At 40.2% G+C, this 144,179-nt stretch overlaps 1 protein-coding gene and 1 long non-coding RNA gene across 2 annotated transcripts; one reads left to right on the top strand and one right to left on the bottom strand.

Annotated features, from left to right (window-relative positions):
* Positions 1-5,706: 5,706 nt before the first annotated feature.
* NEFM (neurofilament medium chain) lies at positions 5,707-11,447 on the bottom strand. The gene is given in 4 exon segments (XM_021001206.2): positions 5,707-7,026; positions 7,029-7,719; positions 8,991-9,115; positions 10,222-11,447. Coding segments are annotated over 4 exon segments (2,721 nt in total). The 5' UTR covers positions 11,341-11,447; the 3' UTR covers positions 5,707-6,240.
* Positions 11,448-11,533: 86 nt separating this feature from the next.
* LOC144455492 (uncharacterized) lies at positions 11,534-49,745 on the top strand. Its single transcript, XR_013484191.1, has 2 exons — positions 11,534-13,248; positions 47,451-49,745. It is a non-coding gene; the product is annotated as an uncharacterized LOC144455492 (long non-coding RNA).
* The last annotated feature ends 94,434 nt before the right edge of the window (positions 49,746-144,179 follow it).

Consider the following 144,179-nt stretch of genomic DNA (forward strand, 5'->3'; position numbering starts at 1 on the left):
TCCTATTAAAGTTACTGTGAGAAAAGTCATTGCCACATTTTAGAAACCACAAGTTGTTATGGTGACAAGAAAGATGCCAACATCACTTTGTACTTTGAAGTTTTATTCTCTCCCCCTCCCCCCATACAAACACAGAGTCTCAAAGTAAGCATCTCTTAACTTCGGGAATAAGTTAACTAGTTGTCATGGCAACAATGGAGGTAGCTGGCAGTGCAGTGAATAGAGTACTGTACCTAGAGTCAGGAAGTCCTGAATTCAAATCCAGCTTCAGGCACTTACTAGCTATGTGACCCTGGGCAAGTCCCTTAACTTCTGTCTTTCAAATTGTAAAGATAATAGTAGCACCTACCTTACAAGGTTGTCTTGAGGATAAAATGGGATAATTGTTTTTGTTTAAGTACTTAAAAAAGCTTCTGGAACATAGTAGACATCATATAAATGTTTATTTCCTTTTCTTCCTCAATGGTAGGACTATATCCAGACAAGATGTAACAGGACATTCATTAAATGGCTGGTTTGAGCCTTTTGACTTGTCACAGTCCATACTAATCTCTGTGACCGAATCAATGGGGCAGTGAACCTTGCAAATTGTTAGTATGAACACAATGAACAGATTAGCCTTGCTGTCATGCACATATAGCATGCATATATGGGTGCAGTATAAAGCTTCTGAAAAGCTGGGGTTAAGACGAAGAGTAAAATCACATTCTGGTTGAGCCCTAGGAAAGACAATTAGATCATGCTTTCATAATATTTGTGGGGAAAAAAATCTGATTTCCCACTTGGTTACCTTGTATATGTCTCATTAACTTTAAAAAGAGGAAAGGGAATAAGGGTATTTACTCTGGAGGAGAGCAAAGTTAACGGCCATATTATTGCTGTCGTCAAGAATTTAAAGGATTGTCATTTGGAAGAGAAACTGGGCATTGTGCTTGGCCCCAAAGTGATTAGGTGGAGTGAGTTGAAGTTACAGGAAAGCAGACTTCAGCTCAAGGTAAGAACTTCATAACCTGTAGGGCTGTTTAATAATAGAAGGATGTTCATGGGAGCTGCTGCATTCCTTATCACTGGAGGTATTTACATAGAAACTAGACAACTATGTCTCAAGACTGTTGTAGAAGGGATATCCAAGGGCAGTTTGGTGATTATGGTTACATGGTTGTGGGTAGGAATTCTTACAACTGAGGCAGTTTCATTTGAGTGGGGATAATTTGGTAAGGCATATTCCAGGAAAGGAGGCAGGACCTTTGGAAATGTCACAATGCAATTCACAATGGTTCGGAAGGCAGTACAACCTCTCCCTGTTAGCACCCTGAGCCGAGCCAACATCCATGCCTAAGCTGGGAACTAAATGACCTCAGAGTTCTCTTTGAGGGATATAGTAACTACTGGAATTAAGGTTATGACAGATATAGGGTAGTTATAGAAGATATGACTAGGTTAATTATTACAACTATGCATATGTTGATTATGGCAACTGTTAGAGGGGTTTTGGGAAAATATCTTGGACATATGGCCTCAGATTATAGTAGACAACAGTAAATTATTCCACTTGCAATTCATCCCTAAGAACTGAGGCATCTGTATTTTTTGCAATTTGAAGATTCATTCGAAAGTGGCCTATGCCACTTGCTAAAGCTGTTCAATATATACATTTTTTTAAAATCAAATCCCTGAATAGAAGTATACCACTACTCAGAATCACAGAATTTCAGATCTGGAAGAGAGCTCAATGGCCACTTAATCCATCCCTTACCAGAAAGGAATCCCCATTATAATATACCTGACAAGTGGTTATCCACCTTCTAATTGAGGTTTTCCTATGCTTCTAGTTTACCCTGGGCCCAAGACTTCTTGTATATGCTTTTAGCTCTATCCCACAACAAGGGTCTGAATGGGACAAAATAGTAAAAAAACCCACATATCCACAGGGAATTCTGAATCTGGTTTACTTTGGCAGGAGCCTCATCGGCTCTAGCCCTCTGTCTGTACAACTTACTTTTGAGAGAAAATACTTGGGCAGGTGGGTAAATGCCATTCTGATGCTTATTTTTTTTTTAAATTTTTAAATTTTTATTTTTTTGTGAGGCAATTGGGGATGAGAGTCTTCCCCAGAGTCACACAGCTAGTAAGTGTTACATGTCTGAGGCTGAATCTGAACTCAGGTCCTCCTGACTCCAAGGCCAGAGCTCTATCCACTGCGCCACTAGCCACCCTATGCTTATCTTTTTTTTTAATCTGAAAATTACTCTTCCTTCTCCATTAGAATGTAAGCTTCTGGAGGATAAGGATTGTCTTATTTTTATTATTGTACTTCCAGAGCATAGCATAATGCTTAGTACAAAATAAATGTTTAATGAATGCTCTAACTGAATTGAATGGGGGTAGTGGAAGTTATGTCAGAAAATTAAAAGACTCCGATCTTTGATCTCATAGGTATGAATAAAAGTGATTAATTAGAGGAGCTTGTATATAATCATTCCTGGATAAATTCTTAATGATGATGATGGGACTGAACCTGTGATTTTCTTAGTGTAGGAAACTCCCAACAATAAAGCTCTGACTGCAAGTGTAGAATGGCACCTTTTCTGCAATTTATACTATAAGTTGCTTGGGAGCATTGAAAGCTTAAGTTATTTGCCCAGGATCCAATAGGCAGTACAAGTCAGAAGCAGGGCTTGAAATCAAGACAGCTGAGCCTGGAGACATAACTATGCCTTGTGCCCACTCCTTACCAAAGAGAGAGAGGCAGTAGCTATGGAGGGAAGCTTCAGTAGTCAGGAAGATCCAAAATCAAGTCCTGACTGTAATTACCTAGTGATCTAACTTTAGTCAACTAGGACCTATTATACTGTAAATAGATTGTGATTTGCGTTGATAGATTTCTTAGATTAATTAAATTACAGATCATCGAGGTAATTAACATAACAATAACGACTGACATTTATTTAGCACTTTAAAGCCAGTTTTCTGAACCGTTGGGCCCTTAGTTAAGGAGGGGGATTTGAGTTCTTTGTAACAAAGGTGGGGTCCTGACCTTGGAGGATGAACTCTATCTTCTAGCAAAACTTTAATCCTGTGGACCTGGATTAACCCTTAAATTTCTTTACAGATGGGTTGCTAGTTACCCCAAAATAAAGTTTCAGTATAAGCAGGGGAAAATATTAGTACTTCTTGCTTAAAAATAAACTGGGTCTTTATTGGCAATAATATATTTTATTTTAACATGAAATTGTCATCCACGAGACAACCTTTTTGAAAAAAAAGATTCTTTTTTTTAGATGACTGCTCTTATCCAAAGACTTCTTATTTTTATCTAGAGCTCTTGTCTATATTAAATCTAGGATTTCTCTGCAGCTCAACCCATCAGCACACATACCACCAATAATATGTCTTCTGTTAAATTGAGAGACAATTAGTAGTATCAGTAAACTAAATCAGATAGGGGATCTGGCAATATGCTTAAAATATTGTATTATAACATTATAAGACATTGTGCTTATATAAGACAATATGCTTAAAACATTGTATTATAAGAATAGGAGACAGTGTATTTCAATATGTACTTTTGTGTATTTATGTGGCAATGCAACCTTTTGAAAGAATGTGTTTTTTTTTTCCTGGAAAAAATAGACTGCAATGGCATAGATGAAAGCAATTTGGATTTTGAGTGGTAAGGACCAATGTTGCCCCTTCTGAACTGTCCACAGCTATGGTTCTGAAGACAGAGTCACATGCTTGAAGTATATGTAGGCTACAAAGATGTGCTTGAAACGCTACCTTTCCATTTACAGTATTTTGAAAGAGTAATTATTGTAGATACATTCCCTCTAGGTTGCTTGAAAAAAAATGGACAAAAACTTACTGAAAAGCAAATATGCGCTCCCCTTTTTCTACTGGCTATCAAGTCTTAAATGACATTATGCCAATTGCTTGTGGATCTGTAGGGTCTGTCCATCTCTGATCCTACTGAAATCATTTACTAAATGACAGCCTATCTGGTTTGGTTTCATTAATAAAGGAAGTGATTTTCTTTCCTTGAGTTTTTTAAAAAATGTAATAATATCATGGATTTTTTTTTAAATGAATGCTTTCCTTTATCTAAAGAAGAGATTGAATTTATATTATTATTCTTAATGAATTTTTGGCTACTGTATCACCACTTAAGTGGTTTTATCTGGAGAAAAAAAGGATTGAATGACACAGGAAATTGACGTCTGTTTAATCCTATCTCTCCTAGGTACAGATGGAAAAACCAGCATCCCTTGTCACGATGCTATGTACCTTGGAGACCATTTTCTTCAGGCTTCCTTAATCTGGGATCCACGAACTTAGAATATTTTAGTAATAATATTGCAGTATAAATGGCTTTCTTTGCCATCCCTTACCAACTTCTTTAATGCATTTAAAAGCATAATTCTGAGAAGGGACAGTAGGTTTCACAAGACAGCCAAATAGGGGAAGGGGGGAGGAGGGGGGGAGGGAGAGGGAGAGGGAGAGGGAGAGGGAGAGGGAGAGGGAGAGGGAGAGGGAGAGGGAGAGGGAGAGGGAGAGGGAGAGGGAGAGGGAGAGGGAGAGGGAGAGGGAGAGGAGAGGGAGGGAGAGGGAGAGGGAGAGGGAGAGAGAGAGGGAGAGGGAGAGAGAGAGAGAGAGAGAGAGAGAGAGAGAGAGAGAGAGAGAGAGAGAGAGAGAGAGAGAGAGAGAGAGAGAGAGAGAGAGAGAGAGAGAGAGAGAGAGAGAGATGAATGAATTCTAGTTTTGGCTAAGTCCTTCATGGTAGAGATGAGGAAATAGGCCCTAGGAAAAGCAACCCCCTACATGGGTGACCTTGGAGAAGTTCAGGAAAAGATTAGAAACCAGGTTCTATCCCTTCATATCTAGTGCTCTTCCCAGTCAGGGACCATTTCCTTTCATCTAGGAAATGCACTCATTATTACTCATAAAATATTCACATTATTAGAAATGTTATTTGTATCTACCATACCATTTAAGGATTAATTGAAATCATGGCCCTCTGCTGCATTTACATCATACAGGAGTTAGCTGAGAACTGACCTAGGACCAACACTCATCGGCCCCATTTTCCAAATCTGTAAAACTAGGGTGGTGGAAGTAGATGAGGTGACTTGCTAGCTCCTTTCTAAATTTCTCCTGGGATCTTATCACAGAGTTAGAGACAAGAACTTTCAAAATTCATGCTGTTCTTTCCTCCCTTTCTTACCTGATCCCACTCCCCCCTTTACCACTAGGGGAGGGAAACCACTTTGCACTTAGGCCACGGAAAAGGTATAGAGCACCTTTTCCTAATTAAAGACTCTTGAGAGATAGTAATGTAGGGGAGAGGGGACCAAATCTGGAATTATGGATACCAAGTGAGGTGGCCTAGGGTAGTGTCTAGGGAGAGTGATGGACCTGAGGTAAGGAAAGCTAAGTTTACATTTCCCCACAACACCAGGATAATATGCAACAGTGAGGGGAGTGGAGACATTGCAAGGTCCCCACAAGGATGAAATAAGATTCTTCTTCCCTTTCTCTCTTCCCAATGAAATCTCTATCTTGAAACAAACTAAAAAACTCTTCTAGCAAATGATTTAATATAGGGCCTTTATAACCCCTCCTAAAGCCGCCCACCCCCATTAATTTATTTTTTCAGGACAGACCTGAGAAGCAGAGGTTTTACCCTAAAAATGAGACCAAACAATCAGACATGTTTCCAATGTGACCTTTATTGAGCAAGAATTGCTGGGACGTTTTACATCAAGCCACAAAAGGTTGCAAACTGTGCACGTCAGAGGTTCTCCCATGAACAAATGCCCATCTTAATTGCACCAGTGAGGTAAACATAATTATTCATAAATAGCTTTCTTAAGGCTAAGAGTTCTGTTTCATTATTATAATCATGATCATTATTATTAGTATTAATATGATTTTTGGCTCAGTTGAATCTTTGCATAATACATCTCAATAAATCCCTCCAGAGTGTCCCCCCCCCTTCCAACAGCTTAGGAAATGGGAAAAAGAAAAACTTCCTAGGTACATTACAGATCATGCATTGTTCATCTCCCCAAAGCCTGTGAAGGGAACACACCCTGAGCTTGCATGCAGGTCCCTTATATTGTACAAAGTAAAATACAGTGTCTAGAGCCCTCATGGGAGAACCAATTCTGCTTTGAAGCCGTCAATCACATGCATTTTGAAGTTGTCATATGGCTTAACCTTTTGCACCTGACTCCATCCTCCCTAATCGCTCTGGGTGACTTCTTTCACGATAGCATGAGAAGTGACCTTCTCTACCTTTTTTGTGGACACTAGCTTCTCCTCAAAGGTTTCTTCGTGCTCCTCCACCTTTTGGGTCACGGTGACAGATTTGGTGATATATTTGGTAGCCCCATCCCCACCCTCACTGGTGATTTTTTCTATCTTTTTGGTCACCACGACTTTCTCTTCACCCTTGTCTCCTTTCTTTTCCTCTGCTGGGCTCAAGTCAAGCCCATTGGTGACCACCCCTTTCTCCTCTTCTCTTCCACTACCTTTTTCTTTGGTTTCCTGCTCCTCCTCCTCATCTTTGCCTTCTACCTCCCCATTGATTGCTATGTCTTCCTTTGTAGACCCCTTTGAACCCTGGTCACTTCCTTCTTCACTCCCTCCCTCCTCCTCTTCAGCCTCTTTCTCAGAACCAACCTTAGTGGGTTTGGTGACAGTGTCCACCTCCTCTACGACTTTTTCTTTTATGGGGGACTCAGCTTTCTTCTTTTCAGGGAGCTCTTTTGCACTTTCTTCCTTTTTCTCTTCTTTGGGAGCTTCCTTCTCTCCCTCAGCCATTGCAGCTTCTTCCTTCTCTTCTTCATCAGCTTTAGCTTTCACCTCCTCCACAGGAGATTTTGGCATTGGTGATTTTGGCACGGGAGACTTTGGCATGGGAGATTTGGCTGTAGGGGACAGAGCTGCAGGGGATTTTGTTGGTGGTGACTTTGCTGGGGGAGACAGAGCCGCAGGGGACTTTGCGGTGGGGGATTTTGCTGGGGAGACAGGGCTGCAGGGGACTTTGTTGTTGGTGACTTCGCTGGGGGAGACAGAGCCACGGGGGACTTGGCTTTCTCAGTTTTCACCGATGTAGATTCTACAACAAGCTCCTTTATGACAACTTTTTCCTCGGTCTTCACTTCTGTTTTTTCCTCCTTAGCCTCCAGTTCTTCACCCTCAGCTTCAGTTTCTCCCTCTTCTTGTTCACCCTCGTCTTTTTCACTGGATCCTTCCTTTTCAGATCCTCCTTCCTCTGCCTGGTCTGATTTAGCACCTTCATCTTCTTCCTCCTCCTCCTCTGCCTCCTCTTCCCCTTCTTTCTCACCTTTTTCCTCACCTTCCTTAGCTTCTGGGGCAGCAGCCTCCACAGCTGCTTTTTGGGTGGCAACAACTTCTTCCTCTCCAGCTGCTGCCTCCTCTTCCTCCTTTTCTTCTTCCTCCTTCATGGCACTAGAAGCCAATTCTGCCTCAATAGCTGCCAGGGCATCTTCCATCTCTGACTTCTCATCCTCTACCTTGGTCTCTTCTATGATCTCTTCTACAAACTTGTGCTGAACCTTCAGCTTGGGGGCCTCTACTTTTGTTTTCTGTATTTTACTGGATATTGTGACAGAAGGCTGTCTGTGTGTGTAGAGAGGGCCAGTGATGCTGCCAGAAAATGTACTGAACCTGGTCTCCTCGCCTTCTAGCAATTTTCTGGGGAGACAAAGAACATGGAAATATGACTCAAGAGCCAAACCTGCTAAGCTTCATGTGGGCCCACTGTGAATGAAACCAGGTGAAGATGGTGCCTGGAGTAAGTAGGATCCTAGAAAATCAATCTCCTAGAAACTCAGTATTAATAGGCAATAGGCTTATTAGAGCATCCTTGGGGGCTGCTCCACTCCCTGGTAATCACTTAAGCTTAGCATCTCCTTGGAGCTCACTACGTTGCAGGTGAGCTGCTTGGGACGGAGGGGCATCATTTGGTGCAATAACTTCCTCAATGGTACCCTAGTGGCCAGAAAGAGTGGTTGCAGCTTTTCCCTGAAGTATCTAGCTTCTTCCAGAATATGGCTAGGGGTTGGTTGAGACTTTTGGTCAATATTTCCCTTCATTAAAACAAAAGAAACAAAGAAAAAAAAGAAAGAAAAGAAAGAAACAAAGAAAGAAAGAAACAAACAAAACCCTGTTCTAGTACCTAAACAAACATTTCCCTCTGGAAAAGAGTGATATTTCTGTCAGGATCAGGGGTTCTTAGCCTTTATTGTATCAGCTCCCTACCACCTTCCACTTAAGCAGCATGGTGAAGCTTCCAGACCCCTTCTATTAGAGGTTAAGGAAAAATAAGGATTTTTTTTCCTATCAAAATTCATGGGCTCACTGAAATCTATCCATGGACCCCTTTGGGAGCTCTAGCTCCCCAGATTAGGAACCCCTGGCCTATAGCTTGTAACATTTCAATTATGCAAAAAACCCTATTTTTAAATAAATAAGCATTAACTATGTGTCAAACAGATATTTCATTAAAAAGACAGTATATTAGTATATTTAGATTGTTGCTGATAAAAGGTTGAAATGATGAAAAGATAAAGGCATCTCTCCTTGAAAAAAGCATAAGGGAATCTTAGACTAATGCCCAAGATTCACTATACCTAGAAACTGGCTCAGATTACACTGTATGAGAAACAAGATTAAACTGGAAAAGATTGAGGAATATTTGCAAAGAAAATACTGCCACTCCCCCAGTATTCACCTAGTTTTGTGGATCCTAATTGAAGGCACAGCAGTATTTAATATCATGTCATAATGTTTAAGAACTTTAGATAACAGCCCCCCCCTTTTGTACATGTGTATGCTCACATCAATCCCAACTCTCCCAGGCTGCAGTGTCCCTCCCTCTATCTAAGTGGGTGGCGTCAGTTTGCCAGAACAGTCTCTGCAGTGCTGTGATTATTCCAGACACGTCCACAGCGGAGCTACCATACCTGTATGCTGCAATCTCAATATCCAGGGCCATCTTGACATTGAGGAGATCCTGGTATTCCCGCAGGTGACGTGCCATCTCCCACTTTGTTCCCCGGAGCTCATTTTCCAGCTGGTGAATTGTGTCCTAAAAACAGACAGCCCAAGTTCTCTTCCCATCAACAACATGCAAGCTGAAATCAGATTCCCTTCCCTTTAGACACCTGGTCGGCCTCTTCTTCCCTCTTCCCAGACCTTAGCTTGCACTCCTAAGAAATGCCCACGAAGCAAAAAGCATTCTGGGCCAGCCTCCTGGCTCGTACCAGCCCAACGCTCTAAGATGCATGGGGAAACAAACAAACAAACAAACACACAAAAACCCTCTGATCCCGCCCAGGCCCCACCTCCCCCCCCCCTACAGCTGAACATCAGAGATGGAATAAGCAAGAGAAACAACAGAAGGCATTTCAATCGTTCAAAAAAAAAAATCGTGTCCTTTGCTAGACAAGGATTCTAAAGACAAACTTCAATCTTTACGTTTGAACTAATATCTACAACTTAGAAAATACACATTTTTCAACACAGACACATAGAGACACTCTAAAAGTTACTTTGCCATCCGAAGCCCAAAAGATGAGAAAAACAGTAACTTTTCTTAAGACTTTTTAAGGAGCATGCAAAAACTCGGGATGATCATAAACCGCAGAGCGAGACACATTTTAGCAAAGAGCTAGAGAGGGCGCTCCAGAAGTTTGGCACTCAGAGTAGGATAGGAACTTTTAAAAGGTTTTTCTTTTCCTCCTCCCTGGCTAGGCCAACTGTGTAGAGAGAGAAGACTAGTATTCAGCTGGAGGACACAAAGAGACGGGGAGGGGCTAATTCTGGAAGGATGTAGGATGCGGACTAGGGCGGAGAGGGCCGAAGAGGTGGGGAAATGCAGGTCTGAAAGGCACAAAGACTGTGGGATTTCGGGAGGCGGGGTCGTGTATTGTGCGGATCTTGTCCAAGGAGAGAAAGGAGAATAGGTGAGGTTAGGGAAGGCGAAGAAAGATGAGGAAGTGGGAGCTGATAACGCAAAAGGAATAGGGTGGGGGTGGTGGGGAGGGCTCTGGAGATTCAGGAGGCTGGGAGGAGGTGATGTGGGCAGGGGAATAAGACATATGCAAGGAAAGGCTCGGGAGGGTGCTGAGAGCGGCACGGGAGGGGCACTGCGGCTAGAAGACGTTCCGTCTTCCCAGCCCCGGCCGAGCTTACCTGGTAGCTGCTCAGGTCGTGATTGTGGCGCTCCTCGATGTCACTGAGCTGTCTCTCCAGGGACTCCTTGGTGCCGGGCACGGACTCGAGCTCGATGCTCTTGGACTGCAGCTGGCGCCGGTACTCGGCGATTTCTTCCTTAGCGGAGCGGATAGCCTCCTTATTCTGTTCGGCCGCCTCAGTGAGCTTGGCGTAGCGGCACTTGAACCACTCTTCGGCCTGGTGCATGTTCTGGTCCGAGTGGCACTCGAGCTGAGAGCGGATCTCCTTGAGCGCCGACGTGATGTCTGTCTTCAGGTAGTCCTTGCGCTCCACGGTGATGTGTGACGCCTGGATCTGCGCCAGCAGGTCAGCCACCTCTTCCTCATGGTTGCTGCGCAGGAAGGCCACCTCGTCCTGCAGCGACTGCACCTTCTTGTCCAGCTCCACCTTGACCAGGGACGCCTCCTCGATGTCCTTGCGCAGCGCGCGGACCGCAGCCTCCGTGTCATCGCGAAGTCGCGCCTCCTCATCGAAGCGCTCTTTGAGGCGGTGAATGTCCTCTTCCAGGTGCTCTGACTCGAGCTGCACCTGCGCTTTCTCGTGGTTCACCTGCTCCAGGCCCGCGCGAAGCTCGCGCAGTTCCTGCTCGTAGACGTCGCCAAGTTGCGCGTGGGACGCCTGCTTCTGGCGCAGAGCCTGGATCTCGGCCTCGATCTCCTGGTTCTGCTGCTCCAGCGAGTGTACCTTCTCGATGTAGCCGGCGAAGCGGTCGTTGAGGCCCTGCAGCTGCTCCTTCTCGTTGGCGCGCACCAGCTTGAAGTCGACGCCCACGCCGCCGGGGCCCGCGGCCGTCCCGTTCAGCAGCGACGATGACTGGCTGAAGTCCAGGCTGCTCTCGGCCGAGCTGAGCAGCGCCGAGCCCAGGCCGCCATAGGCGCTGCGGGGGACAGCGCGCTTGTAGGACAGGGACATGGCCGAGCTGCTCAGGCTGCCGCCGCCGGCTGAACCGCGGGACCAGGACTGGGAGCGGAAGCCGCTGGACGGCGAGCCGCCGCTCGTGCGGCTGTAGCTGGCGCGGGTCTCGGTGACCCGCCGGTAGGCGGCCGGCGCGCCCAGCGACTCTAGCGCGTAGCTCATCTTGGACCGCTCCGGGAGGCACGGGGCCGACTCAGCGTTCTGCCGGCCGCCGCGCGCCCCATTATATAGGCGGCCGCGGCGCCCGCGGGGCAGGGCGGGGAGCCGCCCCGCCGACGCACGCCCCGTGCCGTGGCCGCAGAGGCAAGGGGGCGGGACCAAGGGCTGGGGGGCGGGGCAGAGGGCGGGACGAGGCCCCAAGAGCTGCTGGCCCGCTGCCTGGGCTGGACTCGTCTGCCTCCCTCGCCTCTCCTCCTACCTCCTCTTCTCTCCCCTCCCCCGCTCCCTCCACAACCTCTTCTTTCCACACATCTTCTTTTCTCCCCCGCCCCCTCTTCCACTGCACCTCGGCTGAGGCTCAGGCCCTCTCTCAGCTCCTTCCACCCCAGTCCCCCTCACGGCACTCTCCTCGGGGCCACACCATTTCAGCTGCCTTGTCCCTATCCCCTCCCCCACTGATCCTCGGCCCCAGCTCCCTCTACGTTCCTTCCATCTCTCTCCTGTTTGGCTTATCCCTCCCCCCCAGAATCTCTTGGTGTTTCTTTACCCCTCAACCCCCATTTTCTTCTCTCCTCTGCTCTTTTTTAACCTTTCACACACCCCCTTCCCCCTCCCCTCTTCTGGGCTCTGACTCTCGAAGCTCCTTTCATCCCTTTTCCCCTTCCTCCATCACTTCTTCGCCCAGTCCTTACTCTTCTCTCACCACCCATCTACCCCTCCCTCACCTTGCTTCTGGGCCCTGGCCTTCTGGGATCCCCTTTCACTCCAACACCTTTTCTTGAGTGGCCTCCTTGTTCCCAGGCCCCAATCTTTGCTCTTCCACTCTCTCCTCCCTTTCCCTATCTGTTCTTGCCCTTGTCAGTGCCCGTTTTCCCCATCCCACCCCACTCCCATTCTCTGTCCTCTCCCAGCCTTGTTTCTCAGCCGTGTCCCTCTGAGTTCCTTCCACCCTAGCCCCCTTTCTCTGCCCTAGCCATGGGCCTTTACCCCCTCCTCTTTGGTTTTCTTCTTCTTCTGGTTGCTTCTTTTCATCCTCACCCCCCCATTGTTCCTCCACCTTGGCCCTCTACCTTTTCGTTCACCTCCAGCTGCGTCCTCTTACCTCCCCCTACGTCTTCCCCTCCCCCAAGCCTCTCATCCCTAGGAAGATCCTTGCCCTTTCCTCTCATCCGTCTTCCATTCATACCCCCTCTCCCACTACCCACCTATTGCTTTTCACTATCTATGTGCTTCTTCCACCCTAAGTTCCCCATTCTTAGGTCTTTCCCCACAGACGGCACTCTCCTCGCCACGGCACTTCTCTATTTACTTTTTTTGTATGTAAATTCCCCCCCTTCTTTATTTCCTTTCACCCCTTGATTTTTCTTACTTTGCTGACAGCTGTCCCCTCCCAGTACTCATTTCCTTCTTTCTCAGTCTTTTCCTCGCCCTGCCTGCATCACCCCTTTCTCGACGTCTTCACCCCTTTTTCCGTTATTTCCCTCTTCCTTCCCACTTCCACTTTCTCTACTTAAGCCCCACCCCCAACAATTCTATCAAGGCTGCCTGACGTCCCTCCTCCCTTTCTCGGCAGCATTTTACATCTTTTAACATGTTCCCCCCTCTTCACCCCTGTTCCCCTCTTCCTCCAATTCCTTTTGCCAGACCCCTGCGTTTTTCCTCCTCCCCCTCCTTTCGCTTTGTCTCTTCCCTCCCTCCTCCCCCCCACCAGGGCAGTAACACCAGCCGGAGATGAGCTCATTGGAGTCAGGCCAAGGAGAGAAAAAAAAGCCGGAAGGCTTAGGGAGGGCTAGGTTGGGATTTGGGGGAGGCTGGGTCGGAATTTTTGGTTATTCGTTCTAAAAGGGGGATCCTGCCAGAAAGCCTGTCTTAAACGTGGGGGACCGCTCGTTGCAACGGCCAGGGGAGAAGGTAAGGCGTGTGTGCGCGCGCGCGCTATGGCGGCCATCAGCACCAAGGCCAGCGCCCTAGGCTGGCAGTCTGGGGATATCCACAACACACCATTAACAGCAGCACAGGGGACCCCGTACCCAGAATTTCCCATCTGGTTATCGAGGGCTTTCCCTCTCCTCATCAACGCACTGTAGCGTAGTGGGTTTTCTTTTCTTTCTTTTTTTCTTTTTCTTTTTCTTTTTCTTTTTCTTTTTCTTTTTTTTTGAGCCTCGTTGGGAATGCACAGTGTCTTGCCTGCAATGCAGTGAGCACATGTACGGGGCACGGCTTAAAACAGGCAGATGAAACAGATCCAACACCATAATTCATCTCTGCGATAATATATTCCTTGCCTAGGAGAGAATGGGGATGACTAGAGGGAAGTGGAAGGATACAGGGACTGATACTTGAAGGTCAAATAGGAGCTTTGCTCAGGAAAATGCCCCCCCCTTTTTTATGATTTCAAGTCATGAACAATTCACTTGCTGATGTTTCCATCCAAATACATAGAGGGGTCATGCAGATAGATCAGATAGCCAGCTACATTTGCTCAAAATTCTAACAAGGAGGGTGACATCAGAATCTTGAATGAAGTGAGCTACTACTTCTCAGTTTTTGAAATTAAAGTGATCTTTTTTACCCCGCCCCACCCCATAGCACATCCTTTTATTTGGGTGCTTGATGTAAAAGGGGAACACAAAGTCTTTTAAAATTTAAATATATGTGTGTGTTCAATAAATGAGCTATCTACACAACTGAGTGCCTGGTGCAGTTGGCAAATAAATTTGAAAAGAAAATTGAACTTGTATTTTAGGATGAGAGATGTAGAAATTAATACCAGGAAGTTTGTCAGTATTTGAGTTGGCCACAGATATGGGCAACGTTGGTCTCAGGAAGAAATGCATGCAGTTTCTAAGAAGAAATCTTTTCTTCCAGAGGACTACTCAACACCATGCTAACCCTCAGCTTGTCTGCTTTTCCAAGTAGGTGATCTATAACTGAGACTATACTGTGTAGCCCCCAAAGGATAGCCTTAAGTGATCCATATGGGATGAAAATGAGGAAGCTGGTCTGGTGTGTGAGCTGTCATTTCTTTAAGAAGGCTCCCTGCCCCATCTGGAGCCTGTGACAAAGGGGAATTGAAATTGCAAAACTCCTCTTGCTTTGTTAATATGACCAGACTGCAGCATTTCAGTCTGTGTGGGAGAGACCTGAGCACTTTGGTCCATTTGATTTAGGTGAAACTCCAGGCAAGGAGAACCCCTGTGTTTATAACTCAGGGCCCAGAGACCCAGATGGCAAAGATAGGGAGCTTGTCAATTGTGTGTGTGGGGGGAAAGCTGGGATTTTAATTTTGGATCAATAATCTTTGATCCAAAGAAAGAAAAGAGAAAAAAAAACCTGACCTTTGTAGATCTCTGCAAGATTATCAGGGCAAGGCTCAGTAGGATGTTGATACTCAGTTAAGAACTGTGTGAAGAAGATTTGTAGAAAGGAAAATTAGTTTCTTGTTACATTCAGCTTCAGTCTGAAAGTCTCTGTGTGTGTGTGTGTGTGTGTGTGTGTGTGTGTGTGTGTGTGTGAAGATGTAAAGATCCTGGCATTTGGGGGAGGTGGTAGCAAATGCAGTCAGATTACTGCAATGATAGCACATGGTTAATAGTTTTCTGGGCTTTTCCCTTTATGCATCCTCAGAGCTTTGGAAATGAGATGACTCTGCAGATAGATATTTGCAACAAAATGCATGTCTATTGCTACAGTTAGGCTGCTTTTGATTGCAGCCCAACTGGCCCAGGGATTGTGAAGCTTTCAGTTAATTAGAGAAGGATGAAAACTCACCGGTATGTGAAAACATTTCAAATTTTAAAAAGTATCATCACCTGGTTAGTGTAACATTGTAGTTTGTAGTATAAGAAATATAGAATTACATGAAATCCAAACAATTTTATAGGGAGTATTTTTTTTTATATACACAACCAATCAATTTTAATCTGTTTCTAACAGAATGAGATATGGTAAGCAAACTCATCACTTGAAATAATTTTTATTATTCAGGGAAAAGAAAGGTTAAAAACCTAGAAATGACTCTGGCAGGTTTGCACCAAAAAATATTTTACTTCCCTTACTTATTTAGTTTTGCAAATGGTCTTCAGGAAGGTGATATGAATGTTGCGTTATATCTTTTTTTTTTTAAAGTGACAATGTATTTCTTACTTTGCAAGCAGCCTCTTCTTCGAGAACTAACTCTCCCAGAGCCGGGAAAATACTGAGGTGCAGGAGTGATCCTTAATATCCCAATAACTCAACAGAGGCAATTTTTGATAATGCTTATGCAATGAATGTCATAAAAGTTTGGGTATGATTTTAAACCACGAGTTGAAAATATAGTCATATTTCACCACTGAATGCTTTTCCCCAAAATTATTTTGTGATGATAGTTGTTTGATTAAGAGACTATGTAAGTTAGGGCAAGCAAGGTACATAGAAAGAAAGAGAATATGTAATATGCACCAATTAACGTATGTATGTGTAGCTATATTGAATATATTTAGATATGGGGCTTACGTAGAGTCTCTTTCAATGATGTGTGTAGACATATTAACTTTCAGGCTGAGATCTCTTTTTGTAGTGGCATTTTAAATATTTCCTAAACTTAATTCCTCAGAGAAAACAACAACAACAACAACAACATAACTTCGTCAGGTTTGGCGGTGCTGATAGAAGGGGTCTATTGATCATATCAAACAAAGGTTTAAGATTCCAAGTCTAGAGCTGGAAGGCTCCTCAGAGCCTGGTCTAAGGTTTATTAACTTGGGGGCTGCAAACTTGTTTTGAAATATACATGTATACCTGTATTTCAACACATTCCATTTCCTTCATCATTCTGTGTATTTTATTTTATGCATTTAAAAATATTATTCTGAGAAGTCCATAGACTTCACCAGACTACCAAAGGGGTCCATGACAAAAGGGGTTAAGAACTCCTTCCTTGTCTACTCCTACTTCCTCATTTTAAAGATATAGAACACGAAGCCCAAATAAAGGTTTGATGTTTCATACATTTTAGACTTACCTTTTACAATTCTTTCTCCCTTTTAAAGGAGTGAGAATGGGCAGAGAAGTGTATGTACCTAGCGAGGAGATTCCTAAGGAACTTATTACCTACTCTTGCAGGTAATCAACACCACCCTTATTGGTAGTCCCTGTGTATCCGAGAGGAGCAAATTTACCTTCTCTTGGCTGGGGATCCTGGGATCAAGGAAGTCAGGATCCAGTGACTGGGTTCAAGTCAAATGATTATTTCTAAACTGCTCTTTGCTAATGGTCTCAGAGAGTGTTGCTGTAGAAAGTGGGTAACGCAGAGAATGGGAAGATGGTGCAGAGGAGATGGGGGATGGATGTGCATCCCCTTGGGGCCCTGAGGACATTTGGGACTTCACAGGCACAACTGTCTGTCTCTGAAGATCGGACTTTATAAAAGCATCAGAGCTTTATCATGTCATTCCTGGCATGTTCCTGGCTCCCTGTAAGTAGGCTAAATTCGTCCAGGGCTGCACCACAATGCAGCTTTCCCTGAAGCAACTTATTGAGCTATTGAACTGTCCAATTCCCCTGCAAAGGGGTTCTCAAACTTCGTTTGTCTGATTTTTATACTCACTAGTAAGTGATGTCATGGAAGAAATAGTGTATGCCTACAAAATGTCAGGAGACAAAAGGGATAACGTGGATTTGGGCTCCCCCACATCTAGAGGAAGAGCTTCAGATTTTGTCTCTAACTTACTTACCTTGCAGAAGTTTTTGCTTTGTAATGCCTTCACACCCACACCATAGTTCAGTTCAGCTGGAACGCCGGAGGAGGGCTCAGCATCCATTTTCTTTTGATTCAGCCTTGCCAAAAGGGATTCTAAAAATACTGCTCAGGAGACGCATGGACAAATGTTAATGCTGTATTAATTTGCAGCATGCTTTTAATTGGCTGCATGGTCTTTCTGCGCAAAGCTAAATAGCTTGATTTTGTTTTTGGCACTTGAATTTTTAAAAACCCTGCAATGCACAGAACTTTACATTAGCTTGGTCATATCATATTTATGGTATCATATGCCTGACTTAGCAAATGGATAGGAACTTTTTACTAGAAGGTTGGATTTAAGTGGGGGTTTAGGGAACCAGATCAGATCAGTGGTCTGGAAAATCTTAACCCCATCTCTTGAAGCAAATAGACCCTGGATTCTTAAGGTCAAAGCAGAATTCTCAGCTCAATTCCTTTTACTGTATTAGCAACCTTGCTCTCATTTGCTTTTTCTGCTGAATCATGAAGACTCTGAAAATCAGTTTCCAGGCCTGGGAAGGGGATAGGCCAGGGGTGTGCCCCAACCAGCTCACAAGACTTGGTTAAATTTCAAGTGTGGACATTTACACTTAACAAATTGGCAAATACTACAAATCGGAGTCTGATTTTATTGCTTTGTTGACTGTCTAGGCTTAAGAATATGATGGAGAAAATGTTAATAATGCTTATGTAACTTAAAAGTATGTTGTGAGCACATTCTTTTTGGAGAGTCAGGTGGTACACGTTTAAAAGCATACCCCTGGGATAGGCCCACCTGCACCCAGTCCTGGGCAGACCACACAGAGAGTATTATGTTTAGTCCTTTGTTGCTGTTATTATCCAGTCATTTGTCAGTCTTGTCTGACTCTTCATGAACCCTTTTGGGGTTTACTTGGCAAGGATAATGGAGGGGTTGGCCATTTCTTTCTCCAGCTCATTTTACAGATGAGGAAATGGAGGCAAACAGGGTTAAGTGACTCGCCCAGGATCACACAGCTAGTAAGTGTCTGAAGCCACATTTGAACTCAGGAAGATGAGTCTTCCTGACTCAGGGAAGATTTAACAGATTCATGTTTTCAAGCTGTACAGTACAGTGAATAGGGTGCTGGATTAGGAACTAGGAACATCTAGATTCCAATTATGCCTCAGATACTAGCTGGCTGTGTGATCTTGGACAGCTCATGTTTCTCAGTCTACTCATCTCTAAAATGGACCTAGTAAAAGCACCAAACTTACAGTTTTAAAGACCTACATAAGTGCAAGCTATTATTAGGAGAAAGGTCATTGGGCTAGTCCCAATTGTCCCCAAATGAACCATAGTGAGAAGATGTAGCAAGACAGATTTAGGTTTGATGGAAGAAACTCTAGAGTGCTTCAATGCTCACCTCACTCACTGCCTTTTCCATGACCCTTTCCTTAGCCCTTCCAAATGCTAGTGCCTTTTCCCACAAAGAAGAATAGTATTAGATGGTCCTTATGGGCTCTTCATGGTCAGAAATGGTACGAATCTTGGTTTCTGTGAGATCTATTTTAATGAGTTGGGATCAAAGGGAGGAAGGTTGTAGCAGAAAGGGTAGGTATAGAGTGGGAGGACCAGAGCTTGAACATTGACTATATTACTTTCTACCTCTTTGATATTGGGCAAATCCCTTGACCTTTTTGACCTGAATTGTAATTTGACCTCAACTGTAAAATAGTAGAGTTAGATAAGATGGTCTCCAATGCCCCCTCAACTTCTAACATTCTATGTTATAAAATCTCTTCCAAGACTGACATGTTATGTTCTGTGTTTGAAACAGCTTTGATTCTGAAAATTCTATGTTTGGGGTAGCTCGGTGGTGAAGTAGATAGAGTACTGGGACTGAGGTCAGGAAGACTTTACTTCAAATCCAGCCTCAGACACTTACTGGCTGTGTGACCCTAGGCAAGTCACTGCTCAGTTTCCTCAGCTATAAAATGGGGATGATAATAACATCTGCCTCCCACAGTTGTTGTGAGAATCAAATAAGACAATGTTTATAAAGTGTTTAGCAAAGTGCCTGGCACATAGTAGTTGCTTAATAAATGCTCATTCCCTTCTATGGCAAAATGCTATGTTCTAAGATACTTTTTTTTTGTTTCTGACATTCTATGCTTCATGTTTTAAGGTCCAACTCTTCCACGTGTTTGTCTAGAATTCTATATTCCAGCACCTACTCTGTAGCACCAGGGCTTGGACTCAGTGACCTCTTAGGCCTTTTGTAGCTCTGAATTTATAGTCCTGCATTTTTTGCTTTCTTTCTGAATATAAGAGAGGAAGGAAATTCAGAGACTCACAGCCATGGAGGCCTTGAGCAGTTTTCACCAGCACCAGCTAGTGCTTTAAATGTAGGGAAGAAGGCTAAACTCTTTCTCATCCTTAAAAAGTAGTTATTCAGCACCTCTCTCCAGATGGCATGATGTGAACCAACAGATATAGGCTCCTCCTCTGGGGGCTCATAGCCAACCTGAGCCAACACCACCCCTAACAGGGGTTAGAAATATAGAGTGCCCAAGAAATAACCAAAAGGACCTTATATCAGGACTCGAATAACACAGAGATCTCGGTGTGGGTGGGAGCCATAGGTTTTGTTAGAAAGGAACCAAAGGAAATTTCCCTTTTCTCATCTTTTTTCTCTTTTCTCTTTTTTTCTCTTTTCTTTGCCTTGGCTTGTCTTTAATGTACTAGTGCTTTTTGTGTTTTTGACCATAGCTCTTTTCCTACATTCCTGCCTCACCACATGAACCCTACTGAAATAGTTAAGGAAAAGTGGCAGAGCAACAATGTTTAAACATGTATGAAATATTGTGTCTACACCCTGCCCACCCCCACCTGCCTGCTGAGAGGAGGGAGGTGGGTTTCGTCATTTGCTCTCCAAAACTAAGATTAATTGCTACAATTAATTAGAATAAAGCTTTCTTTTAATGTTGTTTTCATTTATATCATTTTAAAATATTTTATTTTCAATTATCAAGTATTTGTTTTCCCCCTTATATCTTTTTCATGAGTGGAAAATAAAGGAAGAAAGGAAGGAAATGAGAGAAGGAAAAGGGAGGGAAAATAAATAAATGAAAGAAGGAACACAAAAAAAGAAAGAAAAAGGAAGGAAAGAAAGAGGAAAGGAAGGAAGGAAGGAAAGAAGGAAGGAAAGGAAAGAAATGCAGAATCCCTGCATCACCTTAGCATAGTCAAGCAAAACACATCCCCACACCAGTCATATCCCAGATACGTTTTTATTCTGCATATTAGTTCTTTGTCTTTCTGTCAGGAAGTGGGCAGCATTCTTCTTAACCGGCCCTCTGGAATCATTATGGATCATTTAATTGATTAGCGTTCTTGAGTCTTTCAAAAATTGTTCATTTTTATAATCATTATTATCATCATCATTGTATATGTATTTCAGACTCTGTTTATTTCTCTATGTGTCAGTTCTTATTATTTTAACCTAAAATAAGCATAGTTAGAGCTGGGAAGGACTTTGGGGATCATTTAATCCAACTATTTCATTTTATACACGAGGACAATGAGGCCCAGAGGGGATAAGTCACTTGCCCATGGTCACATAGGTAATAGGTGAGCAGGTTGGGATTTGAACCTGGGATCGATCATCTGACTCCAAAGCCAGCAATTTTTTCATTGTACTGAACTTTCCATTTCTTTATCAATTCCTTATATTTATAATTTCTTACAGAATAGCAATATTCTGCAATTCTGCAACCAAAATTTATCCATCTCAATTGATAGACTCCCACTAAATTCTTAGTACTTTGACACCACAAAATGCTGCTATGAATACACACACACACACACATACATACACACATATATGTATACACACACATACATACACATTTGCATGTGTAAAATTTTTCTATCTCTATGATTGGGGTTGTTTATCTAGTAAGTTTGCTGCAAATCAATGAGTATGAGTATTTTACTTACTTTTTCATGTTTTCTTGTCTCTTAATTGCCCAATGTAATGACCTTTTCTCGTTTCTCTTCCTTCTGGGTGTCTCTGCCACCTTTGATGCTGCTAATCACCCTCTTCTCTTTGATTTTCTCTTCTCTGTATATTTTTGTGACATTGCTCTGTCTATGTTCTTCTAATTGTCCAACCACTCTTAGTTTCCTTCATCAAGGTCACACCTCTGAATAATGAGTTTCCCCCTATGTTCTGTCTTAGACTTTCTTCTCTTCTCTCTCTATACTATTTCACTTTGTGATCTCATGAGCTCCCATGAATTCAATTATCTTCATGTATCTTCATTGACTCTCATTGCTATTTGTTCCACCCTAATCTCTCCAACTCATCTCCAGACTTGTACAAAGGTACAAACTGACTATTGGACATCTCATACTGGATTTCCTGCAGACATATTAAACTCAGCATGTTCAAAACTGAATTATTTCCCTCTTCTTGAAACCTTCTCCTCTTCCTAACTTCATTGGTACTGTTGAGTGAATCCCCCTACCCTTCCACTTTCCCTGGCAGGTGTTATCCTCAACTCCTCATTCGCTAGCATTCCTCCATATCCCACCTGTTGTGAAGTTCTGTTGATTTTTACCTTCTTAACATTACACCTGCTTTTCTTCTCTGACATTGCCACAATCCTGGTGCAGAACCTCATCACCTCATTCCTGAGCTATTACAATAGCCTTCTGCTTGGCCTGCCTGCCTCAAATCCCCTCTACTCTAGTCCATCCTCCACTGAGCTGTAAAATTGGTCTTCCTAATGCATACATTTGACCAAGTCACCTTTCTATTCAACAGACTACAGTGGTTCACTATTACATCCAGAATCAAATATAAAATTTGTTTGGATTTTAGAGACTTTGCAACCTTGCACCTATCTACCTTTCCAGATTTTTCTATTTAACTTACCTCTAAATACTTTGTGATACATTGATACTGGCCTCCTACTTATTTCTTACATAGGGAATTTCCCATCTCCTGCCTCCATGCATTTTCATTGGCCTTTCTTCATTCTACACTTTTCTCCCTCTTCTTTCTGTCTTCTAGCTTACCTGACTTCCTTTATGTCTCAGTTCAAAACTTATCTTCTCCAAGAAGCCTTTCTCAATATACCTTAGTACTAATACCTTCCTCTCCTGCAAATTGTACTGTGTGTACATAATGTATCTGTCTATGTATCTATCCATTTATCTTTCCAATCTTGTTTGTAGATAATTGTTTTCATAATGTCTTTCTCATTAAACTGAACTTTTTAAGAACAGTGACTTTTTGTGTTGGTTTTTGTATCCCCAACACTTTGATCATGCCTGGAACATAGTAGGCACTTAAGAAATGACTTTTGACTTGTTTACATCCAATTCACTTTCAAGTCATGGCCTCACCTTCCTGATGTTGTGGTCGTCTTCCAGAATGTAGGACAAACAACAACAACGACATCTTCGTAGAATCATTGATTTAGAGCTGAAGAGGAGACTTTGGAAGTTGTCAAGTCCAAACTCCTTTATTGTCTAGATGAGGAAATTGAGGGGCTGCTTAAAGAATTCCAAATTGTTTTGGACTGCTTGGAACACATCACAGCTCCAACAATATATTAGTGTGCTTGAATTCTCCTGTCCCATCTACCACTGGCTACTTCTATTGTTTATTATCCTTCCTATCTTTCTATTCGCTAAGAGTTTTTTTTCCCTTGAGGCAATGGGGTGGAGTGACTTGCCCAGGGTCACACAGCTAGTAAGTGTCAAGTGTCTGAGGCCAGATTTGAACTCAGGTGCTCCTGAATCCAGGGCTGGTGCTCTATCCACTGCGCCATCTAGCTGCCCCAAGGTTTTTTTTTTTTTTAAAGAAGACATCTCAGAAATTAATGAAAGAAATGGTTAGATTTTTGTGAACTCCCTTGGAAAAGAAGACCTTTGTATTGGAAGACATTTCTGATATGGGCAGCAGTCTGGGAAAAAGTGTTGAGATGGGGGGGGAGAATGCTGTGTGATTGGTGCTTTTTTTGGGTTTCCTGGAGAAGAACCAGGATCAAATAATAATTCACATTTCTGATATGCTTTCCAGTTTATGGAATATTTTTTTTCTCATAACTAACTTGTTGGTTGCAAATATTATGAACACAATTTTACAGATGAATAAATTGATGCTTAGAAAGGTGGAATGATGCCTTTACTTTCATATGGCTATTAAATGGAAGAGTTAGTCAGATCTCAAACCCAGATGAAGCCCAGGATCAGTTCTATTAGCTTTGCTTCTTACTACATCTCAGCACCTTTTTTAGACTAAGATTTTGGTTGTAAGCATAACGATGAAGGGTTGAATGTAGGAGGAAAAATCAGCAACTTGGCAAGAGATAGGTAGGATGTGTGGATCAAAAGACAGGATGAGTCAAATTGTTTTACAGTTTTTTGCTTGGAAGTATCTTCAACTGAGAAATCAAAATGGAGTTCCATTTAACATTGTATAAACATGGGGTTCTTTTTTAAAAATACCTACCATGTCTCAGGCAAAGCAGCTTTGTGGAGTTGATAGAGAGTAGGTCTTTGTGTTGGGAAGACCTGGGTTGAAGTTTCCACTCTGACACTTGCTGGCTCTTTAATACTGGACAAGTCTTTTAACTCCCTAGTGCCTTAGAAAGCTTGCCACAATTTCACATTACAAAATAGTTAGCTATCTGCATTAGCAGGGGGACTTACTTCATTGGGAGATACCTTTGCCAATGAAATGACAATGAAACTTTCCAGGCAATGTACAAGGGGAGTATAAAAAAACCCCATAACTCTGTCTCTGACGTCATAGAGCTTACATTTTACATTGGTTACTTGTCAATCTCTTTGTGGTTAATAAGTAATCCAAAGGCTCTTGGAGAGTGTGCCAATGTGACAGGATCAGTAGGCTGTGTCACATACAATTCTAGGAGGACTTTTACTTGTGATTCAGATTTGAGCAATGGAAGACTGCTATGCTTACCACTTGATGGACCAAAGCTGATTATTGGTAAAAGAACACTTAGGAATAAGTATACTTTGTTTAGAGTCATTATTGGCTCCCAGAATCCAAAGCTAGAGTAAGGTTAATCAAGGTCTGGGTTACAGCTGGACATCTGACCTGGTAGGCAGGGCCTGGAGTATTAAAGGAATGGGAGTGAAGTCTAGACCTCAGGGTAAAGCAGGTGATTGTTGAGTCATAGATTTGGATCTGAAAGGTACTTCAGAGGTCATATACTGTGACCTCTCCATTTTCTACATGAGAAAACTGAGGCCTAGAGAGAGGAAATGACTTACTCAAGGAGACACAGGTAGTAAGTGATAGAATCATTGAACCTTAGTCTTCTGCTTTGAAATTGAGGGCTCGAGTTGAGCACAGATGTCACAGCAAAATTTCATTCATTTAGTCTGTCCAATTGGGCCCCTCAAACTCTAACATCTGATGATTTTGTGATTCTAGGCCAAGTTCCCACCTTCTGGTCATGTCTTTGACAACTGTCAAAATCATAGAAAGGCAAAACAAAGGAAGGGAGGAAGATAGCAAGGTCTCAATCATGAGGCAAGCAAGGCAAACCATGATGGAATTACTGGAGGGGTGCTTCTAATACTTGAGTGACAGGAGTCAACTTAGGAATGGGCCATCAAAAGAAAGTATGGACTATCCATGTCTAAAGAACTCTACAAAAACAAAAGCTTCCCATTTGCAGGGGATAGTTGATGGCTGGTTCTGCTTGGGGACAAAGGAAAGGACCAATTAGTACCCATTTTTCCATAATTGGTACTTAATGAATACTTCTTGAATTGGGCGATTTCTCTTCCAGGTTAAGGATTCTATAAAACAAAAGAAAAAAACCCCCAAACCCCTGCAAACAAAACAAAAACAAAACAAAAAACTCTTCCAAATTAAGTCATTGGACATTTTGAAAAAAAATATCACGATGCTATTAGCAAAGACATTGAATAGATAACTGTTAGTCAAATGAAGGAAAAAAGACTTAGTCCTATACAAATTGTTAATTCATATTGCTATTTTCTAAATCAAGAAATGATACATTATACCATGCCTACTAATATTTAATCATGAGAATTTCTAGATGCAAATATTAGTACTTCTATGAATTGCTGACCTTTTTCAGGAGGCAAGTTTTTCTTGCCATAAATGTTGCTGGAAAATATGCTTATTTTTTTTAGATGGATAGAATTATTACTTTTTTTTTACTTTTGTCTTGATTTGCTGAACCCACAGTTAAAATTTTATTGAAATTATTTTTAAAAATTCAGTTTTGCTTGATCCACCCAGTTATTGCCCATCTCCTCCTGAAATTATCAAAAAGATACTGCTTTTTATGTGCTATATCTCTCCCTCCCAATCCCCATCCCACAGTAGAATGTCAGTTCCTTGAAGGTGGGACTGTTTTTTAAGTTTTATCTTTGAATCATCTAGAGGCAGCTAGGTGGCACAATGGACAGAGGGCTGGACATTGAGTCAGGAAGACCTGAGTTCAAATCTTGTCTCATACTGACTACCTGTGTGAATATAGGCAAATTACGTAGTGTTTATTTGCCTCAGTTTCTTATCTGTAAAATGGGGATAATAATAGTACCTTTTTCCCAAGGTGGTTGTGAGAATAAAATGAAATAATATTTGCAGTGTTTTACGAACCACGAAGCACTATATTAATATTAATGATTATTATAATATCCCTAGTGCCTGGCACAGAGAAGATTTTTAATGAATATTGGATGGATTGGATTAGATATAGTCCTTTGAAAACAGCTGCCATTTTGTTTCTTAGAGATCAAACTGAGCCATAAATCATGTCAGGAATTTCTTTGTGTACTTTAGCAGGGCATGCAATTGAGTGAGAATCCACTGAACAGAGAAAAAGCAGAAAAACACAAGGAAGGTTGAGCTGAAACCATGACCTCTGTTTTTCTAGTCAGGATACACAAGATGAATAAGCATTTGTTATAAAAAATGAGAATTATGCCTAGCATTTGATTTATGTTTTAGCCCTTCATATTTATGTCCAAATTTTTATATCATTGCCTGTACTGTGTCAAACATTATAAGATTCCTGGGTATGTTAATTTGAAATATTAAATATAAATCTCCATGTCTTTGCTACGGGCTGTTACAAATATCCAAAACATAATATGTGCTTAATAAGTGTTTGTTGAATAAAATTGAGATGGTTTCAAATTATTGCCTATAACTTGGAAAACCAAAGCATGCATTAATCAATCTATCATTCCCTGCTGTTATTTGTCTATTAACCTTCAAGACTTTGTTTATCTATATAGCTAGCATTTATCCTGACCATAATCCATTTATTATCTCTCTTATTTCTTCCTTTTTCCCCTTTCCTTCTCCTTCCCTAGCCATCTTTTTTTTTTCAAAATCCATGCAAAACTGGAGAATTTTTAATTCATACAATTGTGTATTTGTACTATTTGTCATCTTATCATTTACCAATTCCTTCATTTCATTTATCAGTCCATCATTTTATCATTTTGGATACATTTTTCTTTTTCAATAAGGAAAAATAAATCTTTTAGGTATTAATAATGTTAGGTAATTATCAAATTCCTCAAACTACATCTATTCTGACCCCTATCCAGCAAGGGGAACTAAATTTGCCTAGAGGGCCTAGCTTAGCCTCCACCATCATTATCAATACACAATCATATCATGGCAAGGTTTATAAGGTGATGGCTTGTGCAGAGGCCACTTTTATAGCTCTTATTAAAATGGCAAAGAATTAGAGATGCAATCATAAGTAGTTTTCAAAGAATCTCTTATGTGTCCATTCTTTTATCTAAAGGCAAATTGAACACCTTTTATGGGCTCTGAAATCCACTTGTTTGGTGACAAGGTACATTGCAATTGATTAAAGTTATTAATGAGGAAAGATTGATGACCCTCTTTTATTTTCCTTTGTGTAAATCCTTTTTTTTTTTAAATTTATTTTTTTTTATACTCATGAGGCTTCCAATAGGATCATGGGAGAAAATGGGTCCTTGGTTTTCCTGCCTTATGTCTGACCCTGAGAAGATAGAGTTTATGCCCTGATATTAGTCACCGTGGTACTCAGCAGCTGGACCTTTATGGAAATTTGAAGTGATGAGCTCGGTGCCTGCTAAAACCCATCTTTCATCACCTTAACTAATTTTGCAGAATTTATTTTTCAGTCTTTTCCCCCTTGCCTTTGCATAATTGCCCCCCCAACCATGAGAATTAGTGCTTTTCACAATTTGCACTGCACTTTGTATTACTTTGCGTATCTTTTGTAGATATACACACATATGCATACACACATGTATATATATATACACATACACAATACAACACATACATATATGTGGCTATATATGTATATATGTCTATACATACACACACACATACATACATAGACATATATATACATATATGCATATATCCTTCAGTAGTAGAATATAAGTTTCTTGAGGACATGAACTGCTATGGGACAGCACATAGAGCCTTGGGCCTAGAGCCTGGAGGACTTCAGTTCAAATCCAGCCTCAGACACTGCTAGCTCTGTGACCTTGGTCAAGTTACCTGTCAAGTTCAGTTTCATCTCTAAAATGGGGATAATAACAGGACCTACCTTCCAGAGTTGCTGTGTTGATAAAATGAAATAGTATTTATAAGGCACTTTATGAACCTTAAAGCACTATATAAATGGATATTGTTATACTTATTATTATATAGTTTTCTCTTTGTTTCCCTAATAACTAGCACAATGTGTGGTATATAGTATGTCTTAATCAATCAATCAATACATTATTTGTTAAGTATCTACTATGTTAAGTATTCATATAAATTTTGCTTAATTGATTTTTGTCCAGGGTCACAGCATGTTAGGAGCTGGATTCACGCTACAGTCTACAAAACGGCTCTCATATGCCTTTGTGAACAAGGACATTTCCATTAATAGCCAAGTCAACAAATAGTTATTGAACCAATAGTGTTTACCCCTGAAGTATTGGGTTAGGATTAGGGCAGGGGACTTAGACAATAGATATGACTGGTTTTACACCCAACTTACTGTGTGATTTTAGGTAAGTCCCTCTTCTCTAGGACTCAGTTTCCTTTGGAAATTGAGAAGGTTTGAAAAGATTTCTATAGTCCCTTCCACCTCTGACATTCTATCTTCTAAGGCTCTTCTCACTCTGACATTCCATGTTCTAAGCACCCCCTTCACCTAGGCCAGTTTGTTCTAAGGGCCCATTCTATACTCTAAGGTCTCTTTTGCTTCCAAAAGTCTAGGTATAGTTCCTTAGGAAACTAACCTACCAGTGCCTGAAGAACATTCTACGCTCATTCCTGCCTTTGATTCTTAATTCATTTTTATTTCCTAACCTGGAATTTCTCTTTATTCTTCAAATAAAAAAAAATGTCAGAAGGGAACTCAGACAGCCTATAGCCCATCAATAATCATCTCTATATCATACCTAACAAATGCTCTTTCATTCTATGCTTAAAGACCTCTAATGAAGGGGAACCAAACATTTTTCAAGACTATTTCACTTTTGGACCAATCATTAGGACACATTTCTTTATATTGAGTCAAAATTTGGCTTTCTGTAACTCCTACCCATTATTATAAATTCTGACCCATAAGGCTAAGTAAAGCAGGTTCAATCCCTGTTACATGAGATAATGCTTGAAATATATGAAGGCAGATGTCCTCATACCCAAGAAACTTCCCTTTAGCTAGTCCTCTAATGGCATAAAACCCCTCTAATCCATTCTTTGAAGGCCACCCAGTCTCTGAGTCCAGGTCCAGAATTTTTTCTACTGTACAACTCCTGTGATTACTAGTATCTATATTATTGTGGTAGTAGGTCCAGGTAGGGTGCAATTGCAGCTTCATTGGAACTTCAAATAGCCCTGAGCTTTGGGATATGACCTGTACTTGACCCCAAGATGGAGAAAACACTCAATGGTATCAATACTACTTGGGTCAGGATGAGCTTGAGTCAAGTCTTTTTCCCATGTAATTCTTTGCCTTGAAAGAAACTTGGTTAAAGTCACCACTCTCCCTAACAGAGATGTGAGGAGTAAACTCTCGATGTTAGCTATGAAATATCCAGGTTTCATGACTAACCAGTGGCTGCAATGATAATAGGACTATCTAGAAAAAGCTCTCCTCTCTATCTCCATCCATTCTTCCCTAAACCCTATGCCTGCCAACCAGCCATCAGTGGATTGTGTCAGATCCTGGATATGTTTCAAATACAAAGCAAAGACACCCATTTTGCAGAAGAAGAAACTAAAGCCAAGAGAGGTTAAATACTTGTCTAAGGTCAGATAACTAGTTAGTGGCAAAGCAGGTCTCAGTCCAAACCCAGGTCTGTTTTTATCCCACCCAGAGCTCTTCTGTATGACTTTTGTTTTCTTCCTTTTGGCTTCGTGGAAGCCCCTTCCATTTCCCAAATTAGGTCTCACCCCATTGTTGTCTATGACTTAGATTTGGGCTTACCTTAGGACCCCAATTTTTCTGCTAATATGCTGCCTGTTAGCCACCCTTTTAGGTGCTTGACAGGATTTGCCTATAAATAAAATATGTGAGAGTCAATTGGTGGGAGTGATGGAAAACTGATAAATATATCCAGACAAAAATACTTACTGTGAGGTGAAAGCAGTTATTTATCCCAGCACGCTTCATATCTAAAGAATCTGACAGGCAGCTTATTAGATTTTTTTTTGGCAAATGACCAGACCTCCAGAAAAGGATTAAAAAAAAAGATTCCTTTCCCAATGCCATTTCACTAAAATAGCCTTTGTGAGACCCTTCGGAAGTCTCCTGGGCATGCCACTTGGTTTGGGATTTCTATTATGAGAGAAAAAAAAAATCCTGGGATGATATGCCAATCTGAATGCAAATTGGTTTCTGTTTAATTACATTATGGGTGTAAATTACACAGTGCAAAACATTTCTGCCCTGGATTTCAGAAGGCGGAGGCAACTGTATCTTGCTAAATGCCTGCTCTGGATTCTATGAGGATCTGAAATGGCAAAAAATAAAATGGGGGAGCTTTGTGGTTGGGGAAAAATAGTTTCATTTTACCACAATTCTCTTCAGAACCTGACTCATCCGATGAGTGCGTATTCATGAAGTAGGGCTAATCCGTAGCAGATTCTTCTGTTAGAAGGAAAGGGCCCCAGCCAAACACTCCACTGGAAATCTCAGGCTGAGAAATGACCAGGTGGTCTATCACCAACCCACAAGCATTTATTAAGTACCTACTGCAAGCCAAGCATGCTACCAGCTACAGGGGATACAGAGATAAAGAGGAAACAGCCTGTGCTCACATAGAATTTATGTTTTAAAGGGGGGGGGGAAATCAGATACCCAGAGATAGATAGTTAGATAATAGATAGGCAGAAAGACTGATTTAATGATAAATGTGTACACAGAAAGAGATAGAAAAAATGGATAGATTGATAAATAGACAGGGAGACAGATAAATATATAAATAAAAGATTTATTAAGTGCTTACTATGTGTCAGGCATTGTCCTAAGCACTGAGAATACAGAGAAAAAAGAACCAGTCCCTGAACTCAAGAAGGTCCACTTTAAAGGAGGAAATTGCATCCATCCATCCATTTTTCCATCTCATTATCTCTATCCATCTATATCTACATCTGTATCTAAATCATCTACATTTATTTAAATCGATTTCTATACCTCTATCTCTGTCTTTATTTCTGTCTATAGAGAGAGATAGACAGGTAGATAGATGATAGAGAGATAGACAATAGGTGATAGATAATAGATAATATTTTTGCTCATCCTGTTCCACATGCTTGGAAAACCCTTGCTGCCTGCCCCTCCTCCCATTTTCTCCCACTTCTTTTTTTATCTGTTGACAACTTTATCTTTTAAAGGCCTGGCTCAAATATCACCTCTTATAAGGCAACTTCACTGATAACCTTATTTGAAAGTAAGAATCATAGTGACAATAGCAATAATAATATAATAGCTAGCATTTCTATATCACTATATCACTTTAAGATTTGCAGAGTGCTGTCCATGCTATCTCACCTTACCCTCACAACAACCTCATGAGGTAGGTGCTTTTATCACCCACATTTTAGGGATGAGGAAACTGAGGCTGAGAGGTTAAGTGACTTGCTCAGAGTCACCCATCTAGTAAGTGCTCGAGGCAAGATTTGACCTCAGATCTTCTTTTGTCCAAGTCTAATGCTGTATTCATAAAGGGACCTTAGAGGCCCGCTACTTAAATCCTTTCAAATCAGATCACAGGTGCTTAAAACTCATTTTAGAAGTTAGAGACCTTTAGCGACCATTTGGTACAATCTCTTTATTTTACAGTTGGGGAAACTGAGGCCCAGATAAGTGAAGTGATTTGTCCAAGATGCTAAAGGCATGTGACAGGATTAGCACATTTCACAGCTGAGGAAAATGAAGCATAGAGATTGTAAGCAGCTGGTCACACAAGTAGAGAGAGCTAAGTTTTGAAACTATATCCCCTGACTCAAAATGTTACTTTCTTTTAAATATTACCTTCATGCCTCACAATTTCTTTTCCTTCCTTGCACTTCCCGTGGCTGGTATTTATTAAGTGCCCGCTATATGCCAGGCACTATGTTAAGTGCTGAGGATACAAAGAAAAGCCCAAACCACTCCCTGCTCTCAATGAGCTTATAGTCTAATAGGGGATACAACATGCAAACACTCCATAAAAGTAAGTTGTAAAAGCCGTCCCAAAAGTCTTGGTGTGGTATTAAGCTTAAAAGTGCACTAAGACTCTTGGGACACCCTTTATACAGGCTATACTAGTACAAATCAGAAGAAGGAAGGCACCAGAATTAAGGGGAATAAGGAGAGGCTCCTTATAGAAAGTAGAATTTTAGTTGGGACTTGAAGGAAGTCAAGGAAGCCAGGAAGGGCAGAGTAGGGGGAAGAGAGTTCTAGAACTGAGGATCATAGGCTTGGATTTAGATCTAGAAATCCTCCAATCCAACCTTCCCATTTTATGGTGAGCCCACTGAGATGTTAAGGACTTGTCTAAAGTCATGCAGGGAGGAAGCGACTGAGGGTCAGCTGGATCTCAGGTCTTCAGATTCTAGATCTGATGATCTTTCCTCTAAGTTGCAAGTGTGTTCTAATCCCTTCTACTTTATTGTGGCTCTGTGCTTAGTGTTTGTGTTGGCTTGAATGTTTCAAGAGGGCTATAACGATGCCTTATTTATTTATTCAGTTATTTATTTTCTTTTTGGTGAGGCAATCAGGGTTACGTGACTTGCCTTGGGTCACATAGCTAGTAAGTGTCTGAGGCCAAATTTGAACTCAGCTCCTCCTGACTCAAAGGCCAGAGCTCTATCTACTGACCACTTAGCTGCTCCTCCCCACTAGCACAATCTCTTGTGCATTGTAGGGACATAATAAATATCCATTGAATGAATAAATTCAGTGAACTAATGTTAATGAATGCATGGGGGCTGAGCAACAACTCAGAAAAAAAAAGAATTTCAGTCTTGAATGCATGATCTGGATACATGACCAGTTATTATTGGGTGATCAAGATGCTAGGGTGTAAGGAGAAGGGAGAAGAACATGTATCTTGCCATTGATTTTCTCAAAATCAATACAACCAGAAGCAGTTGTTTCAGAATTTTTGGACCCCTGGAGGGAACTGCCTTACTCTGAGCTGCAAATTCACCAACTGAATGGTGCACGGGTGGGTGCAAATCAGTTTGGGGGGCTGCCCTTCTGATTTGTAACTGCTGAGCTGTAGTCAAGATTATGAATCATGTGTTGCCTAGGAGCCCACTGCATCATGGGGGAAAGAATCCAGAGTTTTTGATGGGCATGCTTCTGGACAAGGTGAGGAGGTCTGGGAGGTGCTGGAAGTACCTCCCTAAATGGTCATTTTAACAGCTTTCTATGAGGTGGAATCATAGGGTTACAGATTAAGAGCTAGAAGGAAATTTAGTAGTAATTGAGTCCGTCATCTCATTTTTTTCCAATATAGATCCTATGGCCAAGAGAAGTTGATTGACTTGCTTAAGGTCATATGTAGTATTTGGCAGCGCTGAGGTTTGAACCCAGATCCTTGGACTGCAAAGCCAGCACTCTTAACACCAATCCCAGCTGCCTCTTGTGGGGGCAGTTCTTATTTTCATGGTACCTGATGGGTCACATGATCATTTCTGATGTTCCAGATACAGGGTTAACTTTATGTTTCCCCATTGGAACTCAAATTCAACTCAACTTGTTTTTTCCCCTCTTGGAAAAAGATAGGGGGAGGGATCTTGTTAGGCAGGTAGGATAAACTGCACTCGTGCTAAACAAAGTTTTTTTTTAATTAAATTTTTACATCATGTTTCATTATCACTGATTTAGAAGAGCTTTAATTTGCCTCATTGCTCCATCATTTTCAATCCTGACCTCTTGTGTTCATTTATGGATGATGAATATTGGGAAGATTGATAAGTGGAGGGCATCCAGAAGAGGTCAGCCAGGATGAGGAAAGGCTTCCAGTCTACGCTATTAGAAGATCAGTTCAAGGAACTTGAAGATGGATGCCCTGGAGATAATAAGAAATGATAACCATGTTCAAGGATTGGAAGGGTAGTCATAAACCAGGGGGATTAGAGTAGTTTTTCTTGGCCCTAGAGGATAAAAGAAGTAGCAACATAGGGAAATTATATTGAGGCAGATTTTGCTTCAGTGTGGGCCCCAAACTTCCGAATTATTTATGCTATCCAGTGGGATGGAGGATTTGGGAGCTAGTGGGACCATAGCTGGAAGTTTTCCAAAGAGTGCGGTTAGCTACTTGTTGGGGACTGTGTAGAGGGATTTTTTTTAGGCATAGACCAACATCTTTTTTTTTTAAATAGTATTTTATTTTTCACCAGGAACATGTTAAAAATAATTTTTAACATTCATTTCTAAAACTTTGATTTCCAAATTCTCTCCCTCCCTCCCCCCCCCCGCCCTTGCATTGAGAAGGCAAGCAATTTTATATGTTTTATGTGTGTAGTCAGCAAAATATTTCCAGAATAGTCATGTTGTGAAAGAAAACGTAAACAAACAAAAAATCTAGAGGGATTTTTTTTTTTCCTGAAGTACAGGTTGAACCTGGTAGCTGCTGGGATCCTTGTTGCCTCAGAGACTTTGTGATTTGTACTCTTCCCTCTATAATTTCTGCCATAGCCGTACTGTAGTACTTGCCTCCCCCAGACTACTCCTCAGGCTTTCCCATCTCAGTGCCTGTCTCATAGTTCCACTTTCCCCATATGTAGTGGGGACCTTCGCCTGCTCCATTTATTGAAATCTTGCCATCCTTGTCATGTCAAAAAATACTCCTTCAGTAACAGTGTATGTGATTTTCCTAGTCAGAAATGGACTTCCTTTTCTGAGATTTTTACCCAGAGTAATTCTTCTTCTTCTTCCCCTCCCTCCCCTCCCCTCTCCCCCTCCCCCTCTCCCCTCCTCCTCCTCCTCCTTCTCCTCCTCCCCCTCCTCCTCCTCCCCTTCCCTCTCCTCCTTCCCCTCCCCTCCCCCCCTCCTCTCCTCCTCCTCCTCCTCCTCCTCCTCCTCCTCCTCCTCCTCCTCCTCCTCCTCCTCCCTCCTCCTCCTCCTCCTCCTCCTCCTTCTTCTTCTTCTTCTTCTTCTTCTTCTTCTTCTTCTTCTTCTTCTTCTTCTTCTTCTTCTTCTTTTTCTTCTTCTTCTTCTTTTCCACACCCATAACCTCTTCATCCTTAGGCATTAAATTGTATTTATTTTCTGTTTCCCAAGTCCATTCATTTTTATTTGTTGTCCCCTATGCCTGGCATGTTCTCCCTCCTCCCCTCCTCTTCCTTCTGGCTTCCTCAAAGTCTCAGTTAAAATACCATTTTTTAGTAAGAAGCCTTTGCCATTCACCTATAATGCTAATGCCTGTCTTCTGAGATTATCTCCACCTTGTCCTGTCTTGAATGTATACATTTTTTGGCACATTGTCTCCTCTATGAGACTGTGAGCTCCTTGAGAGCAGGAACTGCCTTTCCCTTTCTTTCTATCTCCAGCACTTAACCCAATGCCTGGCCCGTAGTAGGCATTTAAAATATTTAGTTTTTTACTTACTAAGATGAAAAACTGAGAAAAAGCATAACAAGGTGAGTCATATAGGGATATGATATAAGATGCAGCCGTGAATACTGGCTCTGACCTTGGGTAAGTCATTTAACTTTTCTGAGCCTTTGTTTCCCCAGCTGCAAAAGGAGTGCTGATTATTAAGGTCATTTTTGGCTCTAAGTCTATGATGCTGTAAATAGATGTTTGTCATCTTTTTAAAAAACTTATTTTTCCCCTGTGTTTTATCAAATGGCTACAAGAACCACTCCACAGCCCTTTCTGACAGTTCCTAGTGCTCTATGAAAGTGCAAGTTTGTTAAGACCAGGTTCTGGTCTCACCACTAACTACCTGTGTGACCTTAGGCAAGTCACTTAACCTCAGTGTAAAAAGCACCTCCAGAAGCATATTCTTAGAATCTGCCAGCCATCTTGTCCTTGTACTTAGGAATCTACTGTGAAGCAAAGGAAACATATTACACCACATCTGCTTTCATCCTGACCCTTGCAGTGTCATTCCCTACAGCAAAGTCTTGTCTGGTTTGGATTTTAATAACTTGACACCATGTTCCTGAAGAGTCTCTAGGGATCATGATGATAATACATCCCCTAGCACAGATAATTCTCACTGCTGTCTACTAAATTCCACTTTCTGTTTCCTGGTTCCATAGAGGATCATTAGGGTAGAGGGGAAAGAATGCTGGTCTGAGAATCAGAGGAGTAGATTGGAGTTAGGTTTAAGAGGCATCATCAAATAATACCTGAGACCTAGACCAAGTGCTGCCGCAGACACTTGCAAGCAGTGTCATTGGTCCCCTTCAAAAATGAAGGATGAACACATCACGTAAGCCCTCTAGGCCTCAGTTTCCTCAGTTGTAAAATGCATGGATTGGATGAAATGGCTTCTAAAGTCTTTTTTTCTTTTTCTTTTTTTTAGGCAATTGGGGTTAAGTGACTTGCCCAGGGTCACACAGCTAGTAAGTGTCACGTGTTTGGTCTGAGGCTGGATTTGAACTCAGGTCCTCCTGACTTCAGGCCCTGTGCTCTATCCACTGCGCCACCTAGCTGCCTCCCCCAAAGTCTTTTTCTATATGTCTCTGTAGATATGAGTCCTATTTCTATGAGTAACTTCTTGTTCAGTCCCATTTGGTATTTTCTTAGCAATGATACTGGAGTGGTTTGCCATTTCCTTCTCTAGCTCATTTTACAAATGAGGAAACTGAGGCAAACAGAGTTAAGTGACTTGTCCAGAGTCACACAGCTAGTAAGTTTCTGAGGCCAGATTTCGACTCAGAAGATGAGTCTTCTTGACTCCAGGCCCAGCACTCTATCCACTGTTCCCTACCAGTAACTAGTTCTTCTCTAATATATAACCTTGGTTAAACTGCTGACTCCTGCTGAGTCTTTATTTCCTAATTTGTAAAAAGGGAAACAAGAACCGTTGTACTATCTACCTTCCAGGGTGATTGTGAGACTAACACAAATGTGATTATGGATACATAGTCATAGATGAAGGGTTTATGACTCACAGAGCCTCAGTACGAGAAGGGAATTTTGGAAATCATCTTTCCATGCCCATTGAAGAATGCCATCTACACCATCCCAGACAGTCATTCAACTTCGCTTGAAAAGCCTAGTGAGGGGAAACCTCCCACCTTGTAAGGCAGCTCTTTCTACTTTGGGCAGCTTTAATTGTCAGGGAGATTTCTCTGTCATGATGTTACAATTTTCTCCACTCTTCCTAGTTCTTCCCTCAGGGGCCATGCACTGCCCCCCCTTCCCCCCCAAAAGAAAATGGATCCATCTTCCACTTGATATCCTTTTAAAGACTTGAAGGCAGCTATTATTATGTCCCTCCCATGTTTCCCGTTCTCCAGGTTAAATGTGACCAATTCCTTTGCGTGATGTTCCTGTGACACAATCACAAGGCCCTTCACTGTACTACTCACCTTCCTTTGGTCATGCTAGAGCTGCTAAGCACAGGAAACGTGGTGTAGAGGGAAACAATACTAGACTTGTTGTTCAAAGAGACTTGGGTTCTAATCCTGTCTCTGACACTAGTTGGGGAGCATGGATAAATCACTTACATTGTCTAAGCTAGTTTCCTCATCTGTCAAATGGGATAAAAATGTTTGCAAGATTCACCTCAGGAGTGTTGTGAGGAAGTATTTTCATAAGTCTTGACATGCTTCATGTCTTACAAGTTTTTTGTACAGGGTTTCTCAAAGTGACTTAGTGATTAAAGTTTATAACCACACTAAGACTTTTGAGATGGCCTATATTTTGTATATATTTATATGTGTAAATGTTGAACATTGATGTCATTGAGGATGGGGATTTTTTTGTTTTTGTATTTCTAGCACCAATGCCTAACAGATGCTTAATAAATGCTTCTTTATGGGTAAATATATGACTTATCTAGGGCATCTAGATGACAAAGTGGATAGAGTATCAGGCCTGGAGTCAGAAAGACTTATCTTCCTGAGTTCAAATCTGATCTCGGTCATTCATGGCATCCTAAGCTATTGCCAGTCATTTGACTTTTGTCTGGCCACTGGACTTCAGTGACTCTGGAAGAGTGAGGCCAATGGCTTTGTTCAGTTTCCCCCTCTTAAAATCAATTTATTCATGAAACAAAAGGCATCACCATATAGTAATGTCATTTTGGTCCTCTTCAAGTATAAATGATAACAACTACTTATTCTTACACTTGAGTTTAAATTCTGCCTCACGTGCTAGCTGTGTGACCCTAGACAAGTCACTTAACCTCTTTGTGTCTCAGTTTCCTCATCTGTAAAATGGAGAAAATAATAGCAACTAATTCACAAGGCTATTTTGAGGATCAATGGAGTTATCACATGCAAAGCATTTTGCAGACCTTAAAGGGTTTTATAAATGATTACTATTATGACTATTGTTTAAGAGAGCAAGAATGAACATTCATTTTTTTCAAGCCACAGGATCATGGTTCAAATCCCATTTCTTTTACTTTTGATATCTATCATTTTGGGAAAGTGACCTCCACCCTCATTATTTCTGCTATTGTTTATTTCAAAGCACAATGACACATTTTACTTATATAATGAAAGAAACAGAAAAGACTCACAATCATGCCTATAAAAAGTCAACAAGTTTCACCTGGCTCTAGGGGAAGGTCTCGCCCAGAGATTTCCCCAGTTCTCATGACTAGAGAGTATAAGTGGCCACCCCACAATGCTCTGCTTCTTCGTGTAACTTCTCTAACGTATTCCTCTCTCCTAAGTAGCACTTCTCTCATACCTGTTCTCTATCACTGTTTTTGTGTCCTAGGTCTGGGGAAGTCATTTGTTTGTTTCTTGACCTCAGCTTCCTCATAGATAAAATAAAGGCATTGGACTAGTTGACCTCTAAGACCCTCCCAGCTCTAGGTCAAGTTCCTCAGCTTGCCCAATAAAAAGAACCAAGTCAGCTTGGCAAATACTCTCTCATCTAATTCTAGGTGTTCATGCATTTATTCATCCAATAAACAATGAGTTCTTAAATAAAACAGGCAGAGGAAGTAGAGGCCTGGTACAATGATCCTTCCCATTTGTCTACAGCATCGCAATTTATACAACCTTTTCCTTGATAAAACTGTGAGAGGTAGAGTGAAAATTTTATTATTTCCCACCTACAGATGAGGAAACCTGTTCTAAGCAGGATGACGGAGACCTTCTAGGGCAGGCTAAATGGCCATTTGGCAGGCATGTTGTTACAGGAATTTCTGTTCAGGAATGGTTTCATTAGGTAGCCTTTGATACTAGCTTTCTCTGTTCTGTCTTTCCCTTTTAAAATATGACTGAATGCAAAAAACAAAAACAAAAACAAAAACAAAAACAAAAATACAAACACTCATTAAGTAATTACTTTGTACAAAGCACTGTTCTAAATGTTGGGGAAACATAAGGCAACCCTGATCTCATTGGGGCTCACATTTTGATGGGGAAGAAAACAAATGGGAAAAGTTTTAGCTGGAAATCAAATTGGTAGGATCAATGATCCTTAGGCAGCAAAACAGATAGTAATGCCTCTTCTTTAAGGTAATTTCCCCTGCTAAAATTACATCAATTTCTGACGATGAACCATTTGGCAATGCCAAGGACTTTGATGGCCAGAAGAAATGTCTTTTCTGGGTTTCCAGTAGCTGTGGCTATAGCACCTAGAGCAGTATTTGTCAGGCTGCATATTCACAGGGATCAGGATGATGGCTTCATCCACAATGATGGCTGAGGACACTGGTCTGAAAATATTGCTATTCCCAAGACTTTGGGTCTAAGCGTCCTGGGCTATCTCTCATATGGATCTGAGAGAAGATGATGGTCAAGGTGGTGGTGGTTATGGTGTTTTGAAGTCAGGGATGGATTCTCTTGTTGTTTGTATTTTTGTATACAGTGCTTCATATGGTGCCTAGTGCATAGTAAACACTTAATAAATCTGAGGTGATATTCAGGAGCCCAGGCTTTGAAAGGATCTCTCTCTCTCTCTCTCTCTCTCTCTCTCTCTTCTCTCTCTCCTCTCTCTCTCTCTCTCTATCCTCTCTCTCTCTCTCCTGTCTTCTCTGTCTCTGTCTGCCTATTTCCTTTTCTCTTCCTCTCGCCATTCTTTCTACCACCTGTCCAAAATTCCAGTGGTAACAAGCTTCGGCCTGTTGTCCTATTATGACATTTGTCTGTTTCATTGATCTGACGCCAATCTAAACTAGAACAGAAACAAGTTCCTTTGATGAACGGCTGCCATTTAGAAAGAAAAGACTGATAGGCAGCTACAGCCATTTACACTCTGGTCTCATTAATATCTAGGTTAATTGCACTTCTAGGGAAGTGCAAGTGATCAACTTGTAAAAGACAGAACTGTGGGATCAGCAGTCATTTGACTGCAGCCAGTCTCTTTCATAGCTTTGAAGAGGGTCATGTAGTCAACTTGCAGGGCTGACTGTGCATGCTTGCTCTGAGTGATTCAAGGTGTTATCATAACTAGGGAGTCAAGAAATTCATCTGTGGGAGCAGAAAGGCAGCAACAGCTGCCCATAGTGATGAGGGGGGCACCAGTCTCTTCCTGACTTTTAGGCTTTCAGGAGGTGACATGTAAATGTCAGAAAAACCTGCAGCTCTGGAATGGTATGATGTTATTCCATTATATTTAGGTGCTAAAGTTGTGTGTTTGTGAAGGAGAAAAAGCCAAAGAACTAGATGAGCTTTCTTTTTGGCAGGGCAAGGAAGCTTTCTTTTTTATGCCTCTATTTGTGCTCAGAGAATACTGTTGGAGGAATTATAGAAATTACAGGAATGGCACACAAGCTATAGATCAGTGTGGTAGGGAGAGGACTGTTCATTAATAGGAGAAAAGGGAAGTAAGGGTAGGTGTGGTTAACCTTAAATTCTGTTTCATCAGTGATACAAGGTATTGTTGTAGAAGTAGAATTTCAGTTGAAAGAAAGCTTAGAACTCTGACTAATGGATGGATTCTATTAATGGGAGCTTTGAAGCATATGTGCTGAGTCTTACTCAATTCCTGGACAGATAAACAGAAGTAGTGCAGAAGGAGGAACTGGAATTTGGGGACTGGGCAATATACCAAGTAATTATAAAGAGCAAAGAAATTTTAATTACAAACATGAAGAGAAGAAGAGAGTCTCCACATTCACGTGATTATGGCTGAGCAACTTCCCTGGATTATTGGATGAAACTTGTGGTTACTGGAGTGGCAAATCAGGCATCATCATTAGACTCAACTGAGTTCTGGCCTTCCACAAATGGGCCTCTGGAAGAACATCAGACCCTACAATCCCATCCAAATGTCCTGCTTGTTCATGTTCTGGTGAGAAAAAAGAAGAGATGGATAAAGTTAGAACCATGGAATGCTCTTGTATAGGTTGGCTATTTTTGTTTTCCTCTGAAATGCGACCCATATTTTGATAAACTTCTGCAGTCAAAGAGCTTCCAATCCCTCCTGGAAGTACTATTCTCCATTCTCACCACTGACATATAAGCCTATGTAGAGTGAAAAAAATACAAGGTTAAACATCAGCTACCTTGAAAAAGATCTTTTTTTCAGGGATGCTTTGATGTGAACTAATCAAAGTCCTCTGCTTACAAACTTCCAGTAACAAGGACCTTGCTAATTTATTAGGCAAAGCATTCCATTTTTGGACATGTAAATCCTCTCACATAGTAAATATTTAATAAATGTTTGTTGATTGATTTATTGGAAATTTCTTCTTGAGTTAGATGTGGCCCTGGGAAAAGTCTTGTGCACTGGGCTGTGCTATAAACTGCTTGAGATTTTTAGTGCAGGGAATATTGAAAGGCAAAAAAATGGTTATCGTATCGCTATCAAGGTCTTCTTGTTTCTGAGCCTTCTCCCCTGGGATATTACTTATTTGGTCAGGGTTTGAAATGAGTTGCCTCCCAACTCTGAGATTTGGTAACCTAGTGAATTTTGTGGATTGCATTTTGTAATAAAATTTTGCTTTGAAAACTCAAGCTGCACGCAAGGAATCTGATAAAACTGTCATTTGAAAGCCTGGGGCCAGCACAGGTGGGCCTTGGTACTTGGGGATTATTGAGAGGTGCCCAAAATGGCTAAGTATGCAGAATCACAGACCTTTTGGGCTGGAAGGTGCTTCAGAAGCCATCTTCTCCAGTCCAATAGCTTTATTTGATGGAAACTGTAGTAATGCCAACTCAGTAGCAAGGAACCAAAATTGACCTGTAGCCATCAATTTCATGATGGATGAATGGTATAGAGGGCTGGGGTAGTGGAACTGGAAGAGTACTGGATTGAACATTTGGAAACCCATGTTCCAGTCCAAGCTCTCACACCAACTTACATGGTTTTGGCAATGTTACTTCTCTCTGGGCCTCAGTTTCCTAATTCATAAATTGAAGGGGCTTATCTAGACAATCTCTACTGGTAAGATTCTATAATTCTGATAGAAGGGGATTGGGAACCTGTCACCTTGATTGGGTTCTCAGCCTTTAACTAGTTTTGTCACTTTGTAAAGTCACTCAACCTTATCTGGACCTTAGTTTCTTCTGTCAAATTAGGTAACAAATTACATAACCACTGGTTTAGAGCTAGAGTCAAAAACTAGTTTTGCCATTTTCTTTCTGTATAACATTGGGCACATCCCTCAACCTCTCTGGTCTTTAATTTCCTCATTTTAAAAGTGAAAAGGTTGGAATAGATGCCTATTAATGTCCTTTCTAACTCTTAGTCTGTGATCCTGTGAGCTCTAAGGACTTTTCCAGGCCCAACATTGTGTATTCTAATATCTTTTCTACCTTTCACATTCATTGTTCTATTGTGACTCCAGTTCTGATGTTCTGTGTTCTAAGATCCCTTCCAACTTTGACAATTATTATTTTAGAGCAGAAATTCTCAACCTTTTTGTGTCATGGACCTCTTTGGTGATCTGATGATGTCCATGGATCTCTTCTCAAGTCAACAAGCATTTATATTATTTATTACGTACTAAGTGCTTTGCTAAGCACTGGGGATACAAAAGAAGGCCAAAAAAAGGTACAATAAAAACAAAAAGGAGATCGGAGACTAATGGATATGATAGCATGTAAACAACTATGTATAAATAAGGTTTTATAGACACATGTATGTGATATATGTATATAACACAGACGCGTACATACACATACACACACACTATACACACACACACACACACACACACATATACTTGGAGGTAATCACTGAGGGAAGGCATTAGCATTAAGAAGGATTGATAAAGATTTTTACAGAAGGTGGATTTTAGCTCAGATTTGAAGGAGGCCAGGGAAGCCAGGAGATAGGGGTGAGGAGAGTGAGCATTCTAGGCTTGGGGGATAGCTAGTGAAAATACATGGAGTCAGGAGATGGAGTGTTTTATGCAAGGAAATAGAAAGGAGGCCAGTGTCACTAGACTGAAGAGGAAAGAGAAGGCAGCAAGGTATAGTAAGACTGGAAATAATATTGCAAAATTCATAACATGAAATAAATTGGATTACAAATGAAAGGGGTATGTGTGTATTTGTGTGTATATAGACAGGTAGATAGATAAATAGCAGACAGATAAAGATCTGTGTGTATGTGTTTGGGGTGTGTATATACATGCATGTGTGTGTGCATATATGTGTGTTTGGGGTGTGTATGTATGCTTGTGTGTGTGTGTGTACGTGTGTGTGTTTGGGGTGTGTATTTGTATGTGGTGTGTGTGTGTATGTGTATGTGTATGTGTTTGTGTGGGTGTATGCATGTGTATGTTTTCATGGACCATAAGTTAAGAACCTACGTTCTGGTCATTTCCAGCTCTGACATTCCAAGTTCTAAGATCTCCTCTAACTTTGATGTTCATTATTCTAGAGTGTCTCCTAGCTCTGGCTTTCTAGATCTAGAGATATCTTTAAGCTCTCTAAGATTCTACAATTTTAATTCCAGTGTCCATGGACAGAACACCTGGTTCCTTTCTTGTGCCTGTCTCCTTCAATGCCACTCACTTAAATATGCAGAGACTGCCCTCTACTGGATGTATGGTATTATGGCATCACAAAGGGGCAGGAAAGCCCTTGAATTTGCCCAGGACCAGTGAGACAGTCTCTGTGCCCCGTGGGCATCTGTGACTTCCTCTGGTGCAGCTATGTGCAGTCCCTTTCCACTCACACCCATGTCTTTTTCTTCTTATTCCCCCTTTCCTCTTTTCAGCCAAATCCACACCTATTGAGCATCAGATTTGTCTCTTGAACTCAAATGAGATCCAGTCCTTGCCCACAGGGAGCTTATAGTCTAGTTAGGGAGACAAGGCAGACACATAGTACATAGTAAATAAGGCAGCTGGGGTACAGCAGGAAGAGCTCTGGGTTTGGAACCCAACACCTTGAATTCAAGTGTCTTCTCTGCCATTGATTTAGCAATGAGAGTGTCTTTAGATAACATAGACTCACAGGATTAGAGATATAGAGTTGCAGGCAACATCAGGGGCCATCTGGTCCAACCTCTTCCTTTTATAAGTGAGACAACTGAGGCCCAGGAGGTTACCAAGAATGTGCTGCCCTGGCTCTTTCTCTGGTAACTGGTCTTTCTCAGATGTGGGCTGCCTGTGTGTGGCACTGCCTAGCCCTGTCTCCCACTCTGTTCCTTGGGCTGAGGTTCTGTGCTGCCTCGGCTCATGCTCTGTGCTGCCTATGTGTTGCCCTGGCCATGTTGCCTCGTGTGCTTTGGGAGGGGCTTATTGGACCTGGATGCCCCAGCATCTTGGGTCTGAGCCCAGGACGCTAGTCTGACCTTGTCTCCTGACTTGGGTAATGCATTACTTACAGTTCTGGTCATCCATCTAGCCTGACTTGTCTCCACTCAAAGCTTCCTCAGAATTCTTAGTCTTTTTTTTTTTTAATCCTGGAATAGATGGAGAATCAGATAGCTGTTTTCTCTAATTTTCTTTATCATTATTCCTTCTGTTATGCTTTTAGCACTTTACTCAGATGTTTCTAGGGGACCCAGATTCTTCTAGGTCCTCATATAACATCATGCTTAAGAAACTCATTCATTTCCCACTATTCTTAACAATGCAGTCTCTAGTCTACTCTATTTCTGCCCTGTTACTTCCACTAGTGACTAATATATATCAGGTTCTTGAACAAATGAATAGATGAAAAAAAAGAAGAAGAATCTATCTTGGGAAAGCTTTACATTTATATTAGTATAATGACATGATCCTACATTTTTGTGCAATCTTAGTTTTGGAAAAGATGTTCTAAGCCCAAATAATGCCATAAGATCATAGATTTAGAGCTGGAAGCAATCTTAGGGGAAATCAAGTCCTATTCCTATCCTCATTTGGCAGATAGAAAAGTGATATAGAGAGAGGTCAAATGACTCACCACAACTTGTAAGTGTATCAGGCTGAATTTACTTTCTCCTGATGTCAAGTCTAATGTCCAATTCAATATTTCAATAATGGGCTGGGGAATAGGGACCTGAGTCCCTTACCAAGGGTCTGATACCAAATGTTTATAGAAATTACTATGATTTGGATATTTAATCAATTGTGAATGATTTAAAAAAATTCCGTATAGCAGTGGTATCAAACTCAAAAATGAACCCTGTGGGCAGCATATTCACTTAGAAAACAAAAATAACATTATCTATGTTATATTATATTTTCATTTATTTTGTTAAACATTTTCCAATTTCATTTTTTATCTTGGCTTTCAGGTAGTCCAATAATTTTTAAATTATCTCTTCTGGATCTATTTTCCAGGTCAGTTGTCTTTCCTATGAGATATTTCACATTGTCTTCTATTTTTCTCATTCTTTTGGTTTTGCATTATTGTTTCTTGGTTTCTCATAAAGTTGTTGGCTTCCATTTGCTCAATTCTAATTTTTGAGGAATTATTTTCTTCAATGAGCTTTTATACCTCCTTTTCCACTTGGCCAATTCTGCTTTTTAAGGAGTTTTTTTCTTCATTGAATTTTTTTTGCCTCTTTTTCCATTTGGCCAATTCTACTTGTTAAGGCATTCTTCTCCTAATTGGCTTTTTGTACCTCTTTTACCATTTAGCCTAGTCTGTTTTTTTTTTTAAGGTGCTATTTTCCTCAGTGTTTTTTGGTCTCCTTTACGAAGCTGTTGACTCGTTTTTTTTTTAAATGATTTTCTTGTATCACTCTCATTTATTTTTGGAATTTTCCCTCTACCTCTCTTACTTAATTTTCAAAATCATTTTTGAGCTCTTCTATTGCCTGAGACCCATTAATATTATTCTTGGAGGCTTTAGATGTAGGAGTTTTGATTTTGTTATCTTCTCTGTTTGTGTTTTGATCTTCCTTGTTACCATAGTAGTTTTCTATGGTCAGAATTTTTTTTTTCTGTTATTTGCTCATGTTCCCAATTTATTACTTGATTCGTAACTCTTTGTTAAAGTAGGGCTATGCAATTTGCACTATTTATTATGTAGCTTTCTGGAAATGGAAATTTATTGCTGGTATGTTTTGAAGCCTCTCTTACATTCTGCTTTGTACATGGCAATGCTTTTTTTCCTTTTCTTATTTTGTATTTGTTTTAGTATTTAAGTTTATAATATGTCTTTTTCTTTTCTTACTGTGTATTTAAGTTTTAGTTTTAAGTTTAAAGTAAATTTAAAAAATAAAAAAAAAATAGAGCTCTGCTTCCAGGATAGAGGGCACACTGTCCCAAGCTTCAGGGGTTTTGTACAGCTGTTTTCAGAGAAACTTGTAGGGACCTGTACGTTTTCAGTTCTTCCAAGGTGGTGTGATCCAAGGAAAGGTTGTTTACTCCTCTCCTGGCCTGTGCTCTGGTCTGTGAATGACCACAGCACTCTTTTCTGCCCTGGAACTGGGAGGAGGGTTTCCTGCTCCACTGTGGCTATGGGCTCTGGTGTGCTAGTGCTCCTCCTTGCTCTAGGATTGCCCCCCAGACCTGGATCCAAGTATGGGCAAAGCAGAAGGCAGAACTCTATAATCTCCTGACCACTTGTTCCATCCGTTTATGGTCTGTGGGCTGAGAACTTTGTAAGCAGCAGCAGCTGGTGCTAGTTCCATGACTCCCAAGGCCTGCTTCTTGTTTGCTGGAGCCAGTCTATGCTAATTGAGCCTGCTCTGAATTGTACTCCTCTTTCACCCTGGTGCAACAGACCTTTTCTGCAGAACTTCTACGTTGTCTTGGGCTGGAAAATTGTTCCACTCTCTCTTTTTGTGGGTTCTGTTGTTCTAGAATTTTTTAAAAATTCATTATCTAAAGGTATTTGGGGGGGTTTTGGGGAGAGCTCAGGTGAGTCCCTGCCTTTACTCTACCATCTTAGCTCTGCCTCCTCCCAATTTCATTTTAACCTATTTGGGTCTCACTCTGGAATTTCATAGGTCATATTGACCATACATGTGATACCTCTGTTGTATAGTATAAAGCTTTTGAAATTATATATATATATTTCTTTTAAGTGTTAGTATAGTTTATGAAAATAAATCATTGTTATGATTTTATGAAAATAAATCATGTTATGATATTTTGTGTTGAGCTAATTAATTTCAATGTGAATAGTTACTAAACCAGTTTAATTAGTTTTAATGTTCAGTATTAAACTTGTAATAAATCATATGATAAAATTTTATATATGAATCAATGAAACAGGACAACACAATAGTCAAACACATGAAGTTGTATTTAATAAAAAAAGCTTTGTAATCCATGTGAAAAATGATTTATGTTATATCTTTGCAATTCTCCATGTTTCTCTTTCAACAGATCAGAAAGTTGAAGGACATCACTGGAATTATGGAATTCAGAAAATTGTCTTTGGGAACAATTCCACAGGCATAACTCCTTGTGTTAAGAAACAGTCATCAGAGATCAAGTTATTGGCCATTCCTCAGCCTTTGAAACAGAGTCTTTCTGCTTTTTTCAGCCATCAGGACTAATAGTTTCACCTTGCTCCCTGATCACAGGCAAGACAAACCCGGCTCAAACAGGCATGATCCAACTCTATTTGTCCAGAACTTGACATATTTTGATCCTTTGCAACATGAAAGAAAGACTCCCGTCATTGAATTGAATGGAGGCTAATGAATGAAAGACAAAGTGGGATCTGTAATTTCTGATCTGAATTAAAGATTTTCCCTCTGAATAAGGGGAAGCCTTTCAGCAGTTAAAAGTATACAAAATGGAAAGAGATGCATCTTGGATGAGTGAATTCCCTGTCAATCTAAGGTCAATTTGAATGATAGCTTTCAGAAGGTTGCTACCAGGGATGATTTGGGAAAGGGTTTGACTAAAATAATCTTTGAGATTCCATATTCCTCAGGATTTTACAATTTAAATGTAAATGCATTCAAACTTTTATTAAATTGCTACCATTGTGTCGTACTTAAAGGCTAGGAAGGCTTTTTACATGTTATCTCATTTAATCCTCCCAACAACCCTGGGGGATAAGTGCTATTATTATTTCCATTTTTTAGTTAGAGAAACTATCAGGTTAAGTGACCTGCTTCATGTCATACAGATAATAAGTATCTGAGAGAGGATTTGAATTTGAATCTTACCAACTTTAACTACAATGCTGTATCCAAGGCACCATGGATCTACCTGTCGGATAGCGTTGTATTGGATTGGTTGTGAAAATGACCTGTGGAAAATGTTTCTTTAAATAGGATGCTTCTTATAGTCATTCTCTGAGTTAATTCTCTAGAGAACTGAATTAGCAAGAAGATACTTGATTAAAAAAATTGGAAAACAAAAAAAGCAAGGAGTATTTGGTGTCACATCCTCCCTTTTCACATTTCATGCTCATATTTATTTAAAACTCTCACTCCAAGGGCCATAAAACCCTGATCTCTCCCACCCCTAATGATTTCCTGCAGGTCTCCTGGAAGGCATTAGAAAAATGTTTCCCTGTAATAGGCTATTCCGGGAAGACAAAATCAATAGTTTTTAAGAAGACATTTTGCAGATGCAGTATTTATATTGTCCAACTGCCCCTCATTTCTTGTCCATCTTCCCTGAAAAATGGCCCCATGGTAATTGCCCATTATGTATGGACAGATATTGGCATGCACATCCTAGGGTGCATTCAGGGAAGAAGTGGGGATAGCAATAAACAGTGGATGGAATTCTGAGCCTGCTCATGCACCATTAGCCATTTCAGATTAATTTCATTGTGTTATTTACAAATGGAGCATCAAACGAAATTATTCTTTAAAGCAAAACAAGATGAAGCAGTCACTGTCAGGGCCCCAGATCCGATAGGTGCTTGAGTGATGGGGGGGGAGGGGTCAGGAAAACATTAATCATGGACCCTGGTGGAGAGATGGCTCCTGAAGATGAGGTTGCTGTGGATCCAGGGAGTCATGCCTGCTGTGTGTTCTCTGAATTATTAAATTCATTAAGGCCCTGGCTATTGTTTCACAATTTGTTGGCATCACAGACACTATCTTTGGCCATCATTGAATATCTTATTCAAATGGCTTTCCATAGGTTTTTCCCCTTGAGAAAAGGACTGGGCCAGAGAGAAGGTAAAGCAAAGATGTAGAAGTGACAGCATACCAATTATTTTCTTTGCTATTCAGTCCTCTGACTCTGCCTCTGTTCTTACTGCAGAGGGCTTTATTGTTGTTTAGTGTTTCAGTCATGTCCAACTCTCTGTTACCCTGTTTGGGTTTTATTGGGAAAGGTACTAGAGTGTTTTGGCCATCTCCTTCTCCAGCCCAATTTACAAATGAGAAACTGAAGCAAAGAGGGTTAAATGACTTGCCTAGGGTCACACAGCTACTAAGTGTGTGAGGCCAGATTTGAACACATGATGATGAGGCTTCCTGACTCCAGGCCTAGCACTATCCATTGAGCCACTTAGCTACTCACTGAAGAAGACTGCAGATAAGTTAACAGCCTCTTTACCCACCCATCCAGGAGGATGAGGAATCAGGAAATTCTAGTCCTTACTCTACCTCTTCAGTTTTGTGTGTGAAAGTGGGCTCTCTCTGGGCCTCAGTTTCTCTCTAGGCTTTTATTTCTAAAAAATAAAGAATGAGACTATAAAACCTCCAAGGTCCCTTTCAGTCTTTGCTTCTTTTTTTATAAAAAAAATATGTAAATTATATTTATTTCCTAAAAGGCAGGGCTGGTCTTTTGCAGAAGTAGAATATGTATCTGCCTTCTTGGTTTGATGCAAGAGATACTGAAATGCCTCATTTTCTAAGAAGAAATACTTCTCTGATGTGCCATGGAATCTGGAAATCCCATTTTTCTTTGTCACTTCATTCATCCATTCAACTATTTATCTGTTTATTTACTGTTTGTTTAATCTGTCCATTGGTCTATTAACCAGTCAATAAATATTCAGTAAGTACTTCCTAGGTGTCAGGCACTCTGCCAGGTCCTGAGGATACAGAAACTAAACTGGAGAAGTCCCTGCTTTCAGGGAACTTACATCCTATTGGAGGAGAAGGAGATAAACTCTAGGGATTGGGGGATGGACCTGTGATTTCAAGTCTGGAAATCAGGACCAGGGCCAGCAACATAATAATGGATGTGGCAGAAATTTCTATACTGCCAAGTCTCTAAGCTGAGAAAAATCACAAATAATCTTTGACATTTTTGTAGTACTTTGAGGTTTGCAAAGTCCTTCATATACATGATCTCATTTTCTTTTTTGGCCTGAGATGGCACAAAAAGCCTCTGTGAAATATTTATTGCCATTTCTACTTCACACACACATGTGTATGCACACACTAATGCACCAACATGTTCATCTTTACATACTACCATAAAATCACATGGGAATATGTGTAAAGTGCCTTGCAAATATTAAAGTGCTACAGAAATGTTCTTTTTATTATTATCCTATAGACCAAGAACATGGGGCCATGAATTTATTTCATAATATTTTGGTAAATTCATTTAAACAATTGATTTATTTCATAATGATATATGTTTTATTCACTTATATTTATCTGAAAAAGAGTCCCATGGGCTTTATCAGACTGCCTAAGGGTTCAGAACATTCAGAAAAAGTTAAGAGCTCTGGACTAGAGTTTGAAGGGACCTTACAAATGTCCTAATCCCTAATTTTACAGATAATTGTTTACTCACTTTAGCTTATTATGATATAAAGTTTTATTATTAATTTTTTACAGATAAAGAAAAGTGAAATTCATAGAGATAAAATGTCTTATCCATGGTCACAGGATCATAAAAGCATATATTTAGAGCTAGAAGGGACATTTGGGATCTTTGAATCTAACTCTGTCATTTTAGAGTTGTGGAAGCTGATTCCAGGAAGGTAATGTCCAAGGTCACAGTATTAGTGTAAGGGGTAGGAGTCAAACCCAGGTCTCTCCTAAATCCATGTCTGATGCATTTTTCCACTATACATGTTAAAAACACAGGTAAAATTCACTGTCATATAAGTGCCTTTTCATTGTAGCAAATATGCATTGAGTGGGATGGAGAATCAGTGTTCCTAGGAGATGAGCGAGTGAAGTATCTCTCTGGGTCTGAGTCATCTAGCAAGACTTCTTGGAGGAGAGGAAATCAATGCTCAGTGGCAAAGATATGGAAGAGGAGGCACAGAAGCTAGGTCAGGGTTTTCCAGGTCAGGAGGACCACATGAGCAGAAAAAAGAAGAAGGAAAATGCTGTATGCATAGGTGGAATGAAAAACAGACTGGGATGGCTCTGTAGCTGACAATATTCCTGTCAGTTCAAACAAGGTTAAATATAATTGGGAAATATTTTTTAAAATAAAATAACACATAGATCATATTACATTTTAAAACTAAGTCAGTATGTGGCCCAAAGGGATCCTTATGTATGGCTTAGTGGCCCTTATTAATTTGAGTTTGGCACCACTGAATCTCAGGCACTTCTCTATTCTACACTCTGGTTCCATGGGAGAATAAAACAAAACAAAACAAAACAAAACAAAACAAAACTAAACACCCTTTCTCACAATGAGAGCTATCCCAAAATCAGATGGGTCATCTCTCCTGGTAGTGGGATCCCTCCCCAAAGAAGACTTCAGGGAGAGGTTTTGTGAACCCTTTACTTCTACATTGTCAAAAGGATTCTTATTTGGTTTGAAGCAAATGATACCTGACATCCCTTCCAACCCTGAAAATCTTTCAGTGATGGACCTTCCCCTAGAAGTTTTTTAAAAAAAGACAGTCATTACCAGCCAGACAAGGGTGGTTAATTCTTTACCTTCTTTCCCAATTTGCCAAGTGTTGCAGGTGGTAACAATCTGCGAAAGTGCCCATAGTCATGTATAAAGAGCTGTCCCAGGTCTTGCATCCACTATTTGAACATCTGGGGTCCTGGGGTCATGGTCCTCTTTGAGAATGAAGTACAAACAGCAACCTCTATAAGTAGAGAAGGAGCTGGCCAGTAGGAGGGACCACACTCCCATTTGGGCAACTTTCTTTCTTTCTTTCTTTCTTTCTTTCTTTCTTTCTTTCTTTCTTTCTTTCTTTCTTTCTTTCTTTCTTTCTTTCTCTCTCTCTCTCTTCTCTTCTCTCTCTCTCTCTCTCTCTCTCTCTCTCTCTCTCTCTCTCCTCTCTCTCTCTCTCTTTCTTTCCTTCTTTCTTTTCCTTCTTCTCTGTCTACACAGGGTATTACATCCCCACCTGCGGATATTCTGCCTAAAGGGAATGTAAATTTTAATGTCTGAATTTTTTTTTCTTTTTTTCATTTTTTTCCTCTTAAAAACCAGTCTTAACCCCAAATCACTCTGGTTCCAGACCAAGCCCTACTTGGTCACTGTTTAGGACCTGATTGGCCCAGAATGAATGTAAATAACAGTTGTTTCTGTTTTTTGTCAGAAACCCTGAGGGTTTTCCCCTCCCAGATCTATTTTTTTAAAGAGGCCATTCTTTGCCTCATTTTTAAGTCTTAATCCCTGAATGGGTGCTTCCTCAGTCAAATTGAGACCTGTTAAAGACCTTAGCTTGAAAAGGCCAAGGTCCCTTACTACATCCTGGGGCCATCTCCAGTTGTTCTGATCCGTATCTGGCTACTGGACTTAGATGGCTCCAGAGGAGAAAGTGAGGTGGGTGACTTGGCACAGCCCTCCCTCACTTAAATCCAATTCACTTGCATATCATGGTGTCACCTCCCTGATGTCATGATCCTCTTCGAGAATGAAGGACAAACAACAAATAAACAACCTGGGGACTGTACTTGCTTGGAAAGAATAGCAGGCATGCAACACAAAAAATACGGGAGTGAAATTCTCTCAATGTGCTGCCTGCATGAATGGAGGCAAAGCAGCAATATAAAGTTCCCAAGCAGCCCAACATTGCTTCAGTTCTTGGGAATGTAAAGACATAGTATGGTCACAGTATTGGAAAGTTACCTGCCTTTCAAGTTGGGAAACCTAAATTCAAATCCTACCTCTGGCCTTTATGTGAGATTTGTACAAGAAATTTAATTTTTCTTGGATTTCTTGTGTGGAAAACGGTTGGGGATGTTGCTTACGCATATCACCCAATCAGGGTGTGGATGCCTATGTGACAACATTGGAGTCAATTTAAGCTGGGAAGGAATATGAAAAACAGCTAGTTTTCTTTTCCACAAAGATGCAAAGTAGGGGCTTGGTGGAAGTTGAACAAAGGAAGCCATAAAGTAAAATTGATGAGTGACTAGGCTAACCAGGGAAAACCGGTTATGAGGTTAGATATAGATTAACATATCTGTATCCCAAGCAAAAGGAGTGTTGTCATACCCAAATAAGAGCAGAATTAAATGAGGCCAGGGTCTCCCAATTGTGGTGAGTGGGAGATGTAAACAGGCGTGTAGACTCACATGGGGAAATTAACCTCTTGGGATAGGCTATAACCTCTACAGTGCCCAGCCAATGAGGAAACAGGGGAGGAAAATTAAAATTGGGAATAGGGAATAAAAACATGTGTGTCTGTCAGACACATGTGCTCTCACATGTGGGATGACTGGCCTTCCCAGGCCTTTAATAAAGCTTCTTCCTGGTTCAAGAATGACTTCATGGAATTCATGGTAAAGCTAACACTTGGATCCTCATATGTAAATGAATAAAGTTAGGATAGATCATTTCTAAAGTGTCTTTTAGGTCTAAATTCTGTGATTCAAAATTTCAAAAGCTAAAGCAAAAGTCTTTGAGAAGCACCAGAAATTGTCAGAAAGTCCATACAAGAGAGTTCTTGCACTTTCATCAAAGGAAGGATTGCCATAATCTCTCTCCAAGCTTATCTTATTTTGGACACAATTTGAACCAGTTTGGTTATCTTGTTTCCAAACCCAAAGGAGACTAGAAGCAGGAAGTTGGTCAGACTAGTAGAGATAAGTATGATGACAATAGCAAAAAGTGACAGTTGAATCAAGGGAGGCAGAAAAAATATAAAAATGTGAAGAACCTCATAAAACACAAGTGTCTGCAACCAGTTAGAATACCAGCAAAAAGCCCTATGTTCCAAATTAGTCCCCAAGGGCAAAGCAACATAGCTAAGTAAGATATTTGGCATCCATAGTGATATCCTTGAGTCATCAAAAAAAATATTAGTTGGCTATATGCAGAATTGTAAGTGATATATTTTAAAGGAATTTCCATAAAACATAATTACTATGAAAAATTGCACTTAGGAAAATAATATGTAGAGCCAAAAAGGACCTTGGAAATCCCACTGGATTAGATATATTACAACATCATTTGACAGAGAAGAAAACTGAGGTCCAAAGTGGTGACCTTGCTCCAGGTTACCAAAGTGGCAAAGCTTGGTGTCCTGAGGTCACAGCCAGCTCCCTGAAAATTCAGATTCAGTGCTCTTTACATTATGACTTTTTGTGGTAGCAAAAAATGTAAACAAAATGGAATTCCATTGGGGAATGGATAAACAAGTGTGGTACATGAAGGTGATAGAATATTACTATTCAAGAAGAAATGATTCATACAAAAAATTCAGAAACACATGAGAGGGACAACTCCTTTGAACAGAAGCAGAGTAAAGTTAGCAGAACTGGTAAACAATGTAAATTAAAAGAACAAAAACAAAACAAGACTGAACTCTGTATAATCCTTATGTGACAGCTTAATCCTGGAGAAATGAAGAGGAAATGCACCTCTCTTCTTGCACTGGAGGTTAAGTCAATGTGTGTGGAATATCACATTTGCAGCCAGACATGGGCTAAGTGTTGGTTGTTCTGAGGTAGTTTTTTTTTTTAATCTTTGTTATACATAAAATCTGAGTAGGAAAGGGGAGAGGGTCATATTTGGAAATGTAAATGACATAAATAAAAGCAAAAGATTACAAAATATTTTTCAAAATAAGAGAAAATAAATTGCAGAGTACAATGTGTTGTACATTAGGTGTACAGTGAATTAGCACAGCAGAGCACCTTCTTTGGTTTCACTCTCCCAATTTGCATTGAAACAATAGAATAGATTTCCAGAAGGCAGTGATTTCCTTTGGTGGTCTATTATCAAATAACCATGAAGAGCTGTGGTTTTCTACTAATGTCACTCAAAAGCTGCTATCAGTGCAATTTCAATTGAATATCAGCTAGTAGCCTTAATTAATCTTTAGAATACAGGTATTTACTAAGGTGGCATTTTAATAACAGTTGGTGTAAAATGTTCTCCCTCCCCTCAAAGCCTAGGGCATATACACACAGGTTCCAGGGTAGATTGGTTTTAAACTTACTATGTGATGATAGTAGCCATATAGGTAAAGAACATGTAGCCAAAATGTAAACACTTTAGTTAGAAATTCTTTCTTAAATCTGTAGAATTAATCTCTGATTCAAGGAATTATGTACCACAAAGTAGCTTCCTCCTTTGGGTGACTTTTTTTTTTGATCTGTCTGTTCATATGCTTGTCTGCGTTATATTGAGGGCACCACCACATTTTAGGAGTGTAACCTAAATATCATCCCTGAGTCATTACTCTCTGTCATTCCCCATATCTGATCAGTTGTTAAGTCCTGTCAATTTTACTTCTGCAATATCTTTTAAATATTTCTACTTCTCTCACCTGATACTGCTACCACATAGGTGCAGGCCCTCATCATTTCACTCTTTTCCCATTGTTAACAGCCTGCTGGCTGGTCTACCTGCATGTCTTCCCTCACACCAATCTGTCCTCCATTCAGCTCCTAAAGTGATTTTCCTAAAGCTCAGGTGCAAACCATACATCCCCTAATCAGTAAACTCCAGTGCCTTCCTATAACCTCCAGGATCAAATGCAAATTACTGTGTTTGACATTGAAAACCTTCTATAGCCTAGCTGCCCTCCCCCATTCCCATCTTTCCAGTCTTTTTATTTTGATTAATTAATTTATTTTTAGTTTTCAACATTCACTTCCATAAGCTTTTGAGTTTTAAATTTTCTCCCCCTCCCTCCCCAAGACAGTGTGCAATATGATGTAGGCTCTACATATACATTCCTATTTAACATATTTTCACATTAGTCATGTTGTAAAGAAGAATTAGAACCAATAGGAGGATCCACAAGAAAGAAGAAACAAAACAAAACAGAATTAAAAAAAGAGACCAAATAGTCTGCTTCCATCTGCATTCAGACTCCGTAGTTCTTTCTTTGGATGTGGATATCATTTTCCATCATGAGACTTTTGGAGATGTCTTAGATCCTTGCATTGCTGAGAAGGGTTAAGTCTATCAAAGTTAGTCATCGCACATTGTGGTTGTTACTGTGTACAATGTCCTCCTGGAAAAAAAAAAATTATTGGGGCAGCTAGGTGGTGCAGTGGATAGAGCACCAGCCCTTAAATTAGGAGTACCTGAGTTCAAATCTGGCCTCAGACCAAACACTTGACACTTACTGGCTGTGTGACCCTGGGCAAGTTACTTAACCCCAATTGCCTAAAAAAAATGTTCTCCTGGTTCTGCTCACTTCACTCAGCATCAGTCCATGCAAGCCCTTCCAGGTTTTTCTGAAGTCTGCCTGCTCATCATTTCTTATAGCACAATAGTATTCCTTTACATTCATATACCACAGCTTGTTCAGCCATTCCCCAATTGGTGGGTATCCCCTCAATTTCCAATTCTTTGCCACCACAAAAAGAGCTGCTATAAGTATTTTTGTACATGAGGATCCTTTTCTCATTTTTATGGTCTCTTTGGGATACAGCCCTAGAAGTGCTATTGCTGGGTCAAAGGGTATGTACATTTTTGTAGCCCTTTGGGCATAGTTCCAAATAGTTCTTCAGAATGATTGGATCAGTTCACAACTCTACCAACAATGCATTCATGTTCCAATTTTCCCAAATCTTCTCCAACATTTATCATTTTTCTGTTTTTTCATGTTGGCCAATCTGATAGGTACGATGTCATACATCAGAGTCATTTTTATTTGCATTTATCTAATCCATAGTGATTTAGAGCATTTTTTCATATAACTATAGATAGCTTTAATTTCTTCATCTGAAAACTGCCTGTTCATACCCTTTAACCATTTATCAGTTGGGGAATATCTTTTCAGTCTTTTTACTCCTCACTGTCTGCTACGTGCTCTGATCCTGGGATACTGGTCTTGCTTTTTCCAAAAGCAAGACACTCCATATCTTGACTCTGTGCATGTTCTCTGGCTGTCCCCCATGCCTGGAATATTCTCCCCTCATTTCCACCTCCTGGCTTTCTTCAAATTCCAATTAAAATCCTATATCCTACATGAAGTCTTTCTCAATTCCTCTTAATTTTAGTGTTTTCTTCTCTTAATTATTTTCCATTTATCCTATAAATGTTTGTTTGTACATATTTGTTTGTGGCTGTTTTTCCCATTAGATTGGGAACTGCTTTTTTTAGTTGGGGGGGAAGGGGTATCTCCTGTGCTTAGCACAGTGTTGGCAAATAGTAGGCACTTTGTAAATGTTTACCGACTGTTAATATTTGCCCTTCATGTGTCTCCCTCTTCTTCAGATTGAATGTATTGTCTCCTGCCATTTTTTTTTCTCTCCAATGCCATGTATGGTCAATGGAAAGAGGGAGCAAAAAAGGAAGAAATTCTCTGCTCTTCCCTTTCAAAAAATTATCTTGAACTGAAATTTTCTATTCTAGAATTGAAATTTTCCTACTTGGGCTGGATTCCTCTGAATTGACTTCACTGATGAACTGACCGATATTCCTTATTGCTCTTGGGGACACCACCATTTCCCTAGCACCTCAGGCTTATGGCCTTGGCCTCATCCTAGACTTCTCAGTTACACTCAACTCAAACATCCAATCTACCACCAGTGCCTGTTCTTTTTGCCTCCACGTCTTTCTTGTATGTCCTTTCTCTCTGCTCAGATAAGCTATTGGTTCAGGTGAACCAATTAGTTCACGTCCTTGTCATCTCTCACCTGACTATCACAATTGCCTTCTAATTGGTCTCAATGATTCAAATCTTTCCCCTCTCCAGTCCACCTTCTACTCCTTACCAAAAGAAATTTTCTGCAAAATGTAGATCTGACTTTGTCATCCTCCTACTCAAAAGCCCCAGTGGTTCCCTTTTAACTCAAGAATCACATGCAAAGTCTCCTGTTGTTATTAAAAGCTCTTCATAATTGGGCCCCTTTCCACCTTTCAAGTTTTCTCATCCTTTATTCCTGTCTGCATCCTCCATGATCCAGGAATGCCGGCCTGCTTACTGTTCCCTACAATACCCCATTTACCAGTTCTGTGCCTTCTTATGGGCTGTCTCCTATGCCTGAAATGCTTTCCCTTCTCACCTTTGCCTACTGGATTCTTTGGTGCTTGGCTCCAATCCCACCTTCTGCAAGGAAGGTCTTTCATGAGCTGTACGTACCTTTCCCTCTGAGGTTACGTTCTATCCACCCAGAATATACCTTAGATGGACCTAACCATTTAAATTGTCTCCTCTGTTTAAATGTGAGATCCTTGATGACACAAACTCAGTGTTTAGAACAGTACTTAGCACATAGTAGGCACTTCATAGAGGCTTGCGGACTTGACATTATGCAAATGGGAGGCAGTATGATAATTATAATAATAGCTAGCATTTATATAGCACTTTGTGGTTTGCAGAGTCCTTTGCATATCCTACCTCATTTGATCTTAGGATAGCCTATGAGGTAGGTGGGTGCTATCATTATCCTCATTTTGCAGATGAGGAAACTGAGACTGAGAGAGATTAAATGACTTGTCCAGAGTCATACAGTTAATAAGTGTTTGAGATAGGATTTCAACTCAAGTCTTTTAAATTTGGAGCTCAACATTACCTACAACTTCCCATAATTGCAAATAAGCTTCAGTTATCTGGAAAATTGACACGAGGGAAAAGGCTCATTCCCGATGCTATTAGGCATAAGTCACTGTGGCAATAACTATGATTTTACTAGCTGTGAGATGCATGACATGATTATCTCTGTAGATTTTCCTTCCTTGTTATGGTCTGGCAGACTAACACTGAAATCAGGGTGCATCCTCTCTGAACCCAGTGATGACACACCTGCAACCAAAGTGGGCACTGGGGGAATGGAAATGCCCTTTTTGCAGCCTCTTGAGTGAAGGATCCATATGCAGAGAATTGAGAATTGAGTACTTAAAACAACAACAAAACCAACAACACCTTTGTGATCATTGACTGCTTGGAGATGTGGTACTTAGAGTTCTTGTAATGCCATCTTAGGCTTCATTAAACAAGGTGCACTGTTGAGAAATTAGGAGTTGGTGATAGAACCGTCTGTCTCAGTTGGACTCTATCTGCATGATTGTGTCCTGGGATGAGCACCAGAATGTAGGAAATTCACTGAGAAGCTGGAGAGCATTCCAAAGGAGGGTGATCAGGACAGTGAAGGGACTTCGGTTCATGCCAGTTCTCTTTATTTCAAAGTCCTTTCTCTTTCCATCATCCATTGCTGGCACTGAAGCTTCCAGGATGAGACTCCTGACAGATCAAGGTTGGTGCTTATTAAGGTTGGAGCCTGAAATAACACCACCTAGTATTTACAGGGCTTTTTCACTGAAGTAGAGAGAAATGAATCAACAGTGTGATTTGCAACCATGGGAGGTAACAGGATATTGGGATGAATTAGGAGAAGGATGATGTCCAGAATGAGAAAGGTGATAGTCTTGCTGTCCTCTAGCCCAAGCAGGCAACACATGGAGTATTGTGGTTAATTCTGAGAGCCACAGCTTAGAAAGGAAATAGATGAACTGGGGGAATATCTAAAGAAGGGGATTGGGATGATGGAGCACATTGAGCCCATGCCAAAGAGGGATCAGTTGATGGAATAAGGGATGTTTAGCCAGGAGAAGAGAAGACTCAGAGGGGATATAATAACTCCTTTGAAGTATCTAGAAGAAGGATTAAGCTTGTTCTGCTTGACCATAGAGGACAGGAGTAATAATGGGGAAGTCACAGTTAGGTGGTGAAATGAATAAAGTACTGGATTTGGAATCAAGAAGACCTGAGTTCAAATTCTGCATAAGGCCTTTATCAGTTGTGCGACCCTGGACAAGTCACTTAACCTCTCCCATTTTTAGTTTTTGCATCTGTAAAATGGGGGAAATAATAGCACCTACCTTACAGAGTTGTAGTGAATATCAAACAAGATAACACAAGTAATTTGTTGTTGTTCAATCATGTCTGACTCTTGGTGACCCCACTTGGGGTTTTCTTGGCAAAGACACGGGAGCAGTAGGCCATTGCTTTCTCCAGCTCATTTTACAGATGAGGAAGGGGCCATCTCCAGTCATCTTGATTTAAATCTTGCCACTGGACCCAGATGGTAAAGTGAGGTTGGTGACTTTGCACAGCCCTCCCTCACTTAAATCCAATTCAGTTGAAAGTCATGGCATCACCTTCCTGATTATCTTCAAGAATGAAGGACCAAGAACAACAATGACAGATGAGGAAGCTGAGCAAACATAATTAAATGACTTGCCCAGCTAGTAAGTGTCTAAGGCCAGATTTGAACTCATGAAGATGAGTCTTCCTGATTCCTAGCCCAGTGCTCTAATCACTGAGCAACCTAGCTCCCCATATGTAAAGTGCTACATAAATGATAGTCGTTGTTGAGGATGATGGTGTTGATGATATAATGATGATGTAAATACGATGATGATGGCTTGAGCTCAGGGAAAGCAAAACAAAATAAGACTTCTAACAATAAGAGCTTTCTTACAGTAGAATGAGGTTACTGTGGAGGCAATGGGTCTTCTTCAGTAGAGGTTGGAATCAGGGGCTAGATGGCTACTTGTTGGGAATGCAGTAGAGAGGATCCTTCAGATACAGCAATAATCCTCTCTCTGGATTGGCTATTGGAAGCTGGAAGGGTTAAGATCCTTTCCAACTCAAAGATTCTGTGATGATGTGAGCTCATTTCCTATGGTCTATCCTATATCTGACAAGAGAAAGATATTGAAGGGCAGCTAGGTGGCACAATAGATAGAGCACCGGCCCTGGATTCAGGAAGACTGGAGTTCAAATCAGGCCTCAGACACATAACACTTGCTAGCTGTATGACCCTGGGCAAGTCACTTAACTCCATTGCCTAGCCGAAAAAAAAAGAAGAGAAAGATCTTGAGTTATCCAAGACGTTAAACTTGATGGCTATCACACTATATATAAATACATGCAATTTGATGGGCCTGGATCTTTTCTCATGCCAATTTGTTTCTTTAGTCATTATTGGACCAAGATGAGCTTGAGATTCAAGAAGCCTTAGTTTGCATTTTAGATACTTGCTTCATTATGAGGTATGTACTTTAGTAGCAAAACCTTGTAAAACCAAAATTCAGGAAGCAGCTGTATTTCTTTCTTAATTTTCCTATTTGAAGAGATTCTTGAGCTTCCTATTCAGGGGCATCCACACCTTGTCTCCAGCATCCATTCTTTCCCATCTCCAATATAGGACCTACACAAATACCAAATTGGTGTCCTATAGCATTGCTTGGCTGCATCAGGCTTCTGCTCCAAAAGCTTCAGTGGTTCCCTACTGTATCTAGATGAAATACTAACTCCTCTTTGGCTTTTACAATCTGTCCCAAGGCTGCTCATATTCCAGTCAAACTGGCCTCCTTGTCATTATGTATGTAGAGGATTCCCCCTCCCTTCTTACCTTTGCATAGATCATACCCAATGCCCAGAACTCTGCCTCTTATTATTTCTGCCTCTTAGAATACCTACTTACACAGAAGGGCCAGTTTAAATCCATTAGGCATTCTTGTTATCTCCCACTGTTAATGCTTTACTGGCACTATTTTGCATATCTATCTATCTATCTATCTATCTATCTATCTATCTATCTATCTATCTATCTACCTACCTATGTATCATCTGTCCCTTCTCTCTCTCTCTCTCTCTCTCTCTCTCTCTCTCTCTCTCTCTCTCCCTCCATATATCCATAAACATGTTATTTCATACCCACTTCCTATATAATATAAATTCCCTGAAGAAAGGACCATTTTCATTATTTTCTTTTTATTCATAATCCTGAGAAATGCTTATGAATAGATATGAGTAGAATTAAACCAGAGAAAGTAGGCCCATCCTGCTAAAGCAAACCTTGTTTAGATGAAAGAGTTGTGACCTCCTTGCCCCAAAACTTCTCCCATGCAAAAAGCAGCCAATTTCACAATTTTATTACTTCAATTGTTAATAAAGCTTCCTTAAGGCAATCCTGAATTTACTTATTGGCAAATTCTACTAGGCAACAAGGTGGCCCAGTGAATAGAGCTCTGGTACTGGAGTCAGGAGGACCTGAATTTAAGTCTGGTCTCAGAAACTCACTAGCTATGTGATCCTTGGCAAGTCACTTAACCCTGTTGCCTCAGTGTTCTTATCTGTAAAATGAGCTGAAGAAGATAATGACAAATCACTTTGTCAAGAAAACCCCACAAAGGGTCATGAAAAGTCAGATATGACTGAAATGACTGAACAACAACAAAAACTCTACCTGCTGCTCTGATTTCTACCCAGTAAGGAGAAACAGAGTAAGTCAAATCCCTCTTCTGTGCCCATTGACAGTCTTTCAGATAACTGAAGGCAGCTTTATATCCCTCACTATCTTCTCTCCTATAGGGTAAAATTTCTCAGTTTCTACAATTAATGAACATGTGGTGTGCACGTGAGGCCATTCATCAGAGTGGTTCATCTTCCTGTGAACCCTCTCTGGCTTATCACTGCCCTTCTTAAAGTATGGAATGGGCCAATCACCAACTTCTTCCGAAATCTCTTGATGCAAGGATCACACTTTTTTTCTTACCTGCCATATGACTCTATTGACTCATATTGAGTTTCTAATGATATTATTACTTGGGAATTCGATTACCTAATTAGACATCCTGTTGGACTGGATTGTACCCATAATATAGACAATATTTCCAAATGATAAAAATTGGCCTCAAATGCCTAATGAACAGCTCTGGTTAAAAAATTCTAAAGCTTTTTCCTCAGGGCAAGGCTGAGAAGCAAGGCAAATACAAAGAGGCACCATGGACAAACAAACAGCCTTTTATTTAGAAGACTTGAAATCCAAGGAACCGTTTTATGTTGCTGAGGGAACAACAGAACTCAACAAGCTTTCAAAAACCTCATATTAAGTGGAAATATGTTTAACATGATAGTATGTATAAAGCCTATATCAGAGTGCTTGCCATCTTGAAGGGGAGGAAGGGAGGGAGAAAAGTTTGGAACTAAAAATCCTATAAAAATGAATGAAAACTATCTTTACTTAAAATTAGAAAAAATGAAATACTATTTACAATAAAAAAGTAAAAAAATGCCTCATATTAAGCACCTACTATATGCTAACACTGTGTTAAATGCTTGTGATATAAATACAGAAAATAAAACAGTCCTTCCTTTCAAGAAGCTTATGATTGATTAATCAAACACTCAATCAATTGAAAAGCATTTATTATGTCCTTGTTATGTATCAGGAACCGGAGATATAAATATGGAAATGAGAGAGTCTCTGGCTTCAAGGATCTGACATTCAATTGGGAGAAAGAGCATGCATACACATTTTTTAATATACACACACATGTATATATGTATATGTATGTATGTATATGTGCACACACACACACACACACACATATGGTAGCTATTCTTACTAGTTAGCTTACATTCTGCTGAGGGAAATCATATACACCTGAAAGATTGCCCAAAGTCTAACAAAATACATGCAGGGAAATTTTGGGGGAGGGGGAAAGTAGAACCTGAAAAGATCAGGAAGAGCCTCATGTCAGTTATGTCTGTCAGGGAAGAAGAGGATGAAGAGAAAAGAGTCCTAAGAGCTAAAGGAAGAGAAAGTGCTCAAGAGGCAATGGGGCAAAACATGAGCAACTGGTAAACAGGTCAAGTGGATGAAAAGGATCTGTTGCCGTTGAGAGCCATTGGTTACCTTGGAGAGGGCAGTTTTAGTCAAGCTGTTGGGTGAGAAGGCAGCTTGTAAGGTCATAATTAGAAGGTGAGAGAAATGGAGTATCGATGATGTTTTCTGGTTATCAACCTATGTGAGAGAGAAACTAGAAACTTTAAAGCCTGATACAAAACTAATATGAATGACTTTCATTAATAAGGCTGATTAAGTAAGTACATGTTAATATTAAAAAGCTTTATTCACCCAGAGAGTGGTGGGGCATCTCTGTTAGCTGTTTGGAGAGCTTCCCCATCTGAGAAGAACCAAAGGGAAGCAGAAAGTGTAGCAGAAAGGTTTGGGAGTCAGGACACCTGGGTTCTTGTCTCAGTTTGTCAGTAGCTAATACCTTGGGCAAGTAATTTTCCATCTCTGGGCCTCTGTATCCATGGCTCCCATATGTTACCTTCTAATTTGAAAAATCCTATGATCTTATAGTCTATTCTTATTTATTTGCTTTTTTTGGGGAAATACATGCTTTGCAAGCCAAGAATTTAAAACTGGGCTCAGATTTCTTTCTACTACCTTGATAAGGACTTAGGTGAGAATTGCAATGAAAATCTCCTCTCTTTTCCTCTCCCCTCTCCTCCTGTCCTCTACCTCCTTCCCTTCTCTTTTTCTTTGTTACTCTTTCACTCTGTCTTTCTCTTTTCCTCCCCATCCCTCCATCTCTCTCTTCCCTCCTTCTCTCCCTCCCTTTCTCTCATTAGCTTCAGTTTAAATTTCTGTCTTGGACCTTCTGCATCATTTTGCTTCTGATACAGATAACAGTTGCCATAATGGGGAGTCGTCCTCAGAGAAAGATCAGTGAGCAGAAGAGTAAGCATGGTAGCTGACCACAAACACTAGAGTTTCAAAGAGGGTGTTGGTCACTGAGCCAATGGAATCAAAGGAAAGTTGGATCGTAGAAGTAGAGCTAGAGGGGACCTCAGAGGCTATTGAGTTTTACACCATCATTTTAGAGAGAAAGAAACTGACGTATAGAGAGGGCAAGTGATTTAAGGATTATAATCATAGATTTATATCTAGAAGACACCCCAGAGTCCCTCTAGTCCAACCTCATCATTTTATAGATGAGGAAACTAAGGACTGTAGGGGTTGTTACTTGGCCAAGGTCACACAAATGGCCAATATCAGAGACAAGATTTTAATCCAGAAGTTTCTGTCTCTAAGCCCAGAATTCTGACTTAACAAAATAGTAGCAGGTCTAGACCCAAAATATTCTATCTCTGACTCCTGGACCCTTTTCACTGGCCTGGGAAGATCTTCTAGGAAACTTATCGACTAGGGCGATTTATATAGAATCACAGACATTCTGAACTGGGTGGGACTTTAAGGGGTACCTATTCCAACTCTCCTATTAGCAAATGAGAAAACTGAAACCCAATGAGGGAAAATGTCCCCCCAGTCTTACAGCAGAGATGTGGCTTGGAATGATGTCCTTATCTTAGGACATATTTTGGGGTGAGCTCAGATCACCATTTCATGAAAAGCCCCATGGTAAACCATGCTCATCCCTCCCAGTTCCACTCCGTCTGGATGTCTCCAAATCCTTATCATCGGCCTTCCCTCTTGAAATACTCTATCATTCATTTATCTATCTACCTACCTATCTATCTAATCTGAATGTATCTGTCTGTCTTTCTGTCAATTTATTTATCTATCTCTGTCCATCTATCCATCTTAGTCTATGTATGTATGTATGTGTGTGTATGTATGTATGTATTTACTTGCCTGTCTATCTGCCTGTCCATCCATCCATCTGCCTGTCTATCTATCCTATCCTATCCTATCCTATCCTATCCTATCCTATCCTATCCTATCCTATCCTATCCTATCCTATCCTATCCTATCCTAACCTATCTTATCCTATATAATCCTATCCTGGCTGTTTCTGTCTCTTTCTCTTTCCCTGTCTCTGTCAGTCTGTCTGTCTCTCTAATTTTGGATGCACATGTCCCTGGAACCTTGCCCTTACGCCATGTTTTCAGCCCTTGATCTCATTTTTTTCCCTGCCTCTTTGTATCCCCATGCTCCATATTTCTACCCTGTATTTCCAGAAATCAGTCACTGCTCTTGTGATAATCTTCCCTATTACCCTCCTTCATTTGCCTCTAGCCCCCCTACCATTGACCTTGGCATTACCTGCCTTCCCATTCTAAGCAGTATCAATAAAACTGACACTGACATAGTACTTTAAAGCTTGCAAAAAGCATTGTTTCCTTTGAACACTAAGTAGACAACTAAATAGAAACATCTTTAGGCCTCAAGGACTTCTAGAAGATGCACAGATACTGACATGTCTCAACCATACAGTCTTTACCTTGTTGATATACAAAGGCAAATGGAAAGCACCCATAGATGGGCAGTACATTTGCCTATCCTAGATATAGCCAGTATGCATTTCTACAATGCAATCATAGTAATGTATCTATGACAGCTTGCAAGACTAAATTTATTTTGGGAGGAATAAATGTGACTTAATGGAAAATTACCAGGTAGCTAGGTAACACAGGTATCACTATCAGTGATAGATATTCAGAGAGATTCAAGGTCACATACCTTGTAAGTGTTAGAGGCAAGATTGGAAACCAAGGCTTAAGGATTTGTAGCTCAGTGCTACTATACCCATATCTATTATCTTTTAAGCCTCACCTTCCTCCCTGATGTAAGAAGCCTACTATGCAACAGAGTCTGCCAATTCGTCCTTGCCTGGGTAACCCCCAGCTGAATATATAGTCTCCCCAGCATGCCAGTTCATGGTCATGCTAGTTAAATTCTCCTTCCACTGGCAGCCTGGACAGTGATGGAGTTGGGCCCCCTAATGAAAATACTTGGCTAAATCAGGTTTAGGCAGGACTTGAAAGTCCTTTGTTTTGCATGAATTATGGCTACAGTAATGTGGGCACTGGCACCCTGTCAACAACCATTGTAACATCTCTTCAATTACATTTGTCTGCCAATGGCTTCATGTTTCAGTTTATGGATGCAACAGGGAGATACTAGAGGGGAGACAGCTCAGCTTGGTACTTTCTGATCTTCCAATGGAATTGGGTCTTCTCTGTGCTAATAAAACTCTTAGTTATGGCCAGGTCACTGAGAGGTGAAATTGATGACTCCAAATCTTCTGATTTTAAGCCAACTTAAGAGCCAAATGAGGTGATGGAAATGCTAGAGCCAAGGGTTGACATTCTGAATACATTGAATTTCATTCAACATTTATTAAGAACTTACTATATACAAGGATTTGTGCTAGGCTCTGGGAGGCAAGACAAAGAAATAGTCCCTGTTCTTAAATTCCATTTTGTGGCAGATTGCCTCCTCAGTCAGGCCCACTCTCTTTAATTGTCAATCATTCCCTATCTCCTGACTTCTTTTCTGATAATTACAAATGTACCTAGATTATCCCACCTTCCTTTATAAAAACAAACAGAATAAAATAATCCCATCCGCACCTGCCAATCTTGTATGACTCTTATCCATATGAAATCCCAACTCACTGAACCTTCACCCTCTGGGGTCCACCCAATGAGGCAGGCCCTTCCTTAACCTTCCTTGACATCCTAAAGACACAGAGCACACAGACTACTCTAATCATATAACTAGCTCACTATTTTTTTTTACCATATACTTCTTTGATTACATCCATCATGTCAGTTCTTCCCAGTTTCTTCTTCATGAGGAATTACAGCCTGCTTATACCTTCCATGCTCTTTTCCATCACTCTCTGAGTGATTCTCACTTTTATTCTTGTGCTTTATTAGTGTGGCTAAAAGGTCTTTAATAGGAATTAGCAGTTCTTTGAATTTTCTACCTCTAAATACTGATTCAAATGGGGAGGAAAGAATTGAAGCTTCAGGGAAACATGGATGACACTTTAATGAACAGAACTTTAAGGGATTTCTAAATCTTCTTAGCTTCCTAAAGGGTAGAGGAAGAACATGTATCCATCTCAAAAGCAACCTTGCTCTCAGAGGAGAGAATTGAAATGAAATACACTTTCAATTTGATTCTCTAATATTGAAATTTCCCTAAAGAAATGTTGTTGGATTTCAAATTCTAAGAGTGAGAGCAAATACCCACGTGGGTGTGAATGTTTCTCATGCCTGAATATGAAATAAGTCTGTTTCTTCCTACTTATGTGTAGGTCACTTTGAATTGAATTGAATTAAATTCAACAAATATATTAAGTATTTTACAAGGTGCAAAGAATCATGATCTTTTCTTAGTCTTGTCCAAAAATAGGAACCATGATTTTGCCCATCCTTTTGATGAAAATTACTTTCATTCAGGCCACCCATTATTAAGTTTTGAACATCTACCTTTTGCTCAGAACTTGAAATGTAAAATAGATATCAGTGAGGCAAATTGGAATTATGAATTCAAAAGAAATTAGTAATTAGAAAATGAACCTAGTGATTTCTCCAGAGCATAATGGTGTAGGAAATGGAGTCCCCTGCTTGTGAATGACATTTTACCGGTTGGATCCTGCACTGGGATATCTTGGAGTCTCTTTGAAGAGATATGTAACCATTCAAAAAAGTTTGATCTAACTATTCACAAACCAAGTAAATAAACCAAGTGGATGAAATAGCACATGGTATAAAGACTGTGACATTAAGTTAGATGAACAAACTGCAGAACGCATCCATTTGTGTGTGTACAAGCACATATTTATACATATACATTAATACACAGAAATGATTAATGAGAATTTGATGCTAAAGAAAAGTAGGGACACAGTAGGAGAACATTTAGCTATCTGTTTGTTGTTGACAGAGACTGAAAATGAGCAAGGAGTTAGGCTCAGAATTAAATAGAAGATAATAAATCCAACAGAGTGGATCTGCTTTGGGAAACTGCAAAGCTACTTTAGTGACCCCAGTGTTCTGCCAGGAACAAAGGCACATCTTTTTAATATCAACAGTTTACTGGTATTGAGCACATTGGGTGAGAGACATGGCACATACTACAGTCTCTGAAGAACTTTGAAGTTGAGTGTAACATCAAAGTTCATGGAATAGTGTATGGTGGGTGTGAGTAGAATATAACACATTACTACTACTAACAAGTAGACTTTATATAGTACTTTAAGGGCTGCAAAGTGCTTTAAAATATTATCTCTTATAATCCTCATAACTCTGCAAGGCAGGTGCTATTATTAGCATCTTCATTTTATAGATAAGGAAACCTAGACAATTAAGTGCATTGCCCATGGTCATACAATAAGTGTCTGAGGCAGGATTTAAAACCAGGTCTTCTTGCCTCCTGGTCTATAATTTTATATAGTGCATCATCTAAGTACCATAAAACTGAAATGCTGGGCCTCTGTTATGTGAACTTTTTTTTAATGAAAGGGGAAGAAAAAAATATTTGTCTAGAGATCAACAATTAAATTAGCTTGAGGAGAAACATTGCCCATCAGCTAAAAGTGCTTGAGGATAGAAAGACATAGATTGTTTTGAGAGTTCCTAAGGGATAGTGGTCTCTTGCCCTGCCTGAAAATGGACATAGGTATGAAACACTTTGGTCAATACGTTCATTTATTTAAGATCATTTTCAATGTTTTTCACGGTTATAACTGAGAAATTATAAATCAAATAACTGTTTGGAGACAATGGCACAAAGGGGATAGGGATAAAAAAGATTAATCCATTTCTGCCCCCAAGAAGCTTACATTCAATCCAGGGAAACAACACATATACATATAAACAAATACAAAATAAATGCAGTGTAATGGAGGAAGGGTTATCAGCTGGTTGGGGAGACTAAGAAAAGCCCTATGTAGGAGGAGGAAGATTAGTTGAACTTTGAAAAAAAACCCAGAGATTCTTAGAATTTAAGGTCAGTGCATTCCAGAAATGGAGGTCTAACCCATACAAAAACTCATCTTGGAGTTGGGAGATGAATTATTCTATTGGAGGAACAGCCAGTTTGATTTGACCATAGAGTATGTGAAGGCATAAAATATGTGATAAGCTCAAAAAAGAAGGTTGGAAAGAACCCTCTCACTCCCTTTTTAAACATAATACATTTTGCCCTTCTTTGATGCCAAGACACCACAATCATTCAAGATCACAGCCTGGCTCCACAATCACATTCAGCAGCTCTTTCATGACTCTAGAATATATCTCATCCATGCCTCACAGCCACAGATGGGTCAAAGGCAGCTAGATACTCTCTACTATGTCCTCTGGTGCTGCATTTCCATTATCTATTTTTGTTCTGTCTTCTCCAATGCAAAGATAATTCTTCTTGACAGAGAAAACAGAAGGAAAACAAAGCACAGTAAGAATCCCTGCCTTTCCTGCATCGGTCCATAGCATTGTCTCAGCCACTCTGAGCGGCGATCCTAGCCTTTCATTGACATTCCCCCTTTCTCCAATCTAGCTTAAATATCCTACCCCTTTTCCATTCTCCTTAGCTCCCATTCTTGGCCTGAGCTCATTTTGATCTTTAGTCGTCCTGACACTATCTTTATAGGATGGTGCCTCACTTCTTTTATGCATCCTCTCTAACTTGCCCATGCTGCCATTTTCTGTATGAGTCTTTAAAAATCTAGATTGATTTAGGAAGTGTGGTCTAATGGAGAGCAATATCCACTATCCAAGTACACAAAAGGTCATGAAGTGGTGGATGGTGGGTGTGAGTAGATTGTAACATATCACTACTACTACTACTACTACTACTACTACTAATAATAATAATAATATAACAACTAGCATTAATATAGTGATTTAAGGTTTCCAAAGTGCTTTACAAATATTATCTGTTTTAATTCTTGGGACTCTACAAGGTAGATGCTATTATTAGTATTCCTACTTTATAAATGAGGAAAATGAAGCAATAAGAGCTTAAATGATTTGTTCAGGATCACATAACTAGTATGTGATAGCATAGTGGAGGTGGGGTCAGAAGACCTGGGTATGAATCCTACCTGTGACATACACTGGCTGTGTGACCCTGTATGAGTCATTTCATCTCTCTTAGCTTTACTTTCTTGTGTGTAAAATAGGGGTAATAGTAATATTAACCTCAAAGATTATTTATGATGATTAAATGAGTTACTAACCCAAAGTGCTATATAATTGCCAGTTGCCCTATAATTGCCCGAAGATTTCCTGTGTGTTGGAGTCAATCTCTTTTGCCCACTCATCCCTTTCCTCTCCATCAGAGTGTGTTCTCTTTGTCCCTTCAGAATTTCATTTTTGGGACCTTTTCTTCCCTCCTAGACTGACTTCCTCTTTTGAACTTTAATCCCATTTCTTTTCCTCTTAGCAGAAAGCTTCAGGGTCCAGATTAAGACACATATTGGGGGCAGATTTGTTTCATCTTACTACATATAGTTGTTACAAGAGTTTCATTGGTATAGGACATAGAAGGGAGAGAAAGCATATTTTTGTTAATTGAAAAAAATGAAATTACATTTAAAAACCATAGGATTGTAATCCATGGGATCCCACCCATACTTTATTTGATCACTTTGCAATCTGTTCTCCCCACATCTAGAACGCATGTTAAATTATACCTATCCTTCCCTCTCCTCCATCACAAACTTTGAGAGAGTGGACTTAGATTCTCCCTAAAGTTTCCCATTATTTTTACCCTATAGCCAATTCCAGTAGAATAGATTCTCCTTGAGGACAGGGGATATTTCTTCTCCTTTGATGCCTCTTTGAATCCTTCAACTTCAATACAAATCATGCTTCTTTTGTTCTCCTCTCTTAACCTCCTTATACCCTCCTGATAGAATCCTTCTCCTTCAGTTCCCATTCTACAACTTTTCCCTAAATGCACTCCAATATTTGTCCTCCTAATTCAAAATCTGTCATTATTTATAACTCAAAAATCCTTCTTCACAATTCCTTCTCCTCATCCTTTGTAAGCTCAAGTCCTTATTCTGCTCCTTCTCTGATGCAATAGTTTTCTATCAAAAGTGGAAACAAAATGAAATTATATTCAACGGTCAATGGTATAGCATGACCTGTAAATGTTAAACATAGTGTTTTAATTAGAGAAAAAAAGTTGGGAGAAAATACCATTAAGTTCTATTCTGATCAGAGAATGCTTTTTCTTTGTCATTTTTTGCTTCTATTATCTACTTGTCAAATGAAGGAGTTTTCCCTGCTAGAACTGATTCCCTGGGGAGTCAGCAGTGCTGGATCTTAACAGTACCTTGCAAATTGCCTCCCAAGCCCACTCCTTGCTAATTTAGCAAAGCTATTAAATCTTCTATTAATTCTTCTTTCCTACCATACTTGCTCAGGAGCTAGATTTACAAGTTACCTGAGAATACCCTTTGAGACCAGAGAAAGGTCTGGAGTCTTGTTCAAATGAGGAGAAGTACATCAGACACAGTGACATATCAAAATTCTTAAAACAGGACTTGAAGATCCTTAAAGAAAAGCCAGGAGTGACCTTTGTGTTTGTGTAGGTTATTTGATGGAGAAATAACACTCTAGTGCAGAATATGTTGGGTTGTTGCAGACCCTGGGAAGACATAGCAGAGACTGAAAAGATCTCTTTACATGCCTGAAATTCCCCCATTAACTACGTTGTCCTTTGGACTAAGTCAGTATTACATTCTTCCTGGAATCTTTTAAGAGGCAAATGTTGGTGGGTGGTAGGATTAACACAATAGGTTTAGTACTGATTCTTGTGTCAGAAGACTTGGGTTCAAGATCTGACTCTAATGCTTGCTACTTTTTTGACCTTGGACAAATGACTTAACCACCCTCAATCTTGATTTGTCCATCTATAAATTGGACATCTGTGGGCAGCTAGGTGCTGCAGTGGAATGAGTTCTAGGCCTGGAGTCAGGAAAACTTTTCTTTCTGAGTTCAACTCTGGTCTCACACATGAGCTGTGTGACCCTGGGCAAGTCATTTAACCCTGTTTGCCTCAGTTTCCTCATCTGCAAAATAAACTAGAGAAGGAAATGTCAAACCACTCTGGTCTCTTTTCCAAGAAAACCTGAAACATGGTCATGAAGAGTCAAACACAACTGATGCTGGCACTCTAGGACAAAGCCTCCTTCATCTAGGGCTAGTTATACCTCTGCCTTTATGCTGAAACAGGTAGAATTTTTATATACCGAGTAGCTAACTTAAATCTGTTTCATGGAACCAAATGAAAAACTGAAAGTCTAACAAGGATTCAGATATTTTAGAGATTCCCAGGGTCTGCTCCAAAAGTTAGGTTTTCAACTGGAACCATGTCTCTGGTGAAAACCACCTTGTGGCCTCTTTTCAGATCCACTGGAGAAGTTATCTCCTTTTGTTCTCAGTTTTTTGTATCCTTAAAGGGAATTCCATGGGGACCTGCAGGCATTTGAGAAGCAGTTAAATATGGTAGCATTGGGGGTTGGCAGTGGGGACAAGGAATCTTTATTTGTCAATGACTGTGATTCACTTATTGATTTTGGCTTCAAAACTCTGAGAATACGATGAGTGGTTGGAATGTGCCTAATAAGGCAGAACCTTTTTGATCTTTGGAGCCTGGATTCTTTTATCTTTCAGCTAACCCATGAGTGGACACAATTCTGATACACTCTGGAGGTTCCCTTTTTTGCGAGGGAGCAAGGAGCTCGTATCAGGCTCAATCCTAATTTTGGAGAATCAGTTAAAATAGTGAGGTGCAGTAGAAAGAACTCTAGATATAAAAGTATGGATCATGGGTTCAAATCCTGACTCTGACACTTAGTAGATGTGTGTCCTGGATCAAGTCACTGCCTGTCTGAATCTTTTTGTTATCTATGACATTTGTCCTGTTGTGAAGATCAAATTATGTGAGGAGAAAGGCTGCAAAATATAGGGTAAGGTTATTATGCTGAGAGTGTATTTCAACTCTTCAATCTGCCTTGGATACAAAAGAATGTCTCAGAGAAAGGAAACAGCAAGGGACAGAGAGAATCCAAAAACCAAATGGAAAGAGCTGTTCCTATCGATGAATGAAACAAAACTGAGCAGCAGTGGCACCCGTGATCTCTGACTTCTAGCTCATGCTTTGTGTTCCAGGGTTGACTTTTGCCATGTGCCTTAATCTCCTCCTCTATGTGGAAGCTAACCTCTGCCACTCCAACCATCAGGATGGGCAGGCTTGATAGCAGGGCATTTGGGTGTATGGCATATTTTGTGACTACCTCTTTGGTGCTCACAAGATCACAAAATGTCTTTGGAATTAAATTCAATTTGGCAAAAAAAAGTATCAAGCACCTGTTATGTAAAACAATGCTTGTCCTCAAGAAGTATACCTTCTATTGAGGAGGAGAAGGAATGTAGCATGTGCACAGGCAAGTAAGCACAGAACCTGTAAAAAGTAACAGAAAGTAATTTCAGGTGGGAGAAGGCAGAGAGAGTGGGAGGATCAGGAAAGGTCTGCTGTAGGAGATGGTCATTAAGCTGAACCTGGGGGTATAATTGGGGTTCATCAGTGCATAGCCACTTGAGCCTGGCAGGACTTGGACCTGAAAACTCAGCTATTCTCCTGCCTGATCAGGGCAGATTGGGGTTGAGTTTATATTTACTGGTTTTTCCTCTCCTTTCTGCTCCAATGCTCCTCCAGGACTTGGATTCTATCCTTTTAAGTATGGTACAGTGGATATAGCTATGGGCCTGAAGTTAAGAAGATTCATCTTCATGAATTCAAGTCTGGCCTCAGATACTTTCTAACTATTGTGACTCTGGGCAAGTTGTGTAACCCTGTTTGCCTCCATTTCCTCATCTGTAAGATGAGCTGGAGAAAGAAATGGCAAACCAATATTACTGCCAAGAAAACCCCAAATGGGGCATGGAGAGTTGAACATGAATGAAACAACTGAACAATAAACAGTGGTCTCAGTTGTGGTATGTGATAGTGATGAAATGAGAAATGAGAAGCAGGATGCTTTCAGAAGAACCTGGAAAGACTTATATGAACTGATGCAAAGTGAAGTGAGCAGAAGCAGGAGAACATTGTGCACAGTAACAGCAATATTGTATGATGATCATCAGGGAATTACTTGACTATTCTCAGCAATGCAATGATCCAAGACAATTCCAAAGGAGTTATGAAAATTCTATCCATCTCCGGAGAAAGGATTGGTGGAGTCTGAATGCAGAGTGAAGCACGCTTTTAAAAAACTTACTTTTTTGGGGGGGGATCTGTTTTCTTTTCCAACGTGGTTGATATAGAAATACGTTTTGCATGAATTCACATGTATAATCTGTATGAAATTGCTTGCCTTCTGAAGGTGGAGAGGGGAGGGAGGGATAGAATTTGGAACTCAAAATTTTAGAAAATGAATGTTACATTTTTTACATGTAATTGAGACAAAAAATACATACATATGTACATACATACATACATACATACATATTTCTATTCTGTTCTTTCTCTGGATGTAGATAACATCTTTCATATGTCCTTTGTAGCTAATTTGGGTATTTATAATGAGCAAAATTACTTAGTCACTCAAAGTTGTTCTTAAAACAATATTGTTGTTACTGTATATAACTGGAGGCAATTTTGTGTGTTCAGAAGTTCTGAGCAGTTTTCTTCTATTATTTTATTCATTATTGTGTTTTTTGTTCTGTCATGTTTTTGGGGGAGTCTTATGATCCTTAGATTGCCTCTATTCATCCTGTCTTTAAGATAAGCACGTTTTGCTCCAATAGACTGTGTTTTTTAATCTCATTTTTTTTGCTTACTTTCTGTAGATTGCTTCCTTTACTTCTGTGTAGTGGCATTCCTATTCTCTCTCTCTCTCTCTCTCTCTCTCTCTCTCTCTCTCTCTCTCTCTCTCTCTCTCTCTGTCTCTCTCTCTCCTCTAGTGAGCCTTACCATTGAAGATTCCACTTTTTCTATTTTGCTTAGTATTCTCGCTGTGCAGGACATAAATTCTGCTCTCACAATTCTCACTTCTCTTTTAAACAACCCAGGTACAATACATTTTAGTTCCATGTTCTCCTCAAATTCTGAAGTCTTCTTCCTCATCAAGTGAAATTCAACTCAGTAGCAGAGTATTGAATCATTTTCCTTTATTTTGCAGTTTTTTTATTCATAGATACCTGAATGCATCTACCAGATCTGGAGGTCATATTTCCTTCTCTTGTTACTGTTTCCCTGTTGATTTATCTGTCTATGTTCAAGGTCTCTGTGTTTTCTTCTTGAGATCTTTGGTTATTTCTGTCTTGTTCCCCCTTTATTTCCTTTTCACTCACTTTTTGACTCCCTCTTCTCTTATCGTGGTTTCCTTGGGAACTGGATCTTAAAGCATCTTAGATTCCTCTCATCCTGAGCAATTCCTGATTCACCAATGTAGGTCTAATTTTTGTGTGGTCAGAACTGGCCCTGGTTATGTGATGTGCTGTGTCCTACATGCTTGGTGCAGTACTGCACAGCACCCCCCGTAAACACACACACACACACACACACTCATACATGGTGTCCTATCCTGCTGATTGGTCCCATTCTTTTGGTTCCTCAGTTCTCATACCCTGGCACTGGTCTTTCAGAGCCTTTTTTTTCCTGGCACTGGCAGTCTTTTATAGCACTGGTGCTTCCTGGGCGTGGCTCTTGGTAAACTTTTGCTCTTGAAGGATTGTGGCCAAGCTGTCTGTTGAGACTCAGCAAACTTTTCCAGCCTGGATCCAGGGCCTCTGCAGCACTGGAAAGAGGGAGGGGTGTAAAGAAGAGTTTTGTTTTAAGCCTGTATTCATCCTTGGGTCTGCTTGTGCAGTCTCACTGATGGTAGCATGGCAGGTGGAGTAGGGGGATGGAATGAATGCACTGTCAGTAGGCATTAGTTCATGGTTTTTTAACCTTCTTTTGGATTATTGGTGTCCTAGACCATAGAGACAGCTGAAGTTGCTTTACTTTGGTGCATAATTTCTTTTTTGGAGAGGTTTGAGAGATCATGGGGATTAGAGAAAACATCTATTCCACTATTTTGTTGTTCATATGAAACAGAACTTTCAATTAGCTTTTACAAAGGGATATTTACTGAGGAAGTATAGCAAACACAGCAGTGGAAGACAGTAGAGGTCTGGTCTTGGTATTAAGTTATGTCAAGTGAAACAGGAATTTGCCTTGGTCTGCTTGGCCCCAGAACCAACAGCAATGGGCAGAAATACAAAAAAAGGGCTTATATTAGAAAAAAGGACATGAATAATTAGAGCTGAGCATGAATACAATAGACTACCTTGCGTGACCATGGGTTTACCTTCATTGTAAGTCTTTAAGGAAGGCTGGTGGACCATTGGCTGGTCATGAAGCAAGGGGATTCATGTTCAGGCATGAGTTGGACTACTTGGCTTCTGAGATAGCTTTTGACTCTTATAGCTTCTTATTCTATGATTTTGATCTTCCTTTCAAAGGTCATTCTAATGCTAAATTCTCAGTCCTTCCTCATGATTCTATGAGATAGATGATAAAAATGTGACTATTCCTATTTTAAGGTGAGAAAACTAAGGTTTGAAGAAGCATCACTTAGCTAGCCAGTGTGGCAAAATGAGATTTGAACCCAGAACATCACACTCAAATTTTGTGAAAATTTCACCATGACATATGGTCTTTTATAGTATAGGATGGTATGTTAGCTTCAACACTCTCCTGATGTATTATGTGAGTTGACGCCATTAGCCTTCTGGCTATTCTTCCAGGACACCATATGGTACTGTCCACCTAAGTGTTAGAGCCAGCTCTTCAGATAAAGGATGGTTTTGATTGAAAAGGAAATAGGTTTTTCACATAGTAATTGTCTCCCGGGGCCTTCATAGCCTTAGCACTGGTGCAAATGACCTGTATTAACTATCCTGATCAGATTAGAAATGTTTCCTATGGAGTATTTTATGGGCAGTATTTTTAGCAGTCATTGATTTCACATAGGGCATACCCCAGGTGATCTAGTTTCCTTCATTCATGTGCACTTGAAAACATTTTCCACTAGCTTATTGAGAGGCTACAGGGGAGGAGAAAATCTATACTGACATGTGAATCAGAAGACTTTGGCTTGGCCATATGCCAGCTGTGCTGACCTCAGTTTTCTCATGGGCAGCACATAGAGGTGGAACTATATTATTTCATGCATGCTTTCCACCTCAAAAAAATCACTTCATGATTGATGCGGGCCAGATGGACAGAACCTTTTAAAAAAAGGAGTACCATGAAGTGACATGTAGAAACAGAGAGTGATTATTGAATAAGCATGAGTTCAGGCCTGGCTCCAAAGGAATTCTACTTACCTAGTTTTGGGGCTTAATCTTATCTGACCTACTCAAGACTGGTACTTTGTAAGAGGCACCAGCTCACTTTGTCTGAGTAGAATAGCACATAACCTCTAGAATCTTCTGCCTAGTCTCCAGTGACACTGTGTTGGGGTAGTAGCCCTGGAAGTTGTCCTATTGAGTTCTGAAATTCTATATCCATGTCTCAAAGGATATAGAGGACTTTGTGGAAGTGAGAAGTTATTAAACTCACTAGTAGGAAGAGTGAGTTGCATTATTATTGTTTTGGAGAAGCATTGAACTGAAAGTCTGTAGAAAAATTGGAAAATGTAGATTTCCTTTTTTGGTGTGAATGCATGTATGTGTTACAACTTAGGCCTTCTGTCCCACAGAAATACAACACCTTGTGACTCTTTTCTAATAAGGAACCTCCTATGCATATAGTGCATGCCATAATGGATAGGCCATGGGGTCAGGAAGACTTGGTTCAAATCCTTCCTCAGATGCATACTGTGTGATGCTGACTAAATCACTGAACTTTCCTGGTCTTCTGTTTCTTCATATGTAAAATGAGGGAGTGGATAGGCTCAATCTCTAGGTTTTTTCCTAGGTCTCTAATCCTCTAATCAAACAAGATTCTTTAATAGACTCCAAAAAAAGATACTTTGTTTAGCAATCCTATTACTATCAATGTTAAACAAAGCACAAAACAGGTTAATACCATTACAAGAGCATTTATTAAGCAACTGTTATATGCCAGATGTCATGAACTCATTTGAAAGACAAAGACCATTCCTCTACTCAAGGAACTTGTATTCTATTGGATGGATACAATGCGCATACAAGAGAAATGGGAACATTGCATACCGTATGTCTGAAATATCTAGTGCAGTTTTAAGCTTCATTACCTTCAATAGCTGAAAACTTCACTAAGATGTTTGGGACATCCTATAGCAAGAAGATATATTCCTGTGAGTAAATACAGAAACAGAAGGTGGCATCATAGTGGAAAACATGTGAGTGAAGATCATAAGAGGCTGAAGTAGATGTGATTTTATTGTTTAGTTATTCTACAGACTACTTGACCAGATAGAGAACATAGATGAGAACCAGAGAAAGAAATCACTGGTCAGCTCAAGTTGGATCACAGAGCATTGCTAAGGGACCTCATTCAACCTGACATCTGTTGAAGGTCTTTCTTTGCAAGAAGCAAGGCAGCTAAGATTTCCTGGCTTGTCTTAGTGTGCGAATTTCAATATTAAAAAGCTAGAAGAACCGACCAAGGAAGTTGTATTCTGGATCCGATTCTCATTAATAAGGAGGAACTACTTACTGGGATGAGAATATTAGAACTTTAGAGAGAAGGTGACCTCTCACTCCTAGGTCTTGTGATAAAGAAGGAAAGGAAAGCCAGTCACAATCTGGCATGGATCCATGATGTAGAGAGAGTAGATGTTCCATTGGAAAGTTCTTTGGAAGTTTAAGAAGGGTCTCAGGGCCTAGAATTCTATGGAGTATGTCAGTGAAGAAGGAATAGGTATCTCTCAATAATGAAATTCTGAATAAGTAAGGAAAGAAACAAGCCTTTAAGTACATTATGTGCCAGGCACTCTACTAAGTACTTTATAAATATTATCTCATTTGATCTTCACAACATCCTTGGGACATATGTGCTATTATTATCCCCATTTTATAGTTAAGGAAACTGAGTAAGTCAGAGGTTAAGTGACTTGCCCAGGTTACAAAGCTAGTAAGTGTCTGAGGCTGGATTTGAATTCAGGTCTTCCTGACTTCAGGTCCAGTGCTCCATCCACTGCACCATCTAATTAGGAACCACAGAGAGAACAACACAAAGGAGAAAAAAATTTGTTAAGAATGAGAAGTTGTCCAGAAGATTTAGAGCTGGAAGAGACATTAAAGTCATTGGATGCAATCCCCTCATTTTAAAGAGGAAGAAATGGAGGTACAGATAGGCTAATTGCCTTGGCAATGGTCACAACTAGAAAGCATTTGAAATGAGGTTTGAATCCAATTATTCCTGACTTCAGTATCATGTTCATTACATCACACTGCCTCTGAGGATCAATGTGGATGCATAGAAAATGAAACAACTAACACAGATTTTTAAAAGACGTGTTCAGAAAATAGCATCGAAGACATGTAACAGGATGAATATTTAAGTCTGGCACAGTCACATATGATTAGCATCAAAAGTGGTAAAACACAGAATGAGAAGTTTGGGAAACAAGGACAAAAAACATTTTTTAAAAAAATCTATATTGGAGAAAAGAGGTAGATCAATGAAGTCAGAGTGCTGTTCTTCAGGGAAGAGGGGATGATGAGAATATATGGCAAAGGGGAGAAAGAGAAGGCAAAGCTGCTCAAAACTCATTTTCTTTCTAGTTTCTCTGCCAAGGATGATCTCCAATTTAGAAAGGGCAGAAAACAAAATGGCTAATAGAAACTTGATACCTCAGATAAGTAGTCAGATAGGGAGAAATCATTTAACACCCTTGATGAGTTCAAATTGTAGATGAGCTATACTAAAATGTAATGAAATAACTGGGGGATGGGATTGTTGAACCATTGTCAGTGATACTCAAAAGGTCCTCCAGAATGGAATAAGTACCATAGCACTGGGTACAGACAAATGATGGTTTGATTTTGAAAACAAAAAAGGAAAAGAGAATTAAAATTTTCAACTATATGTTGATGAGCTTGACCTCAATTCCTAGCAAAACTCTAGCACATATTATCAAAAAAATGTGAACACTTAGAAAAAGAAACAATGACTCAGGAAACCTTCATCAAGAACAGAGCATTCCAGACTAGCCCCATTGTCTTCTTTGGGCAGCACTAGACCATTGAATTAGAGATACACAATAGGGCTTGCTTAGATATGAAAGCAATTGCAAGATTTTCATGCTATTCTTGTGAAAAGATGGTGATATATGGGCTAGATGATAGTACAGCTAGGTGAATTTGTAACTAGTTGAATGGTCATATCCAAAGCATGACAAGCTTGTTTTTATATTTACCTGGAATTATGTTCCTAATGCAGGGATATGTGCTCAGTTCTTTCCTTGTTGACTTTTTTCTAAATCAATGACTTGGATATAGATGTAGATATAGGAATAGAAAAAAAAAGGCATAGATGCTGATACACTATTGTATTTGTAGATGCCAAATTACTGGGACAGCGAGGTAGCAGGTTGGATGATAGAGTCAGAATCCAGAAAGATCCTTTCAGTGTAGAATATGAGAGAGAGTCTAATATAAATTCTAATGAAGATAATCATAAAATCTTACACTTATGTAAGGGTGGGGGTCATTAAGTCAATCAATCACTTCACTCAGCTTAAAATCACTAACAAAATACTGTAGTCCTGATCATCCAGTCAGGTAAGAACATATATATGGAATCAATGTGTATTCAGGCAGTCTCTGTTTTGTTGTTGTTTTTTAAATAAAATAGCAAGCTAGTTCAAGATCCAGGCATTCACATTTCTGGCATTGTAGAGGAGACAGCTAGTCCAGATAGATCACTGAGAGGTAATAACTTAGGAGTGGGGGGAGACGAGTCTTGATCTTCACCCACCTCTGCCCTTGACCAAATGACGACCTTGTGAACTTCGGAGGGTTGGTGACTTTGGACTTCTCATTGGCATCCTCGTATCAAACCAAGAACAACAGTGATTGGAGACAATATCTGCATTAGGAGTCAAGAACAAACAAGGCATGTTGAAGAGAGACAAGGAGTCCAGAAGAAAGCCAGACCACACCTAAGGGAAACATCTTGAGGGCTCCAGCAAAGCACTCCAGGACCTGTGAGTGATGATATGATAGAATAATTGATTTAAAACTGGAAGGGAACTTAGAGGATATCTAGTCTAACTTCATTTTAATTTTACACATGAAGAGACTGAAGTGTATAGAAGTAAGATGGTATGCCCAAGGTCACACAGGAAGCAGGCATCAATTTTGAAGTAAAGTCTTCTCAACCAAAATCAAGCGAGCTTTCTAATACGGCAGGATGAAAAGTAAGGAGAAGTAAGGACATTTCACTTGGGAGAACAGAAGTCTTAGAGAGTACAAGATGAGATATATATCTCTTTCAGCTTTAAAGGGGTCTTACATGGGGCAGAGATTAAACTTGTTATGGCCCCAGAGGGCAGAACCAGGAGAATTGGGTGGGCATTGCTAAATGCAAAGTTTAAGCTTAAAGTAAGGAAAAAAAACCCTTAACAATTAGAGTTATTCCAAAGTAGACTGGACTGCCCCAGGAAGTTACCCTTTCATGAGAATATCTCCAGTCAAAATCTGTATGACTAGTCATTGGGAATGGCATGCTGAGGATCCATTTTCAAGTACCAGACTCCTCCCACTTCTGAAGTGTTGGGATTCCATAACACTGTGATTCTATAACAATTATTGCCCATGAGGTATAATTGGATGGATAGTACTAGTACATCAGTGGATATAGCTAGGACAGACTCTGCCAGATGGACAATGACCCAGACCCAGAGTTTTATGGAATGAAGAACACTTGCTTCATTGAATTAGGAACTTGATGGGCATTTTTAACAATTTCAAGCTGCTCCCTGAAAGAGAAAGCCATATCTGTATGAACAATATTCTTCTGGTGCCATATGTGGAGTTATATTCTTTACTGCAGTCTCTAATGAATCTATATTGCTGGGGACTCAAAGGAGAATGGAGAGTCAATTAGTGTCCATAAATAGAGAGCTGATATTCTTCCTGTGCTCTGTTCTGGTCAAATAATATGTGTATGGTTTTGTTCAGTTCTGGGCACAATCTTTTTGGAAGAATGTTGGCAAGTGGGAGTGTCCAGAGGAAGGTGTCTAAGATAATAGAGTATTAGGATCATGACATATAAGGAGTGGCTTAGGAAGGCGGGAAAGCTTAGCTTTGTGAACATGTGGCTTAAATAGGTGCAAGGGAGTTGTGTTCAAGCGGAAGAGAGATCAGTGGTTTGTTAAGTCACTTTCAGTCATGTATGACTGTTTGGGAGCCCATTTTAGGTTTTCTTGGCAAAGATACTGTAGTGGTTTGCCCTTTCCTTCTCCAGCTCATACTGAGACAAATAAGTGACTTGCCCAAGGTCACACAGCTAGTAAGTGTGTGAGGCCAGATATGAATTCATGAAGATGAGTCTTCCTGACTCCTGATCCAGAACTTGTACCACCTAGTTGCCCTTGCTAAGTGCTTTACATATGTTACTTTATCCTCACCACAATACTAGAAGGTGAGAACTATTATTTTTCTCATTTTACAGGTAAAGAAACTGAGGCAAATTAATGCAGGGACATCTAAGCATCTGAGGTTAGATTTGAACTTGGTTCTTCCTAACCCTGGGCTCAGAGCTCTATCTAGCTGCTTCTTTTCTAATGCCACCCTCTCTGCTTGTACTCTTGATATCTATCCTTTCACAGTTATGTTGGGAGCTTGCCACATCGATCATCACTCCCTCTCCCCTTAAATCCTGCTGTGTATATTGACTCCATCTGTGCTGCTTACAAATGTGTTTGTCTCCCCTAACCTATAGAAGAAACAAACAGAAAAAGCATTTGACCCCAGTATCCTTTAAATTCTTGTCTATCCTTATTCTCTGTTTCACTGCTAAATTCATGGTTATCTACTTTGTGGCCTCCAGTTTTTCACCACATGCTCACCTCTCCACCATTCAAAATCGGACTCCCCTTCTCATGGAACTGCTCTCACATAGGGGATCAGTGATCTTGGAACTACAATCTGCAATGGCTTTTTTTTTTTTGCTGGTCATTAAATAATAAAACTTTTTCTAGTTGTTCCTATCTGAAGCTTTTGGTGCTACAGACCATTCTTTCTAGATGTTCTCTCTGCCATTGGCTATTGTGCCAATATTTTCTTCTAGTTTCAGTATAACTGTTGGAATACTTTCAGCTCCTACCTTGTTGTATCATCTAACTCCCACATCATTAGCTTAGGTGTCCATCAAGGTTCTGTCCCTTCCCTTCCCTTCCCTTCCCTTCCCTTCCCTTCCCTTCCCTTCCCTTCCCTTCCCTTCCCTTCCCTTCCCTTCCCTTCCCTTCCCTTCCCTTCCCTTCCCTTCCCTTCCCTTCCCTTCCCTTCCCTTCCCTTCCCTTCCCTTCCCTTCCCTTCCCTTCCCTTCTTTTAAAAATGGTTCCTTGGTTGTTTTAAGGGGCTCTCTCTAGCTGTTGGTATTTGTGTCATATTCCTTGCTAGACTCTAAGTCCCTTGAACGTAGGGGTTGAGTTGGCTCTAAATATTGTAACTCCCTTCTCCCCCTCCACAAAAGATAGCTGCTTAGAGCATGCTTATAGGATGGAAACTAACTAAAGCCAAAGTGAGCTAAGCTTTCCTTGTTTAAACCTTTTCTAAATGAATTCTTCCTTTTTATCAAATGCCTGGACAATTTCCCAATGACTCAACAGGGACAACAAAAGGCTTTTTTTCCTTTAGAAGAGAGATCAAGCTTGGTTCATGTCTGGGATTATGTTTCACTCTAATGTATTGCAGACTCTTTGTGAACCGACATACAGGTCTGCACACACTTCAGAGCAAGAGCTTTATTTCATTTCAGGAGTTCAACAAGGTGAGCCCAGCTCAGAGCCGATATTGAATCTCAGCTGCAAGGCCTCAGGAAAGAAGCAAATATCCACTGTTTTCTGGGACTTTTACGTGACCTTGTGACTCGCACTGGGCTTTCTGAAAAGGCACCGTGGATGTTGCTGTGTCTCTTGAAGATGCCATCTCTGGGGCTTAGTTCACTGAAGTGGTCATCTGAGTCCTTTGTTCTGGGCACCAGGGCTGGCATGAGTCAGGGCAATGAGATGTGGGAAAGAGGTAGTGCTGGCAGCTGGTGCTGCAGAATGGAACAAAACCAAGTGCCTGAGTGCACTCACACACCATCAGGGAACAAAAGAATCAATCGATCAATTATCAAAAATATATTAAGTGGCTATGATAGGTCAGGCACATTAATAGGTGCCGGGGATACAAAAAATCAAAACACAAGCACTACTTTCATGAACTTATGTTTTATGGGGGAAACAACAACAACAATAATAATAATTAACATGTACATATCACTTTTATACATTTAAATTATAAACAACACATTAAGTTGTTTGATCTTCAGAACAACCCAATGAAGTAGATGTCATTATTGTGTTCATTTCCCAGATGAATAACTGGAGGCCAAAAGAGGTTAAACCCAGGGTTACAGAGCCACTAAATTTTGAGGTGAGATTTGAACACAGGTCTTCAAGTGTAGCCCTGTAGTCACTGAGCCACTCAGTTTCCTGTTGTTACTGTTGGTGGTGGTGTTTTGTCCTTCATTTTCGAAAGAGGTTCATAACATCATGACCTGGTGTCTTGACTCTCAAATGAATGAGATTTAAGTAAGGTGCAACTGCACAAAGTAATCAGTCTACTCTTTTTTCCAGTCATTGAAGTCCAGCAGCAAGATGGAAGTCAAGGTGATTGGTGACGGCCTGAGATGTAGGGGATGACCTTGGTGTCTGACATCTGGCCAAGCTCTGAGCACTCCACAGAACCTGCTTCAGCCACGTTCGTGGCCGTTGGAACAGCACATTGTTCTCTGCCTGATACATAGAAGATGAAGATCATGGATTTAGAAATGGAAGAAACCTGAGAGCCTTTCTGGTCCAACCCCATCATTTTACAGATGAGTAAACTGAGGACCAGGAGGCTTATGTGCCCAGTGACACAGTCAGTAAGTAACAGAGGAAGGATTCAAATCTAAATCCTCTGACTCTAGAGACAGGGCCCCTTCCACAGTAACATACTGTATTGCTATGTGTTGAGGGGGAGGAAACAACCATAACTCAAAACAAGAACGGACATGGTCAATGAGTAATTGATATACTCTTTGGACAGATATTACATGTAAGCCACTTCATAAGCTGTAAAAATGTTATTTAATGAACACTTATAAATACACATTTAGGGACTACTAGATAGTTATTTTTATCATTGCTGCTGTTTCTTGGGATTCTAACTCTGTTAAAAGGCTGTGCAACCTGGTAAACTTTTCAGTGTCTGAACCTATCTGGGAGATACAGTATGATTGATTTCTCTTGTAAGCCTATATATATTTTAGGAATTTAAAAATGTTTTTCTGTGTTGGGGCCCTTAGTCTTCATGTGACTTCCAAAACATCACACACACACACACACACACACACACACACACACACACACACATACACAAAAGTTAAAAATTCCTGGCACAAAATCTGCCCTACATTTTGCAAGGTCTATAGGGTTTTCCTTTTACTCAGAGTTATTTTACTTCTGATTGCTGACTTTTCTTTGTGATGATGTCTTCACAAGAGTCAATATTATACTGCAGTTATGGAATTAATAATGCAAACAAAAAGTCAGCTTTCAAGATATTGTCTTGGCATTGAGTCTGACTCTGAGGCATGAAGAGGTCCTTTCAGTCTCAGGAAAGCTGCACCAAAACCTATGACAAAAAATCCCCTCAGGTTGCAGGGGTGGGGAACCCGCCCTTGAGGACTTAGAGGACTACCTATGCCTTCAAGGCTGCAGGTTCCCTGCTCCTGATTGATTCTCATGCCAAGCTAGATTAAAATGTTATATTTTTTCATTAAAAGAAGATTGGAGGAAACTTTAAAAATATACACAAACGGTTCCTTTCTGCTATTGGGAAATACAATTAAAAGAATATAATTGTTACTCAGTGTTCTGAGATACTACAAAATAAGAGAAGAGCACCAATGTAGGTAATGGTATTTTATTTAACTCATGGGGTAACTCATGGGTAAGTGACACAATGGTGCTCACATGCTGGTTGGAAGAGAAGTTAAGGTAATTTGACCTTATATTTTGAGAAAGTCGTCTGAAGTCATTGGGAAATGAAATAATTTGTCCAGTGTAACACAGCCGGTACATGTTAGAGTTGGGTCTTGAACCCAGGTCTTTTTAGATCTGAGGCCCACTTTCCATTAATAATGCCTCACTAAATTTGTTGTCCTTAACTGTTTGTAGGAAATATTTTTCACATTTTTTCTACTTGAAAACACGACCATGGTGATATCACTCTGAAAGGAAAAAAATATATTTTAAGGAAATCTCTGTGGCTAGACTATGAACCACTGTATAAAAGAGAGGGAAACATAAACTAAGATTTTTGGAAATATCAGGTTGGGGTCTTCGAGTTTTGTGAAGTGGGAGAATCAATGAACATCCTGATTAGAAGATATTAGACATCTGGAAGAATGTGTGGATAATAATAATACCCATAGCTCCCATACAGGGTTGTTATGAGGCTCAAATGTGACAGTATAAAGCAAAGTGTTTTGGAGTCAAAACAAAAGGAACATGAGTATAGATGGAGGGAAAGAAAGGGACAAAGGACTCACATGGCTCTTTCAGATGCTCAGTAGAACACACTTCTATGGGAGAGCGGAATGCTTGGATTTGGCCAGGTTTCTGTTCGAGTGGATTCCAAAACTCATTATTTTGTGGTGATGGGCAAATTGCTGTATTGAAATTTCCACATTTTCATTATTCACCTTGGTGATCAGACAGGCTGGGTCACAACCTTACATCCTTGGAGGGCTGGGAAGAGATGAAGCAGTTTACCTGACACATGGATGTGTTGGTAGTGGTCGTTACTGATGTTTTCTTCCTGACCTCATAATATTTGCCATATCAAATACTTTCAAATTCTTTAATTTTTGCTCCTGATGTGAAATCTGAGCTATTTGTTAGCAGTGGCTTGCTCAAATGGATCTCTCATCTCATAAACTTGGGAATTCTTTCCAATGATGCAGGTGGCAACTCTTTCACGCATGCCCATCCCACATAACTCTCCTATATCATTCCCCCAAATTACCAGGGGGCCCCCCCAATGATCTTTAGCTCTTCCTTTTTTTCTGACTTTGAAAGCATAGCAGTGAACATTCTGGCTGTATGCCTGGCACCCCTCACTATTGCCACACAACCAGCCCATTTTCTCTTCATTCCATACAATTGCTTGATGGCGTTCTTTTCTCCCATTCTTCCAAATTCTTCGTTAGTTATATGTTGTGGCCTGCTCCTACTCACCTTGCACCTCTCATGTTGTTTCTGTTTGATATTCATTTTTCATTATTTTAGCAATTGCTTAGCTTAAAAAAAATAGTTGCCATAGTGTGGAGCAAAAAATGAGCAAAAGAGAATATTTAAGCTTGGAAGTGTTAGGAACTTACCCCTCCTCCCCACTGTTGCCTCCTCCCACTATTTCTTGGGGAGATTGAAATCCATTTTTAGACAAGTTCTACAAAGAATATGCCACTAGGACCTCCTTTGGCACACAGGGTCAGACAGAGAAGTAGTTAGAGAGTGTAACTTCCAAGATTCTATGAGAACTTCTTTTCAAAGTGGGTCAAGTTTTTATTCTGTAGATAACTTTCACTCTGTAGATTAAGCCATTGATTTCTTTGGAAACTGGTCCTTTAAATATCAGAGATAGTATGGCTAACCCAGTAACCTAGTTCGTCTTATCTTCTGGATCTTAGCATCTATTTTTTCTCTCTGGGTAGCTGAGCTTGACTCGTACAGTGTACGTCATATCCTAGAAGACACCGTGAATCCTTCCACTCAGCTATAACATTTATTCCTCGTTCTACATTGGTACTGGCTGGCAGCAACATTCTAGGCTTTGTATCCCTGAGAACTACTTCAGAGCAAACCCTTGACCTTAATGATCTTCAGATCCCTTGAGAAAGTTATACCTATGATGTACCCTCAAAGGAGAGAAGGGCTCAGAAGATGCTTTGGTATAGACTCATCACCACCAGATCACACTGATATTCTCTGTACCCCAGACTTCAGCCAACTGGGCAAGACAGCCCTTCATATATCACTGGCCTTGGAAATGAGACAGGAGGACCAGCTTTTCAGGGCACAGGAAAAAGGCATTTAGAAACAAGTTGACCCTAGAGGTGCTCTGTAGGGCTATGAGCTTCTCCATCTTCTCTCACCTATATCCAGGACAATAAAGTTCTCCAAAATAGAACTGAATCAGTTTGCTAGAGTGGAAATAAAGTTGGATTTGGAGTTATAGAGGATGTGGCTTTCACATTTTGGTTCTGCTGCTTACCACTACTTTGATATTGCATTTACACATTCTTATTGACAATCATATGGACTGTGTCCCAATCTTATATCCTCAGAGGACTGGAAGGAGATGAAACCCCTTGCAAAGCATTGTGACCTTGGAAAGGGGCCTTATTCATAAGGTCTCAGCTTCTACTTCATCTTCAAAATGAAGATGTTATACTATGTGACCTCTAGAGTCCATTACAACTCTAAACCTGTGATGGAACGGCTCATAGGCTGATCCCAAAAGACCTTGCTTCAAATCCTGTCCATCTCTACCTGTAACATTACCTCTTTGGGTCTCAGTTTTCTCAATTGCAAGGTGAGAAAGTTGCACTAAATTTCCATGCTTCTTTCCATCTTAAATCTATGATCCTCTGAAGCTCTACTTCTGTATTCTTTGATTTTCTAGTTCATACAATGGCAGACCTCTTGTGTGAAAGAGGATAGTGTGCTTCTCATACTTGTTGACTTCTGCTACTCCTTTTCTGCCCCACTGCTCAGGTGGTCTATCTTCTTTGCTGTGTTAATTGGATAGTCATATGGTGTAATTTTCCAATGGTCTACAGATTCTCTAGAGGTGATCTTGTCTCCTGATAACTTGATTAGGGAGTCAACCCTATTTCTTCCTTGTCTGGGCATGAAGAAGTGACTCATCATTCTTTATTAGAGTATGGATTTTCTGAAGAAGAAAACATTTGGGGGCATTTTTGTTCATTAGTTTTGTATTCAAGTTACTACACAAAAAAGCCATTGCTAATGATGCTGCTCAATGCTTTTCAAGCCAAAGCATTTGTTTACTTTGTACAAATTGATAATTAGATACTAATCATCTTGCATTTTCATTTTAGACCAGATGGCAGCTAATGCCTATTGTCCACCATGGTGTGCTGACTTTGTAAACCTCTGAGAAAATGAGTAGGATTTCAATTTTTATGAGATGCAGAAATAGATTGGGCTATTTGCCTATTTAGAGATGGTTTGGTAGAGTGGACAGATTGTCAATCTTGATTCAGGTCTTCCTGAATCCACATTCTGCTCCTGACCCATACTAGCTGTATGACTGTGGGCAAATCATTTACTGTCTCACTGTTTTGGACAACTCTCTGACTATAAATTACAGACTAGTTTCCAAAGTCATGGGGAAAACAAGGTTCTATACCATAAGCCGCCTATGTGATTGAATTCACAAATCTTGGGGGAAAGCATTAATATGCAAAGCTCCATTATTAAGTACTTTGCTGTACAGGTTAAATTCATCTGATACAGATTTTAAATTTTCTTCAACTCAATTTATTGATGTCAGAACAATGATAGGAGTTAGGGACATGAAGAATAAAACTAATTGTTTCTCCAGGAGCCTACATCACACTGTGAGAGGGAGGGTATATTGCCTGTGCACAGTTAAGTATAGATGGTCCAGCACCTCACACCCTGGGCTTGAATGGTGCAAAGTTGGGGGCATGTCAAAAATCACTGTCTATTTTTTTTTGTTGCAGTTTCTTCTGGGATCCTCAGATTATAGTTTGTGCTTTTGTTTCTAAATATGTAAACAAAATGACCTTCAACTCTGTATTCTTACCTAACCTTTAACTACTGAATGTGTATTGCTGAAGACTTCCAATGATGGGGAGGTTCCAGTGTTGAGTCATTATGCTCTCTGTCAGCTTTTATGCTGTTTGCATTAATTTTCTTTCTTTATAAAGCAGTTTCTAAAACAATTTTCATGCTATCTTGGTATAGTTATAGGAATTTGCCCACTGATCAAATTTGTTCTTCCAATGGTCATAGGACCATAGTTAAGCAAATATCTTATCTCCCTCTCTAGAGCAAGACTGCATACATTTCCCCCTAAACGTCCTAGGGGTACTCCTGAGAGGTTTCTCTACTGCTATCAGTCTGAAATTCGATTCTAGTGTGGTATCCCCCACTCCATCACCAGGCACTGAGCCACATTTTCAATTTAACCAATTAATATCAACTAGCATTTACAAAAGTTTATTTACTAATTTTTAATAATTACCAAGTTTGACCACATCCGCCATATAATTTATTTTTCAACTGACAAACATTTTTTTAAAAAAAATAATCTTTCCCTCCCACTAATCCCTCCCCATTATTGAAAGAGAAAAAAAAGAACCTCCTTCCCCAGTACAAAGCTGCATAGTTAACAAAACAAAAACTCACATTAGCCAGGTCCAAAAATATGCTTCTTCTGCATTTTAAGTTCATGACTTTTCTGTCATGATGTAGCATGTTTCACTTTCACTCCTTTGGACTCATGGTTTATCATCAAATGAAAAAGTCCTTCAAATTTCTTTTTCTGTATAATGTAATCATTGCATATCTCCTCTTTTCTCTCTCTCTCTCTTTTTACAGTCCTCTCTTCTGGCTCCGCTCTTACCTGTCTGACTGCTCCCTTTCAATCTCTTTCGATGGATGTTGATGCGCAGATATCCTTCGAGGTTCTAGCCATTCTCCTCTTCCTCTATACTAGCTTACTTTTGATCTGATCACTTGTCGTGAATTCTATATTCATTCCTATGCAGATGATCTTCATGCTTATTTATACAGCTCTAATGTCTCTTCATCGAGTTTCATGTCTCTGACTGCCCATTAGACATATTCAACTGGATGTCCCATAAACATCTTAAATCCAGCGTGTCCCCAAACAGAACTAATCCTTCCTTCCCAAACCTCCCTTCTTCCTAATTTCCCTCTAAACTGTTGAGGACACCACCATCCTTCCAATCACCCTTGATCACAACCTACTGTCATTCTTAACTCCTCATTCTCACCTCCTTCTCCTTTCTGACATCACCACCTTCCTGGTGTGGGCCTTCATTACCTCGTGCCTGGACTATTGCAAGAGATTTCTGCTTGCTATCCCTCTTTCAAGTTTCTTCCCACTCTAGTCTATCTTCAATTCAGTTATCAAAATAATTTCTCTAAAGTGCAGGTCTTATGATGTCACCCCCTGGCCTACTCAGTAAACTCCGTTGGCTCCTTATTCCTTACAAAGTAAATATAAAATCTAATTTTGCTTTTAAAGCCTTGGTATACTGCCCCCTTCCTATTTTTCCATTCTTCTTACCCCTTCATCCTTCCCATGAACTCTGAGATACATTGACATCAGCCTGCTTGCTGCTCTTCACATAAGATACTTCATTTCCCAACTCTGCATTTTAACTAGTTGTCCCCATGCCTATGATTATCTCCCTTCTCAGATTTACCTCTTGGCTTTCTTGGCTTCCTTGACTTCCTTAACATCTCAGCTAAAATACCACTTTCTAAGGAAAGCCTTTCCCAATCCTTAATTCCAGTGTCTTCCCTCTGTTGGTTGTTTCCAATTAATCCTGTTTATAATTTGTACATAATTGTTTGCATGTTGTTTCTTTCATTACATTGTGGTCTCCTTGAAAGTAGGGACTGTGTTTGGCCTTCTTTGTATCCCCAATACTGAACACAATGAAGGGCACATAGTAGTTATTAATGCTTGTTGGCTGACCAACACCAAAGTGGCAATTAAGCCATCAATCCCTGCATTCAGTCCCTGCTTAAATTCTAATTGGAGAGCCAGCCTAAGCATAAATCAGTACATATGCTTTACAATACAGTCTATTTAATAAAATACAGTAGGAAACAGCATTGGACTTTGAGTGAAGAAGACGGAGTCAGGACATGATTCACTAGACTGTCACAGCTTCGAGTCTCTCTTGCCTATAAAGCAGAAACCCTGATACCTGTAGGGGTAAGATGAGTATCAAATAAGATGGTGGATTATCACCAAGCTTGCAAACCTTAGAGTGAAGCATGATGTCTACAATTAATGTCATTGTTATCCAGAAGAGGAATTGTTGAAGAATATGTGGAGTTAGGAAAACCTAATGTAAAATCCTACCTCAGACACTAATTGTGTGATGTGAACATGGGTAATACTCTCAAGTTTTCTGAACCTCAGTTTCTCCTTTTTTAAATCAAGGCTAATGTTAGCACCTACCTCACAAGTTTGTTATGAGATATACTTATAATAATGTTAGTGAAATGTTTTAGTAAACCTCAATGTGCTGGATAAATGTTAACCGTTATTATTCATTTAATCATTAGGATTCTATTAGAAAGTAAGCTCCTTGAGGGAGAAGACTTTATTTTTTTTTCTTTTTAGCTTCATAATCTAGTACCTTGACAATGCCTTACGCAAAATAGTTACTTAATAACTGCAATTCAATTTAATTGCTGCTGCTGCTGATAAAGATGATGATATCTAGTCTTCCCCATTAGTGATATATATGAATGATCTCATTTTACTTCCTATACCCAATCTAGGAAGTGGGTTGTACAAATATTTATATCCATTTTAAGGTTACAGGACCTGAGGCTACACTTCTACTGGATGTCAGAATCCAGACTCAAATCTGAAACATCATTGTCCAAATCCTTTACTTTTAACCATAAAGTTATGCTTTCCATTGAATGTATTTATGTCTTAATAGAATTTGTGCACATCAAATTGGGACACATCTCCAAAATGATCATATAAATCAATTTGTTTTTTAGTCCTTTTAATCACATCTGACTCTTTGTGACCCCATTTGAGGTTCTTGGCAAAGATACTGGAATGATTCACCATTTCCTTCTCCAGCTCATTTAACAGATAAACAAACTGAGGCAAACAAGGTAAAGTGGCCTACTCAGGGTCACACAGCTTCTAAGTATCTGAAGCTGGATCAAATTCAGGTCTTTCTTGCTCCAGGCCCCTTGCTCTATCCACTGCACCACCCAGCTGCCCTCATATAAGTCAATGGGGAAACATAATTCCATTTATACAAATTTGACTTAATCTAGTTTTTCCAGGAACAAAGCCATTGCATAAAAGCAGTGATTTGACATCAAGAATTTGTTCCCACAATAGGTTAAGTCCACAATTTTCATAAAGCATATAAGACTAGAGATATTGCCCTCATCTCCTAAAGCAGCATTAACAAACCAGCACTTAGAAAAGATGGCATCTTTGATATATTTCACGTATACTTTATGTTTGCACTGAAGGAAGAGCCATGCTATTTCTGCAAATTAATGACCCCGGACTAAAGAGTCTCTGTTTAAGTGTCTCATGTCTGGTGCATTGCGTAATGGGTAGCATTTAATTATCTAAATCCAGTAAAATAGAATAACTGTCAGGAAGCACAGGAAGAAGTCCTAAGAGGGACATCAAACTTGTGAGTCAGACTGCAAGCCTTTAAAATAGATGAGTCATTGAGCCCCAGTAAAAAAGGGTAGAATCAGACTCAGGGTACCAAAGCACTCATGAATCAGTGATTTAGCAATATATCCTTGTGAAGGGCTGGCCACATCAGCACCGTGGACAGAGGTTTGTTTCAAGTGGTGGTTTTATGTCTATCTACATCTTTGTACACACACCTATAAAATGTGTGTGTGTGTGTGTGTGTGTGTGTGTGTGTGTGTATATATATATACATATATATGAATATATATGTTATATATGTCTATGTGCACATGTAATACACATACAGCTAATATATACACATGTCCACATGTCCGTATGAGTATGTACTCATAATTAGGTATGCATATATACACACACACAAATGCACGCACATATGCACACACATACACACACACAATTAGGTTCTCAACCTCAGAGCACTCTTCAGTCTCATTTTTCTTTATCTCATATATGTAATTGATACATGCACAAATCTATACATATATGCTGCTGCTGATTCACTCACAAAAAGATGTGTTTTCTTATTCTCCTTTCTCCCCAAATTATCAGTGTCTCAAAGGATAACGGAAAATATATATTTAGGGTAGAATCAAACACACTGTAATCATAACAATAACAAGCATTTATGTAGCACTTTCAGGTTTACAAAGCAATTTACAAATATTGTTTCATTTGATTCTCACAACATCCCAGGGATGTAGCAGCTGTTATTAGTTTCATTTTACAGAAGAAGAAATTGATGCAGGTACAGGTAAGTGGCTTGTTAAGCATCGCATAGCTAAGAAGTACCTGAACTTAGATTTGACCTCAAGTCTTCCTGACACTAGTCCAGTGTTCCCCTCTCCTCTTCCCTTACTTGAGGGTATTCTGCACAAAGGAGGGTAAATTTTGATGTCCAAAATCTACTTAGTTAACTTGGGGTTTACTGGCTAGTTTTCTTTCTCAAAGACCAAGCTTTAAACCCAATTCACTCTGGATCTCATGGATTGGACAAAGATAGGTCCCTGCCCAAGAGCCACTTAATGGTTATTTTTTGGGCCTTCCTGGCTCAGAGTGAATGTAAATAGTAACTGTTTCTCTTTTTGGCTACCAACCCTGAGGGTTTTCCCCTCTCAGTTTGATTGTTTTTTTAATTAAAGGGGCCATCTGGACTCACTTCTTGAAGAGGCTTATTCACTGGATGAGCAATGCCTCACTCAAAGTGAGAACCTGGAAAGACCTTAGCTTAAAAAGGCCAACGTCTTCCACTGTATCCTGGGCCATCTCCAGTTGTCTTGATCTATATCTGGCCACTGGAACTGGGTGGCTCTGGAGGAGAAAGGGAAGCTAGTGACTTTGCACAGCCCTCCCTCACTCAAAACAAAGTCAATTGCAAGCCGTGTCACTATCTCCCTGATGTCATGGTCCTCTTCAAGAATGAAGGACAAACCACCACATCCAATGTTATCACATAAGAAGTGACACTAAAAACAGTACTAATAATTGAAAATTTAAGCACATATGAAGTATTATAAATTATCTTGGCATTATCTTTGACGCTTGGAAAAAAAGAAACACCTTGTGAGAGAAGTAGCATGTAATAGACAGAGAGCTGGTCAGGAAGTCAGGAAGAACTGAATTCAAGCCCCATCTCTGAGACTGGCTGTTTGACTCTGGGAAATCACTTCACTTGTCATTGCCAGAGACAACTCTCTAAGATAGTGGTTGTCAAAATAGGCTCCAGATACCTCCAGAGGTCATCAAGATACTTTCAGTGCATTTGTGAGGTCAAATCTATTTTCATGATACTACTTACATTTTATTTACCTATTAAAATACATTTCCCTTTTCCAACTACATATCTATAAAAGGCCAGATGTTCTTCATATGCTGTTGTTTGGCCATTTTTCAGTTGTGTCTGGTTGTGATCCTATTTAGGTTTTTCTTGGCAAAGATACTGGAATGGTTGGCCATTTTCTCCTCCAGCTTATTTTACAGATGGGGAAACTGAGGCAAACAGGGTTAAGTGCATTGCCCAGAGTCACAGAGCTAGTAAGTGTCTGAGGTCAGATTTGAACTCAGAAAGATGAGTTTTTCTGACTCCAGGTCTGCCACTCTATCCACTGTGCCACTGAGCTGCCCTTTTTTTCATATAGTTCAACAAAAACAACATAACACAACAGATTTAATTCAACAGCAGATATGAGAATCCAGTTAGCTTTTATTAAGCCAGACATTAAAGAGATTTGAAAAAAGATATAAAACAATGCCACTTTTCTTACTAATTTTTGTTCTGAAAAACATGGTTGTTTTTAACGAATGACATTATATTAACATGTAACAGATTTATTATTGTTATTCCTAAAGGAATACACATATATTTTAACATTTGTCAGATTGTTTTTTGTTTTTTTTTTTGAGGCAGTCGGGGTTAAGTGACTTGTCCAGGGTCACTCAGCTAGTAAGTGTCAAGTGTCTGCTCTGAGGCTGGATTTGAATTCAGGTCCTCCTGACTTCAGGCCCTGTGCTCTATCCACTGTACCCTCTAGCTGCCCCTATTTGTCAGTTTTAATTTTTGATATTGTAAATATTGATGAATATCACCCACATAAACTAAAGCTTTTTGGAGCCTCAAGTAGTTTTTAACAGTATAAAGAGGTACTGAGGCCAAAACAAATTTGAGAACCTGTGCTCCAGTTCAGTAAGTTTCAGAGAAGCACCACTCTGTATAGGTAGAAAGAGTTTCTCCCAAATAACTTCAAAATCCTAGGTTGGACAGAAGCAGTCAAAACACTAACCGTAATATCTGTAAAGTAAGTGATGCTTGTACTATTAGCCTCACTTGCCACTGGGTGAATTGAAGCTCAGGATAAGTGACTTGACCTGGGTCACCTAACCAGTAAAGATTTAAGGTAAACCCACTTGTGATTTCAAATCCAGCCATGCTCCATGATCCAACTTTGTTCATTTATTCCACAGAAGCAATGACTGATGTGACTAGAGTATCTCTCACATGATGAAGCAGCCTTATTCCTTAGCAAGAATAACCTCTCTACTTGTTCAAGCGATCCCATTCCATCCCATTTCCTCCAGCAGATTACCATCCCCATTCTTTCATTTATTTTCTTTCCCTATCTACTGGCTCATTACCACTGCCTCCCAACATACCCGTGCTTCCTCTGTCCTGAAAAAAAGTCTCAATGCTTCCATCCTTCTTAACTATCATCCAATATCTCTTCTGTCCTTTGTAGCAAAAGTATTCAAAAAGAGAAGTCTATGAGAGGTCGCTCCACTTTCTTTCCTCTCCCTCTCTCCTTAATCCTTTGCAATCTGGCTTCCGACCTTATCATTCCACTGAAACTTCTCTCTCCAAAGTTACTGATGACTCTTTGTCCCCAAATCCAATGGCCTTTTCTCAACCCTCATTCTCCTTGACTTCTCTGCAGTCTTTGTTACTATTGATCCCTCTTTCCTTCTTGGTGGTCTTCTCTTTCTAGGGTTTTGGAATACAATTCTCTCCTGGTTTCCCTCCTACCTATCTGATTGCTCCTTCTCTGTCTCCTTTGCTGGATCCTTCTTCACATCATTCCCTCTAACTATAGGTGTCCCTCAGAGTTTGATCCTGGGTCCTCTTCTCTCCTCCATCCTACTTCACTTGGTGATTTCATCTGCTCCCATGGATTTAATGAACATCTCTGTGCTGATGATTCTCAGTCTACCTCTCCTGACTTAATTGCCTCTGCTGACTTCCAACCTCACACATCCAACTGCCTTTTCAGACATGTTGAAGTGGATATCTAGTAGATGTCTTAAATGCAATATGTCCAAAACAGTACTCATCATCTTTCCCCTAAACCCTCCCCCTGCTAACTTCTGTTTTGCTGTAGAGGGCAACACCATCCTCCCAGTCCCTCAAGCTCACAACCTAGGAACATCCTGGATCCCTCACTATCTCTCAGTTGACATATCCAAGCTGTTTCCAAGCCCTGTCAAGTTTACTTTTTCAGCATCTCCCAGATTTGCCTCTTTCTCTCCTCTGACACTGCCACCATTCGAGTGGAGGACTTCATTACCTCACACCTGCATTATGCTGCTGGTGGGTCTGCCTACCTCATGTCTCTTCCCACTCCAAGCAATCCTCTATTCAGCCACTAAAGTGATTTTCCTAAAGTGCAAGTTTAAACATGTCACCCCATAATTTAATAAATTCCATTGGCTTTTTATTGCCTTCGGGAGCACATACAAAATGCTCGATTTGACACTCAATGGTTTTTATAACCTAGACCCCTCCTTCCTTTCCAGTCTTCTTACACCTTACTCCTTGACATGTACTCTTTAATCCAGTGACATTGCCTCCTGGCTGTCAACAAGATACTCCATCTCTTCACTTTGGACATTTTCTTTGGTTGTCCCCCATGCTTGGAGCACTCTTCATTCTCCTTTCTGACCACTGACCTCCCTGGATTCCTTTAACTCTTAACTAAAATCCCACATTCTGCAGGAAACCTTTCCTGCTCCCTCTTAGTTTCACTGCCTTCCCTCTGTGAATTTTTTCCTAATTATCTTGCATATAGTTTGCTTTGTATATATTTCTTTGCATATCTCCTTTTTTAGATTGTGAACTCCTTGAGGGCAATTTAAGCAATTAAGCTAAATTAAATTTGTATAATTTGTTAGTATTAGTTATTTTCTCAAAAGCAACTTATAAATAAAATAAATTATTTTTTTTAAAAAGACCAGTAGTTATTGGTTAAGAAGGTTTAAGTGTCTTAGTTTATATAAATTTAATTTTTTGGCTCTTTTTGTATTCCAAGTACTTAGCACAGTGCATGGCACATAGTAGGCACTTAATAATTGTTTATTGGTTGATTGGCTAGGAGGCAGGCCCATTGGGAAGGCAGTGAGGTGGTGTAGTGAGTACTTTAATAGGTTTAGAGATTGGAAGATACGTGTTCTATTCCTGTATCAGACACTGACTGACTTTGGATCTCTGAGCAAGTCACTTAAACTCTCTGGGCCACACAGTTTCCTCATCTGTAAAATGGGGATAATAATATTTACCTTATGGATTATTGTCATGGTTGAATGAGATTACTTGTGCTCAGTGCTTTTGCAAACTTTAAACAAAATGTGAATACTACTATAATGAAGTTAGAAGAAGGGGATAATAATCTGAATGCTCCATTGTTTCCATGGAATATTAAAAGTGACAGCAAAGGCTCACTTCATGGACAATTCACAGAAAGATATAGAAAACTGCATAGAATGAAATGGTGTGGGTGGGCTGTGATATGTAACCATAGGGGGAGCACCGATACTGAAGAGATCTCATAGCCCTTGAGGTATTGAGCCATGGCTTTGGGAGCGGGTTGAGCTGATCTCTACAGAACAGTGTGCTCCCCTTACATCCAGCAGCAGGAGGTACCTGTGGGCCGCTGCCTCAGTCAACCTTTTGCCTGAGAAACAGATAATGTGCTTTCCACAGAAGATCCAAATCATTGCCTTGCAGTAGTAGACCCAGGCAGTAGTAATGCTTATCAGAATCATTCAGGCTAAACCATTAATTCATTGTATGACTTGGGACAAGTCTCTTCTATTCTCCAAGATGCTAGTTTCCAATCAATCTACAACATTTTAAAAGCACCTACAATTTGATGCATCAGGCATTTTGCTAAGCACTGGAGATAAAAAGTCAAGATGAAAAAGACCCCGGTCTCAGGTTCTTTTTTTTTTTTTCTCATTGGAGTATCAGGGAAATAACATACGCACATTTAATTATAGATAGCAGCTAGGGTAACAGATAAAACATCATGCAAGACATGTCACTTGAACTAAACACCGAAGGGTTTAGTTAACAATCAGAGGGGGAGAAGAGTGTCTATTCCCTCCATCAGAAGAGGCCTTTGAAAAAGCACAGAGTTGGGAGGTAGTGTCATGCATGAAACACACTACAGAGACAATTTTTCTGGATTGACAAGTACATGAAGGAGAATAATGTTTGAAAACGATGGAAGGACAGCTTGCAGACAAGTTGTGAAAGACTTTAAAAGACAATCAATATGTTTGTGTGTTGTATTCGAGAAAATAATAAACGACTGCTCATTCTGGAGCAAGGTAGTCACATGTTCAGACCAGCTTTGGGAAACTCACTTCGGCAGCATTGTGTGCAGTTTCGCTTGGAGTGGGGTGAGAGAAAGGAAAATCACTTAGGTGGATATTGTGATAGTTCAGGGAGAGGGGCTGATGGCCTGAAATGAGGGGTGGTATCACAAGTAGGGAACAGGGGAGAGATGCAAGGGAAAACAACCACAGCCACATTGATACAGCACTCTAAAGTTTACAAAGCATTCACATTTTGATCTCATTTTATCCTCACAACAAACGTGGAAGGAGGGTAATATTATTATCCCAATTTTACAGGTAAGGGAAGTGAGGCAGGCAGTTTAAGGGACTTACCCAGGTTCACATAACTAGTAAATGTCTGAGGCTACATGCAAACTCAGATCTTCCTGTCTCCAAACCAGTGACCAATCCATTGCATTATAGAGTTAGAATTAGCACCACTTGGCAATAGATTGCATATGTGTGGTGAGGGGTAGTGATGAATGGAAGATGACATCCCAGGTGCCATGAAGAATGATGGTTCCCTCATTAATCAGTCAAAAAGAATTTTTCAGGCACCCACTATGTGCTAAATGCTAATGAGGGGAGTTGGGAGAGGGGACGGGTGTTTTTGGTGGGGGCACAGATGGTAAATTCAATTTTAGACCTATTGAGTTTGAAATTACTCTGGAGCATTCAGTTCAAGCAAGACTGGAGCTCAGGAGAGGATTTCAGGCTGAATATGTACACGCGAGTGTCATTTGTATAGAGATGATCATTTGCAGAACCCATTGTAGTTGATAAGGTCACCATGTGAGAAAAGATGATGCAGGGCTGAGCACTGGGGAGTGCCCACAGTTAGAACAAGAATGCTGGATGGATATCCGTCAAAAGAGACTGAGAAAGAGAAACTGGACAGGTAGAAGGAAAACCAAGAGAACAGAATCAAACAAAACCGGACAAAGCTCAGAGAAGAGAGAGCATCCAGGCAGAAAGATTGATCAATAGTATCACATGCTACAGAGAGAGGTCAAGAAGAATGAGACTGGAAAAAAGGCCAGTAGGTTTTGCAATAACATTGCTTTAGGCAGATCTTATCTGATTAACATAGTGTTTTGACATTTTCCTCAACATTCTGCTATCGATTATGAAAACAGAGGGGTAACCTCAGAAGCTTTAGCCAGAAGTACACTTAAGCTAGTTATGGAAACTACCATAAGGAGCAGCTAATACTTAGGGAGCATAGAATCACAATATCATGGGTCCAGAGCTAAAAGGAAGCTCAGAGAGTAATCTAGGCCAATGTCCCCATTTTAACAAATGAAGAAAGTTAATCTCAAAGATTTTAGGTGCCCCAGGTTACACAAGCATAAAAGGCAGGATTTGCATACAGATTCTCTGACTTCAGAGCCAGCAGCTGTAAGAGCAGAGAATGAAAATAACAAGGTATAGGAATACAGATATAAAATACCAAAAAGTAAATAGTTTTAGTTTATTTAAGCCAAAGGTCATAACCGGGTAAGATCTATCAAGATGAGATGAGGCCAACAAAGCATGATAAATATTGATGCTAGGGAGACAAGGAGGAAAAAGTCAGATAAGGTGGAAATAGGTATGAGGAGCACCACAGATACATGGAGGGAAGGAGGTGAGGGAAAGCAGAAACAGTGCTGTCTTCTTAATTAGAGTGCCTACATTCCTATTCTGGTTCTGCTATTTACAATATTTGTTATCTGGACAAGTCACAACTCTCTGACTCTAAATTTCCTCATTTGTAATAAAGGGGGTCTGCTTAGATGACAACAATGTTCTCCTCCAGCACTAAATCTCTAATCCTCTGAGGCACATAAATAAAATGTACACAGCATAGATGAGAGATGGAGTGGCCCTTAGTTACTGGCTCTCAAGAAGGACACCTGTGGAGACTCACCCCATAAGGGTGACGATTGACTGATAGATAGTTGGCAAAGATTGCAGGGAATAAACCACTAGTCATTTAGAAATTGGCACACCACCATCTTAGTGGGGTAAATTAGTTGAAACTTGAATATGCCAATGCAGTCACACTGATATTAATGATTCCTAGTTTCTCTTCTCTCTCTGTCTCTCTCTCTCTCTCTCCAATGAGAGATTCACTTAGTTTAATCTAATATGACACCAAAGAGTATGCCTCATGTTTGTGTTCTCTGGGGAAATGGCCTCTAAGGCTGGCACTGTTGGTATCTTTCTGGGGTTATGGGAGTAGTCAAGGAGAAAATGAGACAATACACTCATTGAGTGGAAGAAAAGGTTGGTGGTAAAATTAATTGTCCTTTGAGTCAACTGTGCACTGTGTGTCTGATGGCATCTTCCTTTGCTGAACACAGTACACAAGAAAAGAGCAGATCTATGAGAGAAATAGGAATAAGTGTCAGCTAACAACATTCCAGGGATCAGGAGGGGACAGGAAAAAAAAAATCAAAGTCAGAATGAGGAAGCTTCAGAGCCAGGGTCAAAGTATAAAAGCAAGGTCCATATAGCAGTAGATCAGAGTCAGATGTCAATATAGAATATGATGTGTTGGTTCCTAAATTTCTTTGAAAAATGTGGGTCTCATTCTGTCTTCTTATTAACCAGGAAAGACAATTGACTTTTTTGGTGGCCAGGATTGAAGGTCTTATACCAGAAAAGTTGTGTGGGACTTTGACAATGGCAGAGGTCTTAATTTTGCCCTTGGCAACTGGGCATAATATAATAATTGCATTTTAATGTGCTTGATAAAGCATTCCAAGTTTGCTGAATGCTGTAGACATTATCCTATTTCAGTCTCATGACAAGCCTCTGAAATAGGTAGGGTAAGTATTAACTGTTTAACACATGGATAAAACTGAGGTTTAAGGAATTACGACTTGCTTCTGGTCACAGCTAGTAAATGTTAGAACCCTATTTTCTCTCTGTCCCTCTCCATATCTCTTTCTCCTTTCTGTCCTCTCACTACCACCTTTTCTGCTGTCTGTCTCTCTGTGTCTGTCTTACACACACACACACACACACACACACACACACACACATGAAAAGGTTTAGGGAACTACCACAGAGGAGACTTCCCCCATCAATGCACCTTTTGTAGTATGCAACTGAAAGTCTTCAAGAGCTGCCTAGAGCCCTGAGAGGCTGTTCCTTGACCCAGGTAGCACAGCCAGGATGCTTCACAGACAGGATCTGTCTATAGGCCTTCTTGGTTTGGAGGCCAGCCCTCTCTGTGCTGCTCCATCACTGCCTCTTGCCTTATACCTCCTGCCCATACCCACACCTCTCCATTTTATAACTTGCCTGTTATGTCAACAGGGCAGGATAATCCTTTTATGTATTCAGTTGGCTGCTGCTCTGCAATTTCTCATCTCATCTTGGAGTATCATCTTGGAGCACTGAGAGGTTCAATGACTTACCCAAGGTCACACAGCCATTTTGTCTTATAGGGCACCAGGACTTGAACTCAGTTCCTGATGCAGAGGGAATCCCCATGCTTCCCATGCCATGAAGCCTCTCCTTCTGCCCCATGCTCCTCCTGCCACACTGCCTCTCCTGCTGTCCCATGTTGCCCAGGCCATGCTGCCTCTCCTATCCTCCCATATTACCTCTTGTATATTCCCAGGGAAATGATGTTCTGCTATTTGGTGGTTCTGTGTTATAATGTCCCTTTCAGCGCAGTTCTGATCATACATTTCTAAGGCCTCTTTCATCTAGAACCTTCATTATTCTAAGTTCCTCTTCAGCTCTGATATTTCCATGTTTCTTATTATGAGATTTTCTTCATTATAACAGCCACTCACATTTCTATGGTGCCATTCAGTTTGCAAATCCATTTTCCGTCTCCCAACAACCCTCGATTGTAGGTGATCAAGCATTGTACCTCACATGAGACTCAGAAAGGATCATAGAGTTGTCAGTGTCTGAGGAGTGACTCAAAGTCAGTTCTCTAGGTTCAAAGTCAGTTGCTCTACGTAGAACCCGATGCAGTCACTTCAATGATGAAATCTTATGCTTTAAGACAGTGGTGTCAAACTCAAGTAGATTTGGGAGCCACAAAGGAATATGCAAGCATCCCCACTAGGTTACAGGTCACCTTTGGTTTGGTTATTTTCAGCTGTGTTCAAGTATTCCTGAACCCTTTTGGGGTTTTCTTGGCAGTGATATTGGAGTGGTTTCCCATTTCCTTCTCCATTTCATTTTACAGATGAGGAGACTGAGGCAAACAGGATTAAGTGACATGACCATGTTCACACGGTTAGTAAGTGTCTGAGGCTAGATTTGAATTCAGATCTTCCTGACTGCAGACGCTGTGTTCTATTCACTGCACCACAGCACTGCTTAGCAGATCAACTTAGAAAACCACATTTTAATATCGTCTGTTTTAGTGTATATTTATTTATTTTGTTAAAGTTTTCCAATTGCATGTAAATCTGGTTCAGGCCACACTCATCAGTGTTGTGGGTGGCCCACTGACTGTGTGCAAGATACCTCTGCTCTAAGGCCACTGCCTCCTTGTAGATCTCCTGTAAGCTTCTCACCTGGAGTCCTCACTGAAGGAGAAAAGTCCTCACCTGACATAATTGTTTTCTTCATTGTGCCTGGGAATTCAGGATGTTGCTTTTGTCTCTTCTAAGAGCATCAGGTGACCTCTGTGGCATTGGTGGCCTCCTGAATAGTTGACAAGGAACTAGGATGAAATTTCTTACCATGATAACTAAAAAACTAACTGTAAGGCATTTGTTTTTCAAAGTGGTGTGCATGAACGGCCAGGGCATCTCCGTGTATTATCTGCACCCATTTCTTTCTGTCTCTCCTTTGCATTAGGTTTAGATCATATTTTCTCCCTTAAAACCTCTTCTCTTTTTGTGATTGGTGCAGGGAACTATTCCTGCTTTGACAAGGTAACACTTTCTAAACAAGCTTTTATCCTTGAGGAGGAAAATGATGCCCTTTGGAAACACAGGTGGCACTTAAAATGTATGTCCAGATACTATCATCCTGATGAATTATTCACTTCCTGAGTGAACTGGTGCCATTGCAATCTGAAACTTGTCTTTGCTAGTCATAGCACAGATGGGCATCTAGACAGGCAGGAAGGGGTGCCCTTGGGCATTTTGTGAGTGTCGTAATCAGGGAAAGAGCCCAGTTTCAGGCCAGCGCTCTTTCTGCTACCCCCCAGCACCTTGTCAGTTTGTTGGTTCCAAAAGCCAGTCCTGACTTAGTGAAATTTGGCTTCTAACCTTGCTTCCGAAGAACACTGAGTCCAGTGGGAGAGAGTCAGACTCAGACCTCTGCCAAGAGCCTATTGCTCTAAAAGAGCTCATAGACCTTATTCTTTCCTGCATGGAAACACTTACTTATAGAAGCTTGACATTTGTACGCACCTTCAGCCTCTTCTTTTTTTGATAATCTTTTTTTATTACTACTTTTAAAAAATTAATATTCATTTTCAAGTCTTGAGTCCCGAATTGTTTTCTTCTCTCCAGTCCCTCCTCCACCTATTGAAAAGGTGAGCAACATGATATCCAATATACATATGAAGTCATACAAAATATTTCCATATTAATCATGTTGCAAAGAGAAAGAAAAATAAAGAAAGTGATTAAAATATGCTTCAATCTGCACTCAGAATTCATCAGTTCTCTTTCTGGAGGTGGATAGCATTTTTCCTTGTGGGTCCTTTGGAATGGTCTTGGATCATTGTATTGAGCAGAGTAGCTAAGAAAGACACAGTTGATCAGCCTTACAATACTGCTGTTACTGTGTACAATGTACTCCTTGTTCTGTTCACTCCACTTTGTTTCAGTTCATATTAAGTCTTCCCCTGTTTCTCTGAAACCACCCCCTTCTTCATTTCCTATGGCACTATCATATTCTATTGCAATCATATACCATGACTTGTTCATCCATTCCTTTATTGATGGGCATCCCCTTAATTTCTAATTCTTAGGAACCAATATTTTTGCACATACAAATCCTTTACTTAATCTTTGATTTCTTTGGGATACAGATCTAGTAGTGGTATTTCTCAGTCAAAGAGTATGAACAGTTTTACAGTCCTTTGGGGGTAGTTCCAAATTCTTCTCCAGGATGGTTCTCCACCAAAAGTACATGAGTGTCCCTATTTTTCCATATCACCTCTAGCATTTGCCATATTCCTTTTCTGTCATGTTAGTCAGTCTCACAGGCTTGAAGTAGTACCTTAGAATTGTTTTATTTTTCATTTTTCCAAGTGTTAATGATTTTGAGCATTTGGCCTTCTCTTTTTTAATGAAAACCTGATTTAATGTAATTCAATGCAACCAGTTCAATTTAATTAAACGAGCATTTATACATTGCAGTCACCATGCCAGGATCTGGGGATCAAAAGACAAAGTGATAAGTAAGTATAAGGTACCCGAACAATAATCTGGGGACTCAAGGACAGTCTGAACAAGGAGGGCTCCAGAAAGGCCACACCAAGAAGCTCACACCTGAGCTAAGCCTTTGAAGGGAATGAGAGATGTCGAGAAGATAATATCCAGGGGAACAGCAATCCATGAAGGAGTCAGAGCATGTGCAAAGGCATGAAAGGTGGAGATGAAATGTATATGGAGAACAGCAGGCAGGTCAGTTTGACTGAATGTCAATTGCACAAAAGAGAACAATATGAAATGATCTCAGGAAGGTAGACTGGAATCAGACTGGAAAACATGTAAACTGGCACAGTATGTTACATTTTATCCTAGAGGAAATGCTGTCTGTGCAACCTTGGGTAAGTCAATTAACCTCTCCACATTCTGGGCAACTATTTCAAATTGTAAGCTGATTAGAATGTGCTGACCTACATTAAAAGGTGGTATTTCCTCATCTGGATAATTCCCCATACTAAATTAAATCATATGTCAAGTCACTACGACTATGTCTCTTTCTTCTCCCCCACCCCTTACCTATCTATATAATAATGAAGCAATAACACTTCTCAAGCAGGGGAATGACAGTCAGAAACATTCTTTAGGAATGAAGCTGTGCTATGACAATATGTCTCTTTGAGATGAAACTGCCCTAGCAAAATTATGAAGTAGACAACATTTGTCTTCAATAAACACTTCACCAGTTCAATTAATTTTGCAGCACTCACTGATGGATGATGGTATCCAACTACCTTCTGTAGATTGTTGTCTGCCAAAGGCACAGCAGATGAGTCATTCTTGAATTGCCTCACTAAGAATTTCGTTCTTGAGAAAATGGCGTGGGAATGTGACAGAATATGATTGTGCTAAAAGAAATGAGGAAATAGGTGATTTCAAAGAGACGTAGAAAGATCTGTACAAAGTGATGCAATGTGAAGTGAGCAGAAACAGGACAACAATTTCTACTACACTGTCAGTACTATAAACAAGAAATGATTTTGAAGATTTTTCTATGCTGATGAAGAATGAAATGAGCAGAACTATAAGTGCCATTTACACAAGAACAACAAAACTGTGAAGACAAAACTTTAGAAGTATAAATAATATGATCAATTTAATGAACATTCATGATTCCAGAGGGACAAAGATAAAACACCCTATCCATTTACATAAAGACTGCAAAATGAGCCATATAGATTTGTATAAACACCCTATGAAGGAATTTGTTTTGATCAGGAATATTAGCTACAAGGAATTTTCCTTTATTTTCTTTCTTTTTTTACCTGGGTAAGGGGTTGGTAGGAGAGAAAATAGATTTCTGTTGATTAAAAAAATAGGGAGAGAATGCTACAGACTTTGAATGTCATGTGTACTTTCAGATAACGTCACTGTATTGTTCATTTTATTTAATTGTTATAAGAAACCTTTCTTTACAAATTCATTAATTTGTTATGAGACCTCTCATAGAATAGGGGAAGTTTTTAAATGTTTGTAATGGAAAAACCAAACATATCAATAAACTTAAAAAAAAATAAAGTGCTTGAAGTAGTTTAGGAAACTATCAGAGCAGGGGTGGGGTACCATCAGCCTTCAGGCCACATGGGGCCTTCTAGATCCTTAAAGCTGACCTTTGGACTGAATCTATTCAGGCCACGGGTTCCCCACCTCTGTACTAGAATATATGTGATTCTGATCAATAAGAAAGAACTCAGCTAAAATAAAAATAACTGGAACCTTATGGAGGTAGTGACTACCTCATCTTAGAATTCACAACAAATAAGGAGAGGGATTCTGGGTATACTCTAATGTATATTCTAGATTTGGGGGCAGTGAATATCAGAGTTCCAAAACCTAAATCCCATAGTCCAAGAAAGAGTTCTAAAGCTTTTTGTGTGTCATGGGCCCAGGTGTGAAAGCCTGTGTACTCCTCAGAATAATGTTTTCAAATGAATAAGATAAAACATAGTTTCACACATTGAATGATATCAATGTATATAATATATATATATATACATATATACATATACGTATATATGTATATATGTATATATGTATATATGTATATGTATATATAACAATTCATGGGTCTCAAGTTAAGAACTCTGGTTAAGGGCAAAATTGCTTTAAGAAGGCCTATGAAGGAAGACACTATATGTACCCAGAGAGAGAACTGATAAATAGAAGTATGTATAGAATGGTTTTACATATATACATGTTTGTATCTAATGGTAGCCATCTCTAGGTTGGGGGTAGAATAAAAAGGAAAAAGAAAAAGAAATTTATATGATAACTATTATATATTTGAAAGGAATAGCAAGTTGTACATAATAGATATGCAATTTCATATGCAATTATCTTTTTTTCTATTTTTCTATCTTATGGAAATGCTTGTTTTATTTCTTAAGCTCAGAAAAAAATAAATAAACTTTTAAAAGGAAGATCATGATGCTTCCACGAGTGAAATTTTAACATGAACAAAGGATTCTGATAATGGAAAAAAAAATGATGGACTTCTTAAAGCATCCCACGTTGCCAGGGAACTGACTGATAACCCAAATTTAAAATCACTTGTAGAAATGATGCATGCAAGGGCCAGTGAGTCAGAATGACTCTAAAGGAGGCCTGTAATCATGTATATCATAGTAGAAAGGCCAAAATTCAGAATGAATTGAGGCTTGAGATGAATGTTATGAATGACAACAAGGGTCTTTTTGAAGATCAAATGTGGAGGACAAGAGGAAGGTAGAAGGGAGAACCTTGGCTGTTGGCAGGGTATGCTCACAGGCTCTCTGACATGGGGAGTGTGTATACTACACACTGTTTAAGTTTAATCTACATTATTGGTGTTTCCATCACTTTCCTAAGTCTAAACAATCAACAGAACAGTAAATTAAGTCCTGATTTGTAGCATTTGACAATTTCTGAGGTGTAAAATGCTTATACTGGAAATTTAACAATCAGCTCTCCCGAGCCAATGTGAGCTGGCTCCAGTGCACCCTTATCTTCTAGTAAATGGGATTACTGATATCTAATGCTGGAAACAAGGTAGGCCTACTGAACTATTTTTTTTTCTGTTTTCTTTATCAAAGTGAATTATATTCAAATTGGGAAAGAATGGACAAAATTGGTTTATAGGAAAGCCAAAATAAGAAGAAGAGATGTTATGGGAGCACCTCAGAATGACAGAGCTGACTAGTACTGGCCCAGGGAAATTGACCATTTTCTCTTCCAGTTAGCATCCTTGCATCTGAACTCACAGACAGACCAGCTTTAGTCCTATGGGACCCTTGCATCTTCCTCAAATTCTATATCTTTGAAGTCTCACTCCAGAGCCCTGGGGAAAATCACTGAAAGCTTAGGTTTGGCTCATATATAATTTCTCCACAAAAGGAATTAGATACTCAAAATACAAGGTGAGTTTGATATTGGACATTTATGTCTTCTACACAAAAGAAATCCTTAAAGCACATACACACACACACATACACACAACTCCTAAGTACACACTGAGAAAGACTAACAAATGTGAAAATTAACCGTAACTCCTATTTAACTTGCCTGGGAGATGGGTATATCAGTAAGCTATGACATGCATAGTGGGATGGCTGAACAGTCACTTCACCATGTCTGTGGCTCTGTATTATCTGATCAAACCCCTCAAAACTTTGGACTTCTGGTAAGCTAGGGGAATCATCATAGTAAACTTCTTTGAGACATGTAGGTTTAGAAAAATCCTCCTTTTGCCATGAATGCTCCAGTCGAGATGTCTGGAAACTCCAAAATTCTTGAATTAGGGTCATGAGGCTGGAAACTTCCCTCTCAGGATCATTGTCCTGGAACCTACGCTCAAGGAAAGAGGCAGAAAGTGCAGAAAACAGCCGAGGTCCCAGACCAGGCTTGTCCCAATTTGGACTCATTGCTACATGTGATTAATTACCATAGCTGTCGGGGATGGTGGAAGCAGACCAAATCCCTTCCTCCTCTCCCCCCCACCTCGTCGGAAGTTCAAGTGACAACTTTGGAGTCTCCACACACTAAAGAGGCAGGGAGAATAGGGAGCCCCAGAAGGCCAAGTCACACCTAAGATTCACTTAATGAGTTTCTGTCCTCGGATCAGTGACCAATCCTATTTGCTGTAACATCTTCTCATGGTTCCTGGGTGAGGCCCATGGTGTACATGCCCTTTATCAAGGGACAGAAATCCCTTTTCCATTCCTCATAGGGCCAGAAGACATGCTATAATAATACCTTAAGAGCAGAAGTAATGTTTTAGTCTCACAATCACATAATTCCAATGTTAAAAGTGGGCACAGCATCCCTTCAATCCAAACCACGTGTGAAAGGGAACCATATGACAAGTAGTCACCTATGGTCTGCTTAAAGACCCCCAATAAAGAGGAATTTAACACCTCTTTGGGAGGTCATTCCAGCTTTGGACAACTCTCATTATTAGGAGGTTTTTGTTTGATTCTGAGCCTCAGTTGACCTCTTTGCTTCTCCTACTTCTTACCCCAAGTTCTGGCCTCTGGGGCCAAAGGAACAGATTTAATCTCTATACAATATGTCACCCCTTCAAACAATGGAAGACATATACTGTGTCCCACTGTGTTCTCCTTGCAAAACACACCTAGTTGATTCAACCAGTTGTCATGTGGCATTGACTCATGATCCTTCAGTATCTCGGCTGCTCTATGTGGGACATTCTCTTGATTTTGAATGTGACCCTTAAACTGTGGTTCCCAGAAATGAACACTGCACCCCAAATGAGTTCTGCTAAAGACAGAGTGCAGTGACCTCCATAGTACTAGAAGCTCTTCCTCTCCTCATGAAAGCCCAGATCATGTCAGTTTTAATAAATGTTGCATTACCCTGCTGACTCATGGTGTTTGCAGTTCACTAAAATGGGCTTTTTCAGAGTAATTGCAGTCTAACTTTGCTTCTCCTGCCTTGCACTTGTGCAGTTTATTTTTTTTCTACCCAAGTCCTTAGATTTATCCCTACTGAAATTTACCTTGTTAGATTCACTCCGATGTTGTAGGATGTCACAATAATTTTGGATCCTGACTCTGTCATCCTCTCTGTTAGCTATCATTTCCCAGTTTTGTGCCATCTCCAAATGTAATGAGAATGCCATCTTGTCCCTTATCTAAGTCACTGATATGAAAATGTTTACTAGCTTATTGGCCAAGCACAGATCCCTGGGGCATTCCACTGAAGATCTTCTGTTATGTTGACATTGAATCATTAGTATCTACTCTTTGACTCTCACCTTCTGGACAGTTTTGAATTTATCTGAATATAGTAGAGTCTAATTCATTTCTCTCCATCTTCTGTACAAGAACGGCATGAAATGCTCTATCAAAACCTTTACTAAAATCTAGATAAACTCTAGCCACAGCATTGTCCTTTTCTGCTAGTTGAGTAATCCTGTCAGAAAAGGGAATTGACCTTAGTGTGGAAGGCAAATTTTTGTGATCGTTAATTGTTTTTTCCATCGTGTCTGAATCTTCATGACCTCATTTGCTGTTTTCTTGGCAAAGGTGCTGGAGTGGTTTGCCATTTCCTTCTCCAACTCATTTTACAGATGAGGAACTGAGGTAAACAGGGTTAAGTACATTGCCCAGGGTTATGCACAACTAGTAAATGTCTGAGGCCAGATTTCGACTCACTAACATGAGTCTTCCTGACTCCTGGCTCAGTGCTTTGTGTATTATGGCACCATCTAATCACTGCTAATCCTAGTATTATCGATCTAGAGCTGGAAGGAACCTCAGAGACCATCTTGTATAAGCTCCTGGTTTTAGACATGTGATACTGGAAGCTCAGAGAGTTGAATTTTTCCTAGGTCATACGACTTCTGAATGAATTTGGGGGATTCAGAAGAGAAAAGCAGAATTATGAAGAAAATAAGCTGGTTAAGAGATGACGCCTGACAGTACTCTAAGAAATCAAACTACTACATGTTGGCACTTTTACTTTAAAGTTCATTCCGGAGTATGAACATACCAGCCACCTCAGCGTCTGAGGGTAAGCCAACATTGCTTCATACACTTGCACATACACTTACTAGTTTTGACTCTCTTTGGATTCTTTTGGTTAAATCAATGCCCAGTTTCCATCCTGTTATAAATCACAGTCCATCAAGCACATCTTGGAAAAAGAACTAATGCCTGGGAAGAGAAACACTCTGTTATAATTATAAGTACTTTTCAAGCTTAGGGGGCAACAGCCCTTTCTTAAACAAAGGTCCTTAGGGGACCCTTGGGTCCGCTTGGCTTTCTCCTCTTAGTCTTTAAGGAGTTCATTGTAGATGAAAAGCTCTAACTTCCATGACAATTGCTCTGAGCCTCTAGTTAGGAAAATTCCTAACATCTTTGTAGAGGTTGGACTCTACCAAATTTTATGTCTATATAATTAATTAATAAGTAATAAATATAAGTAATTAATACAAAGTGAATAATATGAGTACTATATGTAATTAATACAAAGACGAAAGCAAGGAAGGACTAGATTCCTAAATCCTTAAGGGCACCATAAAAGGGGCTACAAGGTGTGAATTTGCCGACCTGAAAGCAGGGCTCAGTTGAAATCCTACCTGTCATTGACAGAATGCTTGGAGATTAGTGACATGCTTTAGGCACATGATCTCAGCCTATATCCAGACTGTTTTGTCCTTCGTGTTGTAGCCAAATTGGCTTGTTTGTGGTTGTGCTTTGACTAGGCCTGCCAGTTGTCACCTCTAAGCCTTTGCCTTGTCCAGGGGTGGGGACCCTGTGGCCTCGAGGCCACATGTGGCCTTTGAAGTCCTTGGGTGCAGCCCTTTGACTGAGTCCAAGTTTTATAGATAAGATGCTTTTATTAAGGACATTTGTTCTGTGAAGTTTAGATTCACTCACAGGGCCACACTTGAGGACCTAGAGGGCCACGTGTGGCCTGGAGGCCACAGGTTCCCCACCCCGGCCTAGTTTTTCTCTATGTTCTTGGAGAGCACTGTCTTCCTACTTTCGCCTCAAATACCTACCTTCTTTCAATATTCAGGTCACGTATCACCTTCTAGAGCAAACCTTTCCTCATCTTCCTAGGCCTTAGTGGTCTCTCCCTCCCCAAATGATCATGAACTTATTTATTTATTTTTTACATGTTGTATTCCCAAAGAGGCAACTTCCTTTAGAGAAGAACACTGTTTCATTTGGTTATTGCATCTCCAATGCCTAATAAAATACACAGCAGATGGCTAGTTAATGCTTCTTGAATTAAACTTAATTTCCCTTTGCTTAGCCTTTCAGTGACCTATATACACCATTAAATTCAACAAATATGTGTCTACAATGTACAATGCAACATCCCATATAGCTGCCCCTTCATCATTTCCTGTACTCTACCCCCTGTGCCATAACCACTTTCCTTATAGGAGCCCTAAAACCAAATTCCTTGGTAAAGATGCATTTTCCAGTTAATCCGGGTACAATGTTTATATGCATGGCTGTCAAGATTAGATTGTGCTTTGTATATTTTCTGTTTGACCTTTACTCCACTGGAAACCTTCTGTGTAACAAATGCTACCATAATTTTATCCCAACAGACTGAAGCAAAGTAATTTCTTTAGGTTCCTTCACCCAGACAAAGAGAGGCCATGCAGATAGAGACAGCTAAAGTGTCTGATGAATATGCATGAGTGCATCCTTTAACTAGAAAGATTTCCTATCAGCTTCTTTGTCTAGCTTCATCTGATCAACCTTAGATTCATTCATTTACAAAAGTTTTCAGTCTCCCTTTGTCTCCCTCACTAAAGAAGTAAACAACTCCTACCATCTTTGGGCCATCCATCCCTTAGGATATGATTTCATGGGAGTAGTTTCATGGAAAACTTCATTTCCTGAGTCAGACAAAGACACGTTCTGAATGGATGTGCTCAGATCCTCTGGTACGTTTCTTATATTAATGAGTCTGAGCACGGATCGTTGAAAATTCTTTAATAAACCCAGTAGTTACATCAATTAACTGAAGCCTTATTTATGTTCCATGAAATCAGGGGTCAGCCACAAAGATCACTAGCTTGTTATGAATCAATCACGTGACAAGGCAGATAAAAAAAATTAAAGCCATTTTAGATTGTAGGGAGAGCCAGAGAGTTTTAGAATGAAGATGACAATCCCACTAAATGCTCTAGAGAGTTGTATTCACTTCTGGGTGAAACATTTTAAGAGGCACCATGGCCTAGTGGGTAGAGAGCGAGCCCTGAAGCCAGGGATACCTGTGCTCACCTCCTGCCTCTGCCGTAGGGTGGTTGTGTGACCATAGGAAAGTCACTTCATCTCTCAGTGCCCTGGGCAACTCTCTCAATTAGCAGAGGGAGTTTTCTCACTTAGGAGTTCCTTGTATCAATGATATGAAAGGTCCAGTCTCCACCCTTATTAAGTACAGAAGAGGGGGACTAGGAGGTTGGAAAGACTGGAGGTCAGGCCATAGTTTGTATAAAAACTGGAGATGTTAGTCTGGAAAATTAAAAAACCACCTTTCTTTTTTTGCATTTTGAGATTTGCTTGTTCATTCTATCTCTTGATGTTTAATATAAGAAATAGTGCAATCAATTCTCAATTATCTAAACTAATGGGCAACACCACGCTACAGATAATTAAACACCCACACAATTAAAAATACATGTAATTGGATTTGAAAATAATTTTCTTTTCAATTTCAGCAGAAGATTTAATTTTTTAATTGTCTTTTGCTTGGGATACAATTAAAATCAGTTTCTAAAGCAGAGCACCCAAATAGGAAAATGGGCTGAGTGTTTTGCTGGTCTGTGGAATAGCTCCTTGGCTAATGGGAACTTAACTCCTTGAAAATTAAAACTTGGGTATGGATAATGCACAAACTAGGCAATATGCCTGTAGGCATTTGTGAATGAAGGGTCTTATTTCACAAGTAAATTCTGGAAAGCAGGCCTTCTGGTGTTACCACCTACAACACTATTAGAAGCTATAATGATGTAAAATGTGGACATTGGCTCTGGCTCAATGGAAATATACAGCTTGAATTCAAACAGTGTGATTACTTCATGTAATTCATTATTTGCTTGAATTGGAACCTAGCTGTATCTCTTTTTCCACATCTGAGAATGTGGTCCAATAGATTGGTCTTTCAAATCCACTCATGGAATGGATACAGAGTTGGCCTTGGAATCAAGCAGACCTGGGTTTTGAGTTGAGTCCTGACTCTGATTCCTCATTATGGGCTGTGTGAACCTGGGCAGTGCATTGCTGAGAGTATTCTCTCCTATCGATGAAATCCCAGTTCCACATCCCTCAAAGCAACGTTTAGCTCAAACACTACATCCTACATAAGGAATTTTCCATTCTCTCTAGCTCCCTCCCTAAAATGCCTTATATTTACATCCCCTGGGTAGGTTTTAAAAAGTAGGAACTCATAGGTGATAAAACCCCTAACATCACCAAGAGCAACTAGCAAAATAATGAGTGCATGATAACAACAGCAACAATATATGCCAGCTGCCATTAATATAGTGTGTGCTGCTCAGTGGTTAGAGCTCCAGGCTTGGAGTCAGGAAGACTTGAGTTCAGCTCTGGCCTCAGATACTTAATAGCTATGTGACCCTGGGCAAGTCACTTAACCTCTGTTTGCCTTAATTCACTGGAGAAGGAAATAGCAAACCACTCTAATATCTTTGCCAAGAAAATTCCATGGGTAGTCTGGTTCATGGGTTCAAGAAGCATTAGACACAACCAAGAGACATCAACAAACATATATTAGCATCATTCATGAATTCAACAAGCATTTGTTTATCACTGACGGTAGGACAGAAAGTGTGGTAGATACTAGGCGTAGAAAAGCAAAAGCAGAAATAAAGCTGCTCATTCGATCCTCATAAAAACCTTCTGAGAGAGGCTTATTGCCCCCATTTTGCAGGTGAATAAAACTGAGGCTTTACAATGTCAAGTGACATTTTCCAGGTCACCTAGCTCACAAGAAGCAGAGACCAGACTTGACCATTAGAGGTATCTGCTCCTTGAACTAAATTGTACTCTGATGACTTTGGGCAATGAGTTGGAAAAGTTTCCCAAGGGACTGATTGATTAAACCTATTTAAATGACATTTGTAAGGTGGCAGATAATATGCCAGTCACTGAGTACAAAGAAAAACCAAAGCAGCTGCTCTCAATGAGTTTGTCTTCTATTAGTGGGAAATAATATGTGCACAGATAAGATAACAATGCAAAACAAAAGCAAAGTAAACATGAAGAAACTCCCAGTGTGAAGGAGGGGATTAGCAAGTGCAGGAAGCAGGAAAGGCCTGGCACAGCAGGTAGCATTGAGCAGAGCTTTGGAAGGATTGTAAAAGATAGAAACGAAAGAAGGAATCTCAGGCATCAGGTACAGCCTGAGCAAAACCATAGCGATGGGAAATTGTATGAGGAATATTAAGTATTCCATGTAAGAGAGAATAGAGAATGTGTGAAAGGAAGCAATGTTGAATAAGATCAGCAAAGTAGGCTGAGTATAAGCAGGCTATAGTTTGTTACCAGTTCTGGGTTGTACATGATAACTTGTCAACCCATCTTGGGCAATCCATCTTATTTGCTCTGACCCCTCACACTTTTTGCTACATACACACTCATGTACACACACACACACACACACACACACACACACACACACTCACACCTATACTTACACACAGACACACACATAGTCTACCTCTTATTTTGGGAATGGGAGCCAGTCAAAACAGCTATTGGAAAGACCATGCCAGTTGGCTGCCCTATGGTTCCAAACAACATGCTTATGACTCCCTAGACCAGGGGTGGGGAACCTACGGCCTCGAGGCCACATGTGGCCCATTTGGTCCTCAAGTGCTACCCTCTGACTGAATCTGAACTTCAAAGAATAAGTTCCCTCGAAGATTTGTTCTGTCAAGTTTGGACTCAGTCAACGGGCTGCACTTGAGGGTTAGAACATTGCATAGAGTGCCAAATTTCTTTTTCTTTCTTTCTTCTTTCCTTTTTCTTCCTTCCTTTTTTTTTGTGAGATAATTTACCCCATTCTACCTCTCCCTTTCTTCTCCAAGTATCATCCTCTCTCATCCCTTAATTTTATTCTCCAGATATGACCCCTTAATCTTCAACTCACCCTGTGCCCTCTATCTATCTATGTATACATACATACATTTTTTTTCCTTCAACTACCCTAATACTGACAAAGTTCTCATGAGTCACAAATATCATCTTTCCATGCAGGAATGTAAACAGTTCAATCTTAATAAGTCTCTTATGATTTCTCTTTCCTGTTTACCTCTTCATGTTCCACTGGAGTCCTGTATTTGAAAGTCAAATTTTCTGTTTAGCTCTGGTCTTTTCATCAGGAATGCTTGAAAGTCCTCTATTTCACTGAATGACCATTTTTTCCCCTGAAGGATTATACTCAGTTTTGCTGGGTAGGTGATTCTTGGTTGCAATCCTATCTCCTTTGCCCTCCGGAATATTATATTCCATGCCCTGCAGTCCTTTAATGTAGAAGCTGCTAAATCTTGTGTTATCCTGATTGTGTTTCCACAGTACTTGAATTGTTTCCTTCTGGCAGCTTGTAATATTTTCTCCTTGACCTGGGAACTCTGGAATTTGGCTACAATATTCCTAGGAGTTTTCCTTTGGGGATCTCTTTCAGGAGGAGATCTGTGGATTCTTTCAATTTCTATTTTGCCCTCTGGTTCTAAATATCAGGGCAGTTTTCCTTGATAATTTCTTGAAAGATGATGTCTAGGCTCTTTTTTTGATCATGGCTTTCAGATAGTCCAATAATTTTTAAATTCTCTCTCCTGGATCTATTTTCCAGGTCAGTTGTTTTTCCAATGAGATATTTCACATTGTTTTCTAATTTTTCATTCTTTTGGATTTGTTTTACAGTGTCTTGATTTCTCATAAAGTCACTGTCTTCCAATTGCTCTATTCTAATTTTTAAGGAAGTATTTTCTTCAGTAATCTTTTGGACTTCCTTTTCCATTTGGCCAATTTTTCTTTTTAGGGCATTTTTCTCCTCATTGGCTTTTTGGACCTCTTTTGCCATTTGGGTTAGGCTTTTAAGGTGTTATTTTCTTCAGTATTTTTTTGGGTCTCCTTTAGCAAGCTGTTGACTTGTTTTTCATGATTTTCTTGCATCACTCTCATTTCTCTTCCCAGTTTTTCCTCTACTTCCCTTACTTGCTTCTCAAAATCCCTTTTGAGCTCTTCCAAGGCCTGGGACTGATTCATATTTTTCTTGGAGGCTTTGGATGTAGGAGCTTTGATTTTGTTGTCTTCTTCTGGTTGTATATTTTGATCTTCTTCTTCACCAAAGTAAGATAATATAGTCTGACTCTTTTTGCGCTGCTTGCTCATGATCCCAGCCAATTACTTGAGTTTTAAACTCTTTGTTAAGGTAACAGTCTGCTTCCAATGTGGAGAATGTACTGTCCCAAGCTTCAGGGGTTTGTATAGCTGTTTTCAGAGATACTTGTAGGGACCTGTAAATTTTCAGTTCTTCCAAGGTGGTATGATAAGGGGCAAGGTGTTTACTCCTTTCCTGGCCTGTGACCACAAGTATTCCTTTCTGTCCCATAACTGTGAGGAGGGGTTTCTCTCCACAGCCACTACAAGCTCCACCACGCCAGCGCTCCTCCTCACCTCAGCACTGCCACCCAGAACTGTGACCCAGATCCACACACAGGCAAAGCAAGAGATTCCTGCCTCAGCACTGGCAAAGAGATCCCTGCAGTCCCTCTCTGAACAGCCACTGGATTCCCCCTCAGTCTGTGGGCCAGAAGCTCAGGAAGCAGCTGCCCCACCCAGGGCCAGGCTTTTGGGGAATGGTGCTGAGACCCCGCCTTCCTCTCTGACCACTGACAGAAACAGACTTTTCTCACTGACCTTCTAAGTTGTCTTTGGCATTGGTGGATTGAGGAGTCTGGAAACCTCCACAGCTGCCCGTGATTCAGTCCTCTGAAGCCTGTTCCAGGTTTGCTGTGGCCTGCACGCCCACGCTGTGCTGTGCTGCGCTCCCAGCCTGGCGCGATACACCTTTCTGATCAATCATCCAGGTTGTCTTGGGCTGGAAATTTGTTTCACTCTGTCTTTTTGTGGTTCTGCTGCTTCAGAATTTGTTTAGAGCCATTTTTTATGAGTATTTGGAGGGGTTTGGGGGAGAGCTCAAGCAAGTCACTGCTTTCACTCCACCATCTTGGCTCCCTCTCTTTGATACTCCTTTCTCTTCCTTCCTTCCTTTTTTCCTTCCTTCCTTTCTTTTTATCTCTTTCTCTCTTTTTATGCATGGATTGATTTTACTGAATTAAAAAAATGCTTTTTTCTTTTTCTTTAAAAATACTTTGTTATCAGGGATAGTTATGAGAGACATGGAGGGAAATCTAGGCACCTTAAAGAACAAAATATATCAATAAAACCTATTTTAAGACAGTTTAAAAGAACTTAAAAAAGAACATTTCTTTTAAACTGAACACGTGAACAGTTAGTATCAGGCATTCCTGCTGAGGAAACTCCTTTTTCCAATGAATTTCAGTATCTGCTCCACAACATGTAGACTTGGAGAGTCATTTGAGGGAATATCAATGCCCAGGAACTACCCAGAGACACAGAACCATTATGTGCCAGAAGTAGAACTTAAAAGCAGGGGACTTGAAAGTGGGTCAGGAAACTCTTTCCTCAGCTGCCTCTCTGGATATATGTAAGGGTCTATTATTAGTAGCAGTTTAAAAAAGATCAGTCACACTAACTTGACTGTTCCCAAGATATTTGAACAGCTTTCCTATTTGAAAGATTTGTAAATGGCAGCTCCTGGTAGAAGTAATAGGGAGAATTTGCATAATAGATTAATTTTATTAGCCAGAACTGGAAAGTTCCAGATCCACAGAATTCAATTACCCATGTGTGGACATCTGTGCTACCTGGAGATTGCAATGGACACAAAGGACTTTAGTCTGAACAAAACTGGTGAAGGCTCCTTTGATTGCCTTATAGAGAGTTGGGGAGGTGGTCTTGCCTTCTGAAACATATGTCTGTGGTGTCATTTTAAAATCTTACACATTTTTACAACCAACAATAATCCCCAAATAGAAATTGCCCTTCCAATCTCCAAATACACATGGTTTCAACCTTTACTAAGAATGATAGAATCTCAGACTCTAAAGTGGTGTAAAGGCCATCTAATCTAGCTAGTTCCTGAACATGAATCTCCTCTGTGGTGTACTGAATGAAGGGTCATTTGACCCTCGTCTGAAAACCTTCTATGACAGGAAGCTCATTATCTCTTTAGGAAGCCCATTTCATTTTCGGATAGCTCTAAATATGAGGAAGGGTTTCATTACATCAAGCCTTAATGAGGATCTTTGCAACCTCACTCCTGATTCTGCCATCTTGGGCCAATCATATGTTTCCTACAATGACAATTCTTTGAATATTTAAAGATGGCTATCATGTTCCCTGCTACGCTTCATCTTCTTGGCTAAATATCTCTAATTTCTTCAATTAATTCTGACTTAACATAAATTTAGGGCCTAATTTAAGGCATGATTTTATCTTTTGGATACTGACCTCTGGGACACTCTCTAGCTTATCAATGTCATTCAAAACTAGTATTCAGATCTGAACACATTATTCTAGACATAGTCTGACAGTGGGATGATCAGCTTCTAGTCCTAGATACTATATTAGCTTTTAAAAACAATTTGTAAATAATTTCTCTCAATATAGCCCAATATCTTATTACCTTTTTGTTTGCCATATCACAATGTTGACTTACATTGAGTTCATAGTCTACTCAGCTCCCCCTAGATCTTTTTACAGATTAATTGCTATCTAGCCAAACTAACTGTGACATTAAAAAAGTTCAAGACATAATTTCTGGGTAATTTAATAATTTTATTAATAATGCCACTAATAAAAGAATAGTCATTTGGCTGTCTCACTCTTATCTCACACTCATTTGACTACTGAAAGAGAGGTGTTCTTGAGGGTGGCAATCAACTCTGAGCGTTTAACAATTAATGAGAGAATGCTGGAAACACTTTGTTCATTTGTGAGTAGAGAAACAATGCATAAGAGAGGCAACATGACTTAGACCCCATTCCATCTCACCAGACCACAAAGCTATCTTTTCAGTATCAATTAGATTCTCTCTCATTTAGCTCAAGAGCACCCCACTCAGTGAGGAAGAAGAGATCCTTCTTTGCAGACATTCTGATTGAAAGTATCTATCTGCTCTCTCTTACTATCTTTCATCCTTTGCAGGCTGCTGCTTGCATTTCTCTCTTTCCCCATTCACACATAATGAAGCATGCAATCAGGGACAGTTGTGTTATCTTTTATCCAGCTGATATTGGTAACATTTTTTAAAATTGAAGCATAAGGTGCAAATGCAAGTTTGAAGAAGAACTGAGAGAAAAAGAGAGAGGAGGAGGAAGAAGAAGAAGGAAGAGAAGAAGTAGGAGGCGAAGAAAAAGGAGGAGGAGGAGGAGAAGAAGGAGGAGGAGGAGGAGGAGAAGAAGAAGAAAGAAGAAGAAGAAGAAGAAGAAGGAGAAGGAGAAGAAGAAGAAGGAGAAGAAGAAAGAGGAGGAGGAGAAGGAGAGGAGGAGAAGGAGGAGGAGGAGGAGGAACAAAAAGAGGAGGAGAGAAGAAGAGGAGAACATCAACATTATCTACATTAGCAAAATCAAGTAGCCAAAACGTCTCTTGTCTTAGACCCAGATGTTTTTCTATGGCTTGGTACCAAACTGTGCTATTGACATCAAGGGCTATGATGGCCAGCACTTCCTAAATCTTCTTGCCAAACTCAGACTTAGACTGCTCACACTGCCATGTGGTTACTCTGATCTTAAAACCAAAGTCTCCTTGTTCCCTCCTTCCCTGCTTTTCTGCTTCCCCTCCAGTGAGGGAGATTGGCAGCATTTTCCCATCAAGATTCATGTTCACTCTTAGACATCACTCTTGTTTCATCTGTGGATCCCAGCATGCCAAAGACCCCACCAGCAGAACCCTGTTCCTTGCTGTACCATTTTCCATGTCTCAGGGGCACCACAGGTCATATAAGCAAACCTAAACTAATTTAAAGAGAGAAAGAGGGCTAGCAAGTGAGAGCATTTATTAAAGCTCTCCTGAGTGCACCGTCTCCCTGTAAGACACGGAAGATGAAAAGACAAGAATGAACAGGCGGCTGGTGACTCCTTGGGTTTGTAATCCACTTAGCCTTGCTACTTTTTGAAGAAAATTTCCCTGTTGCTACATTTGACCCATTTTGGTTTTACAAAGCTTTATTTTAAGTAAGACTTTGTGATAGCATATCCTGCTGAGATAAATTTGCATACTGGTTCTTCAATCCAGCTTGTTAGCTGGCCCTCCCAGCTTTTCATTCTATGAAGAATAGACATGTGTACCATTTATGGCTTTATCCCAAACACGTATATTAAAAAAACAGTTTCCTGTATCAGGGCCAAGAACATATCACAGAATCATTGATTTGGAGTGATGAGGGACCTCAGAGGCCACTGAGTCCCACCCATTCATTTTATAGATGAGGAAACTGAGGCCCAGAGACATAAAGAAATTTTCTCACAGACACAAATAGTAAATGGTAGAATCAGACCTGAAATCAGGTCCTTTGATTCTGGGGCCATGAGGAAAGGGAAGCAGAGGGAGTTTACATGATTTGCTGTATAGCTCCTCACATACCTAGTAAGTCTCTGAGGTATTATTTGAATCCAGATCTTCCTGTTGGTCCAGTGGGTAGAGGGGTAGTCTTAAGAGTCAGGAAAATACGAGCTCAAATCCTGCCTCTGATACTTATTAGCTATGATATACTAGACAAGTTACTTAGCCTTACTCAGCAATGGAAAGTGGCCACATTTTTCCTCATCTGTGAAATGGGAATAATAATAATGCCCACCTCACAGGGTTGTTGTGAGGATCAAATGTGATAATGCATGTAAAGTGCTTTTCAAACCTCAGAGGCTTAAATGAATTCTAATTGCTATCATCATCATCATCATCATCATCATCATTGTCATTACTATTATTTCTTACTGGCCACTGCAACACTGCCTTGATCTCTAGGGAAGGTCACTCTAGAAGATGAGGGACCTGTGAGTGACTATAGCTTGTAAAATCAGTCCTGAGTCCATCTAGCTATACTCTCTGCTTTGTCCAGAAAAATAGTGTAACCACTCGTTTATTTTTTTACCATTTGTTAAGCTCTTATTATATGCCTGGCACAGTGCTCAGTGCTTTTCAAACATTCTTTCATATGATCTCTTAGCATAGGAGACTGTCAGATTCAGTAAGTTGGGAATCCAGGGCCCTAAAAATCACTTTTCTACTCAGACCTCCTATGGGCTTCTTCTCTCTTTGGACTTGTTATATTTATTGTCTGGCCAGTCTCAATAATGGGATTTCAGCATGTGGCAACTTTGTCCCCTTGTCTCCCATCTGATGATGTGGCCACTTTCCTTTATGAGCAGCTGCAGCTTCTTCCTCCATTATCGATGGCCATCTATAGAGGGTCAGGTGTGGTGGCTTGGCCCAGGCTGACCCCTGGTTAATGTGCACCGAGGTGTAATCACATCAGCTCAGAAGGGAGTTGGGAGAATTACATTAGCTCCCTGCACAAAATGACATTTGCCAATAATTTATGTGATGGCTTTGCAATTAGTCCAGAGAGCTTTTGTTTCCTCCTTTATTTTCATCTATTTTTTAAGGCATTGAAATTTTGAGCCACATTTATTGGTTTTACATAATAAATATCATTCCATTCATTGCCTGTCTTCTTAGGTGAAGGACATAGAATCACAGAATGGGGGACTGGAAGAGACATTGGAGATTTTGTCCAAAATAACCATCTTATTCAGGAGGAAGCCATGGCTCAGAGATGGGCAATCACACTCAGGTTACTGCAAAAGAATGAGGAGGTGATAGCTCTGCTGACCTCTGCTGTCCTGGTCACATCATATCTGGAATATTGTCCTCACTTATAGGAGCCACATTTGAGTTCATAGCTTTAACCTGGAGAGCTACCTATGGAGGAAGTAAGAAGCATGTTAGGACTGGAGGCCAGACCATATGAGGATTGGATGAAGGAATGGGAAGGAGCAGATTAGCGTGATATAATATATATATTAAAAAAAAGATCAGAGGAAGACATAACAAATCTGTTCAAGTAGTGAGACACATTTTGTAATGGAGGAAAGGAAAATAGAGATATGGCTTTAGCTTTATTGGGCTTGTTCCCTAGGTTAGAATTAGGAATAATGGGTGGAAGAGAAGGATATGCAGATTGTGGCTCAAAGGGCAATTAGTCTAACAATGGGAGCTGTCCAAGAAGGAAAAAGGTTGCTTTAGGAGAGAGTGGGTACCCTTTCATTGGAAATCTCCATTCCAAATCTCCTGCAACTAGGTGGCACAGTGGACAGAGTACTAGGACTGGAGTCAGCAAGACCTGAGTTCAATCCAGTCTTAGACATTTGCTGGCTGTGTGACCCTGGGCAAGTCACTTATCCCTGTTTGCCTCAGTTTCTTCATCTGTTAAATGAGCTGGAGAAAGAAATAGCAAATCAATCCAGTATCTTATCCAAGAAACCCTAAAAGGGGTCATGAAGGGTCAGCCATGCATGAAGAACAGCAACAATCCCAAGGTCAACATATCCTCAACTGATCTCACTGAGACTCCTCTAATGAATTGGCTTATTTCATCCAAATGCTCCACCATCTTTCTAATCACCTTGGCTTGTAATTTCAGGATCATATTAAATTACTCATTCTCCCTCACGGAGCAAAGCTCTTGCTAAGTGGGGAGGGAATTCACATTTTTATAGCACTTACTATGTTCATTGTGCTAAGCACTTTTTTTTTTGTTTTTACACATATGTTATTTGATCCTCACAACAACTCTGGGAGCTAGATGCTATTACTAAACTCATTTTAGAGGAAACTGAGGAAAACAAAAGTGAAGTGACTTGGGCAGGGTCACACAGCTAGTGTTACCTACATCTTATTGATTCTACCTCCACCAACTTAGGCAGCTAGGTGGTATAGATGAAAACATGAGTCAAATCTGCCCTCTGGTGCTCTCCAGCTGTATGAGTATGGGCAAGTCACTTAACTACTCGGGGCCTCAGTTTTCTCATCTATAAAATGGGCATAATAATAGCACCTACTTCCACAAGTTGTGAAGACCCAATGAGATAATATTTATAAAGATCTTTGCAAACCTTGAAGTGCTACATAAGTGTCATAGCTATACTTATTATACACAGCGTCTTTAACATCTGATGCACAGCCACACCCCTTAGTTCTGTGCTGTATCCCCCTTTCCTGTACTATTTCTTTTTTTTAAATATTTCTTTGTCTTTTTTTGTTTTTAAATTTACTTTAAACTTAAATACAAAATAAGAAAAGAAAAGAAATTACCATGTACACAGCAGAACATGAGAGGATTCAATATAAAGCAATAAATTTCCATTTCAAGAAGACCTATATAATAAATATTACACATTATCCTCAAAGCTATACATCCTTGCTTTGTTTCCTTGTAGGTTTTCTTTTGTTCTTTGCTGTGCACCTTTTTACTTTATTTTCTCCTTTCTCTCTCCCCACCACCCCAGGCACTATTAAGTGTAGATATATGCACATATACATGCATACATATATATATATATATATATATATATACATATACACATACATCTTCACAAATATCTGCAATCATATATACATATATGTGTGTGTATGCGTGTGTGTGTGTGTGTGTGTGTGTGTATATACACATACACACATTCAAACATATATATGTAAGACTGTATTATGCTTATTTCTACTTGTCCTCTGTTTCTCTGAAGGTGGATAGAATCTTCCTTCATAAGTCCAAATTTTTCCATATTTTTCTAAATCCACCAGCCTATCATTTCCTACACTACAGTGTTATTACAACCTTACACTATCCAGCTATTTTAAATAGTCTAAGATATTACTGAGTAATATAGGTGGCACATAGTATAGTTTCCCTGTTTTTCTCTTTTGATTAAATCTATTTAGTTTTAACTGTGAGATCATGATTACTACCCCTGCTTTTTTTTACACAATAAATTAAATATTTGCCTTTATTTTATGTTTGCATGTATCTCTCATTTTTATGGCATTTCCTGAATAAAACATATTGTGGAATTCAAGTTTTTAATCTACCATTTGTTTCCATTTTATGGGTGAATTCATCCCATTCACATTCTAGGCTATAATTCCTTGTTTATTTTCCTCCTACCTATTTTCCTCACTATCCTTCTTACCCTATTCCTATCTCTCCTCATTCCTCTGCTTTACTTCTACCTACTATCTTGCTTTCCTATTCCTCAACCTACCCCTTCTCCAAGAATCTCTCCCTTATCCTCTCCCCTCCACCCTATCTCTTTGCTCTCTTGTTTCTATCTGAATTTAGAAGACTTTTATACTCTTCTGAATATATCTGTTGTTCCCTCTTTATTTCATTCTTGTCAATCTACACACCCCTACAGTATTCCCTCACTCTCTTACTTCTTTATAAATTTAGAAGACTTTCCTGTACTATTTCAATAAATCTTATCACCTTAAGTATTTATCCATTTAAGTTTACCTTACATAGAGAAACCAAAGTGATTTTTCCTAAAACACAGTTCTGACTATGCCACTACCCTGCTCAATAAATTCCAGGGGCTCCCTATGACCTTTAAGATGAAATATAAAATCCTCTGGCATTCAAAGTCTTTCATAACCTGGACCCTTCCTATCTTTCCAGGCTTCTTACACCTTACTCTCCGTGATTTCTGAGTGATAATACAACTTTCAGTGCTTCTACAGCTCAATCTGGAGTTTGCTACCATTAAAGGTTTTTCTCTGGCCTTTTCCTATTTCTGAACCTTTTATCCAAGGAGAGGTAATTTAAAATGTGGCTAAAATAAGGAGTTGTGGTTCAAAATCAATTATCTTTTAATATTTTGGAGTGATTCAATCCCAAGTAAAGTGTTACAGAATTCTAATCTTACACAGGCATCATGGAAATCTCTGATGGGACTTCATAAAGGAGGGCAAGCTCTAACAGTCATGTTCCAAACAAATCAGCAGGTGCTTTAGGCCCATGTTGGGCAGGGGAGACATTTCAGCAAACACTTTCTCATGGGACTGGAGGTTTTATTTGGCTTTGATGGCATGGAAATATATGTGTCCTGGAATATTTGAAAGCCAGGCCAGAGAAATGCAAGTCTTGACTAGCCCTACAAAGTCAGAAATTCTTTTGAATATAGATCATCCCATTTATTGTCTGAGAATCAGCCCAGCTACATCTAAACATGATATGCTGCATCCTCATATGTAGAATGATGTGACCTTGGAGAAAAGCCCTTCATTTGCCTGAGTCTCAGATCCCTCATCTGCCCCAGGCAACTCTACAAGACTGTACATTTTTGGGGACTTACTGATTACATAGCAGTAGTGAATTACACTAATGAAACCAGTATTCCGTTGATGACCAGAAGACACCCCCCCAAAAAAAAGATAAAGATTATGTTAGCTAATTTTTTGACTGACATGTCACGCTGTGATTTTCATTGAATTTGTAATAATCACCAGGTTTCAGAGTTAGAACTAGCCTCAAATGTTATCCAGCCCAAGCTCTAACCTGAGCACAAAAAAACCCCTACAATATTATCTGGCAAGTTCAAGCTTTGCTTAAAGACCTTCAAAGATGCTTCCCATATCTCGTGAATCATCCTATTACCCTTTTGTATGCCCCTAATGATCAGTGAAGCTTTCCTTACATTGAGGCTATTTTTCCTTCTTCGAAACTTCCACCTTTCTTCCTAGATTTGCCCTCTGGGGCTAAGCCTACGAAGTCTACTTCTTCTTCTAAGTGACAGCTTTTCAAATAATCAAAGATAGCCTTAATCCCCACTCCTCACCCCCAACCCTAAGTTTTCTCTTCTCCAGACCACATATGCTCAGTTACTTCAAATGATTTCCCTATGACATGTAGTAAATAAGCTCCATATGATATCATGGTATTGTAGAATGAGTATTGGACTTGGAATCTGGAAAAAATGGATTCAAACAATGCCTCAGACATTTATTAGTTTTGTGACTCTAAAAAAGACACTTTTTGAGATCATAAAATGGGAAAAGGACCTATATGTACAAAAAATATTTGTAGCAGTTCTTTTCATGGTGGCAAAGAATTGTTAATTGAGGGGATGTCCATCAAATGGGGAATGGCTGAACAAGTTGTGGTATATGAACATAATGGAATCCTATTGCGCTATAAGAAATAATGAGCAGGAGGTTTTCAGGGAAAAAAATCTAGAAAGACTTACATCATCTATGTAAAGTGAAATGAGCGGAATCAGAACATTGTACACAGCAACAGAAACATTGTGTGATGATCAACTATGAATAACTTAGCTCTTCTCAGCAATAAAAAGATCCATGACATTTCCAAAGGACTTATGATGGAAAATGCTATCTACATCCAGAGAAAGAACTGATGGAGTCTGAATGCAGATTGAAACATGCTATTTTCATTATTTTGTGTTTTTTTTTCCTTTTGGTCTATTTTGTCTTTCACAATGTGACTAATATGGAAATATGTCTTACATGATTGCACATATATAACTTATATCAAGTTGTTTGCCATTTTAGGGAGGGGAAGGGGAAGGAGGGAGGGAGAAAAATTTGGAACTCAAAATTTTAAAAAGGATGTTTGAAACTGCCTTCACATATAATTGGGAAAAGATAAAATATTATTTTAAAAAAGAAGGTAGCAAAAATACAAAGAAAGAAAGACACAGCCTCTCTGCACCTTAATGTTTTCATCTGGAAACGAGGTGGTAAGGTCCCTTTTAAGGTTAAAATCTATGAACCTATCACCTTTTATCATTCGGTTGCCTTCCTCTGAATGTCATCTTATGAATGTCCTTAAACCATTGCACTGTTTGTTGGTCGTCTCTCATTTCCAAGGAGGACCAGAGACATTGCAGGGTGATCTCTTGACTTGCTGCATTAAGAACAGAACACAATACTCCAGGGGAGGTTCCAAAGAAAGCTATTAGCTTGATGTGGAGGAGAAAATGGTTTTGAGTTGAAAGTTTTTTTTCTATGTCTTCCTGCCTCAAGTCTCTCCCCACAACAATCCATCCTCCACTCAACTATCAAATTAATCTTCTAGAAGCACAGGACTGGACATATCACCTCCTGACCTCAACAAACTTCTTATCATCTCTAGAATAAAATATATAATCCTCTTTTTGGCATTCAAAGCCCTTCTTTAACTGAACCCTTTCTTCCTTTTGAAGCATCTTATATCTTGTTCCTCACCACATACTACTCTTCCATCCAGTGACATGGGCCTTCTGGCTGTTTAACAATGAGCTCTGTGCATTTTCTTTGGCTTCTCTCATGCCTGGAATACTCTCCCTCCTCTTCTCCACCTCCTGATTTTCCTGGATTCCTTCAAACCCAGCTAGAAATTTGCCTTCTGTAAAAAGCCTTTTCTGACTGCTCTCAATACTAATGCCTTCCTTCTGTTGATTACATCCAATCTGTCCTGTATATAGCTTGTTTGTACATAGCTGTTTGCATGTTGTCTACCTCATTAAACTGTGGCCTTCTTGAGATCAGGGATTTTTTTTTTTTTGCATCCCTGGTGCTTAGCTCAACGTCTGGTTCATAGTGGCTTCTTAATAAGTGCTTTTGAATGGACTAATCTGTAATCGTGCCATTAGAATCTTGACCAATTGCTTTATCAACAATCCATGAAAAGCCCTTGTCACAATTCTAGGGGAAATCTAAGGACACCTCCTGATTGCCTTGAATAGGGCTGATGTAGTTGGTTCAATATCACTTTGGCATGTGTTCCCATGCCCCTAGCTGAACTTTAGATTTTGTTCTTCATGGCGTCGGTAGCTCAGACCCAAGATGGAAGTTATATTCAGCAGGTGTTATTTCAGCAAAACATTCATCAATATCATGGTCACATTTCACTGTCGAAGATGGAGAAGTCTAGCATGAGAAAAGAGCAGATCTCTCAAATATTGAAAGAGAGACAGTAGCATATTGTCCAGGTGTCCCAAAGTGAACCTTGGAGCTCTTCTTGGTGGCATCAGCTTCTTGATCTGTAATACAGGATACAAAGAAGATGCATGCATCTTTAAGAGTAGGACCACTCCTCGTACTAGCTGACTGGAAAAAAAGATGACTAGATCACCTCTAAGAACTCTTTCAACTGTAAATTGTACAATACTTAGCCTTTGATTCTAAGATCTTCTCCATTCCCTCCTATCCACATATTTTTTCTCCTTTTTTCTCACCTCCCTTTCAGTTCCCTTTAATCCATTTCTCTCTGCTCCCTTTCCATATTTTTATTCTTTTTCTCCTCCTCTACTTTTCTATTCCTTCCCTTCCTTCACTATTTTGGAGTCATGGAAAGTCAGAGCTGGAAGAGATGTTAGAAATCATCTCTCTTGACTCCCCCCAAGCCACTTATGCTCTTCTCCCTGGGAAATTATTATTTGCTTTGTATACATTTTCTATTTAGCTACTTGCAAATCTGTTGCTTCTATCCAATTGAATGTAGGCTCCTGTAGGGCAGGAAGCCTTTTTAAAAATTTTTGTCTAATACAATACCTGGCATATAGAAAGAACTTAATAAACACTTGTTGAATGAATGAATTTAGTCCAAACATCTCATTTTACAGATGTGCAAACTGAGGACCAGAGAGGATATATTATTTGCCCAAGGTGGCACAGTTCATTAAGTAATCAAGCTAATGTTATCACTTAAGTTTCAGTGTGTAACACTGTCATCTTTCCCTTCTACCTTATGCTATGCCTTTTCTAATTTACTTTTCCCTGCCCCCTGTGTCTCATGCCTACCAGTGGCTCCCATGGGCCATGCTAAGCTATACTGTAGGCACTTGGTATGAAAACAGTGATGACTCAACAGTGCTCCGTGCTAATTAAAAGAAAGGAAATAGCTTTGTTTTTTCTCCAAAATGGCATTTCCAACTTAGAAAAGACTCTATGTTATAGTCCTAATTCATGTGGATGCCCATAATTTAGAAACTGTGATGATATAGGAGAGCTGGATGGAAGAAAGCTGTTGCTAAGAAAATAGGACTCTGGGGTTGATAGCTTGTGAAAATAGAAGTCCTCGATTTGGGAGTGGGAAGAGACAACGTTCATGGGAAGGAAGTGCCCCAGCTTTGAGGGGAAGAGTGGCCTCCCATATGTTGGCGCCATGAGTCAAAGCCCCATTCACTCTGTGTTAGCTACAGATCTGCTTTGACATGTTGCAGAAGGGATTCCTGCTCAGTGATCGCTTCAAGGTCAGATTGGATGATTATATGAATCTCTGACTTTTTAAAGTCATGTACAACACATATATAGTTACCTGAGCTGCAGGATTTATAGAGGTTCCTCTTGTAAAACAGGACCATTTAAACAGTGTTTACAGTACCTAGTCATCATTTTTGTCTTTCCTTCTCAGGGAAAGTGTAATGCCACAGCTCATATTTTTTTTTAAATGGGAAACATCAATGTTCTATACTCCCTGGGGGTCTCTAAGCTCTGGGCCTGCTCTGCAGCCTCCCTACTTATTGATTTACTGACTATGAATTATTTTTAGATTGCCTGAAACTCCTCTGCTCCATGAAACACCACCTGCCACCCAGGCACTGACCACTTTAGAAAGTGGAGGCTCTCAGAAAACAACAATGAGACACAAAAGGAGACGCAAATCCCTACTTTGTCCCTTACTAGCCAGGTGAGTATCAATATGATGCTGTAGAAAGACCCCTGAACCATGCTGATTATAAGAATACCAACATTCAAATGCCACCTTTGCAACTTAGTATCTGTGTCACTTTGGACTAGTCACTCCACCTCTGGGTCTTGGTTTCTCCATATGTATAATGAAGGGGGTTAGACTAATTGGCCTGGATGATGTCTAATGCCCTACTTTGGAAGCATTATCCATATGACCTGTCATATAGCTTGTAGCCTTGGGCAAGCCACTGCAATTTTCTGGGTCTCTGTTTCCTCATCTAAAATGGTTGTCATTTTTGGTGGTGGTGGTGGTGGTGTTGGGTAGTTTAAGTTGTGTTTGTCTTTGTGACTCCATTTGGGGTTTTCTCAGCAAAGATACTGGAGTGGTGTGTCATTTCCTTCTCTAGCTTATTTTACAAATGAGGAAACTGAGGCAAACAGGGTTAAGTGATTTGCCCTGAGTCACAGAGCTAGCAAGTGACTGAGGCTGGATTTGAACTCAGGAAAATGAATATTTCTGATTCTAAGCATGGTGCTCTATCCACTGTGCCACCTAGCTGCCTCTCTGTAAAATAAGCGGGTCTAGATCTATAAATCTATGATGCTACACAATACTTGTTTCACATTGGGCAAGTAACTTGACCTTCATGGTCCCAGTATCCTTCTGTGGGTCAGGCTAGAGAGCCTCTAAGGTAGCTTCTAGCTCTAAAAATATGATCCTATAATCCACCTGTGTGACCTTTGGCAAGGAAAGGAATTTCCCTGGGCCTCAATTTCCCCACCTTGGAGTGTCCTTCCAGCTCTAAATGTATGATCTTATTATCTTTAAGCTACCACTCAGCTCTACAATTTCTAGTTGATTAGCTCTCAGAGTGTTGGTCTTTTCATTTGTAAAATGGGGATATTAATATTGTTATTACCTAACGCTTAAAGTTGGTGGGAGGGAAGTATTTTGTAAATTTCAAGTTGTTTTACAAATATAAGCTGTCCCAATCCAACTTAATCCAACAAACATTTATTAAGCATTTATAATGCAGACGGGTTGGAAAATGTTGAGGATATTGGAAGAGATCTGTGATTTGAAGGGTGCTGAAAATTCCCCAATGAGAAGGCTCACTCTACTAAGGCAGATTCACCTTTTCTCCTTAACTTAGAGTCTTAGGGAGTTGCCTAAGACACTTAGAAATCATATGACTTGTCCAGGGACACATAGCTAGTGTGTCCTAAAAGAGGGACTCTGAGACTTCCTTCTTTTCCAGTATTTCATGATGCATCTCCAGGTGAGAGGGATAGAAATATCAAAAGGGAATGGTTTTACTTTTAAGGAGGTTCCATTCCACGTGAGGAAGCAACATTTAAGTAGATAAGGCCCGTAACCTGATAACTAGAGGAGGTTTTTCATCCTTTGTTTTTGAAGGGGACCAATGACATCCTGAGGGGATGTCTTGACTTGTGTGTGGATTGTATTCAAGAGAGGCAGAGCTTCACAATGTCATCAGCCTCACTCTTTCCTCCAAAGATTGGGAGAAGGGACACTAACAATTTGGCAGGGGTTGGGTGGGGGGAGGAAAGCCTTCTTCTATGATGGGCCATTCTCAGAGGATCATAGATTTCAACCTAGAAGGGAGTTTAGCAGCCATTAAGCCCAATCCTTTCCCTTTACAGATAATGAGACTGAGGCCTAGAGATGGGGAATAGCTTTGTCAGTGTCACACAGCTAGCGAGTGTATCCACAGAGATAAGAGGTTCTCCCCATGACACCACGCTGATGCTTCTAAGCCAAGGGCAGGGATCTTTGCTTGCTGGCTTTTCCTTCATTTTAGCCAAAATTTCATGAATTCCCCTGAATATTTGAGATGTAAGTTCCTTGAGGCCAGAAGCTGTTTGACTTTTGTCTTTGTTTCTCCAATGTCTAACACAGTGCCCCACACATCATGGGTGCTTAGTAAATGCTTGGTGAATTGAATATATGTTTGCAAAGTCAATGAGAGACTTTATTTTCCTCTGATAGTAAAAGTAATGCTTTCTCTTTGAGGGAAAATGATTTCATTTTGGCCCCTCAGCTTAATGCCAGGAATAACACATGGTTTGTCAAGTTTTCCAAAGTGTCCAATGCTTTGAGGTCTTTGCCAAGACTCTAACTTTGTCCTCTTTAAATACCTTTGTTTCTTTCTCTCCTTTTTTGCCTTTTATGCTTCTTTCCCTTCAGGCTGACCATCTGTCTGCCTACCTGTACTTCTCAAGAGCAGGAGGCTGAATGAGGAAGTGGGATGAGATATGTCATCTACCACATGTCCCTCCAACAGTTCAGTTTGCAGAAGTCATGTCTGATCATCAAGGACGAGGAGCTCAGTACCTGGGGCATCTTGTGCAAAACAACCAGCATCTTGTGAGCCTGGAGGGCTGTAAACTCAGCTGGTCAGAGCAGGACAATAATAAGGCCAAGGATGTTAGTGCAACTCCAATAGAGGCTGGGTATTTTGATATAGAAAGAAATGTTACTCCTTGCTAAGAGTTTCAGAGGCTATGTGCCTTATCTTGGTTGGCCCATCTTAAAATGGGTATATGGAACAGGGTGACAAAGTTTGGAGACTCACTTATTAGCCATGCTACCTTAGGGAAGTCACAACATCTCTGGGCCCTTACTGTTCTGTTTCCTGATCTTCCCACATGGCACTTCATCTACTGGCCCCCATGCTTGGAATGCTTTCCTTTCTCATCTCTGCCTCTTAGAATACCCAGCTTTCTTCCAGGCTCAGCTCAACAGGCCCCTTCATAAGGAGGTCTTTCCCAGTCACCCCTTTTCCAGTGTTGTCACCTCTAAGGTCAATTTTTATTGTGTAGGTGTCTCTGCAGGTATCTAAGTGGCTTTAGTGTATGGAATGCTAGACATCGAGTCAGGAAGACCTGAGTTCCCTCAGACACTTACTAACTATATGATCCCGGGCAAGTAACTTGATTTCTCTCAGCCCAATTTTTGTCATATGTAAAATGGGAATAATAGGACCACTAAATAATAGAGTGATTGGGAAGATCAAATGATATGTGTAAAGTGCTTTGAAAACCTTAAACAGCTACAGAAGTGTTATAACATTATATAATAATATAATATAGAAGAGGAGGAGGAGGAGGAGGAGGAAGAAGAAGAAATGAGAATAGAAGAGTTGAGAGGAAAGAGAGGAGAAAGAAAAGAGGAACTAGACCAGTCTCTGACAACCTGTCTTCCACCTCCTGCTGTGTGTGTCCCCAGAGGGAAGGTGGAAAGGGCCCAGATCTCTTCAACTTATCTGCCCCACAGCAACTTCCTCCTGCACAGGAAAACTTCCACTTCTTGCTGCACCCCACCTGATTTTTAAGTTCCGGTAAGAAGAGGAGCCAAATCTTCCTGGGGCCATGCACCTCCCAGTTCCTGCTTTTCTTGTCCTCTGAGGGAAAGGCTGCTAGAGGATGGGGCAGAAATTCCCATCTGTGTCAGCACAAGGCAGCTTCTACTTCCTGCTGCCACTCTGATCTCCCAACTTCAGTGTTAAGAAGAGAAGCTCTCCCTTTGACCCTGTCAGGCCTTCCATCTCCTGCTGTATCTGCGCATTAAGGGAAGGGAAAGAGGAACGTTGGCAGGAGGGGCAGGCCTTCCATCTCCTTCTGTAGTTTCTTGCTTAATCTCCCACCTTTGTAAGGAAGATGAGGAATGGAAAGAGTACTGGCCTCCCATCTGATCAGTGGACTTTTTGCCTCTTGTTTCGTATCCCTAGCATTTAGTACAGAAATAGGTGTTGAACAATTATTTATTCATTGTTTAAAATAATAACTTTTCATATGCCAATTTATGCCATGTTTTCTCCACCATTAGACCATAAGATCCTCAAAGGCAGAGGCTACAATTCCTGTACATAGTAGGTGCTTAACAAATGTTTATTAATTGGTTGATTGTGTTTGCCCTTTTTTTGTGGCACCCACTTTGATTTTACTTCCTCAGTGTGCTCTCCCATTGGCAGAAGGAGTCCATCGAGGACTTCTATAGTACTTCTATCCTTCTTATCTTGGGGTTCCAGGAATAATCTGGAGAGAGTCTGGGGTTCTAGGATCCTCGCTCCTGAATCCTCCTTGTGTGTTCCCCATCACGAATCAACCACTTCACTAGTTTTTAGAAAGGATGTTTGCTAAGAAGAGCACAGTAAGGACAGTTGGTACAGACCCTCCCCAAACTGGGGTGCACTCTGCCATAAATGCATGGAGTCCATGTGAAGAGTGGCCACTAACATCAGGCCCAATGGAAGGAAAGAATACACACGGAAGGTACGTGTGACATGGGGGAAACTCCTGACTCCTGGGCCTAGTCGGCATTGTTACACTTTGTGGAGTTCTCATGAGGTTTGCTACAGAGCCTGGCACTGGTGATAGATATGTGCTCAGCAAGCCTTGCTCCTTGTTGGAAGTGGCATCTCTGCTGGCTGGTTCAATTCCTTACCGGGCGGGGCAGATCTGCTACTGGGCTGGGCTGTTTCTTCACTGGGTTAAGCTGCTCTGCTGCTGTTGGCCACTGGTTACCACTGCTGCCATCATTCAGTATCTAACATGTAAGAGACCTCTGGGTCTTCCAAATTCACAAGGTCAGTACCTATACACATTAATCTGAAGGTTTCTTGGGCAAAGAAACATCCAATGAAGAAGAAGGAATGGTCAGAAATGTAGGGGAACTCCTAAAATATAGACTCTTTGGTTGGGTAACTAAAACCCTTCTGATCTGGCTCCAACCTAGCTTTCTAGACTGATTGGACATTATTGTCTCTCACACAACCTATAGTGCAGCCAAACTGTACTATTTGCTCTTCCTAGTACTGGGAATTCCTCTGGGTCTTTGTGCTTGTCCCGACATGTCCGCAATGCTGCCCCTACTCACCTTACCCTCTTGGTATCCCTGCCTCCTTTGAAGGCTCAGTTCCTCTTCCCCCAGTGTCCTTCCTCAATGACTTCATATTTACTAGGAACATTTGTGATTTTCATCCAGGAGATGGTAAGAGCCTTGAGAGCAGAGAATATTTAGTTCTTTTCTTTGTATTCTCAGTACCTATCACAGGGCCTGGCACACAGTAGGCACTTAATTATAGATGTACCTCACAGCACAGTTGTGAGCAGAGAGCTTTGTTAGCTCAAAACCCTACAGAAATGTAACATCTCCTTGAATTCTGCCTGACACAGGATTGTCCACTGTGGCCCTAGAATGTGAACCCAGAGGTATTTCAGAAACTTGCCTAGGTCCCTACTAATAGCGAGTATTTAATGTCTGTGGAGCACTTTACATAGATTATTTCATTTGATCCTCACAAAATCTCTTTGAGATAAGTGTTATTATTATTATTCCAGTTTTACAAATTGGGAAACTGAAGCTGACCAAGGTTAAGTGACTTGTATAAAGTCATACTGATAGTAAATGCTTGAGGTAGGATTTGAACTCAACTCTTCTAAACTGCAAATCCAGCACTGTGTTACCTAATATCATGCCTTTTTCACTTGATTAGAAAAGACCTGGGTTTCTGTTTGTCTGGATAGCTTCTGGTAAACATGGCCCCCGAGTGATCCCAGGAAGGGTGATGAGAATGTGACAAAGGAGTTTTTATTTCACATCTGAGGTCCCCTTCCTGACTCCCCCACCAAAAGCAATCTCTGAATTCCCTGTTCCAATTAAAAGGAAGTCTTTATTCTACATGACTTTCATTTGCATTTTGCTTCATTGAAAGCCCTCCTATTCCATACAATTTTTTTCCCAGAATTTTACATGATGTCCTCTGTCTGGATACAATTTAACGTCTCCTGCTGAGTACTCAGAATAATTAAGTGGGAGGCCAGACTGGATCAATGAGCAACTCTTAAAATGCACAGGCAGTGACAGAAACACCAGATAATTAGTGCTCACAGCAAGAGACATGGAAACAAGTTAAGCTGGGTATTTCCTTCCCTCCCTGATGGCATTCACACGGATGGCTACCTATTTGGATCTACTGAGAGCTTTCAGGTAACAGGCCCCATGGAGTCCAATGCCTCTTCCCCTCTCAGTGCAGCACCTTGTCCCCTGGCTAGCAGACCTGAGAGTTGGCCATTAAATTAGTATCTGAATACTTCAAACAATGGAGAACTCAGCACACCATTACTGTAGCACTTGAATTATAAGAGAGTTGATCCTCGGACTGAGACAAAAATCTGTCTTCTTGCAGTATCACTGTATCATAGATTTAAAACTGAAGGAGACCTTATATGTAATTGAGTCAACCTCTTGCATTTTAAAGATAGGCAAATTGAGGTGCAGAGAGATGAAGGCTCTCCCCTTTCACACAGTAAAGCGGCAGAGGCAGGATTAGAATTTAGCACCTCTGACTCCAGACCCAGTACTTATTCCATTAGCCATGGTTCCTTGGACTAATCCTATTTTTATCCTATGGAGTTATTTAGAGTACGTCTCCTTCCTCCGACATTTGGTAACCCTTCAGACAGAACTCTGAGGTTGACCTGAAAGCTTTTCCTCTCCAGGACAAGGCCTAGGACTTGGAAATAGGAAGACTTGAGTTTGACTTGGGTTGCTGATATTTACAGTTTGTTCAACCATGGGTGAGTCACTTCTCTGAGACTTGGGTCCTCATACATAAAGTGAGGGTAATGGCAGCTGGTAAGCTCAAATCAGTACTCCATTAGAAGGACATCAGCTTCAAACACTGTGGTCAGCTATGTTTCTGGGTTCAGGTCCCATCTGTGACACACATTGGCTGTATGATCCCAGGTAAGTCACTTAAAATCAGTATCTAGACAATTCTCTAAAACTGTAATTTGCAGAAGTTGTGCAAATGTACAAGGGAGTTTCCACCCTTGGATTCCTTGAATGGGATACCCCCTATATTTACATGTGTCTACATACAGATTTATGTGTGTATGTGTGTGTTTCAACATATATTTATATGAATATGCATATGTATACACATAGGGAAAAAGAGAGACAGAGACAGAGACAGACAGAGACAGACAGAGAGAGAAAGACAGACAGACACACACACACACACACACAGAAATAGAAAGAGTCAATAAACACTCCTTAAGCACCTGCCATATGCCAGTCACCATGCTAAGTATTGGGGATACAAAGAAAGGTAAAAGACAATTCCTGTCTTTGAGGAGCTCACAACCTAATGAGGGAGACACATGAAAGACAATGTATGAATAAGATATATACAGGATAAGTTGGAAATAATAAGCAGAGGGAAGGCACTAGAATTAAGAGGGACTGGGGAAGGTATCCCAACAGGAAAGGAAAGATATGGTGTGACCATGTGGTTTCCAGACATTGTCACCCTTATTTGGGCATGACTTAGTTTGTGAATGTCCCTCCTCAGATATGGACCCCAGAACTGGACATAAGGCCCCAGACCTTTTATGAATAGCCCAGAGTACTATGAGGCTATCACCTTCCTTCCTTGTTCCAAATACCACACTTATATTAATGTAGCCCGACATTAACAAACTTACTTTAGTTACTTTACATTAATAGAATCACATTAGCTAATTACATTAGCCTTTTGGGCAGCCACGTTGCTTTGCTAATTCATACTGATCTCATCATACTTTACTGAGAAAATCGAGGCTATTGGCCTTGAGTTCCTTCTTCTCCCCTTGTCTGCATCTAAAAACTCCTTGAACTCATTCTCCCTGCTCTCCTTTGCTGCTGTTTATCCTTCGTTCTCAAAGGGGACCATGGCATCTGGGAGGTGATACCATGACATGCAAGTGAATTGGGTCGTGCGGTCACCAGTCTCACTTTTTCCTTTGGAGCCATCTGGGTCTAGCGGCCAGATGTGAATCAGGATGAGTGGAGATGGCCCAGGATGCAAAGGGGGTCCAGGCCTTTTCAAGCCAAGGTTTCTAACAGGTCTCAGTTTGACTGAGGCAGTGTCCATTCAGTGATTAAGGCTTAATAAAAATGAAGCAAAGAATTGATCTCTTTAAAAAAAATATAACTGGGAGGAATAGACCCTTATGGTTTCTGGCCAAAGAGAAACAATCGTTATTTACATTCAAGTCTCCGATTAGTGATGACAGTGCTCCTCATCCAGTCCAACCCTTCTCCATACATCCTTGCTGCCAATGCCTCCATTGTGCTCTAACAGATTGTCTCTATAACTCTCCTTACTTTACCTAGTCCTCAATTTCTATTACGCAGCTCACTGAATGAGCCATCTACACAGCCATCTCTCCCATCCTTAAAACCCCTCCCTATTGCCCCTCAAGCTAGCTTCCTCAATTTCCCCTCCCTTAAACTCCCAGAAAACAAGACAATCCTGTATTCACATTGCTTCAACATCTCCTCTTCTTACTTCTCAATTCTTTGTCATCTGGATTCTAACTTTATATTCTCAACTAAAAGTGTTCTTTCCAAAGTTCCTAATTATGTCGTAAGTGATAAATTGGATGACCTTTTCCAAATCTTTTTCCTCCTTGACTAGGCTTAGACAGCATTTATAATGCAGTCAGGATGACCTAAGTTAAAAATCCAGTCTCAGGCATCTCCTAGCTGTGTGACCTTGGGCAAGTCATTTAGCCTCTATTTGCCTCAGTTTCCTCATTTGTAAAATGGGGATGATAGTAACACCTACCTCTCAGAGCTGTGGTAACAATTAAATATGATAATAACAAATGTGTGATAGCACAATGCCTGGCCCGCACAGAGCACTATGTAAACGTTACAAATAAAGGCAAAAGATAGTGTCTTCTCTCAAGGAGGTTATGGTAAAATGGGGGAGAAAATGCAAACAAGTATGTGCAGACAAGATGTATGAAGGATATTTGGAGAGAATCAGTAAGAAGACACTATCATAAGGGGGGATTAGAGGAGATTTCTTGCAGCAGGTAGGACTTTAGCTGAATCTTGAAAGAAGTCTAGCAAGCCAGGTGGCAGAGATCAGGAAGAAGAAAGTTCCGAGAATGGAGGACAGCCAGTGAAATTCCTGGAGCTGGGAGATGGAGTTTTGTGTGCAATAAACAAAAAGGAGGTCAGTGTCACTGAATCATCGAGCATGTATGTGTATGTGTATGCGTGTGTATATGAGATACAGCGTGTGAAAAGACTGGAAAGGTAGGAAGGGGCCAGGTTATGGAGGGATTTATAAGTTTACACCAATGAAATTAGAGATCTAGACCAAGAGAAATGATGCTGATGATAACAGGAGCTGACCGCAATCAACCTCAGCACCGTTTCATAAAGAAAGCACTTCTAGGGAGTGCTGGATATCAACTTAAGAAGGACATCACAGGATTTAGAATTGTTGGCATGCCAAAAATTATTTTTTCCAACTTTCCATATTTTATGGATGAGGAAAATGACTCCCAGAAAGGTGGTCAAGTTGACTTGACCAAGGTGATATGGAAAACAAGTAACATGATTGGTATTTGGTCCCCAATCCCCCTGCTTCTAGAAATAATGCTCATCTAATTCAATTGCTTTCATTTTGTAGATGAGGAAGCCAAGGCCCGGGGAGGTAAAGAGACTTGTTTGAGGCCACAGGGGCAGTACATAGCAAAGCCAAGATCTCAACCAAGCTCCTTTGATTCCAAGACCTCATCACAGGAAGCTGATGTTTCTTGGGCATCTTACAGAAAGGCACCCCTAGAAAGCAGGGGGGATTAGACTGACTGGGGCATTGATGAGGCAGCTGGCTATTGGAGGAGCCAGCGCTGTGCATCTCTGATTACTCCTGCTAGGCTTCTTCCCCGGGGACTGGCAGTTCCCCTGGAAAGCCATGTGGGCCCAGACAGATAATAACTCATGCAGCCTCCTGTAGTGAAGGAGAGGATGAAATTGACAGGGTTTTTAAATAGTAGTTTCAGAACACTAAAGAAATCAGTCTGAGAGATGAATTCTGGAAATATGCCTACATCTTTCCTATTCAGCAAAAAGAAAAAACTGGTCAGACCTGGAGGAGATGAATAGTTTCATTTTGAGAATTGTCTTCTGTCCAGGTGAAGCAGTTTGATTCTTAAGGAGGTCACCCCTGATAACTCAGCAGCTGCCTGAATGATGTGAATGGTATGATTGCTGTGGCCCTGCAGAAGACCATGCCCCAAATATCTCTTCTCCCGTATGGGACAGGGGCATAGATGCAGCTGGTAGTGAGCCCCATGGCTAAGAATCTGAAAGGTTTTGTGATTAGAGAGCCTTATTGAATTTCAATTTGCTACCTATCATCCATCTATCCATGTATGTAATATGTATGTATATATGTATCTATCCATCCATCTATTTATCTATCATCTATCCATCTGTCATCTCTCCATCAATCCATCCATATATCTATGTATATATTTAAAATTTAACAAGCACTTGCAAAATATTGTTTGAAGAGCTGGAGATACAAAGATGAAATAGGAAAAAAAATCAGTCCTCTTCCCTCAAGAAGCTTACATTCTGGGAGGTTGATATGGGGAAACACATAAATAGATGAACATAATTTAATAATTGAAAATATTTCAAGGCCAGAACACTAACAACTAGGAGATCAAGCTGGTCTCCCTATAGGAAGGAATTACGGGAATGAACCTTGAAATAAACCAGGAATTCTAAAAGGGAGAGGCCAAGATGGAGTCACTGTGGGCATGGGATAGAGGGCAGCCTGCACTACCCAAACACCATGTTATCAATGCCACCTTAGAGCATGGACCTTTTGGTGATAGGGAACTATTTTACTTTTTAAAAATTAATACACATTTATCTTCTCCCCCTCTCACTTCCTCTAGCCCCCTCCTATATACTGAAAAAGAGAAAAAAGATTCTCACAACAAATATTTACAGTCAAGCAAAAGAAATCCGTGCATTGTCCTTATCTTCAAAATATATTTTTCTTTCTGCATCCACTCTTGGTCAGGAAGGAGGTAACATGTGCCATTATCCTCCCTCTGGAATTGGTCAGCATACTGATCAGAGTTCCTGAATATTTCCCAAAGGCCTTTGCTTCAGCAAAGAATCCAAGCCCTCTGGGTTAGCAGTTCCCTCCTTTGCCACATTCTAAGCCTTCCTGGGCACCCTTTCCTCTGCTCACTTTATTGTAAACTCCTGCTCACGTTCTTTTGCGTTGTCTTGGAACCGCTTTCTCTCTCAGGGTCCCAGGTGGAAGATAGAGTTGCTAATGAATATTGAACTTTATGTGGATTTGCTAAAAGATAAATCTTA

This window comes from Phascolarctos cinereus, unplaced genomic scaffold (genome assembly GCF_003287225.1).
Source record: "Phascolarctos cinereus isolate Bilbo 61053 unplaced genomic scaffold, phaCin_HiC Scaffold_2;HRSCAF=192, whole genome shotgun sequence".
Lineage (NCBI taxonomy): Eukaryota > Metazoa > Chordata > Mammalia > Diprotodontia > Phascolarctidae > Phascolarctos > Phascolarctos cinereus.